The sequence below is a fragment of the Gorilla gorilla genome, chromosome 5, assembly GCF_029281585.2.
Source record: "Gorilla gorilla gorilla isolate KB3781 chromosome 5, NHGRI_mGorGor1-v2.1_pri, whole genome shotgun sequence".
In the NCBI taxonomy this organism is placed as follows: domain Eukaryota; kingdom Metazoa; phylum Chordata; class Mammalia; order Primates; family Hominidae; genus Gorilla; species Gorilla gorilla.
The window spans coordinates 61763171-61895916 of NC_073229.2; the positions used below are offsets into that span (position 1 = coordinate 61763171).

The 132746-nt window shown below is 51.0% G+C and overlaps 1 protein-coding gene, 1 long non-coding RNA gene and 1 pseudogene across 5 annotated transcripts; 1 reads left to right on the top strand and 2 right to left on the bottom strand.

Moving 5' to 3' along the window:
• Positions 1-32816: 32816 nt before the first annotated feature.
• LOC129534060 (uncharacterized) lies at positions 32817-112964 on the bottom strand. Of its 4 annotated transcripts, XR_008680470.2 has the most exons (4): positions 112783-112964; positions 80897-81000; positions 38379-38452; positions 32817-36845 (listed from the first exon to the last, which is right to left on the bottom strand). It is a non-coding gene; the product is annotated as an uncharacterized lncRNA (long non-coding RNA). The 4 variants fall into 4 exon arrangements; XR_008680471.2 differs by lacking the exon at positions 80897-81000 and having other exon boundaries at positions 112783-112962; XR_008680472.2 differs by lacking the exons at positions 80897-81000; positions 112783-112964 and adding an exon at positions 39472-40035.
• On the top strand, positions 37659-42476 carry LOC101137111 (uncharacterized protein LINC03040). Its single transcript, XM_004044104.5, has 4 exons — positions 37659-38039; positions 38353-38479; positions 39389-39463; positions 40017-42476. The coding sequence occupies exons 1-4, from the start codon at positions 37959-37961 to the stop codon at positions 40445-40447; spliced, it is 714 nt and encodes a 237-aa protein (XP_004044152.2). The 5' UTR covers positions 37659-37958; the 3' UTR covers positions 40448-42476.
• A 13021-nt stretch (positions 112965-125985) lies between the features above and the next one.
• On the bottom strand, positions 125986-128066 carry LOC101137721 (large ribosomal subunit protein eL29-like; annotated as a pseudogene).
• Positions 128067-132746: the final 4680 nt, after the last annotated feature.

Genomic DNA, 132746 nt, shown 5'->3' on the forward strand with positions numbered 1-132746 from the left:
TAATATATATAAACTTATATATGTATTATATAGAATATATATAAACTTATATATGTATTATATAGAATATATATAAACTTATATATGTATTATATAGAATATATATAAACTTATATATGTATTATATAGAATATATATAAACTTATATATGTATTATATAGAATATATATAAACTTATATATGTATTATATAGAATATATATAAACTTATATATGTATTATATAGAATATATATAAACTTATATATGTATTATATAGAATATATATAAACTTATATATGTATTATATAGAATATATATAAACTTATATATGTATTATATAGAATATATATAAACTTATATATGTATTATATAGAATATATATAAACTTATATATGTATTATATATGTTTGTGTATATAAACTTATATATGTATTATATATGTTTACGTACATAAACTTATATATGTATTATATATAAGTTTACGTACATAAACTTATATATGTATTATATATGTTTACGTACATAAACTTATATATGTATTATATATATGTTTACGTACATAAACTTATATATGTATTATATATATGTTTACGTACATAAACTTATATATGTATTATATATGTTTACGTACATAAACTTATATATGTATTATATATGTTTACGTACATAAACTTATATATGTATTATATATGTTTACGTACATAAACTTATATATGTATTATATATGTTTACGTACATAAACTTATATATGTATTATATATGTTTACGTACATAAACTTATATATGTATTATATATGTTTACGTACATAAACTTATATATGTATTATATATGTTTACGTACATAAACTTATATGTATTATATATAAGTTTATGTACATAAACATGTATTATATATATAAGTTTATGTACATAAACTTATATATGTATTATATATAAGTTTATGTACATAAACTTATATGTATTATATATAAGTTTATGTACATAAACTTATATGTATTATATATGTTTATGTACATAAACTTATATGTATTATATATGTTTATGTACATAAACTTATATATGTATTATATATATCACTTATATATGTATTATATATAATATATAATATATAATATTATATATAATATTATATATAATATATAATATTATATATAATATTATATATAATATATAATATTATATATAATATTATATATAATATATAATATTATATATAATATTATATATAATATATAATATTATATATAATATTATATATAATATATAATATTATATATAATAAATATTATATATAATATATAATATTATATATAATATATATTATATATATTATATATAACATATATTATAAACTTGTATATATGTATTATATGTATATAGGCTCTTCCCACTTTGGAAATCATTGACTTCAACTACAAGGAAGGGCATGTCGTCCAACGGTTAAGTTTGTGGGCCCTGGAGCCAGGCTGCCTGAGTTCAAATCTTGGCTCTGCCACATACTAGCTGAGGGACTTCAGGGAAGCAATGTAACCTCTTCCGGGTTGGTCTTTCATTTGTAAAATGGGATGATGAGTATAATAGCAATTAAGCAGAATAGCCAGGGGCTCCTTGAAAGGACAAAGACAGCATGGCCACTCCCATACCATCCCTAGGATGACCACTGGGTGCAAGCCCATTGCCCCTTAGAAGATTCCTCATCCCCAACTTCCAGGCAAGGCAGACTTACCAACCAATCCATAAAGCACCTACTGTGTGCTTAGCACCAAGCAGGTAGGTTTGAAGGATGATGCTCCCCTGACCCCAGACATACACAATATGCAGATTGCTTAATGGGTTCACAGAGTCTCGTGAGAACTTCTCTCCATTGTGCAGGATGGGGAAACTGAGGGCCAAAGAGAGGACACTAGGTCTTTAGAACACAAGCAGGACTTGCTTCCCAGGGCCGGAAAGAACTTTGAAAAGGAAATGTCAAAAGCACAATGGCAATTCTGAGCCGAGCAGGGAAGAAGGAGAGAGGGGAGCTGAGAGGGAATGATAGTGCATGGAGGAGCAGGCTGTGGATGTGGGAGTGTATAAGCTGCAGCCTGGTGCTCTGCGAGGAGCTGCCAGTGAGCCACCAGCCTTTGCAGAGCAGAGAACTCAGGTGGTGGGAGAGCTGAGCCCAACTCTTGCAGATCACTTGGTTGTGGGGAGGACTCACTGGCTATCCTGGCTCCCTGGCCAAGCCCCATCCCCACGTCCACCCACTCCCACCTACCTTGCCCAATCTGCACTGGGCCCTGGAGGATGTTGCCAAACACTAGGTCATTGACCTTGGGTGTGGGGTGGGCACAGCAGGGAAGGTGGGGGGTGGGAGAGGGGCCAGCAATCCCTGTTTGACTGGAGCTGTTCCAGGGCTGCTTGGGCTGACCCGACTGCTCCCATGTCATTGCTGAGCTGTCGGGGCTGTAGAGTCACTTGCCTTACAAATCTGGAGGCAGCAGGCTGTGTGGACTCTGGCCTGGTGCCCCCTCTCTGTGGCAGTACCTGGTGTGTGTGTGTGTGGCCTTCCAGGTGCCTGACCCCTGCCCACCCCAACTTGCTGCACCCTCTCCTGGGAACATTCTCAGTGGAAGCTCATAATCTCCTTTTAAAAATCCTGGTTCACCCCAAACTGACTTGTAGAGGCCACTCCAACCTCCCACCTCGCCCACATTAGGATTCCAACCAGATAATTTCAAATGACACCCCACCCCCCAACCTCCTGCTGCTGACAGCTTCCTCCTTCTTCCTAGCTAGCTCATCCTCCATTCATTGTCCCCTCCTAACTCTCCCCCATCTCCCTCCCTCTTAGCCAGCTCACAGGCAGGACAGGGCAGAGATTCAGGAGGGCAAAGTCTTCACCCCAGGAATGAGGTGGTTTGAGTTCCCAGTTTTGTCCCTTATTGCTGTGAGACCTCGGACAAGTTATTCAATGTGTGTCTTAGTTTCTTCATCTATGAAGTGGGATTAATAATAGTACCAATCTCTTGGAGTCATCAGAAAGACTAGAGGGAGTGGTCATTATTATTAATTCCTTACCAACCTCCCTTCCCCCACACCCCTCCTCATCCAGCCTTCACCCTCTCTACTCCCCCAACCCCCAATATACACACAGGAATCAGGAATTACATAGAGGGTGAGACGTATACCAATGGCACTTCATCAGAACTACTGCCTTTCTGAGACCTGAGGGCAGTAGTGTGTTGGAGCCAATCTGCTGCAGCTTGGACAGTTGTAAACTTTTCTTCCCAACTGCTTATCCATTGACTTCAGGTTGGTAGTCTGAAGTCAGCCATGGTGGGAGTATTTACACCACAGAAATTGGCAAATGCTACAAAAGAGGACTTTTTCACCCAGAGACCTGGTCGTGAAACAATAACCAGCCACTGCCTGGGGGTCAGGGTACCCTGAACATTGACCACAGCAGCAAGCACCTGGGAAAGGGCTAGAAAGGCCCTGGATGGGGGGTGTGGGTAGAGCTACTCAGCCCCATCTCCTTTTTCCTCCCCTCCAGCCCCCTTCAGCCCTGTGCCTGGACCACTAAGGTTGCTTCCTGACTGAGGTCCCTGTACCCACTCAGCCCCCTCCACTCTCCTCTCTACTATCCTGAAATAAAAACCAACCTTAGGCCCTCCTCTTAGGGTGAGGGTGAGCCCCCCAGGCCATGTAGGCTTGGCCCCTTTCCTCCTGCTCTTCCTCTGAGTGCCTCCACCCTTATTCACAGGCTCACTCTTGTCTCAGAGCCTCTGCCTAGACTGCTCTTCCCAGCCTCCAAACCCACTTTCCAGGGCTGATCTGCATTCACACTTCAATGTTCTTCTCTGATCACCCACCCACCCCACCTCAAGAACAATACTTATCACAGTTTTTATCATTTTTGTGTGTGCAGTTATTTCAAGTTTTTCTCACCCACAGAGATGGAAAGCTTCGGGAAGGGAACAGGTTCTGGCTTGTTCAGCACTAATCTCCCACACAGGGCCTAAAATATAGTAGGTGCCTGATAAATATTTACCAAATGGATGAATGAACTATCCCATTGGAACACTGATGTTAAGCAGTAAGGGAATGCTTTTAAACCAGGAGGGAGGCTGTGCTTACAGTGGAGACCTGAGCACAGTGCGGAAGTGTGAGTCCCTGTCCCATCTTTACTTACTGTGTGATGTGGGAATCTCCATTTCCTCTCCTGTAGGATGGGATCATAATAATGACAATCACACACTTGGCAAAACCCTGAGGTTGCTACGCCATCAAATGCAACAACGGACGTGAGAATCTTCTACGAACTGCCCAGCCAAGTCTGCAGAGGGCTGACAATGGGCTTGGATTCAGATCCCAGCACTGCTGCTTAGTAGCTGGGTCAGCTTGGAGAAGTTACTCAACCTCTTTGAGTGTCAGTCTCCTCAAAGATGCAGTGCAACCTCTACCTCATAGGGAAGTAGGAGAGAGACAGTGTGTCTCAAGCACTCAACACCAAGTCTAGCACGGAGTAAGCCTGAAGCTCAAGTGGGCGTCCACTGTGACTATTACCTTTATCGCCAAACATATTTTATACAGGAGCTGTGTAGCATTGCTTATTGAGAAACCAAAGAATGATGTTATAGTATATGTTTTTATAATACACCTAGGACAGGAGGGTGGGGCAGACTTTGGGGAGAGACCTCCTTGAGCATCTCTTCATGCTAGGCACTGGGCTGTACACACACGGGGAGCTGCCAGCCATCTCCGCCTGCCCTAAGGTGGTTCATTCTACAGGCTCATTCACCTCTGGAAAGTAAAACCAGCCACAGTGGAAGAAGCATCTGAGGCAGATCGTGGCCACAGGCAGAACCCTGTGGGAATCAGGCCATAGGACATTTATGCAATATGGTTGAACAGGAACAGGGTAGTGGCCTCTTAGAGCTCAGCTTCAGATCACAGGGAAATGGGGTTTCCCATAGGGCCAGGGTAGGTTCAGGATGGAAGCCAAAACCACTTGGGTAGGCTGGGCTGAGCACTTGATTGGGGGGTCAGGAGAGAGAGGTACCACAATCTGAGCACCTCCTATTAATACTTGGCAGGCTGTGGCCTGGGCACTTTAAACAGCATCAAAGCAATCCTACCAGGTAGGTGCTACTAGCCCATTTTCCAAAGGAAGAAACTAAGGCTCAGAGAAGTGAGGCCAAAATATGCTGAACCAGAATTCTACTCCTTGAGCAGGCAGCTTTCCACTGCCCCAGCCTGCCTCCCCCGGGGAAGGAACCTAGGTGCTGACGGGACCTGTCCTGGGCTGTCTCCAAGGAGAGAAAGCAAGCAACAGGGCCCAGGACCCTGGACTCTCTCCCCCAAGTCTCCTCCACTTCCAAGTAGAAGTGGATACCTCTGTATGCCTCTAGAAGAATAATATTATTAAGAATGTTATTAGCTATAATTTAATGAGCGATTATTATGTGCCAGTGAGCTTTCATTAACTCATTTAATGCTCACAACAGCCCGGTGGCTGGGTCCCTGTCTACCTTTATATATGGATGAGAAACCAAAGTCCAGAAAAGCTAGCATTGATTCCTCTGGCACCTCTTCTACTTTTTTGGAAAATAAAAATGCGTTGTTGCAATACTTTGGAGCATCAACCCAGAATCACATAACAAGAACAGAGGAATTAGTCAGTTGCAAAGTCCTCCCTAGTGTCTACCCCAAGTCCCTCAGGCTGCAGTGAGAGCTTGACATTCCCCAGCTTCTCTGGGCCAGCCAGCAGCCACCCCCTACCATGTGGCCTTGGCCCCTCCTCTGCTGGGAATCAGGAGGGGGGTGGTCCTCCTTTGTTCCCCAGGCTTGGGGGAGCATTCCTACCCCAGAGAGGCCAGCTGAGGTCACGGATCTATGCCCCCTCCCCAGGCCAGACTGACCAAGCTGGCAGCCCCGTCAATCAGGTGCAGCCTGCTCAGCAGCCAGCCTTTTATTTCCTAAATTAAAAGGGCTTGTGATTCCTGATTGAATTAAAGGCGGGAAGGTCAGCTCTGAGACCAGCAGGGAGATTTCAATCACGGGAGACCGGAGGCAGCCAGGGTGGGCAGGGGGGCAAGGCAGGGAGCAGACAAGGCTGGGAGCAAGAGTAGGGACCGGCACCACCGCTTCTCTCCCAGGCCAGACCAGTCAAAGCATGGTACAAGGGTGGCTAGTCCACAGCACCCACCCCCACAACCCTTTTGAAAATGTCAGTTTGAATTAAAGAAATTTCATCCTCTGATACAGCAGACAACCTGAACTGCTGGACTAGGCAGACTTGCTTGCGTATCTGTTAAAATGCCCTCAGAAAAGTGAACTCCACAGTTTCCCTCATTTCCTACTGTCAACAGGTTCTTTCTGACTTCTCTCTTAAACTCCATGTTGGATCTTAAGGAGACAAGGATGACACTACTTGCTTTGAAGTTATAAAGGACAGCCAATCAGCTGCTTTTTCGGCACCTGTGGCTCAGGCTCAGGGATCCTGCAAACTGCCAGTGCTTTCCTGCGACCTGGGTAGACTGGGGAGAGGACTGCAATGAACACAGTCTTCCTGGCTGTGTGCTTGGGGGAAAGCTCCTCATTTGCCCAGGGACTCAGTTTCCCCATCTGTGCAATGGGCAGCATAGTCCGTACAGGATTTGCTGGAGTACTAGCCTTCCCTGGATAGTCAGGGTTGAGATGTGCCTTTTTGCTTGAGCTAGCACTGAGTCTACCTTATATATAACCCTGGAGTCCCCCTGCCAAGAGTCAAGTCAGGAAGTACAAGGGCTTGATTCCTATCTCTGCAGGGCAGATATGGAAGCCCTGGGGTAAATGCCCCATGTCCTCCAAGGATAGGCAGGAAGAACAGGCTTGACCCATGGTGGGGCTAAAGTTAAATATCAGGATGAACTGACTTCCTCAGCGAGAGTGGTTTCTGGAACTAGATCACAGAGAAGCCTTTTCCCCTCTCCCTACCCGCTACCCCCTCCGGTCCTGTGCTATCTCCATGCAGGCAGCCTTAGATATAGGGGTTGCACCACAAGTGGTGGGACTGAGATCAGACATGAGAAGGGACTTCCTAATGGTGGGCGAGATAAGGCAGTAACATACATCATCAAAGGAGGGGCGCCTGTGGGGCACGTTTAAGGAAATAGGGAATCATGGGCACCACCTAAGGCAGTGGAGGTAAGCTCTGGGCCTGGAGCCAGAGAGCTGGCTCTCTTCTCAAACCTTGCTGGTCTTGAGCAGGTCCTTTGCCTCTTCTGCGGAAGGGAGGTGATGATGCTATCTTAGTAAACAAGGCACGCACAGGCTTCTAATGGCAGAGTGACATGGGCGGCTGAGGGTCGGCTGTGTGGGTGGCTTTTTCCTGTATATATGAATTTTATATGCCCTTCCAAAAAGTCAGTAATATCTTTTTAATGCCTTGGCATAGCTGTGTCGTTCTCTACCAGCAGATTCACAATTCCTGTTCCATGTTCCAGACACTGTTTTAAGTACTTGACATATATTTAACTCATTTAACCTTCTCAATAACTATCATGATCCCCATTTAGAGATGGGGAAACTGAGGCACAGAGCAGTCCAGTAATTTGCCCAAACTTAGCAGTAGCAGAGTGATGGTTTGAATCGGGGCAGCCAGGCTCTGGAACAATGCTAGCACTCAAGCTAGAACTCTCTGTGATGAAAGAGTCCTTCTGTATCTGTGCTATGCAGTGTGGCCGCCATGAGCATTTGCCATATGACTTATGTGACCAAAAAACTGGATTTTACTTTTACTTCATTTTAATTTAAGTAGCTACATGGGGCTAGTGGCTGCTGTATGGGACAGTGCAGCTCTAGAGACCCTGGGAACACCAGGCAGGCAGGACGAGGTCATCACTGAAGATCATTCAGATCTGTCCCTCTCATCCTCCCGTTACCCTCCTCCTGCTACTTCCAGCCTAGACTCCCAGGAAAGTTCTCCCTTTCTCCCACATTCCCCTGTGAGAGCTTCCTTGTCCATCAGCAGGTGCGTGTTCCACCCACAGCTGCCTCCTTGTTCCTGACATGCTTGAAGCTGTCTTGGAAGACCAGGACAGCCCCATGCAGGGGCCTGGCCTGGTCCTTGGTGTCTGAGTGAGCTCCCTGTAGGGCCTGGCCTATTGGTGCTGGCAACCTCTCTTGACACCAGGGAGAGAGCACTTCTCCCACGAAGGGGGCCCATCCCTCCTCGGTGGACACTTTGTGACCTGAGTCCACTGGGGAGACATATATGGACAGCACTCCCACACCAGGGCCTCAAGCTGGAAGCTCCCTTCTAGGTCACACCCTGTCCTGAGACCTGAGGTCTCTGCAACTGATGGGGTGTCCTGACAGCTTCCTGCTCTGCCCCTCAGGGGCTGAGGCCCAATAGAGCGCTAGATGCTAGAACCACAAGGAGTCAGTGGTGCTACGGAGGGCTGGAACTCATTCTGAGCCTTGAAGTAGGAAAAGTTGTAGGTGAGCTAAGCCTGTGGTAGGGGGCATATCTTGCAGAAAGAAGAGTAAGGTCAGAGGGGTAGAGGCACAAAGGTTTGGCTGCATTATCATATAGGAACAAGGCAAGAGTTGAAGCCACAGGGAGCTTGGGGAGAAGAAGCAGCTAGTAACGCTAACACCCCTGTTTTAGCACCCCTGCAGGCCAGCACAGTTCTAGACCCATTATGCGTGTTATCTCATATGGTTCTCAGAACTGCCCTAGGAGGTAGACAGACCTTACAAAGAAGGAAAAGGAGACTCAAGAGGGGAGAGGCACTTGCCCAAGTCACACAGCCAGCAGCCTGGCTTCACCGGCACTGCGCATACCTGGCCTGCTTCCAAAAGACACGTGGACTTGCTTCTGCAAACAACAGATTTTCAGGAGGATCATGCCAGGCTTGTACTTTCATATTCTTTTCTTTTCTTTTCTTTTGAGACAGGGTCTCACTCTGTCACCCATGTTAGAGTGCAGTGGTGTGATCATAGCTCACTGCAGCCTCAACCTCCCAGGCTCAAGCAGTCCTCCCACCTCAGCCTCCAGAGTAGTTGGGATTACAGGCCTGAGCCACCACACCCGGCCCAGGTTTGTACTTTGAAAAGCTCCCTGGGGCTGCTGAATGAGAATGAATGGGAATGGGAAAGGCAGGAGACAGGAGCTGGGCAGGAAGTCGTGGCAGTAATTGAGAAAAAGAGGGCCTGGCCTGCTATGTGTAGGAAGCTAAGTCAGCAGAGAGAGGGAGAAGGCCCCAAACTGCAAAGTGGATCCACGGGGTGCTGTTGGCTGGGGTGGAGCTGAGGAGGGACCGCCAGAGAAAGTGATGACTTGCGTTTAGATCATGTTACTTTTGAGGGGCCCATGAGAAGTTCAGGGATCTGGAGCTCAGGAAGGAAAACCTGAGGTAGAGGAATGGATTTGGGGGCCAGTGTTGATGGTTGAGACCTTGAGTGGGTTCTGGGAGAAGAGAAGCAGCCCCCATCTTACCCTGAGGACTCCCAACCTCCCAGGGACCAGCAGAGGGTTGGGAGCCCTTCAAGAAAACAAAAACAGAGACCCAGGAGGACGGGCATCCTAGTAATGAGGGAGGTCAACATGGGGAGACCCAGGAGGACGGGCATCCTAGTAATGAGGGAGGTCAGCATGGGGAGGCCCTGAGCAGGCCAAGGAAATAAAAACTCAAACTGGACCCTCCAGATTTGGTGCCCAGGAGGTTCTAGCAGGGACAGCAGAGGGCAGGAACCAGGCTGGGCTGTGGGGTGAGGACAGCATGGAAGGCAGGCCATGGGGAAGGGGCGCAGATCTCCAGGAAAAGGGAGAAGATGAGGCAGTGGTTAGAAGGGAGGTGGGAGAGCACCTCTGGGGTCCCTGGGTACACCCTGCCACATGAGTAGTCCTTGGAGCTTCAGGTCTGCGTGCCCAGGCTCCCTTATGCCAAGTGTGGCTTCTCTGACTTCCTCCCTCACACGCTCCGCAAAGCACTCAAAAAATGCTGAGCCCACTGCTGGCCCTGGAAAGGGTTTGCTGATTCACGGAGGTGGAGAGTCTGGCAGCCTGAAGATGGCAGAGGACTCCACCCTGCCTTGGGGAAAGAAAGCAGCCTGGAAGATGTAGGAGAGGCCACAACATTCTACTCATATACATCCTGTGCAGGGTGCAGGGCCAGAGATGGGCAAGAGCCGGTGCCAAGAACATATCCCTAGCTGGCCATCCTCTGAGGCAGAGGGAGCAGAGAGGTCCCAGAACTACTGTAGTTTTATACTAAGTCTTAAAATTAGGTAGTATAGTTCTCCAGCAGGTGAGGAATGAAGGAGGGTTCCTTGGGGGAGGTGCATTAGTGCTGGGCCCAGCGGATGGGTTCAGTTTTGCCCAGTGGAAATGGAAAGGGAAAGGACATTCCCGACAGCATGCACACAAGCAGGAAATCGAGAGGCCTTGTAGGCATCTGGCAAGGAGCCTGGGCTGGCTGGCTCCTCCAGCATCAGCTGTGGAGAGACATGACGCTGAAGGGAAGCTGGCCTCCAAGTCAGGGAGAGCTCTGAATGTGCAAGTAAAAGAGTTGGAGCTTTATTCTGCAGACAGTGGTAAGCCCTTGCAGGTTTTGCAGCAGGAGAGATCTCTGAGGGTATCTCCTCTGGCTGGGGCAGCTGTGGGAAGACCAATTGGTTCTTGATGGGAGGGAGGGGAGGGAATGTCCGTCAGGGTCTCCCACAGGGCGAGAACCCCAACCCCACAGTCGAGGCCAGGCTGGTAAAAATAGCTGGGAATCCCGCTGGATAAAAATAGCTGTGGGCAAGGGAACTCACCTGCACCAACAGGTAGGAAAAGTAGGTCATGGCTATGGGCCACCTGAGAGGTGAGCAGGAGGGAACAGAGCTCCTTCAGAGCCTACCACTTCCTCCTTCACCCGTGAAGACTCAGCCTCGTGGGCAGCTCTGAGCAAGGTCTGACAACGGAAGAAGGTCTGGAATTAGCTCTCTAGGCCTGTGGGCCACGTGCTATCTCTCCCTCTGGGGGCATTCCTACCTCCCAGCTAGCTTTGAGCATCTTCTGGCACCCTGCTTTGACTTCAGGAATCCACTTCCCAGTAGAATCTAGTGATTCGTTTCTTGGCGACATCACTTTCTAGACTCACTGAGTTCAGAATCTATTAACCTCTTTATTGTAACTGTTGATTTATTGAGCATTTATGAAGTTCTATGCGTGGTGCTAACTTTTTCACAGTACAAGAATAACCTCTCTGAAATATGAGTCTGTTCTCCAAGAGCCAAGCGTCTCTCTCTCGGAACTTTTGTCCACACTACTGGGTTTTTAAAATTATCATACAGTAAAATTTACTGTTTTTCTTCTGGTATACGATTCTATGGATCTGAACATGTGCAGATGTGTTTATCCTCCACCTCCATCAGGATACGGGAAAACTCCATCATCCCCTAAAAACGCACTCATGCTGTTGTTTTATAGTTATATCCTCACCCCACCCATAGTCCTGGCAAATACTAATATATTTTCCATCACCACAATTTTGTCTTTTTGAGAGTATCAAGTAAATGAAATTACAGTGTGTGACATCTTGAATGGCTTCTCTCATTCAGTATGAAAGTCTTTGACATTTATCCAAATATATTGTTGCATTTATCAATATTGTTCCTTTGTACTATTCAGTGGTATTTCATTGTTAACCATTAACCCATTGAAGGACAACTGAGCAGTTTGCAGATTTTGGCTATTACAAATAAAGTTGCTATGAACATTTAGGTACAGGTTTTCATGTGAAGAGACGTTTTCATTGCTCTAGGGTAACTGCATTAGGAGTGGGATTACTGGGTCACATGGTAAGTGTATACTCAAAGATTTAACTTTACAAGAAAGCGACGAACCATTTTACAAAGTGTCTGTACCATTTTACATTCCCACCAGCAATGTATGAGAGTACTAGTTTCTCTGTGTTCTTGTCAGCTCTTGGTTTTACATTTTTTAATGTGCTATTCTAACAGGTATGTAGAGGTATCCCATCATGGATTCAATTCACATTTCCCTGAGTGTTAGTAATGTTGAATATCTTTTCATGTGTTCATTTGTCATTTTTATATCCTCTTTGGTGAAGTGTCTGTACAAGTCCTTTACCCATTTTTTTAATGAGATGGCTTGTTTTCTTGCTTTTGAGTTTTGAGAGTCCTTCGTATATTCTGGATACAAGTAATTTGTCAGATATGTGGTTTGCAAATATTTTTTTCCCAGTCTGTACGTTGTCTCTTCACTTTCTTGACAGTGTCTTTCTTTGACAGAGCAAAAGTTTTTAATTTTGATGCAGTTTGGTTTATGAATATTTCCTTCATGGATGAATCATGCTCTTGGTATCATTTTAGAGCTCTTCACCCAGACCCAGGTCATAAAGATTTTCATATATGTTGTCTTCTAACAATTTTATAGTTTACATTTTACATTTTGATCTATGATTCATTTGGGGTTAATCTTTGTATTTAGGTCAAAGGTTTTTCTTTGTTTATGGATGACTAGTTGTTCCAAATTCATTTGTTGAAAAGATTATTTTTTCTCCATTGAATTGCCTTTGTACATGTTACTCATATTTGTGTAGATCAATTTCTGAACCTTCTGTTCTGTTTTACTGATCTGTGTATTCATCTTCCTGCAAATTTCACACTCTCTTGATGACTACTGTAGTTTTGAACTAAGTCTTAAAATTAGGTAGTATAAACCGGGCAAGGTAGCGTGCATCTGTTATCCCAGCTACTCAGGAGGCTGAAGCAAGAGGATTGCTTGAGCCCAGGAGTTTGAGGCCAGCCTGAGCAACATAAGAGAGACCTCATTTCAAAAGACAAAACAACAGTCCCCCTCAAAAAAAAAAAAAAGAAGAAGAAGAAGAAAGGAGATTGGGTAGTATGATCCCTCACACTTTATTCTTTTTCTCCCCAAAATTGTTTTAGCTATTCTAGTTCCTCTGTCCTTCCACAATATTTTAGAATCTGCTTGTTAATATCTAACAAAAAAATCCTGCTGGGATTTTGATTGGTATTGTGTTAAATCTATAGTCCACTTTGGGAAATTGACATCTTTATGTTGAATCTTCTGTCCATAAATATGGTATACCTTTCCATTTGTTTAGGTCTTCATTATTTATTGCAACAGCATTTTGTAGTTTTCAGCATACAGATCCTGCACATCACACTCGTCTCCTCCACTAGACTACCAGCCCCATGAGGCAGGGACCATGTCTGTATCACATACCACTGCGTTTACTGAGCTCCCAGAGGGCCTGCCTGGCATGCAGTTGGTCCTCACTAAATATCTCTGAGTGAATAACAGCACTTTTGCATTTGTCATCTAATTTAATCTACCCACAATCAGGTTAGAGATTACACTTCTTACTTCATGGAGGAGAAAACTGAGGCTTGGAAAGGAGGTATAGTGAACATATCTAGGATGTTCCTCAAGATTCTCACCTCCTGGTGTACACGCCCTATAAAATTCCCTTCCCTTGAGTGTGGAAAAAGGACCTATGAATACGATGAGATATCATTCCCGTGATTCATTCACATTATAGAGCAAAGGTGGAGGAGTTTTGTAGATGTAATTAAGGTCCCTAATCAGTTGACTCTGAAGTTATTGCAAAGGAGATTTTCCAAGATCAGTCTGACCTAATCAGGTCAGACCTTCTAAATGAGAGTCTGGAGGACACAAGGTGGAAAAGTCAGAGGGATTCAAAGCAGCAGAGCTGCTCTTCTATTGGCCTTGAAGAAGCTAACTGCCACGTTATGGAGAGGGTCACATGATAGAGAACAGCAATGTCCTGTAGTAGTTGAGGCCCTCAGTCCCACAAGGAACTTGGGAGAGAACCTCAAGCCTCAAATGAGATCACAGTCCAGCCAAGACCTTGACTTAAGCCTGGCAAGACCCTGAGCAGAGAACAAACTTGTGGTAATTTGTTACACAACAATAGAAAATTAATATGGAAGCCTTTCCTAGGGACCCAGAGTTGGGACTCACACAACTCCTGGGCTGCTGAGCTATGCTATCAACTACTTATCTGTCTCCCAATGCCTTCTCCTCTTGGGGGACTTGAGCCTTTTTGTTTATGCCTTTTGTTTTGTTTTATCTTTGTTTGGATATCAGGATTATAGAATCCTTGGTCTATGACAGTCTTATTAATGGTACATGCACAGCCCACTTTTATTTATGTTGGTTCGTTAGTTGGTTTTACTAATGCAATAAGCACCCTTAAACCCACCATCCAGAATAGCTAGTCCTTGACAATAACCCACATCTAACCACTGCCCCACATCCTGCCCCCAATTCCCCATCTGCAGAAATTGTCATATGAGTCCTGTGTTCATCATTCCCTTGCTTTATGAAGTTTAATGGCATAAAATTATTTTTTAAATTGTAATGTTTTTTAATTTTATAAAAAGGGTATCATGCAGTACGTAATCTATTGGAACTTTTTCATTTCAATTTTCTGTTGCCAAGCTTCATCCATATTGCTCTGCGTTAGAGTATGTCATTCATTTTGACTGCTATGTAACATTTCACTATGTGACCACATCCCCACAACTCATCCATCCATTCTGCTCCACATGGGCATTTGGGCAGTTTCCAGGTTTTTGCTATCGTGAACAGTGCTACTCTGAACATTCTTGTGTAAGTCTCCTGGTTCAGTAATTTACCTCTCAATTTCTGCCTAAATAAACTAAAGGGGAAGGATTTTGTTTCTTTGCCACAGAAGATCCAAAAGACTAATAAAGCTTCTTGCTAGGAACCTGCCCTTAACTGCACTCACCCCCAAACTGCTGCTTTCAGCAGATCCATCCAAATGTTTTCTGCCCCAGACACCCAAATCTGGGTCTACAAACCCCAGCCATCCACCAGGGGAGCATCAAGAGCACACAAGACAACTCCTCCTGGACTAAAGTTTCAATATCGAGAACTGGCTCTGAGGAAGTGTGCTGACCACAGGCATGGCTCATTCGCAGTTATGGGCAGGACTTTGGTCCCAAAGATATCTCATGTCACTGTGCACTCGGAATCTGCTATTCTGGAAAGCCCCCCAGCCTAAACCACAGCACAGCATGCGATGACAGTGAGTGTGGTGACAAGTTAGCAGAGTGGGAAGTGAAACGCAGCCATAGGCTGGTCCCTGCCCTGCCTGGCCTCGAGGGAGACCCTGATTGAGTCCCTGATCCCTCTTGGGCCAAAGTCTCCTCACATAGCTGAGGGGGGATGCACACTTAGTGAGATAAGAGGTTGATATCTGGTTAGATCCGGTTAGAAAGTGCGAGAGGGTGGAGAAAGTGACATCTGGTTAGAAGGTGTGAGAGGGTGGAAGGGGCTAAGAGGGTGGCCAGGGAGAACCCTGCCCAGGGCTGAATGGGAGGGCCCACATTGAGGGCTGATCTTCCCCACCTAGTCCACTCAGACTCACATGCTAATCTCCTCTGGAAACGCCCTCATAGACACACCCAAGAATAATGCCTCACCAGATTTCTAGGTACTTCTTAGTCCAGTCAAATGGACATGTAAAATTAAGCATCACACCATAGACACTTTCTTCAAACCCTTGGGGGGACAGCTATTAGCTCCAGAGGCACAACTGGAAAGAGCTCACAGGGAGACAGACCCAGGGTGGATTCCAGGGGCTTCCCTTGCTCCAGGCCTCTGCAAATGGATGCCTTGGGAAGGGCATGAGTGAGCCTCACAGCAGCAGGGAGGGCTCAGCCTGTTCATCTCTGAGGTCCTCCCACCTGGGTTTCTGTGGCTCTACGAAGGTTTTAGCCCATATCTGCCCCACACGCGTACCTCCCAGGCAGGCCTTCCCTCCATCCTCATCTTCTCTTTCCTTCCTTCTCATTCACTCAGCACGCCTTGAGAAGCACAGGGATTGGGGCACTTAGTGTGGGGAGTGTGTAGAGCAAGTTACACAGAAGAGTAGGAAGAACTCAGAATGGAGATGATGAGGCTGAAGGCCAAGGCTTCCTCTTAGGCTCCAGCCAGAAGCTGGGCTTGCAAGAAATTGATGCTTCTGGAGAAGGAGGAGGTGCTGATGACTCAGTGCCAGCCTGAAAGTCATGAAGGACGGGGGAACCAGCGTTTCCTCATACCCCAAAGGTCAGAAGGATGCATGGCTATCCCTGTAGTGGGTACAGGCTATAGTCCCCGGTCAATCTAGCTTCCCACCCTTGTGTGTCCCTGGGTCCTGGCTGTAAGCTAACTGAGCCCGGTTTCCCGCACAGCAGCCCTGCTGTCCCACTAGCATCAGAAGAGGAAAGCAGGACTGTCTAAGAAGCCCTGTCTGAGGTGGTGTCCACAGGAGGCGTCTGCATGGGCTCCTCACTCCTGCATGAGCCCCGAGTAGAACAGTCTCTGAGCTTGCACTGCCTGCAGAAAGAATCGGAGGAGGCCAGTCTCTGCTCCTGAAGTTATGCATCAGGGAATGAGCAAGGCTGGGTGGGTCCTGTGAGTGAGAGGATGTGCTTGCACAAGGGACCGGCATAAAATATGCTACTTATTTGGAGCACCAGCCTTGAGGTACACCCTCAGGCGTCAAGGTCTGGGGAGGTGCTCACATCTGGTAGAGTCTGCGCAGGCCAGTGAGGCAAATATCAGGTCATCACTATTTTGGGTTTCTGTGCAGGAAGGGAGCCAGCCGCGACCTGTGCCTTCATCATAGAAGGATAGAGAGCTTCCTTCTATAGCCCAAGTTCCTACTCACCTCCCATCCTGGCCCCCCCAAATTGGACTCTTTCGGAACAGAGGCCTCTGTCTTAGCCTAGTTTCCCCTAAAAGTGGAACCTGTGGGAGCTTTGGTCTCAGGGGCAACTAAGCTGATTTGGGAAGTGATCCCAGGAACAGGATCAAAAGATGAGGGTGGGGAAAGAGTGAACAGGGTGTCAACCAATACAAGGATATGTTATCTAGTTGGCCACCCCTGTGATGGGTGTTGACCCCACAGAGATCTATTTAAGAGACTTATGAAATGTGTTTCAAAACAGTCCACCCAGAAGGGCAAAAAGGGATCCTTTAGCTCCTGTATCCCCCATTGCACAAAGGTGACTCCAGGGGAGTCCCTTCTGGGGTGCACTACTTAAACGCTAAGCAGTTCCACAGGTGTCCACCCGTAGGCCATCAGAGAAGTCTCTGGCAGGAAGTAGGAGGTTCTAGGCCAAGGCAAAGTGCCATTTAATTGCACCTTTGCAGAGCCCACGAAGCTTGCATGGAGCTGGCCTCTAAAGCAGAGGTCAGAGTAAGCGATGGGCACAGAGAAATTGGGACCAAAGTGTCCAGTAAAGGTCCTTTCTTTGTGCCTTTACCAAGCCGTCAGCAGCATCAGCAGCGTGTTACAGGGTCAGCTTTTCAGAGTATGAAAAATATTTTCATAGAGTCAGAGAAAGCTTGGAGGTGGGACGTCATGGTGGGAGTCAGCAAATTCCAAGTACCTAGCAAGGTTTCAGAGCTCTGCTCCGCTTTGTCCAGCCTGAGGACCAGTCTGCCTTCTCTCCTTAAGTGCTTCCCTAGCCAGGGGGCCGGGAGCCAGAATGAAGCAAAGGCCATTCAGCCTGAAACTGCAGCCAGACCTCTCCCTGAAGAGCCTCCCCGCGCCCAGCCCTTCTGAGCCCTCTCTCCGCACACATTTCTTTCCTGCCCAGCCGGCCTCAGTTCATTTCTCAAGCGGCGCATGTGGGCTCCTCCACTTTCTCCCTGTTCAATGTCTTAGCTCCACTTTTTCCTGGGCTGCACCCCAGCCCCCTCCTGCAAGCCCACCCACCCCCAGACATTGGCGCTGGCTTTCCAGGCCCCCTGTTGCTTGGCCCTTTCCAAGCCTGTTTGGGACCCAGCCCAAATCAGCAATTACAAGTACCCACTTTTCCTTCTCACTCACACAAGGTAGCCATTGTCCACTGTACAAGGGAGAACCATCTGTGCTCATGTTGCAGTAAAAAAGGTTGTTTACTCAGGGTCGTCAGCACAGCCTTCATGATGTGTCCCCCCCACTGCATGGCACGTGCAGGCCAAACACGTGTGGGCCTCATGGGCCCACAGGTTAGGTGCAGAGGACAGACATGCAAGGCCTGGAACAGACACAAGATGAGCACAGAATGGGGATGCAGGCTCAGAACAGATACACAGGCAGCTACCACTTGAGGCCTTAGCAGGTATGGTCCTTTCTCAGCTGTGAGTTCCCTCTGCTCAGGCCCTTAGATGGATGCTCCCTCCATTCCTCTTTCCTACCTCCTCACTTAATCCTTACTATAAGGCCAGGAGAGTGGTTCACGCCTGTAATCCCATACTCTGGGAGGCCAAGATGGAAAGATTGCTTAAGGCCAGGAGTGTGAGACCAGCCTAGGCAACATAGTGAGACCCTGTCTCTAAAAAAATTAAAATTAGCCAGGCATGGTGGTGCGTACTTACAGTCTCAGCTACTTGCTTAGGCAGGAGGATCACTTGAGCCCAAGTTTGAGGCTACAGTGAGCTATGATCTATGATCATACCACTATAGAGCAAGACCCTGATTCTAAAAAAAAAAAAGTTCACAACCCTCTGCCCTCCAAGGTGGGTCTTATGATCCCATTTAATAGACAAGGATATAGGGGCTCAGAGATGTTCCTTAACTTACCCAAGGGGAGAGAGGAAGAAGGAAGGATGCAACAAGGTACCTATAGAGAACCCCAGGATAGCAGAGCTGGGAGAGCTAGACCTGAAGAACTTTCTATTCTTCTTTATGGGAGAGGGGACAGTGAGTTGGTTAGGTTGTGTGGAAAATTCCTCACTGAGCTGGAACTTGGGGATTTGGCTCCAGGCAGGTGGGGCCAGCCAGAAGGGTTGCCCTGAGGGGCAGATGGTGACCTATGAAACACTCTCCCCTCCGCATTAGGGAAGGGAGATTTTCAGCCAGGACACCCCTGCCCTGGAGACAGGGATATGTGCAAGACACCTCTTGGGGGCATAGCTGCCCATATCTGGCTTCCCCACAGCCATGATCACCCTGGTGGGCTCCTGGGTGGGGAAGGGATTGGCAGGAGGATCACTTGCAAGGGAAGTCAGAGCTGTTTCCAACATTCACAGCAGTGTCCCAAGGCCCAGAAGCCCCCAGAAGGAGCCAAAGAGACTTAGTCCCCAGAGGGCAAAGGTAACCCAGGGAGCCTGGGTGGGCCTGAGTGACCACCCATGGGCAGGCCGGGCACTTTTGTTCTTGGGAAACCCTGCAACTGAGATCCTGGGGGTCCAAAGGGACCTCCAGGGTCACGTCTCTCACAGCCCAGGCCCTGCCCTGAGGACATGGGTCGCAGTGAGAAGGCCCTCCCCTGCACAACCCCCAGGCCAGTTGCCAGAACAGCAGGGTGAATATGGTATCAAGAGGTCAGGCTCAAGCCTACACTGTCCAGCCTCCCCAGCCCTTCAAGATAGCCCAGGCCACAGAAACACCAAACCAGCAAACTTGGGAAAGGCCATTGTCCTCTGCAGGGAGCTTGAATCAGCATTATCCTCTCCAGTGTTGATACCTCATAGCCTTCTCTGTCCTCTGCAAATGGCTGAACACCAGAACATTCCAGAGCAGGACACAAGCATCTGCCGCCCTTGTTATGCCTTCCACAGCCCAGGCCTGGCTGCCCTGCATGGTCCTGACAACTCCTGACATCTCTGGGCAGCATCTGTAACAGGATGTTTCACCAGCAGCCTCTTCACCCAGCTGACCTTGATGAGGGGCACATGGAGAGAGAGGAGACTGCCAGCCACCCCAGACAAAGCTTGCTGGTTCTGCCCCTACACTCTGCCCAGGCTCTGCAAGCCTGAGCCAGAGCGGAAGCTGGTTGGAGGCTGGAAAGTTTGGAGGAAAGCTTTCTGATGGGAGGTGATGGGGAGAGCAGCTGAGAAGGGGCTGGGCATGGTCTCCCTGGGTGTCAAAATTCTAGAATCAGTGAATCCCTGCAGCTCAAGACCTTGTGCCTACAGTGTCTGAGATGTGTGTTGCTCCATACGCCCTGGGGAACCAGCTTCTAGGTAAGCTCTCAGAAATCCCACAGTGTTGGAGTCACAAGACCTCTGAGATACAGCCCTCCAAGTTTTCTATGGCTGCAAAACAAACCATTCCCAAACATAGTGCCTTAAAACAATAATGGCTTAATTTCTCACAATTCTGGTGGTAGTCCTGGCTGTTCTGCAAGTCTAACCTGGGACTAGGCCACTTAATCAGCTGCATTCAGCTGGAAGGTCCAGGGCGGCCTCATTGGCAACTCTGAAGCCTCTGTGCTATCAACCGGCTTCCGGGCGCCTCCTCTTAGTGCCTGATCCTCCAGAGCCTCTCTCTCCAGCAGAATAGCCTGGACTTCCTTGCAGCGTGGTGCCTGGCTTGGAGGAAGAGGAGACAGGGAGGGAAGGCAGTCAGGCCTCTCTAGGGTTGAGCCTGGGACTGGCACAGCATTATTGCATTTTTTCAGTCAAAGCAAGTCATAAGGCCAAGCCAGATTCAAGGAGAGGGAAAATAGAAACCAACTCTTGGCAGTAGGAGTAGCAAAGACTCTGTGGACATCTCTCACCCACCTTGGACCTTTATCAGTCTCTGGAGAGTCAGGACAGAGCCAGATTGCCTGACAGAGACCTGGAAACTTAGAGATGGATGAAGTCCCCGTTCCTGCCCCTGGGACTCTCTGCCCTCAGCCCCCAAACCATGACCTTCCTGAGTCCCTCTGCTCACAGTGACCCTGGAGGCCTGGCCTGGGGGTGGGAAGAGCTGGGACCAGAGCTGCACAGGGTGGTGGGGAGGAATTAGGTCCCTCTTCATACCAGCTGTTGAGGCATCTGAACTTGATCTAGGGATGGGGTTTTGGCTATGGGATGTGGGGAGAGGGTGCCCCCTCCATGCAGAGGCCCATCCCACAAAGGCTTGAGCAGAGCCTGAATGTGGACACAAGGCAGGCTCCACTTAGCTCTCCATGTTCACCTGTCCACAGGTAAGGCTGTGACAGATGAACTGAGGCCACCTGTCCTGGGGAGGCTGGTCCTAAGGGACCCCAGCTCTTCCTCTCCTCTTCCAGGTGATCTCCTGCACAGGTGCCAAGTTCCCACCACACTGAGCTGCATTCAGCAGGCCCAGATGTGGGGCAGCCAAGTCGGTCCCCTGAGGACCCACCCCTCCTGTCTGCTTTCATCTAATTTATTCACTCAGCCACTTGACAAATATTTACTCAGCACCCATAAGATAACAGGACTGTGTTCGTCGCAGTGGATATATCAAGTGAGCAAAAGAAAAAAAAACCCTATCCTCTTGGAGCTCAGATTCATGAGACGGTGGGAGGGAGTGTGTCTGTAGACAATAAACTAAATAAATCAGTAAATTACAGAGTCTTGTGGCTGCCATAACAAATCACCCACTTGGTGGCTTACAACCAACAGAAATGTGTTCTCTCACAGTTCCGGAGGGCACGCATCTGAGCATCACTGCTATCTCTGCCTCCATCTTCAGGTGGCCTTCTTCCCTCTGTCTCTCTGTGTCTCCTCTTCTCATAAGGACATTAGTAATTGGACTTAGGGCCTACTCTAAATCAAGAGAGCCTCATCTTGAGATACTTCATTATATCCGCAAAGACACTATTTCCAAATAAGGTCACATTGTGAGGTTCCCGGTGAACATGAAGTTTGGAGGGAGACACTATTCAACTCACTGTGGCCATATGCACAGGTTCTAGGGGTTAGAACATGGACATTTTGGGGGACCACCATTCAACCCACTGCAAATATATTAGAGATTTGGAGAAAAATAAAGCAGGGTAATACAGAAGAGGGGCCCTGGGGTGGGATTGGGAAGGCAGGCCCAGCATTCAATAGGATGGTTAGGAAAGACCTCACTGAGAAGGTGATATTCAAATAATGACCTCAAAGAAGTGAGGGGGTGACACATATGGCTATCTGAAGGAAAAGCATCCAGGCAGAGGGAACAGGTAGTACAAAGGCCCTGAGGCAGGAGCGTGCCCAGTACATCTGAGGAATAGGAGGCTGGAGCAGAGTGAGCGAGGGCTAGACTTGTGGTAGGGTGGGATTGCTAGGGACTTGCAGGCCACACTTAGGACTCTGCTTTCACCCAGAGGGATATGGGAGCTGAGGCAGAAGAGAAACTTTGTTTTCTTTCTCACAGCAGAGCTGAGCGTAGACTGTATGGGGCCACCAGCTGAAGTGTAACTGCCCACTCCCCCGCCCCGCCAGGGCTGGACATGGGCAGCACGCCCTCCACGGCTCTGGGGTGGCTTCCCAGGACTGTGTCATAGACAGGCGCCTCCGATCTCCTGCCACTGGACCCCCCGCCTGCCCACAGGGCTCAGGTTTCTCCTCATCAGCTGTATCCACCAGAGCTTGGGAAAGTCGGCTTTCCAGGAAGATTTCATCATTTTCCATTCGGAAAAGTTTGCTGCTCCCACCACTCCCTCCTCTACTCCCAAGGCTGAGAAACAAGCACTGAGACTTTCTGGAGCTCAGAAAGGCCCATGGGCTGGGGCAGGCAAAGCTTCCAGCCTGCCTCATGGCCACCTGCAACCAGAACCGCCCCATTCCCCAGCTGGCCGGACTCCCATCTCCTGGGGGATCCTCACCTGCCCCCACCCCATGCTTGCTCTCCATGGGATTCTCTGTGGACTCCCCCATCATAGTCTTCTGCCCTGGCACCTCTGTGGCCTGCTAAGGGGGATGCCACCCCACCAGGCAGAGAAGGCACTGGAGAGAGCTGCAAGAGGAGGGAAGAGGGCTAGGCTACCCACCTCCAGGACTCTCTCATGAAGGCAGAGCCACTGATGGGAACCAAGCACCTGCCTTGGCTTCTAATGTGAGTGGAACATTCCCTTAGCGCCTCTGCACCAGTGTGTTCCCCTCACCTCTATTGCCATTGTGGGATCTGTCAACAAATATAGAGTCTGTCAGTGTTTGCAGAGCCTACCAGCATTTGCAGAGCCTGCCTGGTCACAAAGCCTGTTGTTATTTGCTGAGATAGTTTCTTTCATTGCTCCAGGAGGCCTCACCCACTGCACAATGGTGACCAGTAAAGTTTCCTCTCTCCCTCACCCCTACCCTGCCCCACACTCCTCCCTGAGGTCTCCCCAAGTATCCACAAGGCATTTCCCCAAAGGCCCTGAGACTTAGACCTACAGACACCCCACAGCAAATCCGCACACTCCCCATTGGACCTTCACTCATGAGCTCTTCCAACCCCAAGAAAACAGAGAGGCCACCCCCTCCTGAGCTCAGGCCTGAAGGAAAGCATAATTTGAAGCCAAGCGGAAATGAACCTCTGTCATTTTGTAGCTATGGCATTTGGGCATCCACTCGAGTTTCTGAGTCTCAGTTTCCTCATCTATAAAACAGGGATGCGTCAAGGCATATGGCTGAGGTAAGCTCAGCTGAAAGAAGACGGAGAGTCAATTGGCTGCCAGTGACACATCTAGTTGTGCAAGGCATGGGGCTCAGTTCATCCACAAAAAATCTTCCAAGAGGTGAAAGAAACCCCAGGCTTTCCTGATATTAGCTCTGAGAGGTGAAAATAAGCCTATATGAGTCTGAGCAGGGACTCAGCTCACCCTGACCCTGACAGGGCAGAAATGTGTCAGGAACTTGGAGAGGGCTGATGTGGGAGCCCCCAACCATTAACCCTTCTCCTCTGGCCATTCTCAATGTTGTTTGACAGTGAGTGCAGGCGGAGGGATAGCTCTCCCTTACTGACTGTGAGCATGCTGAGGATGGGGCTGTGTGTTCCCCTCAGACTGGGGCTCCCTGAGGACGGGGCCAAGTCTCCCCTCAGACTGGGGTTCCCTGAGGATGGGGCCGCGTCTCCCCTCAGACTGGAGATCCCTGAGGACTGGCCATGTCTCCGTTCTGAGACTGAGGCTCCGTTTGCTCTCAGCCCCTAGGCTCTCCAGCTGTACTCCTGTCTCATGGAACAACCACCCAAGAGAACAGGGTGATAGGGTCTGCTGAGCAGAAGTGCACAGGGCAGGTTGCAGGTACTCCTGAAGAGGGACGTGCTGATAAAGGGTAATCTCCCTGAGCACTTGGCTCAGGATAGACAAGGGCTGCAATCAGAGGGTTCTGTTTGGAGCTTCCAGCCAACTGTCTCTATTAAGTGCCTGCTGTGTGCAAACCCACTGACAGGTGCTTTGGGAGGACCAAGAGGACTTATGCATGGTGTTTGAGCTCTTGGGAGAGAGGCTGATGCCTGGTAGGGGATGCACAGACACTCAGGGCTCCTGGGAGAAGAAAGGGAGTGAGTTCCTCAGTCAGGCAGCCTTCTCAAAGGAGACCCTGTTAGGGTCCAGTTTAGGGCAGCGGTCAGTGGCTTTGGAGCTTTGGGCCTGGCGGAGCCCCTGAAGACCCTTTTCCCATCCTGCCACCTCTCCCCCTCCCATGCTTATCTGGCAACCTTGCTCCACGTTTTCCCTGGAACATGTCCTTCCTGCTCCCCTCAGCCCCTACTCAAGGTTAAGCCCTCTCTTTTGCTTCTGCCCAGCAAGTCCAAGGCTGGGTACTAGGGCGCAGGGGAAGGACCTTGCTCAAGAGCCCATGGAGGGCCCCTTGGGAGCCACCTCCTGGCTCCTGAGCCTAGGAGTGTCTAGGAGCATCTTAAAAGAAGCGTAGATGATGAGGTGTTCTAGAGAAGGAAGGGGGAGCCCAGGAGGAAGCTGTCTCTTCCATCTTCTGCCTCCATGACCAAATCCTTTAGAGGGAGCAGGTTCTGTAACCCATCCAGCAGTGGGTTTTCGCCAAATTGTCCCATTTCCTCTCCCCTCTCAGTAAGGTGAAACCAACTCATTCTCTTCTCAGCCCTGCCCTGGGTTCTGGAGCAATGAGGAACTGGGGATCCTCAGTTGGGGCTCCCCACTCAGCCCAGCAGGGCAGAATGGGCCCCGAGGGGCAATGATGATAGGGAAGGTGAATGTGACCCATCCTCACAGATCCCCAGTCCAAGGGGAGACACAGCCCCATCCTCAGGGAGCCCCAGTCTGAGGGGAGACACAGCCCCATCCTCAGGGAGCCCCAGTCTGAGGGGAGACACAGCCCCATCCTCAGTGAGCCTCAGCCTGAGGGAGACACAGCCCTGTTCTCATGGGGCCTCAGACTGAGGGGAGACCCAGCCCTGCCCCTTCAGGGCTGGTCTGACTTGACCTTCAATGTCTCAATCCCTATTCAGGGAGTGATGACCAAGAGGTCACCTGAGCCACCTCCTGTCTTAAGTCAGGGTCCTTTCACTCACCCCATGAACTGAGGACAGAACAGGCATGGGACAGGAAGGAGGCCTAGAGACCCCTGATCTAACTGGCCACTGCTTGGCAGGCCCCTTTGTTGTCACCTGTGGGTCCCCAGACTCTCCCAACATCCTGCTAAATAGCATTTCTCTCCATTTAGGAGTAACCCCCAGGAATGGCCTTGCCCTGTCCCGTCAACCCCTTCCCTTGCCCCAGACACTGATAGTGGCTGAAAAGCAGGCCCATGGGGTGAGGGAGTAAGGGAATCCTGATAAGCTGACCTTCCTCGGCTCCTGTTTTGGCTGAGGCAGGCTGGTGGGCTGTTTGGTCTGGTGGGCCCATGGTGGAGAGGGTCCCCTGTGAGGTAGGGGGTCGCAGGCTCAAGGCCTCACTGGGTTGAGACAGCCCATACCTTGACAGGAAGGCCAGGCATGAGAGCCCTGCTGAGGTTCCTTCCACCAGGACATGGCCCCTCTCTGGCCCATCAGGACATCTACCTCACTCCATGGTCACCACCCCAGGAGATAAGGGGCTCCCCTGAGCCTCCCTCACAGCTTCTAGCACCCCACAGGGTCCCTCGGGTCCCCGTTACTCTTCTGTCCAGAAACCTTGCCCCCAGCAAGGAAAAGAGGAGAAGGTAAGAGTTGCGTCCCCACAGGAAACTGAAGCACAGAGACTGGCGGAGACCTCCCCAAACCCCATCTGCCCACTCCTCAAAGGTAGTGTGGTAGAGTGATAAAAATCTGGGGGACCAATTGGGGGAATTGAACATGAGCTGCATATTAGATATTGCAAACTGTTTTGTTCAATGTAAGAATGTCATGCTGGTTTATACGGAAAATTTGGTTTATTTTTTAGAGATGCATTCTTAAATGAGTAGAGGTGACATGCTATATGTCTATAATTTACTTTTTAATATTTCAGCACAGAAAAGATGAAGCAAATCGGGCAAACAAAATGTTCATTATGCTATTCTGGTAATCGGTACTTGTAGTTTCGTTGTACTGCTCTCTCCATTTGTCTGAATGTTTAAAATTTCTCATTAAAAAAAGACAAATGCTGTTCTAACCTAGCTTTGAATACCAATTCTACTTCTTTGCTGTGTGACCTTAGGCAAGTCACTTAACCTCTCTGGGCCCCATTCTCTTTAAACACCACTGTTGTGATGTTTAAACACAGTAATGGATGGGGTGCACTAGTGCAGTGCCTCAGACATAGTAAGTGCTCAGTTAAAAATGGTTGTTTTTTGTAGCCTGGGAAAGTAGCTCATGCCTGTAATCCCAGCACTTTAGGAAGCCAAGGCAGGAGGATCACTTGAAGCCAGGAGTTTGAGATCAGCCTAGGCAACATAGCAAGACCACATTTCTACAAAAGATAAAAAATAAAAATAATAGAAAAGGGTCATTATTTGTGAAATGAATGGAAAAGGTGTCTGTGCTTGTGTGTGTGTGTGTGTGTGTGTGTTAGAAGGAGTGTCTTCTCAAACTCTCAGCCTCAGTTTCTCAGCCCTCAGGAAGCAGTAGTTAATTACTTGGGTCAACAGCCACACCCTCAGTCCCTACTCCATGTCACGGGTTGTGATGGGGGCTGGCAGACGGGAAGGATGTGGGGTGCAGGGCCCCTCTTCACAGGACCAGTGGACACTGGTTCCTTAGAAGGAACACTGAAGTTAGTGGAGCCCCTCCTCACTTTGCACCCAGCCTAGGAACAGAGCAACTCCGTTCGGCCATGTGCAGTCGCCAGCTTTGGGGACAGGCAGAGCTGAGGGGCTGCCACCTCAACACCCCACACAAAGGAGCAGAGCAGGGAGGAGTGAAAGCCCCGTCCCGAGGACAAGGGCAGTGGGGCATGTGCCGGTAACGGGAGAAGGCCAGCCCTTTCTTATTTTGGGAGGCAGGAGGCAGCAGGTGGCTGGCTGGTGCTGGGACATGTGAACCCTCCTGTCGGGGACCATGTGGTCAGCAGCAGGGCAGCCTGGCAGTGCCGGGCTCAGCCTAGGCCCCACATGAGCCCATCAGCCAGACACATTTGTGGCCACAGAGGGAGGGAGATCCAGTTTCTCCACAAGGGCATCCTCTGTAGCACAGCTTGGAAGTGGGGGAAAGGACACCTGGCACCTGGCCCACCCCCATATTCCCCAAGGAAGCTGACTCCAGGGACCTGAGTGTTCGGAGGAGCTCCCAGTCTGAGTGGGGAGATGCAATCTTTATACCCCAGGAGTTTCTGATCCATGGGAGACACAGCCTCTGCCCGAGGCAGCCCTCAGTCTGAGGGAGAAAACACAGACCTGGCATCAGAGAGCTCCAAATCTGAGTGGAGAGGCCCATTCTGAGGAGGGGGTTGGCCACAGTGAGGGCACAGGGGCTGCAGGGGCTGGAGCACTCCATTAGGCTGGTGGAAGCCACAATGTTGCAGGTTCCTGTGGGAGCCAAGTTATTTTGGGTGGGCAGGAGGATCAGGCGACTTTCCAGATTAAAATAGCTTTCCCTGGGTGTCATTCCTGAGACGTGTTCAGATCCCAGCAGCATGCTCGTCACACGGTTATGTTCCTCCTGTCCCTCCCAGTCGGGTGGGCAGGGCCAGGTTGGCAGTCCTGCCCAGGCTGGAAGAGGTAGGAAAGTAGAGATGAGCCTTGCTTCCTAATCAGGGCAGCACGGAAATGTGAATCCAGTCTCCGGGGCCACTGAAAGCTGCCCACCACTTGCCCAACTCCTTCTAAAGGGCCTGCAGTTCTAGGAACAGGACACAGTCTGAGCACTGCACGGTAGCGCTCACCCCCTCTTTCCCCTTTGCCATTCCTGCAGCTCTTGCCTTCTTCCATGGGCCACCAGCTCCAGCTATCTCTGATCCCTGTCCCCCATGAACTCTCTGCCTTTCCTGCCCTCCCCCACCCACCACACAGAGGAATCCAGATGCCTTGCACACGTGACTCCTCTGAGCTGGGCAGAGGACCCTGGCCAGGCCCAGACAACATAAATACATCCTGAGAGTTTACATTGTGTGGGCCGTGAGTACACAGCAGTCGGCCGGCTGCTGCCCCTGTTTACCCCTGTTTATTCCCTGGGGGTTCATGGACAGGGCGCCACCATAGGAGGAGGGTGGAGGGAATCCTTGGGTGGCTGCAGCTGTGTGGATGTCAATGTACTAAGAACCCCAGGAAAGCTTGTAGGCCTCACAGGCCACTCCCTCCTACCACATCCCAGCTGCCCTCCCTGTTCCAATGAAGATGCCGTGATGCACGTGGGAGTCTGAGTACAGAGTGGCCTCCCTGAGTCTGTGGTTGGGGGGCCCCCTGGCCGTCCTTCCCCTTGGCCCTCAGCCCTGCCCCAGGAACCCAGCTCAGGCTTTCGTGGATTTTCTGAGGTCAGGCCAAGCTGGGCCTGGCTTGGGTTAATCATTATTCATGCTGTCTCTGGAACTTTTCCAGGACGTTTTCATTTTCTGAGCACTTCTGATCTCTCAGCATCTTCCCCACTGGCTCTGAAAAGCAAATTCTGCTGGTATTGTCCATTGTGTGCATGGGAAGGTTGAGGCCCAAATGGTATGCCAGTCCTGAGTCCCACCATAGCTGTCTGCGGTGCTTGCGTTCAAAATCAGTGAGAAGCCAGCAGAGATGACTGCCTCATAGTGACCCTGCACAGAGATCCACTTTACAGATGAGAAACTGAGGCTCAAAGTGGTTCAATGACTTGCCCACGGTTACTCAGCTGGTGAAGTCGCCATTCAAACTCAGCTCTGTCTGGCTCTAACTTCCCTGCATGGTCCTTCCCACCCACAGCCCACCTCTTACCCAGAGAGCTCAGATGAGCAGGCAGGGAGACAAGACGGTTTTTCCAAAAGCTCCACCCTTCCCTAAGATATTTCTATTGGAAAGCCAGAGTGCATTCATTCCTGTGAATTCTTTCTCATTGGTAGTGTAAACTCCTGTGCCAAACATTGGTGGGGGCGGGGGCGGGGGCAGGGAGGGGCGGGGGGGGCGGGGGGAGAGACTAATAATAAAAATAATAAAAATAACAAAAGCTAATGTTTATTGAACACTTGCTGTATGCATGCTTCTACTCTAAGTGCTATATAGTAAATACAATATCTCACGGAATCCTCACTACAACTCTGTAAGACATGATATTATTCAGTCCTGTTTACAGCTGAGACGACTGAGGCACAAAGAGGTATGGTGACTTGTCCAAGGTCAGGTATCAGAGCCAGGATTGGAACCCAGAGCCACTGTGCTGTGTGTAGGAGATCTGGGTGATGACTGACTTCGCAGAGTAGTTTAAATAGCATGGGTGTGCACAGAGGCACACACACACAGCAACCAGTGAGGGGACAGGTGAAGCTGAGCCACGGTGTCTGGGAGTAACGTGAGTAGTGCAGGGTGGATTAGGGAAGGGTTCCTGGTGGAGATGGGATGTGTGGCAGGGCTTAAAGGATGTGAGAGATATAGACCATGCCCAACAGTGTGGGGGCCTGGGGCAGGATTATCCACAAAGAGTCACCCACGTGACCTGAACATAGTAGGTGTTGAGTAACTTATTGGATGATGGGTGATAGCAGCATGGTGGTTGTGATGGAAGTAGCAACAGAGGGAGTGGTCTGATGGTGCTGGTGGCAATGGTAGCTATGTCAGTGCTGGAGGAAGCAGCGATGATGGTGTGACAGTGGAGGTGTTAGGTGGTGTTGGTGATGATGGGAATGGAATTAGCAATAAAGGCAAGAACATAGACACCTTTTACTTTACCAACCTGTACAATCCTTTGCAGCAGACACCAGCCTCACACATTCTTAATCCTCACAGCTACCTTCAGGTGGTATCCTCATTTTACAAACGATGACACTGAACCACAAGCAAGTCAAATCCTGCTTGTGCAAGGTCACAAGGCCAGTAAGTAGCAGAAACCCGATTGGCTCAGGCTCTCTGCCTTCAGGGCCAGTGGCTCTCAGCTTCCTCCCCACTCGGAGGGAGGGCAGTGTCATGATGCCATGGGTGGGTATCAAGGTGAGGGCATTCTGCACTCCCAACACAGCAGGCTCAGCTGTGCTCGGTTTGGAGGAGTGGGGTGGAGCAAGACTGAGTGAGAGCAAATGCAGTTCTAATCCTGGCCCCACCACCCATGTGCTGTGTGACCTTCTCTGGGCAGTGGCCAAGGTAGATGCCAGCTGCCAGGTGACAGCAGGCCTGCCGGGCAGAGCCAGTGGAGCCTGGCAGGAGCCACACACACCAAGGGGATGAAGTCAGGGGTGAGAAATAATCTTGGAGTCAGAGGAAGGCTTGCTCTGGGTGACATTCCTGGAAAGTTCTGCTCTGATTGGCTTGAGATTGGGGCTTCTGCATAGGCCTTTCCAGTCAGGAACAAGTTTATTAATAAACCCTGTGTCTGCCCTCTGCCCTCACCCTGGGGAAAAGGCAGGGCTTCCTGGAGCTCCTGGGGTGGTGAGTTCCATTGAGGGGGACAGGGATTGAGCCCTTTAATGGAGTGCAAATGCCCTGCAGCTCCCAGATGACATGCTTCTGCCATAGACTCGGGGGCTTAGGAGAAATGCCAACAGGAGTGGGTGGCATGCATGTGAGCACATGGGTGTGCAAGCATGCATGAATGACTGCACGCATAGCGAGGTGTGTACACATGAGTTCCTGAACAAGGTTATCAGGTTATCATGGTAATAATAGACTACTGGGGGCTCCTGGGTGTATGGGTATATATGGATTGGCCTGTAAGAATGTAAACCTACGCTAGGTGTGGTGGCTCACACCTGTAATCCCAGCACTTTGGGTGGTCAAAGCAGGAGGATCTCTTGAGTTCAGGAGTTCAAGACCAGCCTGGGCAACATAGTAAGACCCCCTTCTCTACAAAAAAAAAAAAAAAAAAATTGTTAAATTAGCCAGGCATGATGACACATGACTGTGTTCTCAGCCACTCAGGAGGCTGAGGCCGGAGGATCACTTGAGTCCAGAAGGTCAAGCCTACAGTGAACTAAGATTGTGCCACTGCACTCCATCCTGGGTGACAGAGTGAGACCCTGTCTCTAAAATATAAAAATTAAGAGTGTAAACCTGTGTCTCAGCTGCTGGTGAGTGTATTCTTTATGTGCCCTTGTGAGCACCTAGGTGATGTGTGGGCGGCTGTGGGAGGAGGACTGAGTCTGAGGGTTGCCAAGGCCCTCCCAGGCACTTCCCTCTGCAGCTCATTAGCACCCAAAGCCTAAATTTACTGCATTTGCTCCCCCACCCGTGGGCTCTGACTTCATTAGGCCCCTGCCCCTTTCCTCAGACAGTGGGGCTGGGAAGGAGGGATGGCTCCTTTATCTGCAGTGCAGGATCCCTTGAGGGAGGAGGAAAAGTCCTGGGGGCAGGGGCAGGGGAATGCCAGGGCACAAAACTTAATATAGTCACAGGGCAGGCCGAGGAGGATGTTGTCTCCTATTACACCTGCCACCTGGCCCCCATCACATGATCAGCTCTTGCTGGCGAGTCATGGGCAGAGTGAGGAGCACCTACTCCTGGACATTGCAGGAGGCCGCACTCCACTCTGCCCCCTCCACAAATGGAGCCCTTCTCCCAGCTGATCCGCCTGGGAAGGGCAGGGTCCAGCCAGCCCTCTGCTCAGTGTGGCTCTGGCATGGATCAGCTGGGTGGTCCTGACCCCCAGTGGACCTGGTCAGGAAGGGAGGGAAGCTGTGGGGACATCCCACTGATCTTAGCACGGCCACCAAGGGACAGCTTCCTCTGGTGCATACCCTCCCCCACTTCCCTCTTGGTCAGAACCATGGCCCCACACTATGGCATTCCTGTAGGCAGAGCCCAAGGCTAGAACTAGGGGTGACAGCCAGGGTGAGAAAGAGCAGGGGTAGCCAGGTCAGCAGCCCCTCCAAGACTCTCCAGGAGACCAGTGTGGATGCAAAAGAAGGCAGGTTCAAGGCCAGCTCCTCCTCTAAGCCCCTCCTAGATAGGGCTCAGACTGAGGGGAGACACAGCCCTTACTCAGGGAGCCCCAGTCTGAGGGGAGATGCAGCCCTGTCCTCAGGGAGCCCCAGTCTGAGGGGAGACGCAGCCCTGTCCTCAGGGACCCCCAGTCGGAAGGAACTATCATGCTACTTGTCCTCTCTTGAGTTTCTTGTGTAACCCTGGGGGTTTTACTCAATATCTCAGAGCCTCTGTTTTCTTGTCTGTGTAATGGCAACATGGCCACACACCTCAAAGATGTTTGGTTCATGCCAGTCAGATCACAAAACCTGAGTAAAATGTAGCTATTCTTTTTCATTTGGAGTTTTCTTGTGGAAGAAATCATCGCATTTAGTCTTTCTTTGGAGAAGCCAATTGCAGTGGGATCTTGTGTACCTCCCAGTCCTCTCCCAAAGACTAATGTCTTGATGGTGTGGCTGTCTTGACACACCTGGCCTTCCCAGGCAGCCCCAGGCTGGACATTTATAGTCAACAAATATTATGGAAAGTCAGCCATACAAGAGGCCCCAGGCCTGAGGACACCAGTGCAGCAGGGGTCAAGGCAAGCCCTGCAGCCACCCACCCCAGGCCAGTTCACTCCACAGCTATGGATGAAGGGGGGAGGAAGGCTTCCCCCTTCCTCTCACTAGCTACCTGCCCCCCACCACTTGTCTGTTGACTTGGGGGACCCTCGACAGCTTCAGAGACTGGCTTCAGGGTACCTGGGGGATATATCCTCTCAAACCTGCAACTGTCAATGAGGATGGGAAGCTGCCAAGAGGTATACATGTGTGTGTGTGTCCAGCCCTGTCACAGCTGAAGAGTGGAATTCCCTCCCACATGCACTGAACGATGATACCACACATGGCTGTCCCAGGGACCAAGCCTTTCTGTCCCTGGGACAGAGGGCCTAGAGGGCCCAGACTCTAGCTATAAATGCCCCCAGAAAACAGTATGGTGGCTTCTGGTCATTTGCTTCTTAGGTACTTTGTAAAATTTATTTCTTATTGAGATGTTAGATTTGTGCATCAAATTGTACAAATCGTAAGGGTGCAGCTTGGTGAATTTTATGTAATGCCCACATAACCACCACCTGGTGCAAGCACAGAATGTTTTCAGCACCCCAGGAGGTTCCCTGAAGCCCCTCCCAGTCAATTCCACCTTCCAGAGGTAACCACTATTCTGACTTCTATCCCCATAGATCTGCTTTGCCTGTTCTTGAATCTCATGTAAATGGAATCATAGCATATGCACACTTTTGTGTCTGCCTCGTGCTGTGCAATATTATGTCTGTGAAGTTCATCCATGTTGCTCAAGTAACACTAGGTTTTCCTTTTGTATTGCTGAGTAGTATTCCATTAAGTGGATATGCCACAGTTTATGTACCTATTCTGGGACATTTAGGTTATTTCCAGTTTTTAATTAATATGATGCAAGCAGACACAGCATTCCTGTACGTTTTCTGGTGCTCCTAAATATGGCAACCCAAATCTTGAGAGCAGATTTTGAGGGCAATGCATGGTTAAGAACTCCAGGGAAGAGGAATTAAAAATGACTGAGCTCCTGCTCTGGGCCATGAGCTTTTGTGGATCCACTGGACCAATCACTAAGGAAGGAAGACAGAGAAAGAGCAGCTCCCAAGGGGAACTCCTCTGAGCTCATCACTGAGCTTGGAGCCAGCCGTGTGTGTGTGTGTGTGTGTGTCTGATTGGATTTGTTGCTGGGGCTGCCATAACACAGTACCACAGACTTGGTGACTCAGTAGTTTAAAACAACAGAAACGTATTCTCGCACAGTGAAGGAGGCCAAAAGTCTGAAATCAAGGTGTTGGCAGAGTCTGTTTCTTCCAGAGGCTCTGATGGAGATTGTTCCTTGCCTCTCTCCTTGTTTCTGGGGGCTGCCAGCACCTTGGTATTTCTCGGCTCGTAGCTGCATCACTCCAATCTCTGACTCCATCATCACATGGCCTTCTGATCTGTGTCTCCACGTCTCTGTTTTCAAATCTTTTTCTCCTTATAAGGACACCAGTCACTGGATTTAAGGCCCACTCTAATCCAGTAAGATCTCATCTTAATTTGATTACATCTACAAACACCCTATTTCCAACTACGGTCACATCCCCAGGTACTGGGGGTTAGGACTCCAACTTATCTTTTTGGCGGGGATGGGGGGCACAATTCAACCAACAACAGTGATTATGGCTGTGTGTCTGTGTGTGTAAGACTGAGTGTGCATGAGTGTATTAATGTGTATACGCTTGAGGGGTAGTGAGTGTGTTATGCGCATGTGCTTGTGAGAACGCATGTGCTTGTGAGAACGCATCACATGTGCTTGTGCGATGGTGTTTCTCGGTGTGCTTATGTGGCTGTGGGCATGTACATATGAGCATGTGTGTATATGTGCTTCTGTTTCCATGACTTGGAGACCCTGCTGGATGAGCTGAGAAGGGTAGCAAGGCAAGACGGTGGCAACAGGTTGAAGAGGTGCTTGGGGCCAGCCAGGTGAGCAGGCAGGCCTTGCCTCATCAATCTGGGAGAGTAGCTGGTGGATACAGACTCTGAGAAATAAGGACAAGGATGTTTGTTGAGCTGGGGTACAGGCTGGTAGGCCCAGGCAGTAGCTCCTGACAGCAGTGCCTGTTCCCAGGTCTTCTTTCAGGAATATTCCTAGAAGCCCCCTCCACCCATGCTCCTGACCCTTGCATCCCATTTGCCTGGACAGAGAGGCACTGCCTGACTCCTCCCTTCCCAGGAATAAAAGTCAGCACTCAGTTACCTGTTGTGTCAGCCAGGTAGGGGCGGGTCAGGTAGCCAGTCCTTCCCTAGCCCCACCCCCAGCCTAGTCCAAAGTAGCACGCAATCACCCATCCCTATGCCCTGCCATGCCTCTCAACTTGTATCTTGCACCTTGGCTGGGGCTGGACCCCAGAAATCAAAGAAACACGGGGGGAGCATGTAGCAGTCAGGTAAGGTCCAGAATGAGGGCTTCTTATCTCCCTAGGGCAGCTCTCTTAGGCAAGCCCACCATCAAGTGACAGGATATTGGGAAGGTCTCCTCATAGTAATGTCAGCTCAGGGCCTGCTCTGAGCCGGGTTATCTCATTTAAATTTCACAATCAGGCCAGGTGTGGTGGCTTTTGCCTATAAGCCCAGTATTTTGGGGGAGTGAGAGGTGACAAGGTGCTGGCAGTCCTCACAGCCCTCGCTCACTCTCGGCGCCTCCTCTGCCTGGGCTCCCACTTTGGCCGCACTTGAGGAGCCCTTCAGCCCGCCGCTGCACTGTGGAAGCCCCTTTCTGCGCTGGCCAAGGCCGGAGCCGGCTCCCTCAGCTTGCGAGGAGGTGTGGAGGGAGAGGCGTGGGCGGGAACCAGGGCTGCGCGCGGTGCTTGCCGGCCAGCGCGAGTTCCGGGTGGGCGTGGGCTCGGCAGACCCTGCACTCGGAGCAGCCCGCGGGGCCCCACCGGCCCTGGGCAGTGAGGGGCTTAGCACCTGAGCCAGCAGCTGCTGTGCTCAATTTCTCCCAGGGCCTTAGCTGCCTTCCCACGGGGCAGGGCTCGGGACCTGCAGCCTGCCACGCCTGAGACTCCCCCCCGCTCCGTGGGCTCCTGTGCCGCCGGAGCCTCCCCGACGAGCTCCGCCCCCTGCTCCAGGGCGCCCAGTCCCATCGACCACCCAAGGGCTGAGGAGTGCGGGCACACTGCATGGGACTGGCAGGCAGCTCCACCTGCAGCCCCGGTGCAGGATCCACTGGGTGTAGCCAGCTGGGCTCCTGAGTCTGGTGGGGACGTGGAGAACCTTTATGTCTAGCTCAGGGATTGTAAATACACCAATCGGCACTCTGTATCTAGCTCAAGGTTTGTAAACACACCAATCAGCACTGTGAATGCACCAATCGACACTCTATATCTAGCTACTCTGGTGGGGACATGGAGAACCTTTGTGTCTAGCTTGGATTGTAAATGCACCAATCAGCACCCTGTCAAAACAGACCACTGGGCTCTACCAATCAGCAGGATGTGGGTGGGGCCAGATAAGAGACTAAAAGCAGGCTGCCCCAGCCAGCAGTGGCAACCCGCTGGGGTCCCCTTCCACACTGTGGAAGTTTTGTTCTTTTGCTCTTTGCAATAAATCTTGCTACTGCTCACTCTTTGGGTGCACACTGCCTTTATGAGCTGTAACACTCACCGCGAAGGTCTGCAGCTTCACTCCTGAAGCCAGCGAGACTATGAGCCCACTGGGAGGAACAAACAACTCCAGACGCGCCGCCTTAAAAGCTGTAACACACACCGCGAAGGTCTGCAGCTTCACTCCTAAGCCAGCGAGACCACGAACCCACCAGAAGGAAGAAACTCTGAACACATCCGAACGTCAGAAGGAACAAACTCTGGACACGCTGCCTTTAAGAACTGTTAACACTCACCGCAAGGGTCCGCGGCTTCATTCTTGAAGTCAGTGAGACCAAGAATCCACCAATTCCAGACACAGGAGGATCGCTTGAGCCCAGGAATTCAAGACCAGCCTGGGCAACATGGCAACACTGCATCTCTACGAAAGTTGTGAAATTAGCTGGGCGTGATGGGGCGCATCTGTAGTCCTAGCTACTTATCCTAGCCTTGGCGAGAGGATCACTCGAGCCCAGGAGGTTAAGGCTGCAGTGAGCCGTGATTGCACCACTGCACTCCAGCCGGGGTAACAAAGTCAGACTGTGTCTCTAAAAATAAATAAATAAATAAAAATAAAATAAATTTGACAACCAAGTTTAAATGGTGTTCTCATTATTCCCATTTTACAGATGCAGAGTCACTGAGGCCCCCAAGAAGTTAAGTGATCTGCCTAAGTTTACATGCCTTTGTTTATATGTGTTGGAATTTTTCAATTCTCTCTGGAAATCCACATCCTCCACCCCCAACCCAGACTCCAACACAACTGCTCCCACCATGGCCCACCTGCGCACCCCACACGTATCCTTGAAGTGCAGACTTCCTCCCATCCTTCCCCAGGAAGATTCCCTGGTCTGTGGGGTAGCGAGTGTTGGGGTGGTCTCTCCTTCCCTCCCATGCTTCTAGATTCCTCTGTAGGGTCCTGGTTTTGTTTTTGGTGTGGCAGCAAGCTCACTGCCTTTTTGAGTACTGTATGTCAGTGAGTTTGCATGCACACACCTGGAGGAGGGATGTGTGGGCATGAGGGGTATCTGGGCAAGTGGGCTTACTTGCCCACCTGGGGCACATGTGGGTACAGTGCAGTGGAGCATACATTGCCTAGACTGTAACCGTGTGTGTGCCTAGACACGGGCAAATGAGCCCATGTGGGTGTTCATGAAGGGCCTGCCCCCTGCATGTTTGGGGGTCTGTAGAATGAGTCCCCATTTCTCTCCCCTTCCCAAATAACTGCCACCATCTTCAGTTCAGACTCCTGGGCCCCAGGTAAGGGGCTGGTGAAAACCGACTCTGACTGGGGACAGAGACACCTGAGTCTTAAGCCCCACCCAGGCTGCTAGTGCCCTTGAGCAGGCATCACCCCACCCAGGCAGCGGGAGTGTCCTCACCCAATGGGATAGGGTGACATGGGGGAGGAGATTTGAAGCGGGGAGAAGGCAGCGAGGCTTTCAGCTCCCTAGATGGGAGGCTCATTACCCTAGCACTCAGTAGGTTGTAGGGAAGGGGGACTGAGCCAGGACTTGGCACTGACTACAAAGGGTAGGGGCAGCCCCCAGCACTCCCGCCGCAGCAGGCCAGGGGAGGGGCTGTGACGTTTGGTGGCCTCATGCAGCTGAGAGGAAGTAGCTAATTGCCAACCTGATGACTGGCGGCTGAGGAGTGGGGTGATGATGCCACTGGCAGAAGCAGGCGCCCTGGCCCAAGGAGGAGGCCCTTCAGCAACAGAGTGGGCCTGCATTCTGCGGAGGGTGAGACTGAGGTGGCTGCAGTCAAAGGAGAAGGGGGCAGGGGTTTGTTGAGGCTGTGACCGTGGGAAAGCGCTTCTCCAGGGCTTCCCTCAGCTTCAAGGAGAAAGAGTTCAGAGGCCCTGAGGGGATGAAGGGACTTGTGAAGGGGCTTCAGGGGGATGGGTTGGGGGGAAGGAGGTTCCTATTACTCCCCTTCTGCCTATGCTCCCCCAATGTTCCTGTCTCTCCCCTCCCCCACCTTGGCCCCCTCTTTGGCCCCTGTGGCCAAAGTTGTTGAGGAAGGAGGGAGTAGATGGAGGGCTCTTTTCACCAGAAGACCCCCAGGCACAAGCAGCCCACCTTACTGATGGTCAGAGCATCCGGAAGAAGTGGCGAGACTTCAGCTGTCCCCAAAGCAGGAAGACAGAGCGTTTCTGGCAGAAAGAACAGCACAAGCAAAGGTTAGGCAGTGGGGTCTGGAGAGGCTGGTGGAGGACTGGGGCTTGGCTTCAATGGTTATGAGAGGAGGTGGGCAGGATGTTCTATACCAAGGGCCACACTGTCCCTTCCTGGAAGAAACAGTGGGTACCCAGCACCCAGAGCTTCTCCCACATGCTGGCCACCACCTCTGGCCCCAGTAGACCTGGCCCTCAACTGCCTCAGCAAGCCTCACAGGTTGGGGACCCCACCCTCATTATTCTCAAGTGCATCAACCCCGAAGGACTGAAGCCCCGAGTCCCAATAAACAGGTCCCATCCATCCGTAGGCCAGTCCGCTGGGCCCCTAGCACCCCCTATGGGCAGGAAGCAACACTAATGGAGGAGAAGCCTCCAGCAGCCTGGGGTGGGGTGGGGGTGGGAGAGTGAGACGTGAGGGAGGAGACAGACTTGCCCTCTAGGAAGCGGACAGACCATGCCTCAGGAAACCCCAGTGTCACAGGTCACGGACACTGACCTTGAAGCGTTACTCTCATGGGTGAAATTTAGCCCCTGTCCTCAGGAAGCTCCCAGTCTGACGGGGAACACATATAGTGCTCTCAGAGCTGCCTTCTTTAGGGTGAAACTCAGTATCTGGGCTTCAGGAAACTCCCAGTGTAAGGGGAGAGACACGACCCTGCCCTTAGGGATCTCTCAAATGGGGGAGACCCACTGGACTTTCGGGAACCATCAATCTGTTTCCAGACATGGATTAGACATTTCAATGCCTCAAGGGCTGCCAGGAAAAAAAATACAAGACGTCCAATTAAATTGAATATCAGATAAACAACCAATAATATTTTAGCATAAGTCTGTCCTATACAATATTTGGGACAGACTTACACTATTTAAAGTATCCAGTTTAACTGGAAGTCTTGTGTTTTTATTTGCCAGATCTGGTAACCCTAGGTGCCTCCAGTTTGAGGGAGGAGAGAGGACACCCCCTCCACCCCAGACATAGGAAAGCAGGTAAACACCTCAGCGTGCTCCGGAGGGCAGGGGTGGGGCAGGAGGAGAGTCCTGGGGCTCCGGCTCGCGGCAGTTTAAAATTCCTTCCAGGCCAGAGCCCTAATCCCTCGGTGCACAATGGCCGCCTTCTCCCCCGCCGCCCGCGCCCACGCCCTCCCCCGCGGGGCCGTGGCAGTGCCACCAAGGGCCTCTTTAAGCCCCTTTGAAGCCGCGGAGCCCCGCGCCGCGGGAGGCCCCGCCGCTATGCCAGCTATGCCAGCTATGTCCCTGCTGCCGCCGGCCGCCACCGCTCCCCCATTAATGCTGGCTAATCTGGCTAATAAATAAACTCCCCTCCCAGCCCCAGCCCCGCGCCGACTCCTCCCCGCCCCCGCAGAATCGATATCAGGGCTCGACTAGAGCAAGCGCCCGCACTCCACCCCACTCCCTCGAGATGTAGCTGACGTTTTTTCTTATGGCTGCCCTAGGTCTGTAGCCCGTCTGTGATTCTCGGGGAGACGTGGGATTTGGGAGGTCTCCGCCTAGCCACTGCGTTTGCCTTCCTCTTTTCCAGTCCACCTGCGCACCAGGGGCAGGACACGTGGCTGGGTGCAGACGCTGGCCCGGATGTCGCGGAGGACTCGCGGGCCAGTAGAGCGCGCGGCGGCGGCGGGAGGAGACGCAGGTCACGCCCCCTTCCCACCACCTCCCGCCGCCGACGGGGCGCGCGCGCCGAGGAGCCCGGGACAGGTGACTCCTAGAGGACTGCGTCTGCGCCTCCCCCGGCGGGAGTCCCTTCTTCGCGGCCTCTGCCGCCCCCTGCGTCCCCTCCTGGGCTTCCGAGAGTCTGACTCAGCCAAGCCGGCATCGCTTCGCCTCCTACAACACACCCCGAGCGCGAGAAGAAATTACAGGATTGCAGGGGCACGGCTAATGCGCTCTAATTACCCACCGCCGCTGTCATCCGCGGCGCTTCGCGGCGCTGGGCCAACGCGCCGTAATTAAGACGCCGCTCCCCGGTCCCGGAACCCTCCCTTCGCCACCCCCCACCCACCCACCTCGCGGTCCCCAGGACCACTGGCTGTCGACTCCTGCCGCTCTCTGGGACTGCCCCTCAGTCCCAGGAGAGCTATGAGGCCTCACTGGGGGCAGAACTTGGGGAGACCGAAGCCGGCCCTTCCACTCCCCTAAACCTACAGTCCTGGAAGGTCTCTGCTGGAAGAGACTGGGAGGGTGGGGAGGGGCCAGGGACCTATTTCGTTGACAGAAACACTGAGGTCTATTGGAAAGTTAGCCTTCAGTGGGAGGAGTGGCAAAGGCACGCAGGGCAGCAGTACCCCCGTTTGGCACTTGAGGCACGGAGAAGGGAAGGGAAGTCCGCCCAGCCAGAACTCCCAGACCCACTCGTTTAACAGTGGCTTTATGAGCAGCACGACGGACTCCCTCCCCTGGCGGGGAAATTACCGTCCTGCGAAGAAAGGTGACATCCCCGCCACAGACACGGAGGCCCCGCCTGCTGGGCAGCTGTGGCCTGCTGGTCATAGGGGAGCTGGTGAGGAGTGAGGTGGCTCTGGCCTCCCATGTCGGGTAGGGTGACAGAGGCCCTGAAGATAGAAGCCAGGCCCGAAGGCCGGAATTAAAGGGGTAGCTTGGCCATCAGCTCCTTCCCCCAAAACCAGACTCAGAGCTCTCCTGTATCAGCAATTCTTTCCTGAGGTCCAGGGTGTTGCAAACTCATGGCCTTGGGCCACGTTTTACCTTCAGTGAGGTTTTGTTTGGCTTGCAACGAGTACATGGGTTTTAGGTTGAATGTGAGAGTCTGCAGACGATGTGGGTTCTCCGACTGCCCTCCCAGTGAAGGTGGACCTCTGATTTAGACCAGCCCGCTGGGCCCGTGCCTTCATCCTTTCCCTCAGCGGCAGGATCTTAGTCCCCATGATTGCTGCCCCTTTGTGGTCTGCACGTTTCTTGGTAAGGGTGCCCAGTCAAGTGTCTCTGGGAGCACCCTCTTCTCTGTCATCGTCAGGCTCCCCACTTGCAGTGGCCGTGGTGGCTGCACATGCTCCCGGATACCCCTCCAGCACTCCCTTTTGTCATCTTGAGTTTCAGTCCGTGACTTGGGTGGCGCCCTATCTTCTCCATCAGGGATGGCAGCTATTTTTCTGCCATGAGACTAGAGGTTGCTTGAGAACTGGAAATTGGATCTCTCCCTTCAGGCTGGGATTTCACTAAGGGCTGGAGAAGGGGGGAATATGGGAGGATTATCTCCTATCACAGGGAGCGCTCTGAGGGCAAGGCTGTGTCTCCCATTCAGACTGATGGTTCCCTGAGGATGGGGCTGTTTCTCCCTTCCGACTGGGGCTCCCTGAGGACAGGGCTGTGTCTCCCCTCAGCCTGGGGCTCCCTGAGTCAGGGCTGTGTCTCCCTCAGACTGGGGCTCCCTGAGGACGGGGCTGTGTCTGCCTCAGACTGGGAATCCCTGAGGATGGGGCCGTGTCTCCCTCAAAGTGGGGCTCCCGCAGGACAGCGTTGTGTCTCCCCTCAGAATGCAGCTCCCTGAGGACGGGGCTGTGTCTCCCTCAGACTGGGGCTCCCTGAAGAAAGGGCTGCTTCTCCCTCAGACTAGAGCTCCCTGAAGATGGGGCTGTGTCCCCCTCAGACTGCGGCTCCCTGAGGATGAGGCTGCATCTCCCCTCAGACTGGAGCTCCCTGAGGGCAGGGCTGTCTCCCCCCTTCAGACTGGGGCCTCCCCCAAAGGACAGGGACTGTGTCTCCCCTGGGACTAGGTTCTTTGTGTCTTCTGCATCAGACAGATTCCCATGAGGACAGGGCTGTCTCCCCCTCCATCTGGAGCTCCCTGAAGGCAATGGCCTCTCCCGTCAAATGAGACATTTGCACCCCACCCCACCCTCTGGCTCCCCATGGTGCCCAGGCATTCCTCCCAGGACACCATTTGTCACGCTTTGATGAATGAAACTTACTAAGAATAACTCAGTCCTTGTAGACTCTAAAGGACAGGGGGAGGGAGAGGGAGGAGGCTGGTGATTGTGGGGGTGCTGGGGGAGGAAGGACACAATCCATTTATTCAATAGCATTTCCTGGGTCCCCAGCTGGGCACTGGGAGAGACACAGTGAGTGCCACAGAGCCCCCTACTGTGCCATTTCTGCCACTGACTGCCAGGGGTGTCCACAGGACCCCTGAGACAGAAAGTTCAGGTCCCTGCTTCAGAGCCTCCCCACCCCAGCAGTCATTACCTCAGGGCCAGCCAGCCCCCTCCATGCCAGTCATGAGCTCCCTCTGCCCCTCCCTTCAGTGGAGGGGAGGCTTTGAAATCAGGTGCTTGGGGTGGGGGCGCTGCTCCCAGTGGGGGTGTGAGGAACATGGAGCATGAATCCCTGTCCCCCGCCCTCCCCCTACTCTATTCTTCCTTACCCTGCCCCTTTCCACTCCAAAACCCCAAGCCTCTGGTTCACATTCAAGTGACCTTTCCAATGCAACTGTTCTCAGGGGGCCCTTGGGAGCCGGGAGGCTGTGACCTTAACCCACTTCTTTGGACAGTGCCTTCCTGGCACTCCGCCCCCACCTGCCACCTCCTGAGAGGAACATTTCGGCTGGTCTTGGCAAAAACATCAGTCTATGATCCAGGCAGCCTGGTACAGTACCAGCTCTGCCACTGACACCACTGTGACCTTGGGAAGCCATTTACACATAGGGTCTCAGTTTCTCCATATGTAAAATGACTTTTGTTTAGCTAGCTTTCCTGATTTTCAAACCTTTTTTTCAAATAGTGAATCCTCTTGTTTAAATTGTAAATCATGTGGCACCTCTGTTCTCTGTGGTAACATAGGAAAAAGGTTGGGGATTCTTTGGTCGAAATAGGGGTGGGCTTCATGCCCCAGCGGTTAGTCCATGACACACGAATGCACACATACGTGTGCACACAGATCAGCTCCTGGGCACTGCAGAGTCCACTTCACAAACGTAGGAACTCTGAAATCCTTTCCTGCTCAAACATTCTGGGACCCTGACAGGACCGGGAGCTCTAGAACCAGGGGTGCCGACAGCTCTAAGGAGGAGGCTGTGATTTCAGACCCCTGGGCCTGGGGCTGGGGCTTGAGCCAGCAGGAGTTCCTTTCCACACTTGGGTCCAAAGTCACTGCCTGGGCAAACCCTCAGTGCTCTCTGCCCTCCCCACCCATCCAAGCCAGAGGTCAGATAGGCTTGTCTGATGCTGAGCCCCCTTAGAGGGGTGGCGGGGGCCAAGTGGAGACAGAGTGTCCTTCCTCATTGGGGAGGGGCAGCAGGTTGGGTGGCAGGCTCTGGGAGTTCTTCTCTGGAATCCCTCTCACATGCCTCGGAGGAGGGTCAGAATGGTAGGGTGGGAGGGCCAGCAGGGCCCTGCAGTGGCTGAGGGCTGGGGGCTGATCCCAGGAAGCCCAAGGCGGGCAGCATAGGTAGGGGAGACTCAGGGAGCTGCACCACTCCATCCACAAGTGTGAGAATTTGATACCAACAGGGAACGCAGGTAGGACAGGGCCCATCAGACACTGATGACAGGAAGGCAAGAGTGAAGAGAGGAGCAGGTACAGCCCAGGGAAGAAAAAAGTCACCAATAAGAGGCAGGCCTAGGCCTGGGCTCCCAGCTTGGGGCAGCAGAGCAGATCCCTTCAAGGGAGAAACCGCAGATATGCCCCAGCCTCTCCTTGATGCTGTGAGTCAGGGGTGCTTAGAAAGGCTCGTGTTCAGTTCCAAATGCCCAGGGTCACCACGAAGGAGGTGCTGCCCCCTCCCCTGCACCCCAAGCAACCTGCATCTGCATGGCCCTGGAGAGGCCATTGCTCCTGATTTCCCTCAGGAAACATGGCCAGGGAGCTGCTGTGAGAGTTTTCCCCGGTCCCCACCTCCCTGAGATGTACAATGAGGGGAGGGAAGAGGTATCTCACCGACTTCTGTCCTTCCATCTCAAACAAAGACACTCTCTCTCTCTCTCTCTCTCTCTCTCTCTCTGTCTCTCTCTCTCTTTCTGGCATTTGTCCCCAGGGAGTGCCTAGAGACTTCACAGCCTTGGCCCTGGAAACCCCTAGACAGCCACTATGTTGCCAGGCACGGCTCTGGGCACTGAGGCTACAGCAATGAAAAAATCAGCCAAGTTCTCTGCCTTCATGGCGCTCACATTCTAGGCAGGGAAAGACAGATGATCAACAAGTGAAAAAATCATAAAGCTCAGGTCATGGTGTGGCAAGTATTAGAGTGGAGAGCGATGGGGTGGGGTGGGGGCGCTGTTTTATATGGGGTGGTCCAAAAATATCTTGGTGAGGTGGTGACATTTGAGTGGAAACCTGGACAGCAAGAAGCTAGTCGTGCTTTGGGGTCAAAAGGACTCCAAAATTTCAGTTTTTTAAACAGAAAACATGTGTTTACCCATAAACATTAAAGAGCAGGAGAATTAGAACTATGTTTCTGGAGCACCTATTATATGTCTAGCACCATGATGGAAAATTCATAGACATCATTTCCCACCGCTGTCTTCAGAACCCTGTGTGTCACATAGCATTGTTTTCATTTTACAGATATCAAATGAGAAATCCATAGAGATTATTTCACGCATTTAATAAGATTTATTGAGTATTCACCTCTGAAAACACTGTAATAAATCCCATATGGACCCTGCCCTCCTAGAGCCTACAGTCTGTGACAGCGAAGAGAAGGGTCAGGGAGGGCTTCCTGGAGAAGCCCATGTCTAAACTGAGCCCGAAAGGATGAGGAGGGGGTGACAATTGAAGTGAGTTGGCGGGGCCAGAATTTTAGGCAGAAGGAGCAGCCTGCACAAAGGCCTGGAGCCTGGAGCACACGGCTCCCTGCAGTTACAGCAGGGAAGTGAGAGTCGTACAGGATGGCCCAGCCTGGAGTGGGAGTGGGGCAAGCTAAGGCTGGGGGGTTGGCTGGAGCTGGGTAAGAGGGGCAGGGTAGGTCTGGACTTCCTTCATGGGAGACCATGCTACGAAAGGGTTATAAACAAAGAAGTAGCAGGGCCAGGTGTCTCTTTAAAAGGCTTCCTGTGGGGGCTGAGGCAAGGAGTGGGCTGGGGGCTAGGAGAGGGGGTGTGGCACCAGCAGCAGTGAGACTGGTGGGCAGAAGTAAAGGACTGAGGAGGGGGTCCTGGCCAGGTTCCTGAGGAGGCCGGGGTGGTAAGTAGGACCCTGCAGGCAGGGCGGATGAGCCACTTGGTGTGGCTGTTAGGCAGGGCAGGTGAATGGAGCCCTAGCCAGAGCTCTGATGACCTGGCTACCTCCAAGTGACAGGGTTACCAATGGCAAAAGGTGGATGCCAGCCAACAGCAAGGCCTATCAGGCAATTCCTACAGGCTCACACACTGTACCCACATGTACACACAGGTGTGTGCACACCACACAGACACACAAATACACATGCATCTGGCCCCACTCCCCCATCTGTATTGATAATGGGCTGGGAAGGGGCACGGGAGCCGGGGCAGAGATCACAGAACAGCAGCACCTTGCTTAGCTCAGGCCTCAGGCCCTGTGCACCTCTTTCTGGAGCCCCAGGGCAGATGCCATTCCATAGCTCAGGCCTGTAAGTCCCCCAACTCCTCATATTCCCTGAGAACCTGCTTGTAGGTACCTAATCTAGGATAAGCAGACTCCCTCCTGGTCACATTAACAGGGAATGCATCCCTTAGCTTCACAGCCAGCAGCAGAATCCAGACTCGGAACAGACCCTGATGGGTGGAGGGAATAGGCCATACCAGAGAGATGAGCATTCACAGGACCAGCGCGAGGACTCGAACTCAAGGTGAGACACTCAACAGCTCAAACACAGTCTGGGGGAGGCCACACGTAAGAACAATTTGTGTGAACATTACTGGGAGGAGCCTTGCCCCTCAGGGAGCAATGAGCGTGCAGACTTGGGCTGCACTAATGGGAGGGCTGAGTCCAACCAGAGAGGGGCTGCTCCCTGGGCACCAAGCTAGCCAGGCCCTCCTGGAGCAGTGGGTCCAGACCTGGGGACCTCCTCAAGGGGACAGTGACAAAAAGAGTGACAGGGTGGGGAGGAGTCCAGAAACCCCATCATCTAAGGAATTGCCACAGGGGTGTTTCACCCCAAGAAAGAAAGCCCTTTCTGTGGATGCTATCCCACTTTTACATGCTCTACCTGATGCCTCGCCCTGGTCTTGGGGCTGCACTTAATAGAGGCAGCTTTGCAGGTACCCATTTGGTTGATCTGTGGTGCCTCCCTAACTAGGCTGTAAGTTGCGTGAGGTCAGGGGCTGTATATGCTTTTTACCATTGTTTTCCTGGTGCCTGTCCCATACTGGAAGCTCAATAACTGTCTGTACATGGAAAGAAGAAGGAAAGAGGGAAGGAAGAAAAAGGAAGGAAGGGAGGGAGGAAGGGAGGAAGGGAGGAAGAAAGGAAGGGAGGAAGGGAGGAAGGGAAGAGGGAGGAAGCGAGGTAGGAAGGAGGGAGGAGGGAAGGAGGGAAGGAGGGAGGGAGAAAGCGAGGGAGGAAAGGAGAAGGGAAGGAGGGAGGAAAGTGGGGAGGTAGGAAGGGAGGGAGGGCGGAGGGGAGGAGAAGGGAAAGGGAAGGGGGGAAGAAAGGAAGAAAGAGAGTTGAGCATGCCTTGAATGCTCTGAAGGCTGCCATGCAAAGGAGGGTTAAACTGGTTCTCCAGGAGCAGAAGAAATGCCAGCAGAAGGTGAACTTAGGGAGTCAGTTTTTAAATCATCGACAGTAGGAAATCTTAAAAGTCAGATGGTCACAATGTCGATTGGATGATCCCAAAAGACTACGAGCTTCTCAGGAATGAGTTTAAGCAGAAGCAAAAGTAGCGCTTCACAGAGGTGCTGTTGCTTCAATGAATGAACCAATGAATGGTGAGTGAATTAATGAATGAATGAAACTTTACCACTGAATACTACAGAGAATTTCCCATGCTGGACAGAAGACTGGAGACCTCTGACGTTTGTCTCAGAAGTGAGTCTGTGAGGCTGGTGCTATGCCAGACCCCAGGTAGGCAATGAGCCATGGGCCCTGTCCTCAAAGAGCCCAGTGAGAGATGCACGCAGCACACGCACAGAGGCAGAAAACACACTTTGAATCTCTCTAGCAACCCCAGACAGGTCATGCTGGAAGACATTCATAGCAGTGCAAGGAGAAGTGTCTTGAGAGAAGCTCAGCCCTGACTCTGCTCCCCATACCTTCTCAGCTTTCTCAAGGAGGTAACTTTCTAGAACCCCCTTTGGGCCACTTTCCCAGGGGTGACCCTTTGGCACACGTCTGTCCTGAGGTCGTGGCCTGTCTGGCAGCCTCCTCCTCAGGGTTAGGAGTGGGGTTGGCACCTGGCCATCCTGCAGAGGCCAGGGGTAGGTGCTTCAACAGCCCCAGCTCTGGGACATGTGCAGGTGCCCTAGTTCCAAGCCCCCACTGGCAGGTTCAGAAGCCTGAGACATATGGCCAGGCCCTGACCCCTTGCCTGCAAGCTTCCTAAGTGCAGGGATCATCTCTTACCTGCCTCAGTCTCTCAGTGCTGGCACAGCATGGCTACTCAGTGTATGTGAGCTGAGTGGCAGAGTGCCAGGGCTGGCAGAGCTGCCATGAAAAGGCGTGCTGTGCTCAGGGAGATGGAGATGGGGTGCCTTCCTAGTAGGGTGCAGTAGCACTAGGCAGGGACTAGGAAGAGCATGCAAGTCCCCTGGGCCCCCTAAGGTCAGCACCGGGTCAGACTTGTCTTCTCTCCATGTTCAGGGTCTGCCCTGTCTCCAGCAGCCCCACTGTGGCTGGTGACCTGTCAGTGACTCACAGCCAGCTGTGGGCACAGAGTGGAGAAAGTGGCCTCCAGCTGAGCTCATGCACTAGCAATTAGCCCTCTACACCTCCTCACCACGGAGAGCCTCCCAGCTTCCACGCACGCACGTCCCAGGCTGCCCTTTCCCAACCGCAGCGTGGCTCTTGTGCTTATTTTAGCCTGATGAAGCCTCTTGAAATGTCAGAGCTGCAACCAACCAAGCTAGGGATCATCCAGTTCAATCCTTTCATTCAACCAGGGAGAAAATGGGGATTCAGAGAGGGAGTGAGAGATGCGCTTCAGGTCACACAGCTAATTGGTTGTGCAGCCAGAAATGAACTGCAGGCTTCGGGAGCCCAGATCCAGCTGTCCTTAACTCCAGGGGGCAATGTGCTTCAGGTAGCCCCTCGCCAGACTTCTGGAGCCACTGGAGCCAGCACACATGTGTTTGAATCCTTCTTGGCCACTTGTCAGCTGTGAGACTATGGGCAAGTTACTCAGCATCTCCAGGCTTCTGTTTCTCCACCTGTAAAATGAGGCTAACAGTGGCATGTCCCTCCCAGGTTGGTGTGAGGAATGAATGAGTTCATATATCTGAACTGCTAAAAGCAGTGCCAAGCACATAGCACACACTCAAAACACATTAGCTGACATTGTGTAGTCACCAAGACTTGGTCCCTGGTGTGGAAAGTTTAAAAATTCAGTTTTATGTGTTTGTCCATGGGTGAGCAGATTCTGGGAGACCAGCCATATAACCAGACTTCTGGAAAACTGATGTGGTGCTACTGTGGGGACAGGTGTTGCTGTCAGAAAGATCCACAGTAGACACAGAAACTGCCTTCCACTTTGGCAGTCACCATCTGAGACCCACAGATTGCAGACATTGAGGCAAAGGCAGTTTGGAGATTCTCAGGGCTATTCAAGCTCGGTGAGCCTGAAGAAGTGCCCTTCTGAACTCAAGAACTGGGCCTCTGTTTGTTAATCTGAAAAATAGGGGAAATCATAGCCTCGGGCTCACTGGGTGGTTGCAGGCATTAGATCAGGTGGGACAGTACCTGAAATAATCCTTTCTAGCCTTCCTCCTCCCTCTTTCTTTGTCACGACCTCCATCATCTGCTTGAGGCCAGTTCTCTCGATTCAGAGCTGCCTCCCCACTGGGCCCAGTTGGATAAACACTGACAAATTCTTCCCCTTCCAAGTTCCTCTTTTCCCAGTCACCAAATCTCTGATACCTCACACCAGATGAGTTATGGTCCCAGAACATGTACAAGATTGGGGTGTTCTCATTCCAACCCTGAAGATCCTTGTTGAATGGATGACTCAGTGAATCAACAACTGCAACGATTCCCAGAACTTCCTGAAAACTCACTCTGAGCTCTTAACATTGGGCAACACTCTGGTTTCCCCCAGAGCCCCACCACAAACCACCTCTGAGGAGAGGCGGCTCTGCAGTTGCCTCATCGCTCTTTGCTGCCCTTCATCATGCTCATTTACACGAGAACTTTCTCTGCCCTTACTTCTCCACCACCCAGTCTGGACAACCAGGTATGTTTGCATTCTCCCCAGCAGGAGGACAACACAACCGTTCTGCTGTCCGTAACCACTGCTGGCATGCCTAGTGGTCAGTCTTGAGCCCTCTCCACCTGCCCAAGTCACAACTGTCCCCCTACCCACCCCACCCAACCTCCTATGATTGCCTGCATAGGACAACTGACTCTTCTTGCTTGCTATTCCAGCTCCACTAATAGCCCATGACCCCCTCTTAGCCTCAGCCAGCCCCACCTGTAGAGTCCTGCTAAGAGTGAGCCATTCCTCACCAGGGGCATCACCTACTCGCTGGATTCTGTTCTTCAGGACAGACTGGAGCTCCCCAGACAAGAAGGCCTAATGGGCTGGGAGCGGTGGCTCACTCCTGTAATCCCAGCATTCTGGAGGCCGAGGCGGGTGGATCACCTGAGGTCAGGAGTTCAAGACCAGCCTGGCCAACATGGCGAAACCCCGTCTCTACTAAAAAAATACAAAAATTAGCCAGGTGTAGTGGTGGCGCCTGTAGTCCCAGCTACTCGGGTGGCTGAGGCGGGAGAATTGCTTGAACCCAGGAGGTGGAGGTTGCAGTGAGCCGAGATCATGCCACTGTACTCCAGCCTGGGCGACACAGCGAGACTCCATCTCAAAAAAAAGAAGGCCTGAGCCATTTGAGAGTTCATGCCCCTTTGAAGGCTGGGAATCTGAACACTAGTTCTGCCCTCAGGAGCCAGGATATGGCCTGGGCATCATTTCCAGCTTGGTTCCAGCTTATTCCCCACCATTGGCCCACTGTCCAGCCCTCTGCATGTTTCTGGGCCACCAGTGGTCCCTACACACCAACCAGAGGATTCCAAGAGTATCTCACCTGGAAGATCCTAAGGAATCACCCAGTCTAGTGGAGATGGTCTCTAGAGTGTTCGCAAATGTTTTGGAGTCTTTTTCATTGTAATAGTGATTAGAGATGTTCTGGCATTGGGTGCCCCAGGCCGGGCATGCTAGATCCCACAATGGACAAGGCAGTTTGCATAGTGAAGCATTGCACCCCTATTCTCCTTGGAGAAACACCACTTCTAGTCCAAAGTACTTCTTGTACAGTTGTAGAAACTAAGAGCCAGGGAGGATAAGGTACTGGCCCAAGATTACGCAGCAAATTTGTCTCATAGGTATTCTAATAATGAGGATCCAAGAGTTCTGTTTCTTGGTGATTTCAATGGTATCTAGCCTCAAAATCCACTAGCAGTCACCAAGTTTGGGGCATGATGGGAGAGATGAAGACTAATGTGAGTCATTGGGAAGACTTTGTAGAGGTGTCATTTGGGCTAAGCTTTGAAGGATGACTTGTGGACCTGTCACTCTCGAAAGTGGGAGAGGGCACAACAGACAAAATGGTCAATAGTGGGGAAAGGACTAGAGCCTAGGAGTGAAGGTGGCTGAGGAATGAGCACAGGCTTTGGAAAGGAGAGCAGTGGAAGATGGAGGATGAAAGGAAGGTGACCTGAGGCTAGATCACAGAGGACTTTGTGTGTCAAATTGAGTATTGGGGTTGGTTCCAGGACCCCTGCGGATACCAAAATCTTGGAATGCTAAAGTTCTTTATATATAATAATGTAGTATTTGCATATAACCTATGCACATCCTCCTATACACTTTAAATCATCTCTAGATTACTTATAATACCTAATACAATGTAAATGCCATATCAATAGTTATTATGCTGTATTGTTTTTATTTGTATTATTCTTATTTTGCATTATTTTTTGTTGTTTTTTCCTCAAATATTTTTGATTTCCAGTTGGTTGAATCTACAGATATGAAACCCACAGATATAGAGGGCCAGCTGTATTTTGAGGCCAAGTTATCAGGTGCATACACATGTAGAATTATTACATCTTCATGGAAAATTGAACATTATATCATTGTGAAATGTCTGTATATCTAGCAATGCTCTTTGCTTTAAAATCTATTTAGTCTGATTTTAACATAGCTGCACTAGCTTTTTGTTTTTGTTAGTGTTACATGTTTTATCTTTGACTTTTACTTTATCTGTATATTTCAGGTGCATCTATGTACAGGGTGTAGCTGGATTTGGATTCTTTTTTCTTTTTATGAGACAGGGTCTTACTCTGTTGCCCAGGCTGAAGTGCAATGGCATGATCACACCTCTCTACATGCTCACTGCTCACAACAGGCATGCATCACCACGCCCAGATAATTTTTGTATTTTTTGTAGAGATGGGTTTTCTCTATGTTGCCCAGGCTGGTCTGTAGCTCCTGGGCTCAAGTGATCCTCTCACCTTGGCCTCCCAAAGTGCTGAGATTATAGGCATGAGCCACTGTGCCAGATTTGGGTTCTTATCCAAAATAAGTCTGAAAATCCTTGCCTTTTAATGGGAAAAAATAGTCATTTTATATACAATGGAATTACTGTTTATTTGGACTTAAACCAATACTAAGTGCTATGTGTGCTACTTACCTATGCTCCTTTTTCTCTCCTTTCTTTGCCTTCTGTTGGAATTATTTTATTTAATTATCCCCCTTTGAAAATGTGAAAGTTATTCACTTTTTTATAATTTTTTAGTAGCCACCCAGAGATTACAGCATGCCTTTTTAACAAACCCTAATGTTAATAGATTCTTTTACTCTCCCCAAAATAAATGCAAGAACCTTAAAAACCTTAACTCTTCCCAAACACCATTATTATTATTATTTATATGTAGCATATATTTGCTATTTATCCACATGTATACCATTTTCATTGCTCTTTATTCTTTCTTGTATCTCTATTCTTCCATTTAGAATTATTTTATTCTGCCAATAAAATGTCTTATTAATATAAATCTGCTGGTAATTAATTGTCAGTTTTATTTTTCTAAAAATATATTTCTTTCACCTTCCTTCTTGAATACTTTTTTCTGGGCATTAAATTATAGGCTGCCCATTTTATTTTAGCCCTTGTAACATTTTTATTTATGATAAGAAATGTATATAGTCATGCACCACAAAACAACATTATGGTCAATAACATACAACATACTTAACAGCAGTCTAATCAAATTATAATGGAGCTGAAGGTTCCCATTGCCTACTGACATTGCAGCCATCATACGTCTTAGTGCAGCATGTTAGTTATGTCTTTGTAGTGATGCTGGTTTAAACAAACCTACTGTGCTGCCAGTCACATACAAGTATAGCACTTAAAATTATGTACAGTACATATTTGATAATGTTCATAAATGACTGTGATACTGATTTATGTATTTACTATACTATACTTTTAATCATTAGAGTATAATCTTCCTACTTACTAAAAAAAAAAGTTAACTGTAAAACAACCTCAGGCAGTTCCTTCAGAGGTATTCTAGAAGAAGGCATTGTCATCAGAAGAGATGACAGCTCCATGTGTTATCAACCCTGAAGAACTTCCAGTGGGACAAGGTGTGGAGGTGGAAGACAGTGATATTAATGATCTTGACCCTGTGTAGGCCTAAGCTAATATGTGTGCTTGTGTCTTCATTTTTAACAAAAAACTTTTAAAGGTTAAAAACAATTTTCACGGAAAAAAAGTTACAGAATGAAAGTATTTTAAAAGAAGGTATTTTTGCACAGCTATAAATGTGTTTTTGTTTTAAGCTAAATGTTAATACAAAAGAATCAAAAACTTTTTAAATTAAGTAGCCTATAAAGTTAAAAAGTTACTGTAAACTAAGGTTGATTTATTACAGAGGAAAGAAAATTTTAAAAATAATTTTAGGGTAGCCAAAGTGTACAGTGTTTATAAAGTCTACAGTAGTATACAGTAATGTCCTAGGCCTTCACACCTACTCACCATTCACCCGCTGACTCACCCAGAGCAACTTTCAGTCCTTTAAGCTCCATTCATGGTAAGTGCCCTCTGCCAGTGCACCATTTTTTATCTTTTATGTTGTATTTTTACTGTACCTTTTCCATGTTAAGATATGCAAATACTTACCATTGTGTTACGATTGCCTATAATATTCAGCACAGTAACATGATACAAAGGTTTGTAGCCTAGAACCACATAGCCCAGAATAGTAGGCAATATCATCTATATTTGTGTAAGTACACTCTATGATGTTCACACAATGATGAAATTGCCTAATGATGCATTTCTCAGACACATGACTATATTTGGTCTTCATCCCAGTTTCCTGGCACACAGCTCCTAAAACCTTTGGAATTTCTTAAGTGATAAGTATCTTTTGTAGCTAATGAGATATCTGGTGACTGGGGGCTTCTGGATAGCCTCAGGATGGGGCTGGTTGCCAGGGGAACCAACCATGTGATTAGAGTCTTGTAATTTTCAGACCCCCGCCCCAACCTCTGGAGAGGAGAGAAAGGCTGAAGGTTGAGTTGATCACCAAAGGCCAATGTCGTGATCAATCATAAAAACCCAAAGGGACTGGATTCAGAGAGCCTCCAGATTGCTGAACACATGGTGGTTCCTAGAAGGTGGTGTGCCTGGAGAGGACATGGAAGTCTACACCCCTTCCCTCATACCTCGCTTTGCGTAGCTCTCCCATCTGGCTGTTCATCTGTATCTTTCAAAATAATTCTTTGTGATAAATTGGCAATAGTAAGTAAAGTGTTACCCTGAGTTCTGTGAGCCTCTCAAGAAATTTAATTGAACCTGAGGAGAGGGGAAACCCCCAATTTATAGCCTACTAGTCCGAAGCATACCTTGCAACCTGGCACTTGTAATTGTCATCTGAAATGGGAGGCAGTCTTGTGGGACTGTCCTTAGACCTATGTGATCTACATTAACTTCAGTTAGTGTCAGTATTGAATTAAGTTAGTGTCAGTATTGACACTCAATTGGTGTCCACTAGAGAGCTGATTGTTGGTAGGGAGAAATTGCCACACATATGCCAGAAGTGTTCCATGTTGAGAAAAACACTTTGTTCTTTTCCATTTCATATGGGGCTCTAAAGAATTCCATCATATTCTGGCTTCCATTGTTTCCATTAAGAAATTAGCTGCATGACTAATTGTTGCCCCTTTGAAGGTAATCTGTTTATTCATCTAACTATTTTAAAGATCTCCTTAGCTGGGTGCTGTGGCTCAGGCCTGTAATCCCAGCACTTTGGAAGGCTGAGGCGGGTAGATCACTTGAGGTCAGGAGTTTGAGACCAGCCTGGCCAACATGATGAAATCCCATCTCTACTAAAAATACAAAAATCAGCTGAGCATGGTGGCGCATGCCTGTAATCCCAGCTAATTAGGAGGCTGAGGCAGGAGAATTGCTTGAACCCGGGAGGCGGGCAGATCACGAGGTCAAGAGATCGAGACCATCGTGGCCAACATGGTGAAACCCCGTCTCTACTAAAAATACAAAAATTAGCTGGGCGTGGTGGCGCATGCCTGTAGTCTCAGCTACTTGGGAGCCTGAAGCAGGAAAATCGCTTGAACCCAGGAGGCGGAGGTTGCAGTGAGCCAAGATATGTCACTGCACTCCATCCTGGGTGACAGAGACTGTCTCAAAATAAATAAATAAATAAAAATTTTAAAAAATAAAGATCTCCTTATCTTTGATGATCAGGTTTTAGTTTTACTCTGATAGTAAAGGTGTACTCTTTAGTTTTACTCTGATAGGCCTAGGTGCTGGTTCGTTTTTATTTCTCTTGCTTTAGCTTATTTGGGCTTAACTGAGTATATGGATTGATATCTTTCATCAGTTTTGGAAATGTCTCAGCCATTATCCCTTCATATATTGTTTTTGCCCTATTCTCTTTCAGATTCTAATTGCTTTCTCTATGTCTTTTAGACTCTCTTCTATATTTTTCATTCTTTCACCTTTCCATGCTTCATTCTGGATATTTTTTTTCTCTTTTTTTGAGATGGAGTCTCACTCTGTCACCCAGGCTGGAGTGCAGTGGCATGATCTCAACTCACTGCAACCTCTGCCTCCTGGGTTCAAGCGATTCTCCTGCCTCAGCCTCCCAAGTTGTTGGGACCACAGGAATGCACCACCACACCCAGCTAATTTTTGTATTTTTAGCAGAGACAGGGTTTCACCATGTTGGCCAGGCTGGTCTCGAACTCCTGACCTCAAGTGATCCACCCACCTCGGCCTCCCAAAGTGATGGGATTACAGGCGTGAGCTACTATGTCTGGCCTGGATATTTTTTCTAATCTAGCTTCTAATTCAGTAATTCTTTCTTCAGCTATGTTTCATATACTTTTAAACCTATCCATTGAATCCTTAGTCTTGGGTATTATAATTTTCAGTTCTAGAATTTTTATTTTTTTAACAAAGTTTCAAATCCCTGCCAAAATTCTCAAATCATGTCTATTTCCATCATGTATTTTTATCTCCTTGAACATAATAAGCATTGCTGTTTTTTTAATTATAAAATCTGCATCTGATAATTCCAACATCTAGAGCCCCTGTTGTATATGCTTTTATGTTTGTTCATGTTGTCCAGTCTCATGTGTTTGGTTTTTGGTGTTGGTTTTGGTTTGTGGTGTGTATGTGTGTGTTTTATTTGTTTTTTTGTGAGTTGTTTGTGTGTGTGTGTGTGTGTTCTGGACATTGCAGGTGCAAAGTTGTTTGTAGAAATTATCTGACACCAGGATGACATCTTTTTCCAGAGAGGATTTGCAAGACCCTGAGGGCACTAGCAACATTGGATCGCCTTAATCCAATTTCAGGAATTGAGATGAGTCTAAGGAGAGCGGTAGTCACTGTAAGAACCTGTCTACTTCCAGTTTATCCTTAGTCCTCAGGCACAGCCCTTTGGGGTCTCAATCCAAAGCAAGGAGGTTTACCAAATACTCCTCTTGGTAGGCCTTGTCTCATATCCCCAGGTCCTCAAAAGCACTGATCAACCTTTCAACCTCTCAGTCACTCACTCCCTCCATTCCCAGAGGAAAAGCATTTAAAAGCCAAGCTCAGCCAGGTGCAGTGACTTAAGTCTATAAGCCCAGCAATTTGGGAGGCTGAGGCAGGAGGATCACTTGGGCCAGGTGTTCCAGATCAGCCTGGGCAACATAGCAAGACCCTATCTCTACAAAAAAAAATTTTAATTAGCTGAGTGTGGTGGTGCACACCTGTGACCCCACCTACTCAGGAGGCTGAGGCAAAAGGATTGCTTGAGCTGAGAAGGTTAAGGCTGCAGTGAGCTGTGATCACATCAGTGCACCCCAGCCTGAGCAACAGAGTAAGACCCTGTCTCAAAAAAAAAAAAAAGCCAAGCTCACCTCCCTAGTCTCAGTCCTCTCCATATCCTAGCTCAATAATTGTCTACTATCTTGTTTGTCTTATTAGTGCTCAGATGCTTCAAATGGTCTGGTGTTGTGGTGGTAGTGGTAGTTTTTTTAAAAAATATATAGCTCTTCTAGTTGCCCTCAGCAAGAAGGTTGATCACCATTACCTAGTCTGCTGTTACTAAAAGCAAGCACAATGATGTGCAGGAAGTTTCTGAGACACAACCATGTTAAAAAAAAGCATTTTGTGTTTTAAAGCTAACAGTTTACACAACACAGATTAACACGTCAAGGATTGTCATAACAGAGTTTATGTTTCTGAGTTAAAAAGTTTCAAGATTTATACGATTTATTGACTTTAATACCAAAGAGGATGAATCAGGATAATAGACTTACTAAGAGCAAAGTTAAATGGTGAACTGGTTTCATGTTTTGAAAATAAAATTAGATTCTGTGTTCATTTTTAAGGAATCATGACCCAAGAGAACTGACAACACTGGTGGGAGTTTCTAGGAAGGGGAGAGGAGCCAAGGGCTTGCTCTGGGGTGATGGGGAGGAGCAGGCAGATCTTGGAAGAGTATGGTGAGTTCAGCACTAATGGCCTTCATCCAACATGCTGAAGAGTCCAGCAGGAGAGGCGTCAGGAGCCAGGGGTGGGGTTCTAGCTGGGTTAACTAATGGACAGTGAACCAGAGAAATTGACTTGGGAGCTGCTTGTGGCCAACTGGAATTGGAACAAGGGGAGCTAAACCACTCTGATGGCAAGTGCACAGAGACAGGAGGATGCCCTCAGAGCACCAACCTTCATGGGCAGAGGGCTTGGTGGGGGGGTTCCTCGGGGAGCAGAAAGACTTCCAGACGATGGGAGGTTGAACCTGCTGGGAAGAGGCTCTTTGGAAGTCTTGCTGGCCCTAGAACCAATTTCCCCCAAGAAGTTGAGGCTGAGAGGAGGAGGCCTCTGCTGACTTGGTGAGCGCAGTTTCCATAGGGTTTGGAACCAGAAGGCTGCTGAGAGGGACTAGGAACAAGTGGGAGGTCAGGAAATAGAGGCAGTGTGTGTAGACTTCTTTTTTAGAATGTGTGGGGCTCTGAAGGAAGGAAGGAATTGAGGTGGTGATTCAGGGAAGAGCTAGTGGGAACAACTGGAGGAAGTTTGTGGGCAGAAGGGAAGGCTCTTGGGCAGACAGAGGGGCTAAAGAACCCCATGAAATGAAAAAATCTGAGGGAGTCAGTGCCCACCCTGGGTAGCAGTGTTCAGATCCCTACACTGCACCAATAGCTCCTGTGAAGCCCATTTTTCCGATGAGGAAAGTGAGACTCAGAGAGGCTGACTTGCCCAGGTGACTGCTAGAGAGAGATAGGCCTGGGATGGACACCCAGGTTTGTCAAGTTACGAAGCCCATCTCTCAACCTCTGCCCCCTCTCCCAGTGCTCATCATGGTTTCAGGGTTTTCCATGACTGTGACCACCCCCGTCACCACTACACTGTCACCGTCATCACGCCCACCGTGGCCTCCACCACTATGACCACCTCTGTCACTGTCCACCCCACCACAGTAATTACACTCACCAATACAAGATTTCCTGTGCAGGACACATGCAGTTTCTGTCTTTAGGGGTCTCCTATTCTGAGAACATGCAAACAACAGAACAGGCGAGCAGAGACAGTCAGCCAGAGCCTCTGCAGCATGCGGCTGGCCAGGGGCTGTGCTGGTCCTATAGTCAGGCTTGAGCTTCCAGCTTCTTTCTGAGGAGGGGGCATGTCAGAAACTGGTTTTGCCATTTGCTTGTCTTTTCCCATGGCAAACTCCATGGGCCTCCTCCATCACCCATCCTCACCCCACCCCAAATCCTCCATTCATTGTCTCTGAGCTGAGAAAATTAAACACATTTTTCCAAGGCAAAATCCTTGGGGAAGGGAGTGTGTGCAGAGGGATTAGGGGCTGGGCTGAGGCCCAGCCATTCTTGGTCCTCCTCCGAGACTCTTGGCTTCCTGCAGGGACATGCTCCCCACTCACCAGGGCCCCCTTCCCTCCCCCGGCACCACCACACCCCTCCTTGGCACAACCAGGGATGGGAAGCCCAGGAGTACGGCCTGGGCCTGCTGCCTCCATGTCTTACAGGGCAAGACCCTCCCTACAGCTGCCCACAGGCCCTCTCCACCAGGCCTCAGGCCTGGAGAGAGAGAGGTCTGGGATATAAAAGGGAGATGAAGTGGGGATGAGGCAGGCCTGGGGATGCTCAGAGAAAGTTTCCATGCTGAGCAGCTTGTTCTGAGCCACGCTGCCAATTCCCTCTCCTCACTAATCCCAGGATTAGAGAAAGTGGAGTCCGAGAATACAGGAGCCAGAGTCTGGGGATGGACACAGTGTGGTGAAGGGAACCAGACAGGCTTGCAGTGGAAGCGCTACTTAGCCTTTCACATGCAGCCGCTGTGTGGTTCAGACAGGCCATTGACCTCTCTGAGCCCCACGCCCTTGTTTGTCAAGTGAGCATCATTTAGATAGAGCACATGTGTCAGCTGATGTGTTTGGGAGGCAGTGGCTAGTTGCATTGGCCATTGTTGTGAGCTCTAAGTGCAGGAAAGAGGGGTTAGGAAAGTGTGTGGCTATTTCTTGCCCCTCCAGACATCACCCCTGGCCTCTTGAGCCCTGGAAGGCCGAGCTGCTCACTGGGGAGAACGTGTGTTGGCATCAGGATGGCCGGGTGGGACCTCCGCTCCACTGTGTGAGCCTGCGATGACTCATCCTCACCAGGCTGCCATTTCCAGGTTGCTATACCAAGATGCCTTATAGGCCTGCTTCCAGGACTGAGTGAGAGTTAGCATAGGCAAGGGTCTAGCCCAGTGTCTGTGGGTGTCTGCCTCACTTCCCTTTTTCCTTGGTCTGAACCCAGTGAGTCCAAGCCACTGATTCATTCTCTGTACTCACAGGGGCAGACAGAGGTCCCAGCAGTCCTTATCTTGCCCTATGTTTGCCATACCCACTTGCTCCTCTTCCCCAAAGCCATTTTCACCTGTCACTGTCCTTGCTCAGGAGCCTAGCATAAGCTCCCAATTCTCACAAACCAGCCTTCTCAGCCTGGCATTGAAGGCCCCAGCATGCCCGCCTCCAGCCCCATCCTCTCTGACTGTCTCACCAAATGTTCCTCACCCCAAGCTCTAACGTGGCCCTGGCTGACCTCCTGCCTCCCCCTGGTCCCCACAGCACTCATGCCTGCCGCCTCCTTCCTCTGTCCTCCCTAGACTTCCGAGCTGGGCCCCGCCTCATTCATCTTTGAGTTCCTACGGATGTAAAAAGTCACAGACAAACCAAATCTCCAGCAGCAGCAGAGAGGAAGCCTATCAATAACAGGCCATAACGCAGTTATCAGGCTGATTGGCTTTGGGAAAGAAGCAGGTAATCGAATCTCCCTTCGGGCGCCATCTGTCTCCATTGCCCCTGCCTCACCCACTGGATGCCCACCTGCGTCCGGCGGCCAAGCCAGCGGGCCTGGCGGTAATGCAATTACCGCACCATTCCATTAAAGGGAGCTTGGGTTCTTTGGGGACAAGAGGAAGGGTTCCAGAAGGACAAGCAGGAGAGGACAAGGACAGGGTCAGAGGGAAACAAATGCAGGAGCGACACCCACGGCCAAGATAGATCTGGAAAAAAGTGCAGAAGAGTATGCTGTTCTCAATATTCCTGTTTCTTTTGAATTCTTACCCATACCGTCTCCCTTTCAAGTTTCTGGAACTGCTGCTTTGTGAGAAGGTCCCCAGCACATAGAAGGTGCTGAGACACATCAGCCCAGACTTTGGCACCAGGCTGCCTGGGACGGAACCCCACCCTGTCCCTGGCCAGGTGTATGACCTGGGGCAGGCTAGTTAACCTCTCTGTGTCTGAGTTGGCCCCTCTGTAAAATGCAGATGGTGAGAGCAATAGTGGTAGTGATACCCATGTCACAGCTGGCTGTGAGGACTCAACGAGTTAATCTAGTAAAGTCTTAGAGAGGGCCTGGCCTATGGGACTCCCACATGGTCATCCATTCAGGTGGGATGGCTGCTCCTAGAGGGCTCCCTTCAGGGGCGGCCAGAACCCTGCCTGTGTACAGTGAAATGGTGCAGGGATGATCTCTTTACAGCGGGCAGTGGCTGGCAAGAACTGAGCTCCACTTCTAGGATCATAACTGAGCCCTATTCCTCACTGTCTGTCACAGGGGCCGTGTAGGGACAGCAGGCAGCTGGTCCCTGGGCTTCAAAGCCAGCCCATTCCTAGAGCTTCTCATTCCACTGGTATGGGGTGAGACCCAGGCATTGGTAATTATTTCAAACTCCCCAGACAAAGCTGACAAGCAGCCAAGGGTGGAGACCACCACCTCTGGCCTGGGAGACCAACATGAGTGTGGTTATAGTGCCTGGCAGAGAACCAGCCAAGAGAGGTCAGCAAGACCAGGAAACACAGGCACCTGAGGACCCCAGACCCTCAAGGCCACCAACCTTGAGCAGGCAGCAAAGGGTGGCATGGAGTCTCTGGCTGCCAATTCCTCATTCAATTATTCCACAGATGTTTACTATCTGCCTGGTCGGTGCTGGAGCCTGGGCAAGGCCCTTGGGCTCCAGAAAGTCGAGACGCAGTTCTGTCCTTCAGGCCACAAGGTCTAGTGGGGGAAGCAGTGGCAATCCAGAATAAGAGCAGCAGCTGCTGGGGCACAGTATACCCTGAGAGAGCTAGAGCTGGGGAGCACGGGGCACGTATACGGATTTTTGCCATTGACACTATACTGAACATACGCTTAGAATTCGTATTTTTCAGCAATAACTTCCCACCTTAATAAACAGTCATGCACAATACGATTTTTCAAGGCCACATCGTATCACACCACATGGGTGCTGTGATTTATCTAGCCCTCCCCCTGCTGCTGGATATTTAATGTCTTCAGAGGCATCACTGAGGAGGGCTTATTTTCCTTGCACAATGAGATGCACAAAGGTGGCAGCAGGCTACCGCTGATGTTACAGCCGTGTGTGCTGCCATCCACAGCCCAGGCTCCCTTTAGCTTTCTGCCCCTCCCGCCTGAATCTGTGGCTTCCTCCTTCTTGCTCAGAGAACGGCTGTTGGACTTCCAGCCATCACATCCACATTGCAGGCAAGAAAAGTGGGGAGAGAGAAGAGCAGAGCATGCTGCCTGCTGAAAACTCCCCCCTTTAAGCAAGAAAACCATACAGTTGATCCTGCAAGGACATGCTCCCCACTCACCAGGGCCCCCTTCCCTCCCCCAGCACCACTACACCCCTCCTTGGCACAACCAGGGATGGGAAGCCCAGGAGTACAGCCTGGGCCTGCCACCTCCATGTCTCAGGGGGCAAGACCCTCCCTAGAGCTGCCCACAGGCCCTCTCCACCAGGCCTCAGGCCTGGAGAAAGAGACATGGCCAGGGCCATGTCTAGGCCCACCCTAGTTGCAAAGGAGCCCGGAAAGTCTAGCCTTTGCTGGGCACACTGCTGCTGCCCTGAAGAGAGCTGGAATTGTATTAGGAAGGAGGGTGCGGAGGAAAAGCGGGCACCTAACACTGTCTGCCACCTTGATCCTATAGCACAACAAACTGAATGCCTTATTGTGGATATGCAGCCTGGGAGGCAGTGGGTCCCCCAGGCACAGATTATCCCAATAGAGGTTAGCTGATGACTTTGCCAGAAATGTCTTGGCGAGGATTCAAACAAAAGAAGGAAATCAAGAGGCTCCACAGCTCTTTTTGGCCTTAGGGCTTTGGGGGAAGAGTCCCACACCCTTAATTAGGTTATTCTATAACTTGAGTTTAACGGAGAAAGTATGATGAATTGGAAGTCACAGGTTCTAACCTCACTCTACTCTCACTGTGCAACCTGTAGCAAATTCTTAAATTTTCTGAGCCTCAGATTCCTCTGCTATAAAATGGGAATAAAGTAACTTACAATTATTTGTGATTAATATGTGCTGGACACTATGTGAATTATTTACATGAATTATCTTACTTAATTCTGACAGCTCTATGAGATGGTTGTTACTATTTCCCCCATTTTACAGACAAAAAACTATGGCACAAAAAGGGTTAACAGTGAAACAATGCTCTTCCCCACCCCCCTCAAGCATTATTGACGTATAGTTGACAGATAAAATTGTATATTTTTAAAGTGTCCAATGTGATGATTTGATATATGTATATATTGTGGCATGATTCCTGCCATCAGGTGAGTTAACACATCCACATCCCTCACGTAGGAGGCAACATTTATTGCCACTGCACCCTCCTCTCTGCCAGAATCTGGTGGAGTTAACTGTGACACACATGTGAACTGTGACATGCTTTACAAATAGTCCATGTTGGAGCCTTCTGTGCTGCCTTAGGACTGTAGACTAGAAGAAAAATAACAAATTCACTTATTCGTTTAAGAAATATTTCTCATTCAACTGCTACACTCCAGTACTCTCTTAGGGCAGACATCAGTAACCAAACAGAAAAAGCATTTGTCCCTCAAAGAGCTCACATTTTAGGCCAGGCGCGGTGGCTCAAGCCTGTAATCCCAGCATTTTGGGAGGCTGAGGAGGGCAGATCACGAGGTCAGGAGATCGAGACCATCCTGGCTAACACGGTGAAACCCCGTCTCTACTAAAAATATAAAAAAATAGCCGGGCGTGGTGGTGGGTGCCTGTAGTCCCAGCTACTCGGGAGGCTGAGGCAGCAGAATGGCATGAACCCGGGAGGCGGAGGTTGCAGTGAGTTGAGATCGTGCCACTGCACTCCAGCCTGGGCGACAGAGCCAGACTCATCTCAAAAATAAAATAAAATAAAATAAAATAACTCACATTTTAATGAAAAGAGACACAGAGGAAAGAAAATCAGTGAGTTTATGTTGATACATACTTGATAGATGGTGATACATACTATGGAGAAAACTAAAGTAGAAAAGGAGAGTGTTAGGATGACCAGGGGCTGCCATTTTAGATGAAGGGGTCAGAAAAGGCCCCTTCTGTACAAAGGGGACATTTGTAGGAAGCAAGGGAGCCCATTACATGGACACCTGGGGAAGGTGTCCTAGGCAGTGGGAACAGCTGGTGCAACGGCTCAATGTGGGCACTTGCTTGGGATGTTTGAGAAACAGCAAGAAGACTCAAGTGGCTGGAGTGGATTGGTGGATTGAGTGAGCCGAGAGTGGGGAGAGGAGGTCAGGGGGCAATAGGGTAGGGGCTGGTTAAGGTTTTGTGGCCACTATAAGGATGTCGGCTTTTGCTTGAGGAAATGGGAGCCACCAGCGGGTTCTGAGCAGAAGGGTGACATGATCTGATCTGCTTTTAACAGGATCACTCTGGCCACTGCTGAGAATTGGCTAAGCAAGGGGGCAGGCAGGAAGACCAGTTGGGGGCCATGCAATAATCCAGCTGAGAGAGGTAGGTGGCTTGGCCCACGTGGTCATGGTGAGTGGGTGAGAGGCGGTCAGATTATGGATGGTTTTTGTTTTTCTTTTTGATATGGAGTCTCACTCTGTCGTCCAGGCTGGAGTGCAGTGGCGCAATCTTGGCTCACTGCAACCTCTGCCTCCTGGGTTCAAGTGATTGTCGTGTGTCAGCTTCCCAAGTAACTGAGATTACAGGTGTGTGCTACCAGGCCCAGCTAATTTTTCGTATTTTTAGTAGAGACAAGCTTCTCTATGTTGGCCAGGCTGGTCTCGAACTCCTGAGCTCAAGTGATCCACCCACCTTGGCCTCCCAAAGTGCTGGGATTTCAGGCATGAGCCACCACACTTGGCCAGATTATGGATGTATTTTGAAGATAGATAGAGCTGATAGGATTTACTCATTGATTGGACAAAGGGAGTAAGGAAAAGAGAGAGAGAAGTCAAGGATGACTCCGAGGTTTCTGGGTCTGAGCAAGCTGGAGGAAGGAGTTGTCATTTACTGAGAGAGGGAAGACTATGGGGAATGAAGATTTGGGAGAGAAGATCAGATGCTCAGTTTTGGACATACTGATTTTGATCTTCTCATTAGACCTCCAGGAAGAGATGTTAAGCAGACAATTTGAATACACAAGTCTGGAGTTCAGGGGAAAGTCTCAGGCCTAAGATATAAATGAAAGGGTCATGAGCATATAAATAGTATTAAAGCAATGACAGTGACTTAGTTTACCAAGGGAGTAAGCACAGAGGAGACACAGAAGATGTGCCAGTACTGAGCCCTAGGGCTTTCCAGTGTTCGGAGGTTGAGGAGACCAAGAAGGCACAGCCAGAGAGGTGGGAGGAGAACTGGGAGAGGGCAGTGTCCTGGAGGCCAAGAGAAGAAAACACAGATGACTTATCCAGAAACAGCCATAAAAGCTTTCAAAAAGTTAATGCCCTTTAACTAAAAAATGCGCTTCAAGAATACATTGTAATTAAATACTCCTGACTGTGCACACAGATTGATGGCCAAGGATGTTCTTGACAGTGTGGGTTATAAAAGTGAAAAACAAAAAACCACCTGAATGTCTAACGATGGGGTCTTGGCTAAATAAATTAGGATACATCCATGTGATGGTATAGCCGACAGCCAGGAAAACTCACTTTTTTTTTTTTTTTTTTGAGATGGAGTCTTACTCTGTCACCAGGCTGGAGTGCAGTGGCACAATCTCAGCTCACTGCAACCTCTGCCTCCTGGGTTCAAGCGATTCTCCTGCCTCAGCCTCCCCAGTAGCTGGGGCTACAGGCATGCGCCACCACGCCCAGCTAATTTTTGTATTTTTAGTAGAGACAAGGTTTCACCATGTTGGCCAGGATGGTCTTGATCTCTTGACCTAGTGATCAGCCCACCTCAGCCTCCCAAAGTGCTGGGATTACAGGCATGAACCACTGCGCCTGGCCTGAAAACTCACATTTTGTGGAAAATTTTAAGACTCCTGAAAGACCTGCATGCAGGTTTGTCTTCATGATCTATTATTAAGTGAAAGCAAGCTGGTTACAAATCATTACAGTCAACAAGGTCTCTGTATCGGTCAGTTAAGAACATGGGAGCCACTCTAGGCATTGCAAGCAGAAAGGGATTTAGCCCTGGGAATTAGTGTATACAAAGGTGTGGAAAGGCTGGCTTGGTTTCTTTGCTAGCTTTTAGGGTGTTAGGAAGTTGCTGAAACCACAAGATACCTGAGCCTCTAGCACCAAAGCAAAGAAAATGCCTGGAGGCTTCTCAAAAATCTCCTATCTGCTGAAGCCCACACAGCTGCCCACAGCTGCCACCAGGAAAATATTATGATTTATGCTTCTTTTCCATCTGCCAAATCTTGTGAAAGTGCCTCTCATTGGCTGGCGAGGATTCTGAGGATTGTAGCTCCCTGGCTTCCAGCCCCTGCTGGCCAGGGAAGCATAGGTTAGGGGAGAGAAATTATATCAAGTTGCCAGCACACTTTACAAATATTTCTTTACAAAGATAATGTGCCTGGAGAAAAGACTGAATGCATAAATGCTGTGGCAGGCCAAATAACGTCTCCCAAAGATGTCCACACCCTAATGCCTGGAACTCGTGAATACATTATGTTACTTGTCAAAAGGGAGTCTGCATGTGATTAAGGTTAAGGACCTTAAAATCGGGATATTTTCCTGGGTCATCCAGGTGGACGCCATCTAATTGCATGAGCCCTTAAAAGCAGAGAACATTCTCTCTAACTTTGCCTTCTGCCGTATCTCCCATCTTCCCCTTTTGCCACATCTCTCCTTTGCTTCTAGCACAGTTTGGAAAGGATCCCTCCAAGTCTGAGGATCGCTGGTTCTAGGGAGGGGAGGGCAGGGGCTGTTGGTGTCCCTAAGCTGCTAACACCAGGTGGTATCTGTCCAAAGAAGAGGCTTTTCTATGGAAATTGCATTGTTTTTCCAAAAAGCAGTCATCTTGCCCTCTTGGCTCAGCCTCATACAGCACATCTGGGATGCATTTACTAGAAACTTCCCCCGGAGGCCTGGGCCTGGTGCAGAAATTGAGAAGACTGGAAATGAGTAAGACTCATGCCAGGGCACTTAACAGGATCCACCAGTGGCACCTACTTTTCCACAGGAAGCCACACAAGTCAAGAATCCACCATGATTTTGCAAGATGGCTCCAGGGAAAGCCCTCCTGGGTTGTGCCTCAAATGCCCAAAGGGCTCCTCATTCTGCCATGCACCCCACCTCATTCTGAAGGCCTAGCCCTCATTGTGTGTGCACATCCAACCTCCAGGGCCCATCTTGCCTCTTTCTATCCAAGTCCCTGCCTTTAGTGCCTGACCAGGGTCCTGGATCCCCCAAGGCTGGGACCCGCCTTGCTCTTGCCTTTCTTGTCAGAAGCTGTACTTCTGTCCTTAGCCCCAGTCTGATGGCAGGAGACCCTTCCTGCTGACCAGCCTTCCCACTATATTCCCAGTCTCCCATGGCTGGGAAATAGGGTTGGCTTCAGTTGTCCCTACTGGGATGCACCAAAAGTAGCAGGAAAAGATTCAAGAACCCTTTAATGCTCACAGCTTTGTCAGCATCCAGAGGTCGTTCTGTCCCCTGCCTCCAGAGCAGGGTGTCCACCACTCACTCTTGCTGGCCTCCTGTCAATGGCTGACCATGCTCTTCTCACTTTGCCTAAAACTCAGTTTACCCCCACACCTGTCTATATGCTCTATTTTCTCTCCTGATGAAAGAGTGGAGAATGTGTCTATACTCACTCAGGTATACAACACAGTTACAAAATCACCTTCCTTCCTCTTAAATGACTGCATTAATTAAAGGTTTGTAGGCCTGGAAGATGCTAAGGTTCTAGGTCAAGGAATTTCCTCTTCCGTGCTCCTAGAGCTGACAGTTGTAAGGAAAGGAAGGGCAGCTCAGGGAGGACATCTAAAGGGCCCTCTTGTCTCCTGGTTACCTGGCCTCAGCACATCACCCACACCCTCTGCCACTTCAATCCCTGCCCAGAGGGGACAGAGGGGACACTGGAAAATCCCCTCCCTCCCTCCCTCTAACCCTCTCCTCTCTCCAACAAGCCCTGGGCACAGCAATGTTCACCCAAGAGTGATGATGAAGTCAGCCAGGTTCCTAAGAAAGGGTCATGGCCAGAGGACTTCGAAACTGCTTCAAGAAATGGAGGGAGGGTGTGGTGACTTCATATGTTTAGGACCAAAGAACAGTCCTAGGGATGCTGGAGGAGATAGGGGGGAGGACGTGGTCACTGCTTTCAGAAGCTGCTGCATGAAGGCTGCATGCTGCAAATGTTAAGAAGTAGCCATGCCAGGCTGACGTCTTCCTGACTTCCTGCCACCTTCAGGGCTCTCCTTTAGCCTCCCTGTCCTAGTGTAGGAGTAGCCACCTGTGCCTGCATTGAGTCCACTAGCCTGGGAGAGGCCCAAAGTTCTGGATCATGCCTCCCTCAAAAGACTGGGGCTCAAGATAGTCCTGAGGGTGACAGAGGTGCAGGGCTTCCTCAGGGGGCAAGCAGAAGAGTCCTGGTTTTCTTCCAAGGACCCCTGCCCCCTGCTGTTCAGTCCTCTCCAGCCTTCCTGCCTTCCCCAGGCCTTCTCATCCCCCTGCTCGTCTCCACATACTCTGTCAGCCTTAAGGAGGCTCTTGTGGATCCTCATTCCTTCGGGACAGGAGGCCAACAGCTACGTCCTGAGCCTCAGCTCTTCCCTGGCCATGCCCCCGCCTCACACCTCCAGCCCTGATTTTGTGCCTCTGCTTCCAAGGGAGGAAGATGAACGACGGAGGAAGTTCTGAGCTAAGGAAGGGAGTATTGATGAAAGTTGTGTTGACAAAAGAATGTGTCAAGACTAAGTATGATTCTTTCCAGAAGTACAAGAAAGCCAAATTCTGGGAAACTCAACATAACCTACTATATTCACATGTAAAATAGATTAATTTTCCCAACATATTTAATGGGGAGACTCTAAAAGTAGTCCCGTTAAAGTTGACGTCAGCTCTCCCCATAAACTATCACCATTAGTATTTAATATTGTTCTGCAATTACTTGACAATGCAGTTAGATGAAAAATAAAATAAGAGGTATAAATATTGTAAAAAGAAAGCAGTTATTATCGTTGGATGATATTACTCTATACTTGGATATTCCAAGAGAATCAGCTAAAGAACTTTTACTAATATCAGGAATTTATCAAAGTGGCTAGTTTAAAAACAAGATTTCCTAAATACAAGAAATAACTAATAAAAGAATATGGAAAAACATCCCATTAATAAGGTTAACAAAAACCTAACATAAAACACATAGAAAAAAATGTGCAGATACATGGAAATAGCTGTAAAAGCTAAATGAGGGACATACACATAGACTTGAATCGATGGAGAAAGACCTTATTCTTGGATAAAAAGTCAGTAATATTGTAAGCATGTCAGTGTCACCATAATTAAACTATAAATTCAGCATACTTCTGTACAAAATATCAGCTGCTTTTGGGGGATAATTTGACAAAATGATTACATACAAATTCCTCTGGAAAAATAAATATAAATGAATAGAACATTCCTGGAAGGAAAAATAAGTAAACTAACAAGGAAAGAGTAGCACTATAAAACATTTTTCAAAAATATTATACAGCTACAATAATTAAAATAGTATGGGACTGGTGCCTGCATACAGATCAATTGGAAAGAATAAAAAAATTTTAAATAGGCCCAAATAAACATGAGAATTCAAGTCAATAAATTGAGATACTAGTCAGATATTTGGATCAAAAATAAATAAATCTGGATTCGCTACATCACTCCTAATATGGACATAAATTCCAACAGGATCAAAGATTTAAAGAAAGGAAGACATTTTAAAAATAGTCATAAAAGTGCCAGAAGAAAATATGTGTAAATGTTTTCGTGAACCTGGGATAGCGATTTTCCTAGTCATAGAACAAAACAGAAGTCATAACAAAGAAGATTAACAAATGTACCTACACAGACATTCAAGGAAAAAGCTCCATAAACAAAATCAAAGGACAAAATAAGAGAAAAGTACCTGCAAGATGTATGACAAAGTGCTAATTTTCCTAATTTAAAATAAGACATTTTTTAAAATAAGAAAAAGATTAAACAATCCAATGGCAAAATATAGGCAAAGAATACAAACAGGTCATTCGCAAAAAACACAACTGGCTAATGAAAATATAAACAATGTTCAATCTCACTAATCATTTTAAATGCAAATTAAAACAAGATCTAATTTTTCATTTATCAGATTGACAAAGATGAAGAAGGTGATACTATACAGTGTTGTGGAAGACATGGCAACACAGGCAATCTCATGCAATGCTAATGAAATGAAAATTAGTACACTTTGCCGCAATTAGGCATTATCTATTATATTTTATTTTAGTTTAGTTTATTTTTTGAGATAGAGTCTCACACTTGTCATCCAGGCTGGAGTGCAGTGGCACGATCTCGGCTCACTGCAACCTCTGCCTCCTGGGTTCAAGCAATTCTCCTGCCTCAGCCTCCAGGGTAGCTAGGATTACAGGTGCCTCCCACCACGCCCGGCTAATTTTTTTGTAGTTTTAGTAGCGATGGGGTTTCACCATGTTAGCCAGGCTGGTCTTGAACTCCCGACCTCAGGTGATCCGCCCGCCTCAGCCTCCCAAAGTGCTGGGATTATAATCGTGAGCCACTGTGCCCGGCCTGGCATTATCTCTTAAATTTTAAATGTTCTGGCCAGGTGCGGTGGCTCATGTCTGTAATACCAGCACTTTGAGAGGCCAAAGTGGGCGGATCATGAAGTCAGGAGTTTCAGACCAACCTGGCTAACATGGTGAAACCCATCTCTACGAAAAATACAAAAATTAGCTGGACGTGGTGGTGGGCATTTGTAATCCCAGCTACTCGGGATGTTGAGGTAGGAGAATCGCTTGAACCCGGGAGGCAGAGGTTGCAGTGAGCCGAGATCACGCCAGTGCACTCCAGCCTGGATGACAGAGCAAGACTCCATCTCAGAAAAAATAAAATAAATAAATAAATAAATAAATAAATAAATGTTCATATTCTTTGACCCAGCAGTTTAACTTCTAGGATATTATGCAACTGCCCAAAGATATATGTACAAAGGTGTTCATGGCAGCATTGTTTATAATTTTTAAAAAGGGAAACAAATCACAGCTTCATTTATAGGGAGGTGGTTAGGTAAATAATAGCACATCCACAGAGCGAACTACTCTGCTGCTATTGAAAAGAATAAGGGGCTGGGCATGGTGGCTCATGCCTTAAATCCCAGCACTTTGGGAGGCCAAGGCAGAAGGATCAACCACTTGAGACCAGGAGTTTCAGATCAGCCTGGGCAATATAAGAAGACCCTGTCTCTATTTAATAAATAAATAAAAATAAAAAAGAATAAGGAAGCTTTATGTATATACCATCACGGAAGGAAGTCTAACATAAGTGAAAAAACAAATTGTTAACCTTACGTGTAACGTATTTTTAAAATAATATGTTTTAATCATGCCTGGGCCCATCCACTTCTCTTTGGAGGTCCCTAAGGAAGCTTAATACATAAAAACAGTGGTAAAGGCAGGCAAAATATCACTTTAATACTCACTGGGGTCCTGGCCTCCAGTGGGCAGGACAAAGGCCCCTCTGACAGTGCACACAGAAAGGATCCAGCGGTTCCTGGGGCTCCCTCTACCTTCACATCCTGTCACTCTGCCTGGGCCCAGATCCTCCACCTTGCCGTGCATGCACACAGGGGCCACTGCTTGACTCAGAAGACCCCCACCCTCTAGTGGCTCTGGAATCTCTTCCTTCAGGGTGTGAAGGCCAGGGAGAGAGGCAGGGGAAGGGGTTGACCCACCCTCTGGGGTCAGAGGTGCTGAGCCTCCCGGATGCAGGGGGTGGACCAGAGCCAGGAATTGCAACAGCTGGCCACGGGGTTTGTGGGTGAGTGGGCAGCCTGCTGTGGTGAGGAGGGGAAGGATTTGTGGGAAACATGGTTGGCAGAAATAGCCAGGATGGCATGCACCGGCAGCCTCTGGGGAGGGGGCCCTTGCCCTCAGCCAACTCCCTCAGGGTCCATCCTGGGGCATTGCTGGCCACCTGGCCACCCTACAGGCCTTGAGTCACTTCCTGTGTTTTTCTTTCCCCCCAGGTAGGCTCTTGACTCACAGCCCTCCTTCTCTTCTTCCTGTCCTTCTGTGGCTCAGGGGGCAAGGACAAGACTCACCTGAGGGTCAGGAGAAAAGTTAAGGGACCTTGGCTTGGGATAGGTGCCCTCCCACCCAGACCTCTTACCTCAAAGGTTACCTCAGTCAGTCAGTCTCCTGTGTCCAACCCAGCCCAAACAGGGACTCACTGAGTCCCTCCTAACTCCTTCCCTCAGAGAGAAGGGCTGGAGTGCTCAGACCTCCTGTCTGCAGCTTCGGCAGCTTCTGCCTTCTCTCCCAGTCTTGTACCCTAACCTGGCTCTCACTCTCTCGCATTACAACAAACTCCCTCAGGAGTTCCATCTTCTCAACAAATATTTTCTAACTGAATCAGAGTCAAGGTAAATCTCCAGAGTAGGATCACAGGGCCAGCTGGTTGAGCAACACAGAAGCAGAGTCCTCTCCACTGGGGACACTTTGGTACTCATGGTTGGTTGTCTACTCAGCCTCTGTCCCCACAGCCCTTTCCTCCTTTAAAACCCAACCCTCTCCGCCTCCACCACAGTAAGGCCCTGAGCCTCACCAACCAGTTAGCGAAGCCTCGTTCTCTCTAAAGGAATGGGTATGTGGCCTAATGTTGGCTGATGAGAACTCAAGAGTAAGTTTTCTAGGGGCACTCCAGGGAAAAGTTCTCCTTATTTGAAAAACGGACCTTGAGAAAGATATGGCCCCTCTTCAACCTCCAGGCATATTATGTCTGGATGCGATGTCTGGACTTTCAGCAGCCACCTTACAACCATGAAGGGCGCTATAGCACCTGAGAAGCAAATCAACGCGCTGAGGATAGCAGGGCAGAAAAACAGACAGAACCTGGATCCTTGATTATGTGATAGATCCACTCAATTACCCTCCCTAGACCCACGGTCCCTGGGGACTTTTGTCAGGAAATGAACACTTCCTGTATTGTCTAAACCATTTTGAATCAGGATTTCTGTTACTTGCAGTCAAAGGGCCCTGAGGATACAGCTAGATATTTGGCAAGTATGGATGAAGAAACCAAATGAGTAGTTGTGAGCAAGGAGGGTGCATGGCCTGAGGAAGAAGACCACATTTCCAAACCTCTGGCTCATGTTTAGCCTCATGACATGAGACCAGGCCAGCTGGATGCTGAGAGAAGCAGGAGGAATTTGGATTGTGTGTGTATAAAGATGTAAGAAACAAGAGCTGGAGTGAGGGTACCTCTGGGAATCAGTAGCTCAGGTGTGGTGAGGGAGAGATACAGAGATGTTCATTATAGCATTGTTTATTCATGATTCCAAAAAGAGTGGAAGCGACCCAGAGGTTTATTTATAGAGAATTGATTAAACAAATGTTAGTATGTCCATAGAGTGGGAGCTGGGCATCAGCAGAACCTCAAAAGAGGAGGCACCAGACAAGCGGGAGCCCTGGATGGGGTCGTGTGGTCCACCAACTGTGGACCTCCATCGAGCACCAGGTCTTCTCCTCACCAGCTTGGAAGGAGGAGCCTTTGGCCAGGCTCCTGGTTCAGTTCCTGTCACGTATTTCTTTGCATTATACATTCCATTCCCTGACTCCCCAGTACAGATCTGACTCCCCGGCACAGCTCTGACTCCCCAGCACTGCCACTCCCTTCTCAAGGGCAGGGACTCCCTCTTCTGTGTCTCAGGGCTGCCCTGGGCTAAGCATAGTGGTTGGGGCCTGATTACATAGGATCCAGGAGGAAGACAGCTTCTGTTAAAGGTAAGGGAGGAGGAAGACTGTCTAGAAAAAGCAATCAGGAAAGTGGAAGGGCCAAGGTTTACTGAGCAGGACCATTGCTATGGAACCAGGAGAGGGACAGAGATGGGAGAGGAGGAGATGAAGAAACAGATTCTAGATGGAGGGCAACGGAGCTAGGATGGGGACAGGAGAGCCAGAGAGGAGATTCAGCCCCTACAGCACCATGGGAGGGCACCCAACTACAACCCACGGTAATGCATTTCACCCCCAACCCAATGCCAACACACATGGGTGTGCAGAAACTTGAAATGAACATTTCGCAAAACTACACTTCCCCCTACAACATGTAAAGCACTCTGTTTTCTATTCTATTCTACTTCATGTTTTTCAAATGCTGGTCACAACCTACTGTTAGGGTTGTGACCAGCCAGGGACAAAGTCCGTGCGGAGACCAAGCACAGGCATTTAGACTCTTTATAGCAATTTTTTCTCTTGAATCCCACAATACAAAATTGGAGTTTGGGCTGGGCTCAGTGGCTCAAGCCTGAAATCCTAGCACTTTGGGAGGCTGAGGCGGGCAGACTGCCTGAGCTCAGGAGTTCGAGACCAGCCTGGCCAACATGGTAAAACTTCGTCTCTACTAAAACACAAAAAAATCAGCCAGGCATGGTCACAGGTGCCTGTAATCTCAGCCACTCAGGAGGCTGAGGCACAAGAATTGCTTGAGCTCGGGAGGCGGAGGTTGCAGTAAGCGGAGATCGTGCCACTGCACTCCAGCCTGGACAACAAAGCAAAACTCTGTCTAAAAAAAAAAACTGTACTTTGTCTTATTTTATTTTTCTAATCATTTCTTTGCATTGTACAATATTATCAGTTTATGACAAATTGGAATTTTCTGTGAGACAGAGTCTGGCTCTGTCGCCCAGGCTGGGGTGCAGTGGCGCAATCTCGGCTCACTGCAACCTCCACCTCCTGTGTTCAAGCAAGTCTCATGTCTCAGCGTCCCGAATAGCTGGGATTACAGGTGTGCGCCACAACACCCAGATAATTTTTGTATTTTTTAGTAAAGATGGGGTTTCACCACGTTGGCCAGGCTGGTCTCGAACTCCTGGCCTCAAGTGATCTGCCTGACTCAGCCTCCCAAAGTGCTGGGATTACAGGTATGAGCCACTGCGCCCGGCCGACAGATTGGGATTTTAAAAAAAAAAAAACTAGTCGTTCTTTCAGGTAGCTTGAAAAGCACTGTGTTGGAGGATACGGGCCCTGCCTAGCAGCTCACAGTCCAAGATGGAAAACTCCTCTGGCCTTTCCACACTGGGGAGCAGCCTGCAGGCCTGCCTTCCACAAATGCCCCCTTCCCTGCCTGTCAGAATCCTCCAAGGCTCAGTTCAACGCTATCTCTCCAGGAAAACTTCTGAGATGGCACCCGCCTGCACTCGCTGTTGCCCTGGAGCTCTCACAATACACTGCCTGGATCCCTTTACCCTATTTCATGTTCTCGTCTGGGTGGCCGTCAATGGACCTGCTTAGCATAGATTCAGGCCGTGGGTCTGACACAAGCACAGTTTTGCACACAGTAGGTACATCAAAGGTAAGAGAGAAAGAGGAGCACAGACAGGGTGGGAAAAGGAGGGAGATGCAGGGATGGGCGCTATGGATGGTCACCAGGGATGGGAAGTCTGAGTCCAGGTTCTTCTGACACCGCAAAGTCAGAGGAGGGCCGTGGGTAGAAATCCTGGGTGTATCCTAGCCTAAGTGGTTCAAGGAGGGGAGCAGCGTAGGGTGCCCACTGGAGCAGGAAGAAGGGGGTTGCTCTGAGCCAGGTTTCCCCAGGCACCATGGAGCCTGTCCTGAGGAGGGGAACAAGAGGTGGGTCTGGGGAGAACTGGGCAGGGCCTGGGAGCTATTAAGTGTTTGCCCTCAGGGGAGGCAAAGCGGGGAGCTCTCTGAAAGTGGTGCTGGGGGTTCTTCACAGAAAGGGCAAGAGAGTATGCTAAACCCAGGCAAGCCCGCAAGAGGTCGTTTCATCCATCTTCCTGCCTCCATCCCAAACTCTGGTAGCAACATCTGGACTTTCCATCCTAACATGCCCTGGAGCTGGGACATACTGACTCCCTTGGATGGTTTGTTTCCCTCTGCCCTGGAAGCCCCTGCCATCCCCACATCATTTTGACAGTGTCTTAGCTTTGAAATTTTGCTGTGTGACCTCGGGCAAATCAGTTGACCTCTCAGAGCCTCAGTTTCCTCATCTGTTCAATGGGAATAATAGCACCGGGGTGCTATTGCGGGAACAAAGTGAATAATGCATGGGAAGTGCCTGGAAGGTGGTGGGTGTTGGTCAGTACCCCCTCTTGCCCCATGCTGCTCCCTGGGATGGCACTCAGCCAGGAAACTTGGATATCATGTAGTGTGTCTCCTGTGGGTCCAGTAGTCTGGCAGAGCAAGGAGGAATGGGCTATCTGAGATGGAGAGTGGGTAACCAAAGAAGGCCTCCAAGAGGAGGTGAGTTGCAGACAGGAACTGATGCCTGAACTATGGAGTAAAGAGAGAGCAATCTTCCCACGTGGGAGACCTGATCTCTGCTAAGACTCATGAGAAAGAAAAAGCTGGGGTAGGAACACAGGGCAGAACAGCCGGGCCAGTTCCTGGAATGGGGAAAGGTGTGCGGAGGGGACAGCTGGCAGAAAGGGCCACCGGGAGCCATTTCTGAGGGTCAGCAAGCCTGGCATGCTCCTGGCCCTGCTCAAGACGGTGACGAGTCAGCAGGGGAGGAACTCCCACTGAGCCAGGTGAGCGGCCCTGGCCTCAGGAGTGAGGCTGCCAGCTTGCCTCCAGGAACTGGCAGCAACCCTGGCAGGGACAGGGGCAAGGGCCTGGGGAGTGGAACAATGTGCTTTGTGTGCACTGGCCATGGTGGGGCTGGCTCTTGAAATTTTCCTAGAATAAGCTGGAGCCCAGGGGCAGAGCTAGGGCTGCCTCTGCTGAGAAAGCCTAACCCTGCAGTCCACCCAGGGCGACAGGAGCCCCCACCCCAGCCCTCACCCCTCCCTCTTCAACCAGACCCTTCACAGCCTGCCCCACCTTGGCTCAACCAGTAGCTCCTCCACACTCACCCACGCCCTTCACTCCCGCCTGGGGCACACACACCCCCCTGCACCCTGTGCTCAGTGCATGCACCCCCCCACCACACACACACAGGCAGGCGTCACCCAGTGTCCAGTGGGTTTATGGAGAGAGGGGGTTCCCCTTGTACTAGACAGTATGAAGAAACCATGATGTGGGGGGCAGAGAGCGACAGACACAGAGAAAGACAGGAGGGCCCGATGGGAGAGTTACGACCAGAGAACAGGACAAGAAAGAAGAAACGGACAAAGAAAGGGGGAGTAGAAAACAGACACACAAAGACAGAGGCAGTGAGGGGAAGGACCTCAGAAGAAGAGCAGGACACTGTCCTGGGGGTTCCCGGGGCTCCGGTGGTGGGCAGTGGTGTGCTCTGCCCTCAGCCCTGCAAGCCCCCAGCGCCCTTGGTCACCCACTCTGGGCCTGCCACCAAGAAAGTTCCTAAACTCTCTCCTCTTCTCACAGTTCCCTCCCCCGGCCCTGTGTCACGTTCAGGTAGAATATTCAGGGCTCACCCACCACTTCAAGAGGGAGGAAGTCCTGAGCTCCCAGGTCCAGGCTTTAAGGGCTGGGGGCCAGGCCCTCGGCTTCTGCACGGTGCTCCACACAGCTGTGTAGACTGCAGGGCCCTCTGACATCTGTCCATCCCTGGTGTAAGCAGACCTTACTTGAGCCCCAGGCCTATTGACCCCCAGGGACAGCATCTCTGCCACTCATTCACAGGAGCCCCCAGAATCCAGCCAACATAGCTTCATTTTCTCCCCAAAAGGCATTGCTTGCTTTTTGGAGGAAACACTCCTCCCGACTTTCCAGGCCTATCCCCCAGGACCACCACCGTTGTCCTCGCCTCTTCTCTAGGAGCTCATTTCCTCTGCATACTCGGAGCTTTTCATCTCCTGCCTCCTTCAGATGCCCATAAAGAGGGCAGGCATACCCAGTCTGGCTCAGGTACCCGGGGAAGCTACTGACTGGCCAGAGAAGGGTCTGGTCTCCTTCCTCCTTTGTTCCTTGCCTCTCAACCAGTCCCCTCTCCATGACAAAATATTGTCTTCAGTCCCACCAACAGTTTGGAGGTGGACACTTTGCAGGGGAGGCTTAAACCCTAACTACTACATGCTCTTCACCTTCCCTCAGCTGGGTACACAGGGTTTCCCCCTTAGGGAAGCAACTGTATTGCCTCTCTTCCAGAAAATTAAAGCCACCCAGGACTTCAGTGCCAGGCCCTTTATTATGAATTCCTCCAACAGGCCTGGAATGAAAGCCAGGCTGCTGACTAGGGCCGGCCCTCCAAATCCCCTCAGACCCTAACAAGGAAGAGAGCTATCTTGCACAATGCCACTTGCCAGGCCACCTGCAGCCCCACAAGTCCACCTCCTCATTCTCATTCCCGAGCACTGCCAGGGGCCATCAGAAAGAAAGAGGGCTAGGGATGGGAATGGAGACTGAGTCCTACAGGTAGGGAGGGCAAGGGACTGAAGGAAAAGGAGAGCAAGAAGGAAGGAGGGGAAGACCGAACCAGAAAAAGATGTCGGGGGTGGGGGTTGGGGTGGGGTGGGATCTGTGGAGAGAGAGTGGAAGAGAGAAAGAGATGGCGAGAGAGACAGGGAAAAGAGAAATAAGAGTCATGGTAAGAAAGAGACAGGAACAGAGAGCCTAGGCTTCTCCTGGCTTCTCTAGATCTCTCCAGCGGGATTTAAGACCTCAAGCAATCCTGGAGATCAAGATGGAGGCTTGGCCTGCAGCTTGAGGATCAAACTGTCTCCTGGAAACTACCCCCATGCCCTGGACCCAGCCTCTGTGGCCCAGGACAGTAGTGGGGACAGGTTAAGGCTAGGGAGGGCCTTTGCCAGGCACTGGGAAAAGACACTGCAGGCCCCAAATTGTGGTTAATCTCCAAGGACACGCAAGAATGCGGCAGGAGAGACTAGGATTAGACAACAGGGAGAACTCAATGACAGCTAGAGCCCTGGGATTCATTCCCTGCAAGGGCAGGGAGGTTGAGGGGGCAGAGGAGGAAGGAATCTGCAAGGAGGTTGCTGACGTCCTCCTGGAAGGCTAGAAATGAAGCACAGGCAGCCCAGTCTTCTCCCACCTCCCTCCACCCCCAGCGATGAGTCAGGGATTCCGCAGAATGCTGAATTCCTGTCTTCCTTTGGGCAATGATACTTGACACTCTCCTGGGTTTTCTCTCCTGCCACAGAAGTAAAATCTTCAACCATTCTCAAGGACTTCTTTCTCCTCAGCTCCCCAGACAGGCCCCTGCTTTCCTGTGAGTCACTGTATCTTCAAAGCCCCTTCCTGCCTCAGCCTACCCCGATAGCTCTCAGGCTCCTGGCTTTGCACGTGTTGTTCTGTCTGCCTGGAACCCTCTTCCCAGAACTAGCTTCTTCTCATCCACCAGAAACTAGTTTAGATGGCACCTGCTGAAACAGATCAGCTCACAAAGGCCCGGCACAATGCCTGGCCCACAGAAGCATTCCTGAGTGCTGTAAATGAATGAACTGTGAATCAATGAATGCAGAAGATTCTGAGGGGCAGAAACCACATGCCCTACCCTCAGGGAGCCCACGATCTGATGGTGGAGACTCAGCCTCTGCCTTGGAACCCCTCAGTGAGCAGAGCTGTGGAACTCAAAGAAAGCAAAGCCTTGCCTGGGGCCTGCAACCAGGTTCCCTCTGAACTTCAAGGCAAGGAAGTCTTCTTCTATGGTCAGGGCTCAGCCCACACCTGCTACAAAGACAGGGCCCAATAAACATTTCTGGGAGGGAGCAGAGGGGAGGAGAGGGGAGGGGAGGGGAGGGGAGGGGAGGGGAGGGGAGGGAAGGAAGACATCTCATGGCCCTTTGGCTTTTCTCTGAGGGCTGCACTCTGGTCAAGAGGCTCCCTGGTGACCAGGGCCAACTGGCCCTTTCCATCAGAGCCAGGCACTGGAGAGCACAGTGTGGGTGCTTGCTCCATATTTGAGAGCAGAATAGAGCTGGAGGACTCTGGGCATCGAGAAGCCAGGCCCCAGGCCCCAGCGACAAGGCTACCTCAGTTTCCAGACCCACAATGAGAGCAACCAGAGGAGGGAGGGGAGAGGAGGCAAGCTGCCACAGGGCCAGGAAGAGGCAGCTAAGGCGGTGTGGGACCCACCTGGGGTGAATGGATGGCTGAGCCTCCAGGGTGGCCTCAAGGGTTGCAGGGGAGACCAGACAGGGCTAAGGGTTGCAGTCCTGGTGGGATCTGAGCCTGGGGAAAAGGGAGAAGCTGGGGAGGAATCCTTCCACCAGCCCTTCAAGGCGAGCAAAGCCCCCTGCACTCCCCCAGCCCCAGCGAGAGCAGCTGGTTAGTGGATCAGGATCATTGCCTCAGGAAGGCAGGGGAGTTTCTGTGAATGAATCTTTTCCATGCTCAAACCAAAACCTAAGTCCCTAGCCCAGCAGGCAAAGCTGCCACTTCCTCTCCAGAACAGCAAAGACCTAAGGCACTGGGAAGAGTCCTGCCACTTGGGGCACCTCCCTTCAGGCCACCCTGGGGGTGGCTGCTGTGGCAGAAGTGGAGGAGAGACAAGTCAGGATGGGAGACTTTCTCCTGAGCTGGCCTCTGTGTTCTGCTGTGATATCCCTGCCCCAGGAGACAAAGTGCCACAGAGGGTAAATAGTAGGGGTGGAATTTAAACCCTGAGAAAGAGAGCAAAAAGTCACAGACTTCCTGGGTCTATGCAGGGATAAGAGCTAAGTGCCAGGGAATTAGTAAGTGCTGAGGCATGAAGCCAGGGGTTAGTGGGTCAGTGACCCACCCCATCCACCTATTCCTTAGCTGGCCATCATTAGGGAAATGATGTATTTATTTAACCAACACATACATAGTGCAAGGTAAAGCACAAATACCTAACAAATATTAATTCAGTGATTCCCCAGAACAAACCTAGGAAGAGAGCACTATTGTCATCCCCAGTTGCAGATAGGGAAACTGAGGCCCAAGGAGGTTACCTGACTTGCCCCACATCACACAGCTGGAAAGTGGCTGAACCGGGATTCAAACCCAGACATGATGCTGCCCCACTTGAGTCTTGCTGCTGCCATGATTTCAAGGCCTGGAAGGGGTCAGAGAAAGTCAAAAGTCAGGAGGCCAGCATCAGAGTAGGGCAAGGACCTCCCCCAGCAACGGCCAGAGCCTGAGAGAGAGCAGCTGATATAATTGCACCCCTTGTTGCGGGGGTGGGGAGTTGGCCCAGGCCCAGGGAGTGGCCAATGGCAGGGCCCCTGCCTCCCTCAGCTTGCCAGGGAGAAAAGGAACCCCTCCAGGGTATTTCTATTATCTGGAGGAGAAAGTGAGGTGGGAAGAAAAATTGGCTGGAAAGCAGACTGAACTTGCAACTTGGTTTAATAACCAAATCCCAGTTCTCCCTGTGAGCCAGGGCTCCCTCCCACTGTCCCCTCCAGAAAAATCCAGGCCAGGCCTGGGTCTGGGAACAAAGAAGCCTGTCCCCACAACCCCCGCTCCCCCAGCTCCCAGCTCCCTACTAGAGCCCCAGAAGTAGGGTCCATTTCTCCTGGAACCTGCCATGGCCCCTCCAGGCCTCCAGTCCCACTCTGGCTGGTCAGGCGGAGAAAACTCTTCCCGAGCTCAAAGAGAAGAGGAGGATCCCAGAGATGGGTGACTGCATTTTCCACCCTGAATATGAGGCTGTGTGGGTTGGAAAAATAAACGGCACTGGTTGGGGAAGGGGGAGTGAACTGTTTGAATGAGGGCTCTCCTGAGAAATGCCGGTCATGTGGTCCTTGGTCCAAATGAAAGGTCAGAGCACCCACTGCGCAGTCAGAATGGCTGGGGAGCGGGAGGAAAGGGGAGGAGCAGAGTGGGCAGTCCTCATACACACTCACACACAAACATTCACATACATCTTCACACACACCCACGCTCACATACACACACACATATTCATATACACATTCACACACATCCATATGCGCCATCACACACACACACATATTCATATACATCTTCACACATACCCACGCTCACATAGACACACACATTCATATACACATTCACACACATCCATATACAGCTTCACACACACCCACACACAAACATTCATATACATCTTCACACACACCCACGCTCACATACACACACACATATTCATATACACATTCACACACATCCATATGCACCTTCACACGCACACACATATTCATATACATCTTCACACACACCCACGCTCACATACACACACACATTCATACACACATTCACACACATCCATATACACCTTCACACACACACACATTCATATACACATTCACACACATCCATATACACCTTCACACACACACACATTCATATACATCTTCACACACACCCACGCTGACATACACACACATATTCATATACACATTCATAAACATCCATATACACCTTCATTCACACTCACACACACACAAACATTCATATACATCTTCACACACACCCACGCTCACGTACACACACACACATATTCATATACACATTCACATCCATATACACCTTCACACACACATTCATATACATCTTCACACACACCCACGCTCACATACACACACATTCATATACATCTTCACACACATCCACACACATTCATACACATCTTCACACACACTCATACACACACATATCCATATACACATTTACACACACCCACACTTATACACATTCACACACATCCATATGCACCTTCACACACACCCACACACACATACACACATTCATATGCATCTTCACACACTCACACTCACACAATTCATATACACACTCACACATTCATATACACATTCCCACACACCCACTCGTACACACTCACATGCATTCATATACATCTTCACACACCCACACTCATATACACCTACCTACATTCATATACACACACATTCACACACATTTATATACATTTTTACACACCCACACACTCACACTCACACATTCATATACACATTCTCACACACTCACACACACACACACACAAACATTCATATACATCTTCACACACACTGACACATACACACACACATTCATATACACATTCACACACATCCATATACACCTTCACACACACACACATTCATATACATCTTCACACCCATGCTCACATACACACACATTCATATACATCTTCACACACACACACACACATTCATATACATCTTCACACACGCCCACACACACACATTCATATACATCTTCACACACTCACATTCATACACACACATATCCTTATACACATTTACACACACCCACACTTATACACATTCACACACATCCGTATACACCTTCATACACACACATTCATATACATCTTCACACACACCCACGCTCACATACACATATTCATATACACATTCACACAATCCATATACACCTTCACACACACACATTCATATACATCCTCTCACACACACACACTCACACATATCCATATACACATTTACACACACCCACACTTATACACATTTACACACATCCATATACACCTTCACACACACCCATACACACATACACATTCACATTTATATACATCTTCACACACACACATTCATATACACACTCACACACGTTCATATACACATTGCCACACCCACTCATACACACTCACACACTCATATACATCTTCACACACCCACACTCATATACACCTACCTACATTCATATACACACACTCACATACACATTCACACACATTCATATACATTTTACACACCCACACACTCACACACATTCATATACACATTCTCACACACCCACACAAAACACAAAAACATTCATATACATATTCATAGACACATTCACATACGTCTCACACACCCCACACACTTACACACACACATTCAAATACAGTCTCATGCACACACATTTATATACATATTGTCATACACACACTCATACACACTCATATACGCTCATACATTTATATACACATTCTCACACCTCGACACACTCACATGCACTTATCTATACACTCATACATGGAGACACTCAGATACTTAGATACACACACACATACACGCAGACACACACTCCAACACTCCTACACACATACATTCACCCCCTCACACACCCACACGTCTATACACTCACATCCTGAAGCACACTCAGACACACATACTAACTCTCAGAAACACACTTATCCCTCAGAGGGGGTAGGACCAGCCTAGGAAAGAGTCCTTCTGGGAGAATGGCATGGCTGGTGACTGCCAAGGGGTAGGCAGAAGCCTAGGACTGGGCAGGGAGCCCAAGAGTAGGGGGTGGTGCTGCGGGCCACTGTGCAGAGGCCAGGACTGTGAATGAAGTGGGCACTGCTCCTGCCCCCTCCCAGGCCTGCCTCTGGCCAGGCCAGCCTCCATCCCGGCATTGTCTCAGGCATCTTGGGCAGGGTTCCCAGAGCTGGCTGAACCAGGGGCCTGGCCAAACAGCCCTCCCCTGCCCTCCCATTCCTCTCTTCTTGCAGGGAGGGGGTGGGAAACCTTCCCCATAACCCTGGCATTTCACCCCCAGCCCACACAGGTGGCTTTTGGAGAAGCTCAGGTGCCAGAATTTGACCCAAAAACTCCAGGTTCCACAACGCCCCCTGCTTCCTTCCCAGGCCAGGAAGCCTTGGAAGTCCAGCCCCCACCAACCTGTCCCCTCAACTATGACATTCATTTCTTTTTTTTTTTTTTTTTTTTTTTCTTTTTGAGATGGAGTCTCGCTCTGTCACCCAGGCTGGAGTGCAATGGTGTGATCTGGGCTCACTGCAACCTCCGCCTCCCAGGTTCAAGCGATTCTCCCACCTCAGCCTCCTGAGTAGCTGGGATTACAGGTACCTGCCATCATGCCCGGCTAATTTTTGTATTTTTGTAGAGATGTGGTTTCACCATGTTGGCCAGGCTGGTCTTGAACGCCTGACCTCAGGTGATCCACCTGCCTCGGCCTCCCAAAGTGCTGGGATTACAGGTATGAGCCACCACGCCCAGCCCATGACATTCATTTCTACCACATCCCAGGTATCCCATCTGCTCTCCTCCACAGGCTGAGTTTAGTGCAGGGCAAACTGTCTCCCTCCCCACATCCCCCACCCAAAGCAATGGGAACTACTGGCATTTTAGTCTTAAAGGCCAAATGAATCACCTGTGTGCATGTGGTGGGGGCAGGAGGGGCAGGCATTAGTAGATTGATTTGAACCAGTTCCCTCTTTGAGAACTGGCTCTCTCCTGCCCTCTCCAAAATGTTCTCCACCAACCCCTCAACATGCAGTCCTGGCAGGGTGAGTCCCACCTCTCCCTGTTGGTACCAGAGAGCTGAGCCACCCTCACAGTGGCTGTGTCCCAGCCAAAGGAAGGGACCCTATGGGCAAGAAGACCAGCCATCTTCCGGAACCGGGTGTCCTCCCTTAAGGGGACTTGGGCAACACCCTTTACAGGACCTTGTAGGGTAACAGCAAGAGGATCACCATACTGTCCTCACAGGGCTTGCATCTGGGAGGGGCTCTTCCCTGTCTTGGAACTGAGCCTGGACAACTCAGGTGCCCTCCAACCTGTTCTCTACCTGAGCCAAAGAGGTTTTTTCCAAAACACAAATCGGATCCCATCCAGCCCTTGCTTAAAACCTTTCAAAGGTTTCCCAGTGCCCTCCGGATAATTCCTTAATGCAGCACAACATGCAAGATCTGCCATTGCACCTCGCCTCTTCTTCCCCTCCCCATGTCATGATCCTCACCCATTGAAAGGAATGCCACCCCTCTCCCAGTTCTGGGATGCTCACCCCCACTCCCAGCTCACTCATCATCCTGCAGATCTCAGCTCCACCTCTCCTGGAAAGTCTTCCTAGATCCACCCCCGGGTCTCAAGCTGAAGCCTCCTCTCTGCTCTAGGGGACATTGTATCTCTTCTGTTCTGGCACTGATCACAGTGTGTTGAAACAGTCTGTTTGCTCCTCAGCCTTCCCATCTCAACCAGGAGCTCAGGAGGGAAGGGATACATCTGTCTTACTCATCATTAAGCTCCTAGCCCCAAGCACAGCACCTGGCACAGAGGAGGTGCTGGATAAACTTGAATGAATGAATCGATCAATCAGTCAACAGCCCATCACTACCCAGGGCCATTTTGCACACCTTCCAGGGCTGGCCTGAGGCAAGCATGCCCACACCCCTCTGCTCATGCCCCTCAACCCGCTGCTTCATATACAGTAAGTCTGGCTCCCCACCCTCTGGAAAGAATCCTCTGTATAGACCCCTTCCCCTAACCAAGCCCCACCACCTTCAAGGAAGGCTGAGCTCTAATCCAGGACACCACTCCAGGAAGTCCCTGACTGCCTCCACAACCTCACCTGCTCCAAACTCCTACAAAGCCTTTCACTGGGGCCACCCTTTGGCTTATATCACAATGTACTTTTTTGGGTTCACTGTCCGTTCCCCTAAGGCTCTTGGCCTCCCATGAAGGCTGGGGCCCTGGCAGACAGAACCAGCAGGTGCTACCTGGGCTGCACTCTGAGGCAGGCCCTGTGCTGTGTCCTCTAGAAAGATAGGCCAGCCTGGCTCTGCTGAGAACTCGGGATGGAGCAGGCTCGGGAAGCCAGGGGTTCTGCTGTTTCCTTTCTCACCCCATGTCCTGCTGGGGACCAGGACCTGGAAATGAACATCAGAGGAGGAAGGCCTCAGTGTGGAAGGGTATTAGCCAGCAGGCAGAATCCAAGGAGAGGAAAGAGCTAAGATTGGGCCATCAGAAGCCAGACTCCCAGTCCTGGGGCAGGAACCCAGGGGGGTCAGGGAACAGTCCCAGCAGAAGAGAAGGTGAATGGGAAGCTTCCCTCCATCTGCCTTGGCTGCTGCTCAGCTGGGAGAGGCTTCTACAGAGGTGAAGGACTCACTAAAAGCGTAGGGCTATGTGTATGTCTTCCCCAAACCCCTGCAGCAGTTCACCAGCCTCTTGGCAGTGGCGCAGCCAACCCCCTGCCCAAATCACCAATGCTGTCGTTACCAATCAGCAGAGGTTAGATGCATGCTGGCCTAGTGTGTGCTGGCCCCTGGCAATGGGCCAGAAGTACAGAAGATTTGGTGCTGGCGTGACTGGAAGGCTCTCTGCACAGACATCCTCACGACCCCCTCCACACACAAACACATTTTCAAGCTTAAGGATGGGGCTTGAGAAAGTGGTCCATTTCCCCTGGGCAGCCATGAGATGGGGACCTGTGTCCCTCACTCACACTGGGCCATCCATGCTGATGTTGGCCAGGAGACCCACGTTAGCTTCTGACTTTGCCATCAACCTGCTGGGTAACCTCAGATAAGCCCCATCCTCCTCTCTGTAAAGTGGTGCAATAATCCCTGCTCAACTCACCCCACAGTGTTGCCATAATGATCAGATGAGGTTGTGCCCATGAAAACGCTCAGCGAACTTTAGAATCTACAAAGTGAAATGTTTCTGATTATCATTCTTGTTATTATCATCTAAGGAAACTAACTCTGCTGCCTTATTGAAATACAGCAGTTTCATCTCCCTTCGAGATCCCCTTGCTCAGCAACCATCATGGCTCCCCTTTGCCTACAGGACAAAGGCCACATTCTGTGGTCTAGATGTTCATCTGGCCTAAGCCTACTTTCCAGTTTTATCTCCCTTGCCTTTTAGTCTCACTGGTCCTTTTGGAGTTTCCCCAGCACATTTTTTGTCTTTCTGCCTCCATGCCTTTGTCCATGCTGTTCCCCCTCCTGGAACGCCCTGCCCCATTGCCACCTATGGAATTTAACTCCATTTTTCAAGATCAAACTGTGGTACCAGCTCTTCCATGAAGCCTGTCTCTCAGCTCAGCCAGAAGTGCTCTCTCCTTCTCTGTAAGGGACGTGGTTTTCATCAAATGCCATGACACTTTCTGGCACAGAGTTAGTGCTCACAAAATGAAAGTTGCAATGACCACGCCCTGCATTCTAAACACTGACTCATTTCATCCTTACTACAACCCCATGGTTGTGTACTATTAGCATCCCCATTTTCCAGATAGAAAAAATCAAGGTGTAGAAAGGCTAAATACCTTGCCCAAAAGAGCATCAGACCAGGGCTTGAACCTGATCAGCTGACTTTGGAACTCATATGTGCCTCTAATCATGAGGAACTGCACCATGTCTACTTATTCAGTTTTGCTGTCCCCTGCCCAGCCCAGGGCCTGGCTTGGAGCAGGTGCTCAGTAAATATTTGCTGGCTTCAGCACTCATTCCTCAAGCCTCCTGTGCACAGTCATCTCACTGTCCTGGGAGTCTCTTAAGGGCAAGGCCCAGTGGCTGGCTCAGAGGGGTCCCAGGAAACGTGACCAAATGGCTCCACTCACCCGCATATCCATACATGTCCTCATGCATCAGAGTGCCAGACTAAGGCTGGAAGAGATGGGGCCGCAACCCTTTGGCCAGCAGCATGAGGCTGTCTGGTAGCACACTTGGTGACCAAGTTGGCTGCTGGACAAGGTCAGAGATTAACCCACCCTCTGCGGTCATGACAGGGTGTCAGGAGAGCCCTGAGCAGGGTGGGGAGGGAAGCAGGAATAACTCTCAAAGTCTGAGTGCAAGGGGCTCTAGGAAGCACCTAACCCAATTATTCACTCCCATTTAACAGATAAGGAAGTTGAGGCACTGGAGTTGGAATGACTTGCTCGAAGATGAAGAAAGAAAAGGCTTGCAAAGGTGCCAGCATTTCTGGGCCTTTCCTCCTCACCCTGTAGGTGGGCACGGGCCCCCTCCTCCCCCTTGGAGAGCTTGATAGTCACCCCCATGTAGCCCAGGAACCAAGAGGCCTGAGCTCTTCAGTGATCTCAGCCCCAGAGAAAAGGGTGCCCTCAGACAGCTTTGCTAGGCTGCTCTGCCCAGCCAGCAGCAGCCCCTTCAAAGAGAACAGGGAGAGAGGTTGGGAGAAGGCCAGCCACTAATTGTGGAAAATAAATCAGAGACATCTAAACCACACAGTTGAAGAAGGGCCAGTTGCACACAGACATGTTTCCTTTTGTGTTCTTGCTCACCAAGTTTAATTGTTAATTGAAAGCTGGGAGTTATATAAGTTATGGGGATACCAAAGAAGGAGTTGGAACAAGCTGTTGAAAATTACCCACTTGCTGAGTGGTTTGTGAGGCGAGGAGGGGTCTCAAAAAAGCGGGCAGCTGACTCCAAGAGGGCAACCAGAACAAAACCATCCCCTAAGAAGAACTCTCTTCATCTGCAGCCGCATGATTCCTGGAGCTTAAGAGCAACGAATGTGTGTTCAAGCTGCTGATTTCCCACAAGTGCACATGGAAATTCAAAAGTAATGCCATGATATTGATTATCAGTTTAATAAGCAGACAAAACCTCCCACATATCTGACCCTGCGCCACTTGTAAGCAGGGCTGTGTCTCCCTCTCTGTGGGGGATCCCTGGGGACAGGGCTGTGTCTCCCCTTAGACTGGGGCTCCCTGAGGACGGGGCTGTGTCTCCCTCAGACTAGGACTCCCTGAGGCAGGGGCGTGGTTTCTCTATGAAATCAACCTCGCCTCACCAACCTGGGTTGATGAACCAGAGACCTGCAGCCACCTGTCACCACTGGAAAATGTCAGGACACACCCTCATGTCAGAGTGGGAAGGGTTAAGACAGGGCTTGGAAACTGCAGTTCTCAGGAACACCTTTCTCATCAGCCAGCCCTTCCTGTCCTGACTGCTGCCAGGACTTAGATTGGCCTCTGATGGGTTCCAGCTGACAGCTAGGCCTCCTGCATTCTGACCCTCAGGCAGTGGTGTCCTGTAATGACCCACCACGGGTATTCCCAGCCGCCTGAGCCAGGGAGGGCTGGCATTAGGATGGAGTGGGATGCAGGTAGGGAATGGGCAGCACTGCCATGGGGAGGAAGCAGAGTACAAGGGAGGGGACGCTGGGGCCTGAGGCCCTGGGACCTGGGGTAGGAGGAGACGGTGGGGCCTGGGGTAGGAGGGGACACTGGGGCCTGGGGTGGGAGGGGACGGTGGGGGCTGGGGTGCCAGAGACTCCCTCTGGCCACCTGGCCCTGTAGCCTGGAAGCCCAGGGTGGGGTGACATGGGCTCCCCTTCCCACATGGGCTAGTTTCTTTTGCTGCCACCAGACCCAGGGAGAGGCCTCCTTATAGCCTCCAGCCTGGGCAGCAGTCCGTGGCTCTCCCGAACCCCTCCTCAGCCATGAGTCATTCCCAGCAGTCTGCATGAGCCAAGGCAGCAAACCCCATCCCACAGCCTGCAGAGAGCCTGGGACAAACTGCATGACCAGCCAGATGCAGGTGCCCAGCACAGGAGCATCCAGCCTGGTCTGGATGGGAAGACTGAATCTTGGATCTTCAGAAATCCCAGCTTTGGTTTCCCAAACACTGTCTCTTCCCCACCCCCACCTCCCAGCTCCCTCCTTGCCCGGCTCACTGAGATTGTGGTGCATTTCTCATTTTTACCTTGTCTCTCACCCAGACCTCCTCTAAGCATCCTCGGGCCCTTCGGGACTCAGCTCAAATATCTTCCACCCTGGAAAGTCCCCCGTTCACCTTTTCGCACCCTTGGCTGCATAGGCCCACACCTCTTCCTTGTTAGACAGGGAGCTGCAAAGAGCAGCCGGGACTCTATTTCATCCTTTTCTGTCCCCTAACAGCCAGAGCAGCACCTGGCCCATAGGATGCGCTCGTGATAGTGTTTCCAAAGACGGATCCAGCCAGGAGTTAGATAAAACCACTTAGACCCTAATAACCAATATTTGCGGGTCCCAGCTGCTGACAAAGTCCCAACTATTCCTGGACAGGCCAAGGAGGCTCTCTGCCTAGTACAATGACCTGCTATAATGACCTGGTATCACACTCCCCAAGGACCACATGCAAATGGCACCACTGATGTGCCTGAGCCTTCAAGGTGCCTCAAAGCTGTATAGTGGTGTGTGGTAAAAAGCAGAGAAGGCTTCTTACTCCCCTTCTGTTCCTCTCTGAGAACATCCGAAACAGAGCTGCTGTGCCCAGCATCTTTTAGAAGGTTAGAAGACAGTGTGTGCTCAGTGTGGGGGACTGATTTCAACATCATTCCACACCCTGCTGTGTGCCTTACTGGCCTGCAGAGACAGGAAAAGCCAAAAAACTACATTTCCCAGTCTCCTCCCCTTCTGTTGGGATTGGGATATAATTCGGGTTTAGCCAATCAGATGCACGTGCATGAGATTTGGAAGGCTGTGCTTCTGCAGCGCCAGCTGCTTTCTGGGAATAAGAAGGGGTGTGTGTTGTTGTTGTTGTTGTTGTTGTTGTTGTTGTTGTTTTGCTGCAGTACTGGCAGAGGGGGTCAAGAGGAAAGACACAGTGTGTCTGGCTCCTAGCATGGACCCCAGCAGGTGCAGTGTGGAGCTGGCAGCAGTGGCAGCCTCCTGATCACACTGCAGTGTGGTTCTGGGGCTGGTGACCTCATGATTGCCAAAGAGGCAGCAGCTCCCTTGGTGGCCCAGTTCTGCAGTGTGACTTTGAGAGCTGTTCCTGAAAGCTTCACCTCAAGCCTATGTCTTCGACCCTGCCAATAGTTGTGTAGCCATTTCATACTCTGTGATAAGTCCCTTTCACTTAAACCAGTCAGAGCAGATTCTGTTCTCTGCAACAGAATCCTGATGGACACACAATGCTTTATATCCTAGTCCTATACAGAGCCACACAGCTCTTGGTAGCAGACTGAGACTGGGCCCAGGGTCCAAGCTCCTTGAATAAGGCCTGACTGCATGTGTGCACATACCAGGGAGGCAGGGGGCTCATCCGGCCCCATCCTCCCCTGGCCCCACAGCGGGCACTCACAGAATTCCTGAGGAGAAGACAGGGAGAACCCAATGCCTGTGGAAGTTTAAACAGCAGTGTGTGGGCTGAGCAAGCACGCCAGGGCTACCTGGCTAGGCATGCTAGGAGCTTGGAGCAGAGTTCAAGTGCCAGGGAATGGAGCCGATCTGTAGGTTTGGACAGACGAAGTGGAGGCTGGGATGGTGGGCTTCCTGTGGCCTGCTCTCTTTCAGACCCAGATATGAGTCTACCAGGGAGCTGGGCCAGAGCAAATCCAGTGACAATCATCAGCCTGGCTTAAAACGGCCCTTGTCCTAAGACTGTCCACCTGACTCTCTCTTCCCTTTGAATAAGTTCTTTTCTGGGAGTTTCTTTAGGTCTTATGCATGTCTGAATTCCATCCAAGGAAGGCAAATAGATTCTCATTTCATCTCTCAACTCTGATCAGTTAGTAGTGACAACCTGGACCAGTATATGAGAAAAAGTGTGAGGCTACTTCTGGACTCGGAAGGGGAAAGTGCTAGGATTGGCTAGTGATGCCTGCCGTGGGTGCAGAAGCAGATATTGAAATGTGCATGCTGTGTGATCGCTTACATATTTGAGGGAGAAATGAATAAAGGTGCTTCCTGCTTAAGGCAGACTGGGATTCATCTAGCCATACACTCCCCAGACAGCTCCTGGCCCTAATGCCACCCCAAAGGTTCCTGATACCACCCACCAATTTCCCCAACTCAGCATTTGTTCACTGGCGCATTTTATCAACTATTTCCAAAGCTTACTGATTCCTTTTCCCCAATGTAAGCTCTCTCCAACTCTTATAGTCCCCTACCCTGTGCTCCAGGTTCACACTAACTCTCACGCCCACCGGGGTTCTGATCTCTTGGGAGCTGACCTCAGGAAAGAGCTGAAGCTGATAGGGACTGATTCCTTGAACTAAAGTAAGTGCAACCCCCTCCAGGAACATTCCTGACCTCTCAGGCTCCCCACAGGCCCTCCCTCTGTGGTCTTGCTCACTGTCTCTGGTGCCCAATCAGTGCTGGGCACTCAGTAAGCGCTTGATAAGCCTGTGGATCAGTGAGAGGATACTCAGAAGTTTGGGAGTGACCTCACCAACCACTGGCTTCCCTTTTCCCATCCTTGCCTCCTGCCTATTCCCGTACTCAGATACCTTTGTTGACACTGACATTTGGCTTCCCAAATCTCCAGGAAGCCTGCACGCAATGGGGCACCCTGCATCCCATCTGAGTCACCACTGAACCCAAATCTGGCCTGCTGCAGAAGCTAGCTGCTGGGTGGGACAGAAAATTGTGCCCTTTGAGGGGCTCTCAGGCTCCCCTTTGAGGGAAGGCAGCCATCTCCTGGGCACTGCAGAGGTCAGAGTGGGTGGTAAGCCATTTTTCAGGGAAGAAAACAAGCTCTGAGCCCACCCCACGACATCCCTACTCTGGGTTCTTGCTCACCCGCCACACTGTTTCTGCTAAAGGAAAACAGATGGTGTGGTTAATTGGGATGTCTTAGCGGGCTCTGCTCCTCATTAAGGCTGAGGGTGGGGACAATGAGTGATATACCAGGTCATAAACAGCGGCTCGAGGGGGCAGGTGCCCTGATACTTACAGCCCCAAGGACTGAGGGAGTAGTGGACAAGGCCACTGGTCTTGGGCAATGGGATCAGGCTGGAGTCCAGCCTCTCCCTGATCACTGGGCTCTGAGCCCAAGGCAGAGCCCAGTGACAACTCCTGGGGGGTCCAGATGCTCACAGCTGGAGAAAGTGAACATTGACTGGGGTGGCAGTGTGGGGCCGGGTGAAGGCAGCAACTGCGGAGGAGGCAAAGAAGCCCAGGGAAGGGTGGGCAGGAGCTGCTGGAGTCAGAGAATGCCCTAGAGGCAAATCTGGGGCCTGCCTCTTCCCGCCAGAGTACCAGAGCCTGACTCAGATAGCCCAGCCCCAGAACCCCACAGACGGACATGAAGGGAAGGCACAGCCATCCCTCTCTCCAGGGGGCCCCATGCTAGAGAGAGGCAGTGGTTAAGAGCCAGGCTATCTGGGTTCAAGCCCTGGTTTTGCCAACCACTAGCTATGTGATGCTAGGCTACTGCCTCAATCCCTCTGTGCCTCAGTTTCCCTACCTGTGAAATGGGATAACAATCCCCCTAGATAATTGCAGTCTTTAATGAACTCAGAGCAGCACCTGGCACATAGTGCTAGGTGTTCCATTTAGGTTATTATTCTTAAGGCAAGAATCCCTGTGTTGGTGAAATGTGGGGGATACTCACTCCTCCCTGTCACCAGCAACAGCAGAGTCTCTTGGAAGTGTCTCCTTGCATAACCATCCTTCCCAACCTCTGAATCACCTCCCTCACCCCGCCAGCATCCCCAAGTGATGGGAGGGACAAGGGGTCCAACCCAACCCTGCCCAGAAAGTGAATGCGCCAGATGCATTTTTTTATTTTTTATTTTTATTTTTATTTATTTATTTTTTTGAGACGGAGTCTCGCTCTGTCACCCAGGATGGAGTGCAGGGATGCGATCTCAGCTCACTGCAACCTCTGCCTCCTGGGTTCAAGCAATTCTCCTGCCTCAGCCTCCTGAGTAGCTGGGACTACAGAAGTGTGCCACCACACCCAGTTAATTTTTTGTATTTTTCAGTAGAGATGGGGTTTCACTGTGTTGGCCATGATGGCCTCGATCTCCTGACCTTGTGATCTGCCCGCCTCGGCCTCCCAAAGTGCTGGGATTACAGGTGTGAGCCACTGTGCCCGGCCGAGCCAGCTGCATTCTGAGGACAGTAATTATTGGGCACCTGCTGTGTGCCAGGCCTGATGCTGATGTTTTATCTGCACTTGCCCCATTTAGTCTTCAAGGTAGGTATCGCTCTCCCATTACACAGATAAGAAAGCTGAGGCCTAGAGATGAGTGTCCAAAGTCACCCAGAGAGCAAACAGAGAAGCTCGGGTTGGAATTCAAGACTCCCATCCCTCAGAATCTGTGATCTTTCCTCAGGAGCAGGGTGTGCTCCTTGGCCGTTAATGTCACAAACACTGGGGGGGCTTTTTTTTAATGCAGCATCCTAAGACCCTCCCTAGAGCTAGAGAAGCAGAGTCTCTGGGTGGGATCCAAGAGTCTACCCCTGAATAAAATAGCTGCCTCTGGCCTTGGACCTCCTTTAACCTAACACAGCCCCTATTGCAGACAACTGGACCCTGAAGAAGGAGAAAGGAGATGGAGCCCAGTCAATCTGCACGCTTACCTCCAAGGGGATGGATGCAACACCACTTCTGTGCCCCCTTCATCCCCAGGATCCCTCGCTCTCTCCTGGTGCTTGGGCCCCAACAGGCAGAGTGGGACAAAGGAGGACAAGGAAACATCTCCAATATGTTTTCCAAAGCACGGTGGGTGAGAGGAGCAAGAGGGTCAATGGGGCCTACCTCCTCTGTCCATTGAGGGATGCAAGTGAAATGCGGAGGGACTGATACCCTGGACAGTACCCAGGGGCTCCATCAACTGGGGGCAGAAGACCAGTTCTGGGGGTGGGGGAGGTTCTTTTAGACTGGCCCTGCTGCCTGCAGCACAAGGAAGACCCTCTGTCCACTCCTACATCTCCCCCAAACCCCCATGGATGTGATTGGACAGCCACCCCAGGCACTCTGTGCTGCGGGGGCAGCAGACGCTTGGTCCTCAGTGAGGAGTGGAGAGGGATCAGCATACATCACATCACACTTGGCACAGCCCCCATTGGTGGGCAGCATGCCACCGTGTTGGTGAGCTGTCTCCCTGCAGAGCCTTCACAGGCGGCAAGGGAGGGGCTTCCAGGGGAATCACTGCCTATCAGGAGTGGCACAGCCCCAGGAAGCCCCCTGGACCATCCCTAGTTCCTGCCTTGCCTGGGCCCAACCAGAGCTGGGCTGAGGAAGGGAAAAGGGAGAAGGGCACTGGGGCTGGGAGATGAATTCCAGGCTGGGCCATGCTGGGGACCTCAGGCCACAACCAAGGGCTCGATCCCAGAGGGAGAGGCCTCCCACTAATCATATTCAGGTGACTGGAAGCTCTGAGGCTCTGGACCCTGCTTCCTGGAGATGTTAGGGAGGAGAGGGAGGGAGGAGTCCCTTGGCTCTGGGCCAGTCCACAGACTTCTCCCCAGAGGCCCAAGGGCTGTTGGGGGGGGATAGAAGACCCACTATCAACTCCCACGTCCACCCACACCCAAATAATGCCTCAGTCTACAAGAAGCCAGGTCCCATAGAGTTGAGGGAGCTCACAGTCTGAAGGAGGAGACACTTCCTGCTGTCTGGGATCTGCCAGTCTGAGGGCAGAGACGTAGCCACTCCCTTCCAGAACATCAACCTCCCAGTCTCCTCATTGTCTCCAAACAGGGCTAACACTCTTCTGTCATCCCTTTCATCCTGATCTCAGTCCTTCCAGACTCAAATCACTGCCCTCCTCATCCTCAGAGCCTTCCTGGATGACCACACAGCCCCAATCCTCCACCCTGGCACTCTTAGAGCAGTTAATTTGGTGGTGGACAGATACTTCCTAATGGCATGCAAAGAACTCATATTTCCTAGGCACCACCTGTACCAGAGGCCTGGTGGCAGGACCCTGATCATGCAAACATGACATATGATCCAGGCATGCAGGGAGCTTCCAGTTCAGGAACATTAGGACGGACCAAGAAGATACAGTGAACTGTCAGTTAAACATCATCTTTTCCCAGACATTTCTGTGTGTGTGTGTGCGCGCGTGTGCGTGTGTGTCCCCAGCTAGGCTGGGACTTTGTTAGAGCAAGACAGGAACTGAGCTTAAATATCAGGCCACACCCCCATCTAAACTAAGTCCCTAGGATATTCTCCCAGAGCCCCATGTAATTTTCCCTCTTGGCACACATTACAGTTTGTAATTCTTTTTGGTGTGACTACTTGCTTTAAGACTCTCCTTTTCCAGGCTCTATAAGAGCAGCTGAGTCCATGGCTTCACCCGTGTATCTTGAGCACCTGGCATATTTGATGACTGAATGAATGATTTGAATGAAAGCACCACATTCCTATTCATGCCCTTGCCCCTAGCACACAACCTGTAGGTGCTCAGTGCTCAGATTTGGCAGGATGGCAAAGTAAAAAGAAGCCCATCTTGCCACAGCTAGGAATTCAAGGTCAACCCCAGAGCAATCCCAAGGCAGTTCATCAAGGAAGACTTCCTGGTGGAGGAGGACATGGACTGGGGACTTTCAGCCTCACATCTGTTCTTCCAGTTCATCATCTGTTTTTGGCAGGAACTCCTGAGGACAGAGGTTACGTCTGGGTCTCAGGGCCATCCCCAGCACACCCCCATTCAAGCTGCGCATGACCTGCCCCACTGTCGACAGCCAGCTGTGACTCACAACTCCTGAGCCTTTCCTCTTGGCCAGAGATCGTGGAGTAGATATTACAGTAACATTACTAACCACAAGTAGAGGCGGTGACAGTACTTACGCTCAGAGCACCTCCCCCCACCCCTGAGACCAGAGCAATGACCTCACACTCATGTGTCCGGCAGCAAGCACGGACAGTCCTGCCCGGAGGCAGGGGGATGGCCCACATGGCCCTGGTCTTCCGGAGAAGCCCAGCATCTGGCCTCTTCCCCTCAGCGCTGGTCACATTCTCCCCACCTTCCCCTCCAAGCAGCCCACCTGGGGTAGGTGCTGAGTCCCCTGCTGCTGCCTCCCCCGGGTGAAAGCAGAGTAAACAGTTCCCCTCTCCCCCGCCTCCCTGGGGAGGGCTGGAGGAAAGAAAGGGAAGTGACAAAAGCTGCCCTATCCCTGTCCTTCCTCACTGTTGGGTCTAGGACACTTATTCTGGGGAAAGTGGCGTCTGAGGATGTGGCTGCAGTGGCCAGTTGCTGGCGCCAGCAGAAATCCCCAAGCCCGTCAGTAGACTCTGTTCAGACGCGTTCGCTGACCATGGCACTGAGTAAGTGCTGAGGAGACACCTGAGGACCCAGGTCACGCCCCTGCCTGCCCTCTCCTCCCAGACAGGCCCCTCCTAGGGCTCAGACCATTCCAGTTCCTCTTGTCAGACCCTGAGAAGGCCCAGGGCATCCACCCCTACAGGGAAGGCTCAACAGGAAAGAAAGAAACACACAGGAACTGGGCTCACAGCCCAGCTGCGTGCTCTTGGGCAAGTTACTTAACCTCTTTAGGCCTCAATTTCTCAACTATAAAATGGGACTAAGACTAGCTGCCTGTTGAGCTGTTGTGAGATAAGTGAGTGCACTGGCCTGGATCTGCAGACGGTGGACAACAGCCAACGGCAGCCGGATGTGGCATTGTGCTGCTGCCTTTAGCAGCTCCAGGCAGTAACTACTGAGTATCAGGGAAGAACTGAGACCTCAGAGAAGGGAGAGAACCAGGATTGCTTGAGGCAGGGCGTTGGGAAGGCCCCACTTACCCTCTGGCAATTGCAATCTAAAAGGAACAAAGAGGCTTTGTGGCAGATCCTGTCTCCTAATATCCATTCCTCGTTTATTTCCCAACTATTAGCCAGACCCCCATGGAATAAAGACTATACTACCCAGCTTCCCTTGCAGCTAGGTATGGCTAGATGACTGAGTTCTGGCTAATGGAATATAAGTGTGTGACTTCTAGGAAGTTTCCTTGAAGGGAAGGGGCATGTCCTTCTTCAGGCTTTCTTCTTCCTTCCTGCTGGCTGGGGCTCCAGCAGCCATCTTGGGCAATGAGGTGACCCTGGAAATGGAAACCACACCTAGCAGGTCAGAAAGATAGAAGGAGTCTCTGACCACATCCCAGAAATATTTTACATGAGCAAAAAATTCACTATTTATCTTGTGTAAACCAAAATTTAACTGATACAAGCTTCTCCTCTGGTGAAATAATCTCGACTCATGTGTGGCTGGGCAGAGTAGGATGGATGAGGTGTCTAGAAGAGAAGAGTTACCAGGGTTGTGATGTCCCCATCCAGGAGCACTTCCTCCTGCTTGCCCTGTGAGGTCAGGAGGAACCCTGTTGGGAGGACTTGGCTCCAGGAGGATGGATGGATGGATGGATGGATGGATGGATGGATGGATGGATGGATAGATGGATGGAAAGGAGGGAAGAGCCCAGGTAAATGCATGAGATGAGGAGAAATACCTAGAAGGAGGAAATACCCTGGGAAAACACTTCAGATGACAGAGAGCCAGGCTAGGGGTGTGGGGATAGCAGAACAGGATGGCCTACCTGACTCACTGCCCAAGTCAGACTCTCAGTTTTCCCACCTGTGCTTTGGGAATGGGCCTTATCGCCTCACTCAGGGCCAGCGTGAAGTGATTCAAAAACCAAACCAAAACTAAACAGAGAATCAGTATAGCATTAAATCCATTGTCAGCCCAGACAAAACCCTTCTCTGTGCCTGGGATTCCTATAAAGTAAGGATAACCGTGGACCCCACCTCACCTGGCTGTTGTGAGTATTCAGCGAAAGGGCTACTGTAATGTGCTCATCACAGTGTCTGGCACAAGGCAGGTGCTCAGTAAGCAGTCAGTGCTATTATTGCTGCTGTTGAAATCCTGCCCTGGGGTGTGAGGAACAAGAAGCTGCCACTTGATTGGTCTGTGGCATGAGTTAGGGAAAGAAACCTGGACTCCTCACTCCAGAATAATATCTCCAGCGCCTTGGGGACCTAAAGGACCAGGTAATGCCTTGGGAGCACCACACCATAAACACACATCAGGATCCTGACGGCATAAGATGGAATGGGGGTAGTAGGGAGACCTGGCAGGGTGGCGGCAGCCAAGGCTTAAATTTTGGTACCACTGCCTGGGACCCCTGGAGGGACAGCTGTCAGGTCAGGCCCTGACCCCCAAGCTCTCCTCCTTGGCCAGGCCAGGTCCACATTTGGTCACAAGAAGCTGGCAAGAGGCCAGACAGGGCCACAGATGCCATGGAGAGGGCAAACACAGGCCCGACAGAAAGGGGGAAAAATCGGGCTTGTTCTGCCTGGGCAAGAGCAGGCTCAGGGGTGACATCAACGCCATGATAAGCAGTTAGATGAGTTAATGCCCAGGGATGCTTTTCCTAAAGTTCCCCAGAGAAAGCTGGGGGTTAAATGATGAGTGTGTTGGCAGATTCATACCCTCAAAAAATTACGAGTGTGACCACTGTTAACAATGAGCAGGGACTTTAAGAGGAGAACTAAGGAGCTGTCATTTCTCTCTGGAGAAGTGAAGGAGAAGAAATGATCTTACATTAAAGTAAACACGATTCCGGATGACCTAAGGGAGAATTCTGACTGCCCATGACATGAGCTCTCTGTGTGCAAGGAGCTGTGGACTGAGTCCAGAACTGAATAGGGCACACAGCCTCAGTGGCCTGTCCTGAAACCCCAGCACAGCCGCCAAGTTCTGGGCTTCTGTTCCCACCTGTGTTAAATCAGACAAGGTAACGATTATGGATAGGGATTTAGGAATCATACAGAGATCAGTTTGAAGGCACTTTGGACAAGTTACCTAACTTCTCTGTCCTTTGTTTCTTCCTCCGTTCGGAAGAAAAAAAAACAGAACTGGGTGCAGAGGGTTGCTGGGAAGATTAATTCAGTGGATGCCAGCTTAGAGCCTGGCACCCAGGACGAGCTCCATAAATATTCTCTAGTGGGGCTATTTTTCTCCTGTCTGGGCAGGGATTGGACAGTATCTCTTGAGTTCTTTTCAAGTCTAGAATGCCTTGATTCCACAATCCTGTGACTCACTGATTCTGCTTCTGGGGTCTGAGGACTGGGATGAGTTTGTTGCACAGCTCTGCCCTGCAGGGCCCAGGCCCAGCACCTGGACATAGCCCAGCCTATAGTCTGCACCATTTTATTTCTACCAGTGGACTTCGCCTTGCCCATCATGTGCCCTCAGCCTCATGGGCAGCCTTGTGGCCAGCTGTCCCTGACCTCTGCTCTGCACCTTCACCTGGAGCAGGGCAGTGCAAGCCCCTCTGGCTAACTCCTTCCTCACACCTACGTTCCCCTGACAATGTCACATGCTGTGCAAGTTGGCAGGGCCAGAGGGGCCACAGATGCCAACACAAACACCATTCCTGTGGAGGGAGAAGAGCCCATGGGTGTTATTTTTAACCTGCTGATTAAAGGCCACAGCTCTGCCCCTGGGAGTCCTGGGACTAAGGGCTCTGAGGGGCATGTGAGTTGTCAGGCCTCACCTCAATGACTCCCAAGCGTATTGGGCTGCAGAAACCCCAGCCCTTCTACCACTTTGATGGAGAAGAGGGAAAGGGAGACACAGATCAAGACATGCCCCATCTTGCCCACTGGTTTCAACTGGGGCTGAACCCAGCCAGGAAGAGCAAATGTGCCACGAATCACAGAACATTAAACCTAGAGATGGGTCCTCTCCAGTCCCTGCGTTATACAGATAAGGAAACTGAGACCTGAGGGAGGAGGCCCAAAGTCACACTGCTGGTCAACACTAGCTTCCTATCCCCTTGCCCACCTGTTGTAGACCTGGAGTTTCACAAGGACATTTCTATAACTCTCCAAGGCCACATCCTGGGGGTCACCTTGCTCTACCCTCTGTCCAGGTGACCCATCTTGCCTCTGCCCTCTCCCCAGTCTGCCCTACCCCAATGGGCTGAGCTTCTGACAACCCCATGATGAGGGCCCCAGGCCCTGGCTCACCCTGCAAGGACTTCCTAAGTGCCCAAGCAGTGCCCCCTAGAGGCCAGTGGCAGCACTGGTCAGCACAGCGGGCAGCGCCATCATGGCTGGAGGCCCAGGCGAAGACGTGCAGGCCAGGGCGTGCCTGTGTGGGGGGAACAGGACCGAGCTTCTGCCAAGGGCCCGCTGCCGGCTGTTGCTGAGCTTGTGCTCGCCAGAGGGGTGGGGGCGGCAGGCAGACAATGGACCCCACGGCCCAGCCTCCTGGCCTTGGCCCCTTGAGCTGGGCAGGCAGCCGCTGGCCAAAGCAGCCGCCTCCATTGGTCCCTCACGTAGCCCACGTCCTGCCTGCTGGGTGGCCCTTATCACCGGGTACGTGCCAGAGTTCCACATGCCCACACTCCACAGTGGGGAGGGGACTGGGGGCCCAGGAGGAATGGGACCAGTGGGAAGTTAGGCTTCCTGTTTCCCTGCATCCCATTCCCAAGGAGGGGCTTGAGCAGGCCCTGAGTACCCCTTGATGAGTCTCTCGTTCTCAGAGAGATCTTAGCCGCATCTCGCCAAGTCCCAACTCTCAACGACTGTTCTCCCCTTGGACTGAAGGGGTTGGGTGGAAGAGAAGAAAGAAAGGCCAACAGCTTCATTTGAATGTTCTAGGTCACCAGTTCACAAATACCAACTGTTCCTCTTAAGAAGCTTATACAAGAAGTAGTACTATACTATGCTTATTACTATCTGGGGAAACAGGCACAGAGAGGTTGAGTGACTTACCCACAACCATACAGCTGGTAGGGACAGAGTCAGGATTCAAACCCAAGCAGACCCACTCCAGAGCTAAGCCACTCCTCAACAAAGCAGGGTCGTGACTGGCTGGTGCTCAGCCCTCTACCCCACAGAAATGATGGCTTTGGGGTCAGACAGACATGGGCTCAGGCCTGGAAATGCATGCTCTAGGGCCAGTGAAGGCCCTCTCTGGGCCAGTGTTTCCTTACCTGCGAAATGGGTGCAGTGATGCAGTGAGGAAGGTACAGCCACATGTGCCTCACTGGTGGAAGCTGCTGCACAAATGCTCCTCCCCTTCACCCAGCAGAGCTCAAAGCCTCCTTTGACTGAATAATTAGAATGTCTTCTGCCTCGCCGCCTGAAGCCCACCATCCCAGCCTCCACTTCCTCTGTCCAAACCTACAGAGTGGCTCCATTCCCTGGCACTTGAGGTCTGCTGCAAGCCCCTGGCATGCCCGGCCAGGTAGCCCCAGCACGCTTGCTCAGCCCACGCACTGTTTAACCTTCCACAAGCACTGGATTCTCCCTGTCTTCCCCCCGAGGAAGACTGTGAGTGCCCGCTGTGGGGCCAGGGGAGGATGGGGCCGGGTGAGCCCCTGCCTCCCTGGTATGTGCACACATGTACAGTCAGGCCTTATTCAAGGAGCTTGGACCCTGGGCCCAGTCTCAGTTGGCTACCAGAGCTGTGTGGCTCTGTACAGGTCCTTTCACCTCACTGGGGCTGTTTCCTCATATGTCAAATGGACATCTACATCCCGGCTGGTAAAGACAGAGTGAAGCCACATCTGGGACACACCCCTCCCAGAAGACTTCCTCGTGATTTCTGCTAGCAGATTAGGACTATAGCGTGTGTGGGCAGGGAAGGGATCTGGCTGGGAGGACAGGAGAAATGGGCATAGACGTCAGAGAAGGCAGGAAGCAGAGGGGTTTCCCCACCATGATGAGGCTGCCCAGGCAGGGGAAGAAAGGCCATGGGGGCTGAGTCACTGGCTGTGTCTAATCTGCTGCCTTCCCAGCCACTGACAATGAAGTGACCACAGGCGGATCACAGGAGATCACAGGAGGGAGGTGGCCAAACACGACAAGAAAGGGAGCTGCAGGGACTCTAGAGGAAGCAGCCTGAGAGGCAAGGCTCAGCCCTTGCCCTCAGAGGGACCCTGAGCTGATGGGGTAGCAGACACAGCTGCTGCCTTCAGTGAGCTCCCAGTCTGACGGGGGAGACATTCTTTTCTCTCAGGAGAGAAAGGAGCTCTGCCTTCAGGGAACTCCCAATCTGACAAAAGTTTTATCACTTTCTGCCTTAAGGGAATTACAAGTGTGACTGGGGACTCAGCCTCTGTTCGCAGGGAACCCCAGCTTGAGGTGTCTATGTCTGAGGGAGCAGGTGCCTGAGTGAGCGCTGTGCATTTGTGTGTTGATACCCTTCCTGGCTTCCTTCAGACCCTCCAATCTGATGGGAGAGACACAGCTCTGCTCTTAAGGAGCTCCTGTAAGATGGGGGAGACATAGTCCCCACATCAGGCGGCCACTAAAATGAATGGGGAGACTTAGCTCCTGCCCTCTGTCCTCAGGGAGCCCTGTCTGCACCCACGGGCACTCAGGTTAAGCACGCATGTGTGTGCACATGGGAATGCATGCAGGCCCTGCTCTAGCCCTCTCAGGCACCACTCCCCACCATGCCCACCTGAGAACTCCTCAAAGGAAGGAAGGAGAATCCTTGTTCGAGCCCAGGCTAAGGGGGCTTCCACAGAGGGGCTTCTGGGAGCCTAGAAGACAGAGGGTGGGGGAGACAGAAGTGCTACCACATCTAGGGTGGCTGGGCTCACTGTCCTGAACAGCTGAGCTGCATCTGCCTTCCTCATCTCCAACTCCTGATCCCTGATACACCCCAGCCTCACATGTCCGCTGAGACGCAGTACATGGTATCTCCCACACGTATGCGTGGCTCCAGCACATGGGAGACGGTGGCTGGGGCTTGGAGCTAGAAGGAGCCTCTTCTTTTCCTCCCCCTGGCCCTCATGTTGCCTTTCACACACCCACTCTGGGTGATGGGAGGGGAGTGACCAGTCCACCCCGAGTCACTATGACTCGGTCTCCCCACCTGGAACCCTGATACTCGGTTCACAGTCTCCATGAAGGGACAGTGAGCAGACAGGGAGTCAGCGGGGAGGAGGCCCACAACAAGTCGGGAGCTCCAATTCACCCACTCAATTCCTTCCTAGGGCAGGAAACCTTCAGGAGAGCAGAGGATGGGGCTGGGAGGGAAAATAACATGCAAGGGAGGAAGCAGGGAGCACAGGGCATTTCCCCTCAAGTGGGAGTTCCCCGAGGACGGGGCTGTGTCTCCCCTCAGACTGGGGCTCCTTGAGTCAGGGCTGCGTCTCCCTCAGACTGGGGGTCCCTGAGTCTGAGCTGCGTCTCCCCTCAGACTGGGGCACCCTGAGTCACGGCTGTGTCTCCCCTCAGACTGGGGCTCCCTGAATCAGAGCTGCATCTCCCCTCAGACTGGGGGTCCCTGAGTCACGGCTGTGTCTCCCCTCAGACTGGGGGTCCCTGAATCAGGGCTGTCTCCCCCCTCAGACTGGGGATCCCTGAGTACAGGGCTGTGTCTCCCTCAGACTGGGGCTCCCTGAGGATGGGGCTGTGTCTCCCTCAGACTGGGGCACCCTGAGGATGGGACTGTGTCTCCCCTCAGACTGGGGGCTCCCTGAGTCAGGGCTGTCTCCCCCCTCAGACTGGGCTCCCTGAGTCAGGGCTGTCTCCCCCCCCAGACTGGGGCTCCCTGAGTCAGAGCTGCGTCTTCCCTCAGACTGGGGCACCCTGAGGACCGGATTGTGTCTCCCCTCAGACTGGGGCTCCCTGAGTCAGGGCTGTCTCCCGCCTCAGACTGGGGCTTCCTGAGTACAGGGCTGTGTCTCCCTCAGACTGGGGCTCCCTGAGGATGGGACTGCATCTCTCCTCAGACTGGGGTTCCCTGTGGACAGGGCTGTGTCTCCCTCAGACTGAATTCCATGAAGACAGGCACTGTGTCAATCCCATCAAACTAGGTCAGAACTAGATCTCCTTTAGCATCTAAAACAGGCAACTCATCCACCATCCCCAACATCATCTGGGGGTTTTCAGACTGGGTGGGGTTGGGCATCTACTTCCCACCAGGCCACCCTCCTGAGGAAGGACAATCATGCTTACTGGCAGGGGCTTCCTCAGTGAGCAGCCTGTTCCCAGTTCACCCACTCACCCCTCTGGGTGGTCTCTCCCACAGTCTAGCCCCAGTCTCTCACGTTAAATCACCATGGGTAGCTGGGCAGGCGAGACCCACAGGATGTGTGGGCAGGGCCTGCCTGGGCCTGGTGGGGGGTGTATAGCTGAGAGCACAGGCATTTTGTAGCATGACCTCATGCCCGCTGCCCTCAGCTAGGGGCTCTTCAGGACCATTTGAGCATGGGGAGTGGGCAGACAAGCCTGGGCAGCTATGTCCGCGGCCTGAGGAAGCCAAGCTTGGCAGGTTCCCGCTTCCATGAGTCCAAATCAGCACAGGAAGTGGGTCCCAACACCATTAGCTTTCCCTTATCCTATGCTGTAGCCACCTGGATTAGCAGAGGGAGAGGCCTCCTACTCCAGTGGGTCCCTGTGAGGGGGCAGCCCGACCTTACAGTGTATACATTTGGTAGTGAAGGAAGCAGGAAACAGCTGGACAGGCCTGGGAATCCCTCCCCACTCCCTAATCACCTTTCAATAAGAGGAGTTGGGCTTTCCCAGCCCTCTATCCCCCACTCCTCCCTGCCTCCTCTTGACCTCCTGCGCCTTTTTCAGGGAAATAAAACACAGAGCCATGCAGAGATTGGGGCTGGACTTTTGTGCTCTCCTTTTTCCATTGACAACCCCATCTCCAGGCTGGCAGGATCAGAGTCGGTGCCTCCCACCTAACACTGACAATTGGGCATTGCCATGGCTGAGGGCACCCTAAGATATCAACCCCATTACACAGATGGGCAGACTGAAGTCTGCGGCTGTCACAGAGTCAGGACAGATCATGTCTTGGAGGTGATGCAGCCAGGCTTGTGGTCAATACCCACTCTGCCTGAGTCAGGGTAGCTCCTCTCTCGGCCAGACTGTGAGCTCCCTGAGCTCAGGGACTGGTCTCCAGCTTCCTGAAAGGGGTTTGCTGGGTAGGATTGAATGGGGGCATGCTATGTACTGACCTGTGCTGGTCCTGGGGTGGGGTTCTGTGTCCCCATCAGCCTAGCCAGTTTAGCTGCAGGGCCTCCTCACCTCTGGACCCTTCCTTGACCACAGGTCTCCCTAGTTAGTTCCTGGAACCCAGACTTTCGGTGCCTGGGGAGGGAGGGTCTAGGGTGGCATGGGCAGCTGTGCATCCAGGCCAGAATGGGCCACCTGGAGAAGTCCCCAGAGCCTGGTGCAGGAGCCCGCTCCCCCAGCTGGCAGAAGGACAGGTGGAAGCCCACCTGCTGTCCCCTGCCTCTGGGTCCCAGTCAGTTGGCTGAGCCAGGCCCAGCTTGGGCAGGTTCTCCCACATCCAGTGCCCCCTCCCCCTCACCCCACCCTGGCCTGATCCCTTTTTCAAGTACAGTCTTTGCTCCAGCCAGATGTCTGAGCATAGTCTTGTTCCCAAGAAACCCATGCCCTGCCCCACAATCTCTACTCATCCTGCCCTCTCTCCCTCCTGTCCCCATAGGAGCCATCTCCCCAGGGCCACTGGCTCACCACACTTCCTGCAGAGCTTTGGACCCTCTAGGAGAGCAAGCCCCTCCCCAGGCCAGGGAAGGGTCTCAGCAGAGGCAGCAGGGAAGGGGCAAGGATCCAGCTTCCCCCGTAACCTAGCATGCCTCTGTCTTCCAGCAAGTCACCAAACCACTCTCCTATCTGTCCCTATTGTCAGCCTATCCCATCCCTCAAGGCAGCAAGTTCTTAGGTTGGCTTCCCACTGTGTGGGCAAACACGCGGCCTCACTCTTATTGGAAGCCAAGACTTGTTCCAATTGGGCTCGGCAGGAGAGAGTTCTCAAGAAGCCCAACCCTCAAATACATACTCTGTAACCTAGATGGAGGCTCTCACAGAACCTGCCAGATGCAATCACTAACCCTGCTTTACACACCTAAAGGTAGCTTTCTAAACTTTAAAAAATTTGTGATAAAATACACAGAACATAACATTTACCATTTTAACCATATTTAAGTGTACATTTCAGTGGCATTAAATACATTCACATTACATACGTTCACATTACATACGTTCACATCACATACGTTCACATCACATATGTTCACATCACATACGTTCACATCACATACGTTCACATCACATATGTTCACATCACATACGTTCACATCACATACGTTCACATTACATATGTTCACATTGTTGTGCAACCATCAACACCATCCATCTCCAGAATTCTTTCCATTTTACAAAACAGAAACTCTGCTCATTGAACACTAACTCCCCATCTCTCCAGCCCCTGGCAACCACCATTCTACTTTCTGTCTCTATGAATCTAACTACCTTAGTTACCTCATTAAAGTGGAATTATACAATATTTGTCCTTTTGTGATTTGCTGATTTCACTTAGCACAATGTCCTTAAAGTTCATCCCTGTTACAGCATGTGTCACAATTTTCTTCCTTTTTAAGGCTTAATAATATTCCATTGTATGTATGTACCACATTTTCTTTCTCCATTTGGGTAGCTTTTTTTAACTACTTTTTTTTTTTTTTTGAGACGGAGTCTCGCTCTGTCACCCGGGCTGGAGCACAGTGGCTTGATCCCGGCTTACTGCAACCTCCGCTACCCAGGTTCAAGCGATTCTACTGCCTCAGTCTCCAGAGTTAACTACTTTTTAAAAAAACCAAAGTAATATATTCTCGTGGCAAAAAGTCTGAACAGTTCAGAAACACATAAGTGAAAAGTGGACTTTTCCATCCCTTCTCACTCTGGTCATGGAAAGCCCTTTCTGGTGACTCTGAAATTTTAGAGGCAGAAGGGCTAACTGGTTTTTATCCATTTTTTACACATATAGTGACATACTCCTCATCAGTACTTCTCAAACATGAGTATGCATCAGAATCATACAGAGAACATGTTAAAACCACAGACTGCTGGGCTGCAGCCCTAGTGTTTCTGATCCCGTAGTTCTACGGTGGCCCAAGATTCCAGGTTTCTTTTTTGTTTGTTTTTTCAGACAGGGTCTCTCTCTGTCACCTGGGCTGGAGTGCAGTGGCGCCATCTTGGCTCCCTGAAACCTCCACCTCTCAGGCTCAAGCGATCCTCCTGCCTCAGCATCCCTAGTAGCTGGGACTACAGGCTAATTTTTTGTAGAGAGGTTTTGCCATGCTGCCCAGGCTAGTCTTGAACTCCTGGGCTCAAGCAATCCTTCTGCCTTGGCCTCCCAAAGTGCTGGGATTACAGGCATGAGCCACTGCAACTGGCTGAAGATTCCGGATTTCTAATAGGCTCCATGCTCATGCTGGCAGAGGGCACACCCTTCATGGAGTAGCACCACCCAAGCAATGTCTTGCCACTTGCTTTTCTACTTAGTGAATATCAACACACAACCTCAACCTCACTCTTTTCAACCACTGCATACTATTGGTGTTTGGATGCATCATAACATATCCAATCCGTGCCCTATTAATGGACTTAATGTTGCTTCCAGTTTTTCAGGTTTGGAAGCAAAATTGCAATGAACACACTTGTATGTATACTTTGAACACCTGTGACATTTATAACAGTGCATCTGATAAATTCCTAGATATGGAACCCTCGAGTCCATGGTTTGTGAATTAATTCTTCTCATGTATACTGCCAATCCCCTTCACAGGTGCAACTGTCTTCCCCCCCAGCTCTGAGGATGTCTGTGTCCACATAGTGAGGGGTTGCTCATTTTAGTTGTTGTCAAATTGGCGAAAAGAGAATCTTCTCATGTCTTCATTTTGATTTCTTCTATTTTGACTGAGGGTGAGCATTTTCACCTGCTTGTTAACCATTAGTATCCCCTTACCGGTTTATGTGCTTTGCCCATTTTTCTATTTGTTTTTATTTTCCTTATTGACTTGTAAAAACTCATCGGTCATCTATGTTAAAAATATTTTTTCCAGATGGTTGTCTTTAGAATTCAGGATATTACATTAAAAACACATTTTTTTTCAGAGATGGAGTCTCACTGTGGTGCCCAGGCTGGCCTCAAATTCCTGGGCTCAAGTTATCCTCCCACCTCAGCCTCCCAAGTAGCTGGGACTACAGGCATGTAACACAACACCCTACATCATATTTTAATACAGCCAATTTTTAAAAATTCTTTCCCTTTGTGACTCCTAGGTTTTGTGTCAAACTTTCCCCAATCCAAGAACATACACTTTTAGACTTTCAGATGTTTTCTTCTAGTAATTTTATGGTTTCCTTTTTACATTTAAATCTTTACTCCATCTGGGATTTATTTCAGAATAAGAGATGAAGTGGGGAGCTGGATTTCTTTTTTTTCCCCCTTAACAGCTAACCAGTTGTCCAATTTGATTGAATAATTCATCTTTTCTCCTCTGATCTGTCACTTTATCATATATTTAATTTCCATTTGTTCACGGGTGTGTGTCTGGCCTCTACTCTGCTCCTTTGATCTGCCTGTCTGTTCTTGTGCCAGTACCCAACTATTTTATTATTGGAGCTTTCTACAACATTTTAGTAGCACTAGTCGTCCCTTATAATACTTCTTTTTCAGGATTTTCCAAGCTCTTTTTGCATGTTTATTTCTCCAGATGAACTTTAATATAATTTGTCAAGTTCAAAAGATCTTGTTGTTTTTCACATCTTCCAACAGATGTGATTTTCGGACGTCTCGGCCCACAGCCAAACAGAAACAAGTTGAGAATAGGGTGGGTTTGGTGGTCTGCCCTGGAGGCAGGCAAAGTGATGGTAACAGAAGTGATAGTTTATACGGAGAGAGTTGATGAAGTGATAAAGTACTATAAAAGTAGACCCAAGAACTATGAAAATGTAGCCTTCATGGAATGAGCCGTTGGTGTGGGGCCAAAAAAGGCCTTGGATTTTCACTGTATTACAACCAGGATACTGATGGACCCTTGTAACCACAACCCTGAGTCATGAAGACTCACATGTTCTGTAACCTCTGATTAAAAGCCCGGAAAGCGTGTAATATCCACTAGTGATTCCTATCCAAAATATCTCTTTTTAAGGTTTCAGATATTAATGTCTGGAAAACTAGTATGAAATGGTTCATTCTTGGATGGTGACATAAACATGACATGTTACTGGCCTCTTTACAGTTTTCTCAAAGCCCACCTTCAAATTCCAAGGAGCTGCCAGCTCCGGGATTTGAATTCACTCTATCCATGGAAACAAAGCTGAGGGAAATGTCCCCAGACTTTCAGCCAGTTCAAACACAATAATAAAAAAAGGTTTATCTCATACATGCCTCCAACATATGAGGCATGTTATAGGCAGATTATATTTTAATCCTCAACAGCCCCGCTGGGTGAATGCTGTACTCCCATTACACAGAAAACTGAGGCTCAGAGGGGTCAAACAACTGGGGCCAGTTTAAGTTAGTACGTGACAAAGAGCTCTCAGCTACCTCCACCTGCACATTCCACAGACCAGTCCCCTTCAGTTCACTCCCACAGGGAGGTTCAAAATACCACCGACCCTATTCAGACATCCCTTTGCAAGGCCCTGCCACCTGTCTTGCCCAATGCCCACCTAGCCAGGAGAGCCAGGATGCACAGTAGGGAAGGTGGAGTGAGGTGCCAACGTAGCCCATCCAGGGAAGGAAGACAGCCCCCCCCGGCCACCCACTTGCCAGTGGCCCAGGTGGCAGGCCAGCCACTTGCCAATCCCCTTCCTGATCAGGGATTCAGGAAGTGAAGAGAGTGCCTCTGGAAGTCAGGAGACACCTCCAAGATGAAGGCCCTGCCTGCCATAGCCTGACACAGCCTCCCTGTACTCCCTGGGTTGTCCCAGGACGCAGACTCTGTGCTTACCATACCACACCTTTGTCAGTGGTGTGGGCAGAGCCCAGGAGAGTCCTGGACACCCCAGGGAGTAGGAGCTGTGCAGGTGACATAGGAGGGGGTGAAAGGGAAATGAACTCCCTTGGGAGTTCCCCATCCCAGAGGAAATAAAAGTCAAAGCACTCCTTTGTTTTTTCTTCCCAAGCCCTTATAAGGGGCTTTATGGGGCTTGCCTACGATTGAGGTGCAGCAGAGGCGGGCGGGTGAGGGCCTCCAGGCTGAGAGATCCTGGGGCAAAAGTGAAACTATATGGTCATGAACACGGGCATGTTCTGAACTCTGTGAACCCCTAGCCCAGGACCTGGCTGACTGTACAATCCATCACCCGGCACCCCGTAACAGAAGACCCTACTACGCGCAAAGGACAGTACTATTGGGGTGGCAACTGAAAAGGGTCCTGGCTGGAGGCGGGGTTTGCTGGAGGGGTAACAGAGCGTGCGCGGAGAGGGTACGGAGGCTCACCGCCCAGCATCCCCAACCCCGGCGCTCAGAAAAACGGCGCGCTCCGGAGCTCGGCGCGCGCGATCAAAGCCGGCGCCGCACGCGCACGCGCGCCCGCAGCCGCTCCCCCGCCCGCGCGGCTCCGGCTCCCGCGCGCGCGCACTTGAGGCCTCCCTTGTGCGTCTCCTCCATTCGCTACGTGCAGAATGGTCCGTCGGCAGCAGCTGCAGCGCTGGGTGGGAGGGGGAGGAGGAGGGGAGGGGGAGGCGGCGCCCAGGTCTCGGGGAGGGGCCGCGGCGGCCCTGGAGATAGAGGGGTGGGGGCGAGGGGGTGGGCCCCCGCAGCGGGGAGGACAGAGGGAGAGTCCGGGTGGGCTCGATGCTCAGCCTTCCCCCTCCCCCGCTCCCGCTTCTTTCTGCAAGGCCATTACGGCCATCTCCCGGCCTAAGCCTCCTGGAACCAAGCCGACCAAGAGGGGTTTTCTCCGTGTTGTCTCCTCCCCAAAACCCAGAATCCAGACCCAAGAAAGAACCACTCCTGCTGACCCCTCCTCCCGCTACCCGTCCTAACCGCATTCCCAAGCTTTCGTGGAGGTGACCCAACAGCAAGCACTTCCCCACTCCGCCTTTCATGGGGTGGGGTCCCTAAGAGGTACTGCAGACTAACTCCCCTTTTCATCTCTTACCCCACCTGGAGGAAGAGGCATGGCCAGGATGGACACCAGAGCACATTTCCCAGCATTTCCAAGGGGAAAAGGCAGCATCTCAGCATGCAGACTCCAACATGGCCACAGAAAGGTCGAGTGGCGCAGAGGAGCAGGCTGCTGCCCAGGCCCCTAGGGCCACTTCCAAAGGAGTGTGACCACGACTAGGTTGCTGTGGACTCACTCGCATTACAGGGCTGCGCCCTATACACCTGTTTGTAAAGGGTCCTCCTAGAATGTAATGGTGAGGGACCACCAAGCGGTGGACCAAGGATTCCAAACAGACCAGCTCCCTGCCTTGCCAGGAAACCAGATGTGGCCCAGATGTCCATAGCAGTTCCTCCCACAGGGTGGGACACCAACTATTCTGTGCAACCCCTCCCAACCCTTCTTCCAGGGTCAGGGAGGAAAGCTGGCAACCTCCGTTGTCCCTTCCCATTTGGGTTGCTAGAAGGGAGCAACTCACTCATCCTCCTCCTCCTGCCAAGAGCCACCTGGGCTTACCTCTCCAGCAGCCACCTAGGTTCAACCTGTGGTCTAACCTCAAGCCCTCTGCTGACAGGTTAAGTCAAGATCGCCGGGAAGGAAGGCATCCAGTTTCATTACACACACATACGTACACACGCACCCGACACCGACCCACGCGCCTGGGCTCTGCACAGTGGCTAGACCCCAAAAAGCCGATTCTCCTGTTCCCTCCGTGGTGGCCTCAGTCTTTTGGCGGCGCCCTCTGCTGGCCACTAGGAAGGGCAGGAAAAAACAGTCTGCCCATAGACGCTTGGTGGATCTGGGAAAGGGGACAAGAGGCAGAGAAACAAGTGAAAAGTGGGAGCTGAGAGCAGCGCTGGGCTGGCCACAAACAAGCGAGGCATGGTGACGCCTTCCTGGAGGTGGGGAGTTTTGAGCCAGCTTTCTATGGGCCTAGGGAGACAAGCCGAGCTGGCAGATAGGGGCTCAGGACACCCCAGGAGTGGCCCTTCCGGTGTGCTGAGCCCTACCCCTGTCATGGATGGCTCATACACCCACTAACTCATATGGCTGCTGGGCCCTGCTTGGGAGTCCTTCCTGTCAGCCTCTATTGGGGTGGTGGGTGGGGAGGAGCAGCCATGGAAACCCTGATCCTTCTAGTCATAGTCTGGCTCCCTGGGGCTGTGAGAGGTGTCCCCAAAGAGAAGCCTCCAATTGACAAACCTCTGCCCCACCCCACATACACAGAGGATGGCCCAAGCCCAGGTCCCTGGCATGGTGGGGCAGGGGCCTGAGTCACAGCCTGGCGTGACCCTGCCCAGTCCCCAGGAGTGGCCAGCTCGTCCAGAGGTGAGACCCAGGTCAACAATCCATCAGTCTGCCTCCTGCCACCAGGTATCCTCCCCATCACGTCCTACACGTGGGGTGGGCCAGGACAGTGCTGGGCAGAGCTAGTGTTGGGCCTGTGCCTGGGGGCCACCAAGGGGGCCTGGAGAAAAGAATGGAGGGGTTTTCACCTCCTGAGCAGCAGGAGGAGCCAGGTGGGGTTAAAGACAGGAGGGACTGGTTGGGCCTACAGGCATTTGGAGTCTCTCCCTGCCTGCTGGGTGAGGGAGGCAGCAGGTGCCAAGAACTGCTAGCTTCTAGGACCTGACCCTCAAGTTGCTTCTCCTGCTGAGGGGCTTCTAGGGTCACCCTCAGGGCCTTGACATCTGCACACATCTGCACAGGCCCTTCACCAGGGACTTACCTCCAAAGGCAGCTCCTGCTCCCAGCCTTCACAGGCCCCCCTAGGGCCCAAGTCCCCAGACCCAACCTCAGTCTGCAAGCTGGCCAAGTCAGAGGTCCTGGCTGCCTAGACCACTCCCAAGCAGTAAATGGCACTGTGGGCTTCCTCCATCCTGTCTTCCCCGCCCCACTTCATTGATTCACTGACTTCCAACTTACTGGCCAGGCCCCCTTCCAGACCCTGCCTGGGTGAAGAGGACTCCCAGAAGCAGTGATTGAAGGCCTAGGAGGATACAGAGAGCCAGGTGCTTTAATTGGAGGTAATTAGTTAATTTACTCTGAAAGCAATGGGGCAGGGCGGGGACAGGGGGAGGAGAGGGGAGGGGAGGAGGTAGGGGGCTGTGACCTAACTGGGCTCAAACTCTCAAACTCTGGTCAGCCTCCTTCTGGACCACAGCAAACCTGTGTGTACCCACCCACTTAGGAGACCCTCTCCTGGGCCCCAGGTCAGAACAAGACCCAAAGTGGACTAGGGTGGCTCTGCAGAAAAAGCAGGTGCCCTGGGGTGGTGGGAACAGGCCTTTTGAGGTTAGGGAGGTGTGGACTGGCATGAGGGAATTGGAGAGGTGCAAGGAGCTCTGGGATGGGAACTGGGCCCTCTCCTGTCACGTATAATTCCATCCCTCCCAAGGTCATTGCTGTCACCCAAGTTAGGGGCCCAGCCCCCTCCTTTGGTCAGTGAAGTCCCAGGGCAGCCCATTTTAAATACAACGGGGCCTGAAGGCTAACTTCTGTCCTTCCTGCTTCGGGAAATCATTCCAATAACCGGGAAAAAAGGGGGCCCGAGGACAGAGCCCCTGCCGGGCCCCAGGGGGCGTGTCGTCGGCTCCTTTGCGTCGCCGGCCGGCGGCGTGGCGGGGACTCTGGCCGGCAGCCTCCCGCGCCGTCCGGAGCAGCTGACCCGCTGGCGGTGGGCCAGGTCGCGGCGGGGCCTGGAGGCAGCAACGTGCGGCGCGGCATGTCGCGGGCGCCGCGGCAGGGAAATGTGGGGGCGGGCCGGCGCGCCCCCTCCCCCCCGCCTACGCTGGCCCATTCATAAAACCTGCAGGCGCTGCCCGGCCTGGCAGCCTTGGTCTCCTAATTGCAAACTCATTAAGGAGTTTGCATCTCATTTGCATGGAAATCATTTCCTGGCCCTAAACAGAGAAACTTCCCGCCCCTCCACCAGCCCCTCTCTGCCCTGCTTTACCCATGCACAGTCTGGGAGAGGAGAGGCGGCATATCTCTGACCTGCGCCCCTTCCCTGGCCTCACCACCCCCCTCCCACTTTAGGAGTTGGGGAGGGGATTGGCAGAACACCCACCCAGCCAGGAGCCCTGCCTGTGCCCCAGGTGAGCCGGCCCTGCCCTAGTGGGTCCAACTGAGGGGAGGTGCCTGCCAAGTCATTTGCCCCCCGGCCTGGCCGTGCCCAGGGAAGGGAGGAGGCGGTCGGCAGTTGGCCCCAGCAGCTGGTTGTACCTGGCAGGAGGTGGGTGAGGCTTTTCGTGCCCAGCCTCACGTACGTGCCCTGCCATAGGCCGTGCCCCCACCCCCACACCCCTCACCCCACAGAACAAGCGCCTAGTGACTGCAGAAACAGACACCCAGTCATGGCACACAAAGGCACCCACACCAGGCCAGCCATCATGGCTGCCCCCCTGGCAGCCACCCTGGAGGGCAGACAGATGCCTTCACAAGCCATTTTATCTTTCTCCAGCTTGGTGCCAGGACTGGGGGTGGGGGAAAGGGTTTCTCCTGAGACTTCTCTGAGTAAGGGGGCCCACAGAGGGGTTTCCTTATGTACCCCAGCTGTGGCCTCTTGCCCCCTCTCTCCTGTAACCCATATTTACAGAGGCCTCCAAGTGCTCTACCCTGCATGAGGACCTGCCCAGGCGAGGGGGTCACAGGAGCCTCCAACCCAGGAGGGGAAGTGGGAGATAAAGCCCCTAAGGAAGGGACACCTAAGTGCCTCCCCAACCAGGGTCTGTCCTTCGTGTCCCAAGTGTGTGTAGTGGAGGGAGTGCTCCCCAATTTCCTGGGGGTTGAGGTGGGGTGGTATTCTAAACCTTTGGAAATGGAATAGAACTACCTAAAGTATATGAAATTAGATACTACTTGGGACACTATGTCTTGGTTCTGTATGTCCTGGGACAGTGTAAAAAGTGATCACAAAATTTTCAACATCACAGTCTAAAATAAAAACCTGCCTCTTGTCTGCCTCCTCAGACATAAACCTGCTTACGCTTCCCATCTGCCTACACTCCCACCTGCTGTATCTGAAGTTTCTCCCTTCCTTTTCTAGGGCATAAAGGGGTGGGCAAGGATGTTCTGGAACACTGACCACACATCCGTCCTGAGTATCGCTGGACTGACCCTACCCTCCCAGCTCCTGGAGCAGTTGGGTTCCAAGTGCCATATGTGTGCGTGGTTCAGGGGTGCTGGAAGAAAGTTTTAGAATGCCTATTTATTTCTCATCTAATCCTTTTTTCATTTAGTGTGAGTGTGTTTTACAAGGTAAACTATATAAAAACATACTCATCTGACAGGTGCGTACTCAACAATCTTTTTTATTGCTAAGGGCACATGATCAAAAAAACTTTGGAGGTCACTGGCCTAGACTTCAGGTGGGGCAGCTGTGGGCAGGGGATGGCTTGTCTTGTCCATCTAAGTATCTAGCCTGACACATGACTAGTTCAGAGCCTGGCAGGGAGCAGAGGTCAGGGACACAGTATTGAATGAACAAAGTCCATCCCTAGAACTGACAGATGAGGAAACTGAAATAATTCTGGGGCGGGGAGATTGCTCAGAGGAGGACATGGGCAGGTTGAGAGAGTCTCCCCTCATTGCTGCTATGTCTGCAGCCTGCCCATGTCCAACACCCAGCACCCACACAAACCTTACTTCTACCCACCCCAGGGAGCACAGCTCCCTCCTCTGCCTACCGGCAGAGTGGCCACCTGTCTTGAGCTTCTTACTGGATCCTGATTAGCAGAGCCAGACAGGGTTGTCACCTGCCATATCCCTCTACGTGGCAGAAAGTCTGTTGCCAGCTTTGTATCCTAGAACTCTCTGGAAGTCAATCTGGTGTAGGAGAAAGAATTTAGGCTCCAGACAGGCGTCAGTCCTCATCCAGCTTGGTGACCTTGGGCACAACACATAACTGGTATAAGCCTCAGTTTCCCAATCTGTGTCTTGGGACCAATATTTGTACTTACTGTACAGAGTTGTTGTGAATGTTGAGTAGCCCACTGTGTGTATAGGCTCTGGCATATACTAGGTGTTCAGTAAGATTCCTGTCCCTCTGTGTGCAGCAGGTGCCCCATGAAGAATCTGTTGAATTGTGATTTGACATCAGCATGGGAAGGAGAATTCCGAAGGCAGACAAATGAGCCTTCGCTCCCTCCTCTGCCTGCTGGCACGGTGCCCACCAGTCTGAGTTCTGTCCTGCGCCTTCCTGCAGAAATGAAGCAGCCACTCTGGCAGCCTTGGGTCCCCTCCAGGCTCATCCACTCTGTGGTGGGGTGTCCTCCTCCTTTTCTCCGTTACAGCTCCTTTCCCTTTTTCTGTGCTGCCTTCACTTCAAGCATGAGCTGAGGGTGACTCCTGGTGGCCATTCGTATAACTGCAGAATCCTGACCATTGTCACCGCCATCTGGAAGTGCATGAAGTCGAGTGTGCAAGGAAGCCATTCTTCACACTTTCCCTACACCTCCCAACTCCCTGTCAGGGCCCTGGGGAGCCTCAGGGGTGGCCACTCCCCGGGGACTCCACCCTCCAAAGTTCCACCTCTAAGGGCTTCACTTGCCTGATGGGTGGGGACGATCAAGGAGGCCTCTGCCCAGATCCTGCAGCACCAGGCCTGGCTCCAGGCAAAAAGCAGGACAGTGGCTACTCTTCCCTCAAGTGCCACTGAACACTTTGCAGGCATCATTTTGTCCAGTTCTTATCACTGGAGCCCATTATCACAAAGAAGAAACCAAGGTTAAGCAACTTGCCAAGGGTCACACAGCTCCTCAGTGCCCAAATGGTGAAATGAATACAGGTGACACTCAGTGGGACACCAGACCAGCCCCTGGGGGACAGAGGAGGCCTATAGGAAGGAGCCTGCCATGGGGTTAGAAGCCACAAATTCTGACCCGACCTTGCCCCAACTAGTGGGGTGGCCTCCATCAAGGGCCTCTGCTCACTGAGCCTCAGCCTCCTCGATGGCACCATGGGGCGGAGGACAGAGCAGGATTCTCAGATTGGCTGTACATGGGAATCACTGGGAGGATTTTTCAAATACCCATGTTTGCCCAGCCCTGACTAAGGAAATCAAAATTGGTAGGGGTTGGCTAAGACATAGGTAATTTTAAGAAAATATTTCTAGGTGATTCTATAGGCAGCCAGGGTTGAGAATGGGTCCTCTAGGAGTTCCCCATCTTCAGACTTCCCAGCCCTCTAGAGGCCAGCTCCCCAGGGCTCCCCTCTGTCCTAAGGGCTCTCCAGATAAACTTTTTTTTTTTTTTTGAGACGGAGTCTCGCTCTGTTGCCCAGGCTGGAGTGCAGTGGTGCAATCTCAGCTCACTGCAAGCTCCGCCTCCCGGGTTCACGCCATTCTCCTGCCTCAGCCTCCTGAGTAGCTGAGACTACAGGTGCCTGCCACCACACGCGGCTAATTTTTTTTGTTTTTTTTTAGTAGAGGCGGGGTCTCACCGTGTTAGCCAGGATGGTCTCAATCTCTTGACCTCGTGATCCGCCTGCCTCAGCCTTCCAAAGTGCTGGGATTACAGGCGTGAGCCACTGCACCCGGCCCAGAGAAACTATCTTAGCTTGTCTACCCAGACCCACAAGAAGCTGCCTCCCAACCACCCAAGGGGACACAGGCCCATCAACCCTTTCCAGAGGGGGCACAGTAGGCTTGAGACTCTTGAGTCTCTGACCCCCAGCCTGGCCTCTGGGGTGGGGGGAGAGAAAGTCATAGGGAGCTTAACCTCAACAGGATGAAGGCGCCATAATTAGGGTCAGGCGGTTGGCTCAGCCTGCGGAAATCCCCAGCTTAGTAGGGATGGGGAGTGGCACTGCAGCCTGCGGGAGGGTTCAGGGCAGAAGTGAGGGGGCAGGGGGAGCCCAGGCACATGGAAACCCAGGACCTAGGCCCCAATTGCATCCTGAGAGGGCCCACTGGGGGCTTCCCAACACAGTTCACTCCCTCCCTGGGGTTGCTGAACCCCAGGGAGGGAGGGAAAGGCTGACCAGCCCCCCAACCCCAGAGACCCTACTGCTCCCTCAGGCTGGGGTACATCAGGATCATCCCCCTACCCCAGCCTTTGTCAGGAGGAGGAGGGCACCGGTGGGAAAAGGCTACGTGAGTGTTCCCAGGGCGACCCAGGCTTCTCTCCTGACTGTAATCCTCAGGCCTTGAGAGAGGGATCGCTTTCCACTGTGGAATGTAACAAAGGGGACAAAATGGGGCAGGGGAGGGGGGCAGAAGCCAGGGAGGGAAGCTTGCAGGGTGGTACTTTTAGCCCCCAAAAGGCCCTCCAGGAGGCAGCTGCACAGAGAGAACCCCCCTGCCCCCATGACTCCCTGAGCCTGTCATCCAGCTCACCCCAGGGCACAGGGTCTCATCCTGGGTTGTCCAGGTGTCCCCCCGCAGACTCCTGCCATGAATCCCAGTGCAGGGGGATTTGGATGATCACCTTTGCCAGCCACTCATTTTGCAGGGGAGGAAATGTTCCAAGAGATGAGAACTAGCCAAGACCACGCAGCACCAGAACCACTCCCAGAAGCCCCGGCTTCCCCAGAGACTGCTTCAGTGAGCCGGCAAAAACTGAAGCCTGCAGCCTCAGGAGTTCCCACACACACCTAGGCCAGAATCCCTCTGCCCCGCAGCAGGATACCCCTCCCTCTTTCCCTCCAGGGTCATGGGCTAGACATGGCAAGGTAAGCAGAAGGCAGATGCATACTAGTCCACACAAGCTTGTGACGGCTGGGACTAGGGGCCAACCTAGTGGCTCCCACGTAGAGAATCAACGCCAATTCCAGGAAGCCTTCCCGGCTAACCCCCAAAAAGCTGGCAATACTTCCTTCCCACAACACAGCCTTGGCTCTCGAAGGCTGTCCTCTCCCCCAGCCTCACTCTGACTCATCATGTAGGTCCCGCATGGGCCTCAGTTCTCCTGGCCATGGGCTCTCCCCATACCTTAACCTGGGAACCGTTGTGGGCAGGACCATGTGGCACAAAAAGGTCCTGTGCCCAACCCAGCACCAATCACAGGGAGGCCTGGGGATAAGCAGGGGCTCTTGGAAAGGGGGCAGAACTCAGCTCAAGTCACAGAACCTGGGAAGGACCTTCAGTGGAAAGCCGCTTCAAATGTCATCTGGGATGAGCATGGTGGCTCACACCTGTCGTCTCAACACTATGGTGAAACTGAGGCTGGAGGATTGCTCAAGGCCAGGAGTCGAAGACCAGCCTGGGCAACACAGCAAAACCTTGTCTCTCTGCGTATTTTTTTAATATTAAAAAAAAAAAATTTAAGGTCATCTGGTCCAGTCCCTCGTGCCTCCCAGTTGGGAGACATTGAACTTCTCAACACTGCAGAAACAGGCATCTCTTCATATATTTAGTCATTCAGTCATCCATCCAATGAACCTTGCCCAACTATCTTCTACATCTCTGCAGCCCAGGCAACCCAATCCATTCTCAAGGCACAGACTAAATCCTTACCAAATAGAGTCAAGGGTCCATCCATTTCCTCTCCTGGGGCTAACATGGTGCTAAGTGGAAGTAAACGGTGCTGATCAGCAACGGCCGCCCACCTTTATGTTGCACGGTGGCATTCTCACCTGGCTTGCACATCACCAGGTGATGTTCATTTCAGACTCAGCCACCATTCCAGACAGGTTGGCCCTCACCGGCAGATGGGAAGCTGAGGCTGAGCAGGTGAAATGGTCTTGCAGCTGGAAGAAAGGTAGGGCCAGGACTTGACCCAGGCAGCTAAGCTCCCAGCCCCAGATTCATTTTACACACCCACTCCCAGCCCTCCACCAGCTTGGGTTTCATGTGGAAACAGGATTTCCCCCAGGGGAATGAAAATTTGATTTTGGCCCCTAATTATAAAAATAATAACAGTGAAGATGGATCAGAGGCCTGCTGGTCTCAGTGCTGTGCTGATTTTGCTAAATGCACGGGTGTCAAGTGTTGCCCACAGAACCCCCCACCCCTCCTCGGGGCCAGGCTCACAATGCCCTTGGCTGGCACAGCTGCACATGCAGACACACACGCACGCACACACATGCATGCATGAGTCCCTGCACGTCCCAGGAGATGTGTCCCACCCCCTTCATTCCCCTCTGATAACCCAGCAGCTTCCAGCAGGACAGACACGTACCCTTCAGGCTGGCCACGTCAGGCACGTGCCAGACCAGCTGCCAGGGCCCAGAACCTCAGGCCTGCTGGGCTCTAGAGGGTGACTTGCTCCATAGCTGACCCTGTTCAACCTCAGGAAGGATGATAACTCTCCGGGACGTGAGGGATGTGAGACCCCATCCAAACCCCCTGCGGAGTCAGTGTCCACGCAAGGTAGGCTTTAATGAGAAGCCTCAGGGAGCCCCCCAGCTTCCTGTGGGCACCCAGCCCCTGCTGGAGTCCTGGGGAGAGTGGGCATACTCCGAGGAGATGCAGAGAAACAAGCAGAGGCTGAGGTGGGGCCAGCAGGGCTCCAGCAGGAAAGGGGGTGAATCTGGGAAGGGTGGAGGTAATAGAGATGCACGGAGAGGGCTTGGCCGAGGAGTGCTAACTGGGTAGTTGGAATTTAAGAAAGAGAAGACCCGTGTGACCTGGGAAGAGATTAGGAAATGGGCTCTAGAGCAGGCAGCACTGGGTTTGGATCCTGGCCCTGCCACTTATAAGCTGGGTGACGTTGGGCAGGTGGCTTACCCTCTCTGAGCCCCTCCATGTCATCTGCAAAATGGGCATACTAATAGCACCCAGCTCACAGATCGTGAGAAGAAAATGAGGTCCTCGGTGTAAAATGCTAAGCGTTGTGTCCGGCACACAGAGCCTGCTCAATTCACGGTAGCTGTTCTTTGGAAAGTACAGAGGCTCTGAGAGAAAACCCTGAGAAGTGAGCCACAGCCTACCCTGTGGGCTGTTAGAAAGGGGGTCCACATGGGTGAGAGGCAGCAGAGGGGCTGCGGCCAGGGACCAGGGCAGCCTCTGTCCTTGTCACTCTTGTCTTTGAAGGGTATGACAGGGTGAAGAGGTAAAGACAGCCACTCCTGCCCTGCCGGGGTCTTTCCAGGGAAATTGTGAGGGTCCTGGGGAGCTTTTCTCCACCCCATGCCTGCATCATTCAGATGAGAGGGCCAAGGGCCACAGAGGAGAAGAGACTTGCCTAAGGTAACTCAGAGAGTGAGGATAGAGGTGCCTGCTAAGCCCAAGTCAACTTCCTTTTCCCTGCCCCTGCTCAGAAAGAGAAGCCAGGGGCCAAAGACCTAGAAACCACATTCCCTGGGAATAGAAATGCAAGACTCTGCTCCTGTTCCCATCCAGGGCTTTGACTAAGACCTTGCTGAGGCCTGGAGAACTCTCGTGCTTCCTCTAAAGCCCAGACCGAAGACACCTCCTCTGGAAAGCCCACCCTGACCAGTGATGGCTGTCCTGCCAGATGGCCAAGCTGTGTTCTGCTAGGACAGGCTCGTACCCTTCAGGCTGGCCATGTCAGGACGTGCCAGACCAGCTGCCAGGGCCTGGGGCCTCTTTTGAGGCTGTGACTTGGCCCCCATCCTAGTTCGTGGACCTGTTATTTTCCCATGCTGAGCTTCAAGGTTCTGAGGCCAGAGACAGGGTCCTAGTCAAGTTTGAGGCCTCAGATCCAACACCATGACCCAGCCCAGTGCTTTTGTGCGTGGAATGAAGGAATCCTGACCATGCTGGGCTGAGACCTGCCAGGGCAAGGGCCCCAGGAGTAGGCACAGGGCCCTGGGGCATAGCCATCCTGCCCTGGCCTATCCCTGCCCCATGCCTGAGCCCTATGCTAAGAGCAAGTTCCTGTTGCAAGCTGTACCCTGTCCCAGACACGTGGCATTTACCAAAAGGGCAGAGACAGTGAGAAGGGCCTCCCCTGTGCCATCCACTCACAAAGGGGCTGGAAAGGCCAGCAAGAAGGAGAGGAGTCATATTTCAAAGGGCTCTGAAGATGTCACAATGACGGCAATGCTCACCACCTCAAACCGCCCAAGGAGCCATATCCAGACTAGACAATATAAGAAACAGCTGCAGAGCAGCAAGAGGACAGAAACCCTACCCCAGAAATGGACATGAGAGGTAAACAGACAATTAAACAATTGAGGCCAGGAGTTCGAGACCAGACTGGGCAACATAGTGAGAATCTGCCTCTTTAAAAAAATGTTAAAATTAGCTGGGCAAGGTAGGGTAGTGTGTGCCTGTAGTCCTAACTACTGAGGAGACTGAGGTGGGAGGATCACTTGAGCAGAAGTTGAAGGCTGCAGTGAGCTATGATCACACCATAGCACTCCAGCCTGGGTGACAGAGTGAGATCCTGTCTCAAAAAAGAAAGAAAAGAAAAGAAAAGATGCTGAAAATCATCATACATCACTCTACCTCTGGTAGATGGGAAAAATTCGAAAGCTGGATAAAGCCCAGCATTGGTGGGGATGTGAGTGACAGCCCCATCCCCACAGGGCATGTACTAGGGGAATTTGGCAGCTCATTCATAGAGTGGGTGGACAGGAAAATGTGTGGCTGCACATCATAGGGTTCCATGTAGCAGTTGGAAGCAACAAGGCTAGACTTTATTTTGATTGATTGATTGATTGATTGACTGCACTCTGTCACCCAGGCTGGAGTGCAGTAGCATAATCATAGCTCACTGCAGCCTCCAACTCCTGGGCTTAAGTGATCCTCCCGCCTCAGCCTCTCAAGTAGCTGGGACTACAGGTGTACATCATGCCCAGCTCAAGGCTAGATTTTATACAGTGTTGACTCAATGAGATCTATAACACAATGACATTTATCAAAGTAAAAAGAAAAATACGTGCTTACAAAAGAGTAATGCCCACCTGCAGGAACCATACAAAGGCATCAAAGACAGTAAAATGGGGAAACAAAAGAAGGGTGTGAGGAAGGGAGGAAAGGAATAAACACCAAACGAGAAAGGTCAGTGATGCCAGTGAGCCTGCCATGGCCTGAGTAACACTAGCCACACCCCCAGTCCACACTGAGGACCACATCTGAGGTCCACAGGGAGGAACAGTCCCCAAGGTCCTCAGCGCAGGCTCAGGTGGAGCCAGGAGCCGCTTCCATGAGGGTCAGATCTGGGCCTAACCTCAGAGCTTGCCCCTCCCCGCACCCTCCACAGCAGAGGAGGCTCTTGGCCAAAGTCAAGCTGCTGTACACGCAGGGTCGCACCCACCTTGGGCCCCTTTTATGCCCTGGAAGTGGAAGAGGACAGACCTCAAACTAGAGCAGTGATTCTGCCCTGAGCTGGGTGCCAGGAGAAAATGGGAAGCAAGTCCTCACTCTTACAAAAGTTCCTGGGAGGTCAGGCGCAGTGGCTCATGCCTGTAATCCCAGCACTTTTGGGGGCGAAGGCAAGAGGATTGCTTGAGGCCAGGAGCTCAAGACCAGCCTGGCCAGCATATTGAGACCCCCATCTCTAAAAACATTTTTTTTAATTAGCTGGATATGGTGGCTTGCATCTGTAGTCTCAGTTACTCAGGAGGCTGAGGCAGGAGGTTGATTTGAGCCCAGGAGGTCCAGGCTGCAGTGAGCTATGATCACACCACTGCACTCCAGCCTGCGTGACAGAGTAAGACCCTGTCTCAACTTTTTAAAAAAAAATTCCTGGAATTCAGGTGATTTTTTTTTCTTTAAGGAGAGTCTTTATCTTTAGACACACATTTAGAAAAATCTGTGAAATGATATAATGTTATAAATGTGCTTCAAAATCTAGGTGTGGTGGCAGGGGAGAGGGGGCAAGTAGGTGGATGAAACCAGCTTGGTGATAAATTGATAGCTGCTGAGTCTGGGAATGAGTGCGTGGGGTTCATTATACCTTATTCTCTATTTGTGCATGTGTTTCAGAGTTTCCATAATAAAAACTTCAAAAAGAAAAACTTCCCAGTACGAAACTCTCCCATGTGAGGGGACTAGCCCCTGACCTCAGGGAACCCCACCCAGTCTGCCAGGGGACACACAACCCCTGCCCTGCATCTTCTTAGCCTGCCTCGGCTGGCCAGGGGCCACATTGTAGGACACAGCCATGGGGGTCCTGACAAATGCTCAGCCTCGGACCTGGCCTTATCACTGAGGCCAAGGGTCAGGCACTGGAGCCACATCTGAGCAGACCTGGTTCTGGTTCCAGCTCCACCTTGCACGTGGCCTGAGGCACCTCACCTGAACCACACCTGCCTGGATCCAAGTCCTGGGTCATTATCAGTGAGAAAGTCCTCCTGCTCTTATTGTGGCTGCTCCTCTCACTGCCTCTGCCTCCACGTCTGTATGATGAGGACTGGAATCACCAGGCAAGTTTGCAGATTAAATGAGGCAATGCTCAGTGTGCACTCAGACAGAGCTGCCAGGACCAGGAGAGGGAGCTGGCCAGGGTCATACAGCCAGCTAGTGGCAGAACTGGGTTCTTCACGGGAGCAGGGCACCGTGCCAGCTGCCACTCCCATCCCCCACCATGAGGCCTGTCGCATGTCTTCTTTCAGAGTCTGAGGCCGTGTCCCTGAGACCCTGCCCTCCAGCCCCAACTCCCATTCCAGGAGCCTCTGACTCAGGAGAGCACCAGGAAGCCTGCGTGGGCCAGATGCAAGCCAGGAAGGACAGGGCTGGGGAAGAAGGAGGCAGAAGCCTCTATCCTGCCCTCCCGGAACACAGAGGTATCCAGGTACATCAGTCTGGGAGAGTGCACCCAGACTCAGGGACTCTACCAGGAGACTGCTGGGCGACTCCTAAGTCAGGAGTCTTAGCCTTGCCTGGCCTTTCCTTTAATTAACAATAATAATAGTCAACATTTGTATACCTGCTACTGTGTACAAGGCAGTGTTCTGCTTTAGGTATATTATCTCATTTAATTCTCACAACAACCCTAAGAGGCCAAGGCTATTATTGTCTTCATTTTACAGATGGGGAAACCTAGGCAAAGAGAGGGGTAAGTAACTTTCCCAAAGTCACTCAGCTTGCACACAGCAGAGCTAGGATTTGGCCCCAGCCAGCCTGCCTTGAGTTTGTGCTCTTACCCACCCCAGCACACTCTCAGACAGCATGGCCTGGCTTTTCCTGAGCCAGCGCTTCTGATTCCCCCTGGGGTATAACAGCTGATACCCTGTTTATACCACAACACCTGGGATGGGAGCTTCACCCAGGGGTGGCAGTGCTAGTACCCGGGCAGCACTCCCACCTTGTCTCTTACTCGGGAAAGCAGAGCAGAAGGTAAGCGGGAATAACGGTATCAGAGGGATGGGTTTTTAACTCATTATTTTCTCTTCTTCTTTTTTGTTGTTGTTGTTGAGATAGGGTGTCACTCCCATCACCCAGGCTGGAGTGCAATGCCACAATCTTGGCTTACTGCAACCTCCGACTCCTGGGATCAAGTGGTTCTCCTGCCTCAGCCTTCTGAGTAGCTGGGACTACAGGTGCATGCCACTGCACCTGGCTAATTTTTGTATTTTTTGTAGAGATGGGGTTTCTCCATGTTGCTCAGGCTGGTCTCAAACTCCTGGCCTCAAGCAATCCGCCTGCCTCCGCCTCCCAAAGTGCTGGGATTACAGGCATGAGCCACCGTGCCCAGCCTCCTTCTTCATTTAAATCACTCATAAAAAGTTAACCAAGTTCTGGGCCAAGTGCAGTGGCTCAAAAATATATATACAAAAAAAATTAGCAGGGCATCGTGGCACACTTGTGGTCCCAGCTACTCATGAGGCTGAGGTGGGAGGATTGCTTGAGCCAGGGAGGCAGAGGTTGCAGTGAGCCGAGATTGTGCCACTGTACTCCAGCCACTCCAGCCTAGGCAACAGAGTGAGACCCTGTCTCAAAAAAACAAAAGAAAGTTATCCAAGATCAGCAACAAAGTAGTCATGAAACACCCTTACAACCAGTCACAGCAAGGCCCTGGAGAACCTCTTTCGTCTACTGAATGCAAGCGGCTGGGGCATCCGCTCCCAGCTGAAACATGCTGAAAGAGGAGTGGATAAGAGCACAGGTCTCAGGGTGGGTGCTGCCACTTCCAAGCTGTAAAACCCTGGACCACAGATTAGTTCACCTCTCTGGGCCTCAGTTTTCCCATCCATAAAGTGGGGTGATAATAGCATCTCCTTGCAAAGTTGTTAGAAGTTTGTTTTTTGTTTTGCTTTTTTTTTTTTTGTTTTCCTGCCTCAGGTTTATTTGTACAAATGGCAGAGGAGGACACCAGCCCCATGCAGATGGCAGCCCAGGGGGGTCATACTAGTCCTTCTGTCCTCATGTTGGCGGACAGAGATCTCTACTCTGAAACCTTTGTAGGGGCCTGGGCAGCTTTGGGAGCCTGAGCTGGAACTGAAGCTGGAGCTGCAACCTGGGCCTTGGTTTGGTCCTTGGCCTTGGCCTTTGGCCGGCACAGCCTGAGCCCCTTGGCAATGCAGGCACGAGCACACTTCCCAAGCTTGGGGTGGGCAATGTAGGCAAGTCAATCGAGCTTGCGGCTGACACCCTTTGGGATCTTGGGCTTAACCTCCTTGGGCTTTCGAGGACCTTGATAGCCTCAGCACGTGCCCTCATGGCCTCGGCATTGTTGGCCTGCATCTTTTTTAGGCCCTTCTTGTTGTGCTTCTTGGCAAGGTGCATGGGGTCCACCCCATTAAGACATTTGTATCTTTGTGATCGGGGTTTCCTGATGCCATTTCTGTGCCATTTTGGGGACTGGTTGTGTGTGTTGTGGTTCTTGGACGTTGCCATGTCTGCACCTTAAGCCGCAGCTGCTAAAGCACCTAGAACCGGAAAAGCTAGAAAGTTTAAATGAACTAATGTATGTAAAGCATTCAGCCTAGGGCCTGGCACATAGAAGGTGCACAACATGGGCTATTAGCATTACTACTGTGATCAGGACCACCCCAACCAAGTCATGCGCTCTTTTGGGGGAAGGAACTGCATCTTATTTATCTTTGTCTATTTGAGCATTTGCCATGGGCTTGGCACACAGTAGGTGCTCCATGTCTTAGATCAGGTTCCCCAGAAGCAGATCCTGAGATGAGGATTCATAGCTAAATGATTTGGGAGTGCTCCCAGGGAAACTGGAGAGGGACTCGGGGAGCAAGACAAGAAAGTAAGAGGCCAAGAAGGGTGCAGATTCAGGCAAAATTCTGCAGAAGGTGACTTCTGCCTGATCTCGCAGGGGAACTTGGGAGTGTAAATTACACCTCAGGGTTGTCCTCGCCCCAGGCAAGGGAGCTGGGACCTCACTCTCCTGCACCTCAGTCATTGGCTAAGGGCCACCATGGAGGGGACAGATTTCCAGGCACTTCCCATCATGCTCCAGTAGCAGAGGGCAGTGCTGAGAGACCACCTAGAAGGGAAGGCACCCAGGGGCCAGGAGGGTCCATGAAAATGGAAAAGGGGTGGAGGGGACCTGCCACCTTCCATAAATGTCATCCCAGCCTCTGAAAGATCACACTTCCCCAGGAAGTCCAGGACAGTGGAAGCAGAGTGGGCAGAGGGGACTGCCGGGCCATGGGAGCAGCTCTAACTTACACGTTGGTCAGAGCCGGGAGGTCCTTTGAGCGGCCAGCCTCCCTACCAGCTGACAGGGGCAGGCCTGGGACTGCTTGAGTTGGTCTTAAGAGCCCCTACTATGTGCCTGGCGTAGATGCTGAGTTCTTCACATGATTTTCTCATTTAACCCTCACACCACCCCTAGACAGATGACTCTGAGGCATGGCATAGAGAGGCCTTCCTGTGACCCTCCAAAGAGTGAAGGGCAAAGATGATTGATGTCATTAAGAAATGCAAATAAAAACCACAATGAGCTATCATTTCACATCCACTAGGGTGGTAATAATAAAAAATCTTTAATGAAACATAAGTGTTGGTGAAGATGTGGAGAAATGAGATCCCTCACACATTGCTAGTGGGAATGTAAAAGGGTACAGCTGCCGTGGAAGTTTGGCAGTTCCACCTTAAGCTAAACACAGAAGCACGACAGGACCCTGAAATTCCACTCTTAGTACAGACTAAAACAAATTAAATACACTTGTTCAGACAAAAGCTTGCACAAGAATGTTCACAGCAGCACTATTCACAACCCCAACAGTGGAAACAACCCCTATGTCCACCACTGATGAATGGATAAACAAAATGTGGTATATCCATACAATGGAATATTATTCAGTCTCATAAGAAGAAACAAAATACCGACACATGCTACAACATGGATGAACCTTGAAAACATTATGCTGAGTAGAAGAAGCCAGACACAAAAGGCCATATAGTGTACAATCCCATTTATAGGAAATGTTCAGAACGGGGAGATTTTTAGAGACAGAATGCAGATTGCTGGCTGCCAGGGGCTGGGAGTCAGGGACTGAAGAGCGGTGTGGAACTGGGGAGTGGTGACAGTCAAGAAGCATTTTCTTTCTTTTTTCTTTTCTTTTCTTTTTTTTTTTGAGATAGGGTCTCACTCTGTCACCCAGGTTGGAGTACAGTGGCATGATCTCCGCTCACCACAGCCTCAACCTCCTGAGCTCAAGCAGTCCTCCCAGCTCAGCCTCCCAAGTAGCTAACTACATGGGCACACCATCACAAGAACTCATTTTTGTATTTTTTTTTTTTTTGTAGATACAGGGTCTCCCCATGTTGCCCAGGCTGGTTTTGAACTCCTGGGCTCAAGCAATCCGCCCGCCTCAGCCTCCCAAAGTGTTGGGATTACAGGCATGAGCCACCGTGCCCAGCCTGCACAGCATTTTCAATGTACTAAATGCTGCTAAATTATACACTTTTTAAGGCCAGGCGCAGGGCTCACGCCTGTAATCCCAGCACTTTGGGAGGCCAAGGTGGGCGGATTGCCTGAGCTCAGGAGTTTGTGACCAGCCTGGGCAACACGGTGAGACCCCATCTCTACTAAAAACACAAAAAATTAGGCAGGCATGTTGGCACACACCTGTAATCCCAGCTACTTGCGAGGCTGAGACAGGAGAATCACTTGAACACAGGAGGCAGAGGTTGCAGTGAGCCGAGATTGCACCACTACACTGCAGCCTGGGCAACAGAGTGAGACTGTCTCCTAAATAAATAAAACATTTTAAAATGGTTAAAATGGCAACTTTTATGTGTACTCTGCCAGAATTCTCTTAAGTTAAAAAAAAATGTGAGTTTTGAACCTCCCCTCCAAGGCCTGGGAGCTGCCAACACAGAGTCAGCCACAGTGTTTCCAGATGGACAGAACGAATCAAAAAGATGTCTGCCAGACACTATGCCAACAGGAAGATGGGACTCAAGCTGTTTTTAAAATTTTTTGTGCCTTGGCCTGCTGGAGAAATAAAAGCTCTGAACTTGAGTTCACACAGGCCTGAATGTAAATGCTGGTTCCACCACTGGCTGTGTGACCTTGGGCAAATCACTGAGTCTTTCTGGGCCTCAGTTTTCTCATCTGTAAAATGGAGATAAGCAGCAGCTCTTTGTTAACTCATGAAAAAGCCCTAAGCGTAGTGCAGGAACACAGTAAGGACCAGCAAGGGTTGGTTTCTTTCCTCCCTCTCCTTTCTCCACACATGCCCTTGACATTTATCCCAGCCAGATTTCACCTGTACAGACACCCTCCCGGGAGGCTGTGCACAGAGCAGCACTTGTCGAGGTTCTCTGATGGACCCTGCCCATGGGATGTTTACACTTTCAAAGAGAAAACGAGTTAATCCACAGGAAGCCTAAGTGATAGAGGGGACTGAAGAATTTCTAAACTAATCCAGGAAATATTCTGGACTAATCCAGGAAATATTCAGGCCCTTTCCCTCCAATCACGCCACCAGGCCAGCAACCTGCTTCAACACTATCTCCCTTCACACGCACATGCTCTCCAAACTCCTAACCCAACAATTCCCAGGAGCTGGTTTCTGACCTTGTTCTCCCCTGTCCATAGCTCAAAATGTCAGCATAAGAATGCTGTTCGGCCTTTCTAGGGAAGAACTATTCTTGTTTTCAATTTTTGGTATTAAAATATTCATTTTTTAGGATACAATAGTAGGAAACTAATTTTTTACCTATCCTGTGTCCTTACTTGACAAAATAAGATGCCATGAACCTTTATGCCAGTTCCCAAAATGACTTTTTGAAATTTTATTGATAAATCCTCAAATCTGAGAGCACAACACTGTGCTCCCTAACCCTAATCTCCCTCTCCCAGCAGGGAGTGAATCCTGCTTCATTTGCTCAGTGAGCACGAGGAAGGCACGGGCCCTGGGGTCCATCCCTGCCAGGCCACTCCTTCCAGCCCTCTCTGTCATTCCCACAGTAGCAGACAGGCAACAGCATTCCCTCTTCCCAGCATCGCTGATGCCAGGCTGGGTACCACAACCTCTGCATACCAATGGACTGGTCCCTACATCCTGATGCCAGAGGAGGTGGGTAACATTGAGCCATCACACTCACCCAATTACCAGACCTCTGGGTCAGCTTAAGAAGGGATGGAGTCCGGGCGCAGTGGCTCACACCTATAACCCCAGCACTTTGGGAGGCCAAGGAGGGTGGGTCACCTGAGATCAGGAGTTCAAGACCAGCCTGACCAACACGGAGAAACCCCGTCTCTACTAAAATTACAAAAAATTAGCCGGCCATGGTGGCGCATGCCTCTAATCCCAGCTACTCGGGAGGCCGAGGCAGGAGAATCACTTGAACCCAGGAGGCAGAGGTTGCGGTGAGCCGAGATCATGCTACTGCACTCCAACCTGGGCAACAAGAGCAAAACTCCACCTCAAAAAAAAAAAAAAAAAAAAAGAAGGGATGGTCTGTGTTCAGAGAGCAATTTTCCTCTGAACCAAATGAAGCTTCATCAGACTGTGTGGACCCCACTCCGCCTGAACAAGTTACAGCCCAATCTCACCACTAAGAGGGGCCTATGAGCATCGCTGTGTCCTCTTGACCTTCTCTAAGTCTCTCGAGTTTGACCAGACCATTCTAGGTATTGTCCTACCACGCACGGTAATGTGAAGGGCGTGGCCAAGGTCCCTAATGCTACAGCCAGTAATATACCCCAAACACTCCACTCAAAATCCTGTCTTGGGCTGGAAAGCAAAGTAAGTGGCAGAAACATGAGGCCTCCCCTGGGCATTCCCACTCTGGGAGATATCAGGCTCGGCCCCACATGTAACCTGCGGCATGTGTTAGAAACCATCAGGAGATCACCAAGAGCTGCTAAGGGAAAAGGTTGGGGAAGACAATGACAGGCAGGCAGGCAGCAAATACAGGCTAAGGGTTCACTATGGACCAGGCATACTGCTCAGGGTCAAGAAAGCAAAAATGAGGAGGACATGATGCCCTGCCCTGAAGGGGCTCACAGATGAGCAGGTGTGGCTTGGAGGAAGAGGAGAGGCCAGGACTAACATGTATCAAGTCTGTTCATCTTCTGAGTTCCCAGAGAAGAGAGCCCCACACTCACGGAGCTGACAACCAAGCCAGAAAGTAGGGAAATTTCAGGTTGGGATAAGCCCTAGAAGAAAATAAACAGAAAGTAAGATGAAGCAAAACCAGGCGGGGGATTTAG

Coding starts and splice junctions, on each gene's coding strand:
- LOC101137111 (XM_004044104.5), top strand. CDS start 37,959: ATGATGCCACTGGCAGAAGCAGGCGCCCTGGCCCAAGGAGGAGGCCCT. Junction 38,040..38,352: donor GGGCCTGCATTCTGCGGAGG/GTGAGACTGAGG, acceptor TCTTTTCACCAG/AAGACCCCCAGGCACAAGCA. Junction 38,480..39,388: donor AAAGAACAGCACAAGCAAAG/GTTAGGCAGTGG, acceptor TTTATTTGCCAG/ATCTGGTAACCCTAGGTGCC.